At 44.9% G+C, this 125,240-nt stretch overlaps 1 protein-coding gene across 1 annotated transcript; it reads left to right on the forward strand.

Moving 5' to 3' along the window:
• Positions 1–13,752: 13,752 nt before the first annotated feature.
• On the forward strand, positions 13,753–118,753 carry ncanb (neurocan b; the record flags this gene model as incomplete). Its single annotated transcript, XM_079220826.1, has 15 exons — positions 13,753–13,819; positions 27,224–27,447; positions 27,553–27,721; positions 32,015–32,189; positions 33,986–34,113; positions 37,190–37,483; positions 38,517–39,332; positions 44,465–45,646; positions 67,801–67,917; positions 87,707–87,820; positions 103,051–103,209; positions 106,136–106,218; positions 106,676–106,820; positions 116,387–116,569; positions 118,590–118,753. The coding sequence occupies exons 1-15, from the start codon at positions 13,756–13,758 to the stop codon at positions 118,751–118,753; spliced, it is 4,017 nt and encodes a 1,338-aa protein (XP_079076952.1). The 5' UTR covers positions 13,753–13,755.
• Between the last annotated feature and the right edge of the window lie 6,487 nt (positions 118,754–125,240).

The raw sequence follows: 125,240 nt of genomic DNA on the forward strand, positions 1-125,240 counted from the left end.
ATGAATCAGCATTTTATGGCTGGCTCTAATTTTCCTTTGGTCAAGTGTGAGCTCAAGTGTTCCGGCCATTTGGGAGATTAAAAAAGCGGCGCGAAGTGCTTTGCTACCAGAACTCGGAGCCTCTTGGTTCAGCGTTCAGCAGCTCGCGATCACCGGAGTTAATGTGATGAAACAGACGAGCCCGTTGTTGCTACATGAAATGCTAAGGCCACGCGATAAATCGGGGCACGTGGAGACTTTTTTCCAAGTTTGCACATTGCAGAGGAAACATCCGTGATCAGAGAGGCTTTCAATTACTGAAAGGACCACGATAGAGCTGAGCTGATCAAAGGCCTGCCTGATGCAGTCTGGCCTCTTTGTTCCTGTCTCAAGGGATGGGGGATGGGGGGGTATCGATGCTCAGCTACATCCCATTCACACTCGAAGGGCTTCTCATCACACAAACACACACACACACACATACACACACACATATTTGTCTAGATCAGAAAGCAAACATAAATGGGTTAGGGTTAGCCCCCCTGACCTCCAGAACACGTCTGCGCCTGCGCACACACACGTGCAGGTGCAGGTGCAGGTGCAGGTGCAGGTGCAGGTGCAGGTGCAGGTGCACAGAGATCATGTCAACTGCGCATTGTGCATTTTTCTCCCGCCCCGGCGTGCCTGGGATTGATGCCGAGGTTTTGTCGCTAATTGTGTTATGCAGGCGTTTGAACTGTCTGTTCAAATCCAATTATCAGGCCGTCTGTGTAGCTTACACGACCGGGGCGGCGACGACGAAAGCAGAGCGGAGGGTGGGGGAGAAAAAGCACAGTCGCGGGGTAAACACGCCGTCTGGCTGTGAGATATGAGGAATGTCATTGATGGAAACACGAGATGCTTGGAAGAGCGCGTGTACTTTGAATGGGGGTCTACGGTTCACTTGCCTTTCTAGTCACCAGGTAAACGCAGAAACTTCAAGTGATGGTTCCACGTATTTGGGGGGGGGGAAGTACACGTATTCGCTTGATAGCACTCTGATGTTAAGCCGGTTGGTTTAGCGTCACCATACAGACAGAAACAGGAAGAAACAGCGAGCCCGGCTCTAAATCCAGCCACCGGCGCTTCTACAGCGCACTAATTAACACGTAATGTCTCGTTTGTTTAATCTATTAAAAAAAAACTACACTTCACTTCCTGTTCCTAGCCGAGTCATAGTCTGGCCTATAATCCCCTCCACTGACTCTGACTCGTTGGGTGAGAAGAGAGAAGACGCCCCTGGAAATCTCCATTCTTGATTTCAAAAACCTAAAAAGATGACAGCGTGCAATTTAAAGACCATAAACTTTGCAGCAGGGAGTGAAGCAAATAGCTTGTTTTAAATTGATCCCTCCGGTCGCAGGCTGACTGACTACAAATGGCGTCGCGAGAACAGCCTAAAACTACCAATCAAGCGCACCTCAGATTAAACTATACGCTCCTCTGTGAAGTGTCAATTTGTGTTAGCTTGCCCCGTGCTGATTTATGGTGCGCGTGTACACAGTGCAGGTGGCCTTCTGCATGCTCAGTGTCTATCTTTGTCTTTCACACACTCACACACACACACACACACACATGCACCTTCAAATGAGTTGCCATGCCTGGACATTGCGAGCTGCTGGGCCCCCAGCAGGTAGCCCCGTATATTCGGACAGATAGGGCCGGCGCCAGAGCGGTAAGTAAATAAACCTTGGCCCCAGGCAGGTTTCATCAATTCTGATTCTCCCAAATGAGCGTGCCTGAGAATCGATAGACACCTCAGGGATCCCGGTCCGTCTCCATATCAGACCAGGGCATCGTGCTCGGACTGAGGCCGGGCCGCGGCGCTTAGCAATAAAAGCTGGAAATAGCCCGGCTGCACCATCAAGCCCTTTCCCCGACAGCCTCGCTTGCTCTCTATCACTCTTCCCCCTTCCTCAATATCTCCTGTTATCGTCTTCTTCACCGAGGAGTGTTCACTCTCCCGGCAGTCGTTCCTCTTCCCTGCATCTCTCCCATGGCTGCGCTCAACGCCATCTCTCCCACCATCCTCTTCCTCCCCTATTTACACTTTTAAGCAGCTCTGTTTTGCAGCTCCTAACAGGATACTGGAAATCTGCAGACTTGCATGACTCATCAGCCGCTCTTAAGCGTGATTATTTATTAAGCACGGCGCACACGGAAGCTGCAGCCACTATCAGCGTGCAACAAGCCCCTCCTCCGCCCGGCGGCGTTTCTTTTCCTGGCGCTTTGGGGCGTTTGATTTTCTTCCTCTTTCATTCTTCACACTTCGATTCTTGTTCCCCAGCACGGTTATCATGCAGCAGTGTCTTTCTGCTCCCCACTGTGTCTTTTCTCACACTCTCCGTCTCCGACTGTCAAAATCAGGGTTTTCTTTTTTTCTTCCTTTTTTCGGCCCACAGTGCGCTCCAATTCCAATTTCATTGTACGTTGACGTTCCTCATCTCGTCTCTGTCTCTCGTCTCTTTTTTTTCTCCTCCAAATTCCAGTTTCTTTTCATGCCAATCCCTCATATCCACAATCTGTTACTTTTTGTCAGAGCTGATGCATCTTTAACATCTAATCACATCTCGCCGCCGCTCTTGTCTGTATTTGTCTCTTTCTCTACCTGTCAAGTCCGTAGTGTATTTGAAGACTGAGAGTACCTCCATTCTACCTTTACGGTCACATCTCACGACCCACAATGCACTCATTTACTTATAATACATTTATTTATAATAGGATCAAGCCAATACGAGATGTTTTGTAGACAGTTTAGATGTTGAATGTACTTTTTGTTGGTTTTTATGTTGTTGTGTCCTGCCGTCTTTTGCTGTGTTGTTGGAGTCAGAGTGTTTAGCTCACTGAACACTGAAGGTGGACACAGTCCGGTCTGTCTGGGTCCTCATTGGCTCAGCAGCGCCTTCTCAGGTGGCCACAGTGATGGATGAGACGCAGCACACACACATACATCCCACCGCCCATTAACATGATACAAACACACCATCTGTCTGTCTGCATCCTGCTGACTCGATGATTTGTCAGTGTCTCCATGTGTGTGTGTGTGTGTGTGTGTGTGTGTGTGTGTGTCCTCCTAGGTGCCTCAGGTGGATGTGTGTATCTGGCAGTCTCTGACACTGTGATTGTTAATGAGATGCAGACTGATTTAACTGCACATGAAAGCAGCAGATTACCCCCGCCACTGGGCTTTTGTTGTGTGTGTGTGTGTGTGTGTGTGTGTGTGTGTGTGTGTGTGTGTGTGTGTGTGTGTGTGTGTGTGTGTGTGTGTGACACCGGGGCCATAGACACATATGCTTCCCAGCGTGTAGTCTGTTTGTGAGATGATTTAATGAGCGATATAAGCGGATCGGACGGAATTTGGACCTTGAATAGCTGCGATATTGGACGGGAGAGGAAAAAGACACACACACACACACACACACACACACACACACACACACACTGACTGTGTGCCATATAGGGGCATCTCTGAATGCATCCCTTTCTAGTATTCAATATCCATCTTTCTCTCTTTTGACCCTGCACTCGCTCTTCCCTCTTCTCCGCTGCTTTTCAGCATATTTGGGGAAAAATTCGAGAGAGGATTTGATGAGTTCCCTAAACGACAGGCGGCTCTCATCCCTCTGTTAATTAGTCTGGTGTCTCAGTGCAGTGTGAATGGGATGTGGCAGAAAGGAGGAAGGAAGCCTTTTTGCTTCTTCCTTTGGTTCGTGCATGGTACATTCTCCTCCGATGGCTTTCTGACTTGACATACACATCAGAGATGGCTGTGATAGATTCTACTCCTGGTTCATGAATCCGTCATGAATCATCCTGCGCGTGTTAAAGGATCGGCTGATCCACCACTTTATACCGAGGACATCTCAAATATTGGATGGATTGCTGACATATATTCATGTTCCCCAAACGATGACGCCAGCCGTCTTTGATGAGCCTCTGATTTGTCTTCCGGCGCCGACAGCCGGTTGACATTTTTGTGAAAACATTGAGATGGATTGCATTCATGGTCCCCTCAGGATACGTTAAGAACTAAAATCCCCAAAAGTTTCACCTCGCCATCATTTGATCAAAATCCAACCTGCAAATCTAATGATATTCCCATCAGCCCCAGGTGTACTTCATGCTAATCAACAGTGTTGCTATGCCTTCAGGCTAACACTGTCGATGTGAGCATGTTAGCAAGCTGACGTGAGCATTTAGCTTGGAGCGCCACTGTGGTCCGATCCCAATGTCCTCTCTAAGGCCTTGAGCCCCGGACTCTCGAGGGGTCAACGGGTCAGCACTTTGCTTCAACATATCACGTTACCATACCACGGCATATGTTGTGTCAAATTATGTGTCGGGAGGGGGGTTACTTCCTGTTTCTTTTTGTCAAACAGCTTGAATGAGCAAAGTTAAAAGAAGCAGTTTATGAATAAACCAGACGTAATAAAGTCTATGCTTCTATTACTGGGATTTAGTTTAATGGACCATCTTAAATCCCTAATTTTAATGTTTCTGTGTACATTTTGTAAGCCAGGCTGATCACCCATGTGCTATCCTCTTTTATTTTATTTTTTATTTGTATTTATTTAACCAGGAAAAGCCTCATTGAGATTACAAATCTCCATTACAAGAGTGTCCTGGCCAAGACAGCAGTAGCACGTTAAAACAAAGTTTCAGACCTACAACATAAAACAGTGACAGAACATTTGTAGATCACGGCATGAGTAAAAAACAAAAAACAAGACTCAAGACTCAAGTCATCATATCATAGTTCACACAGGTGCACATCCTCAAAAGTTTGTTTTTACCCCTCTGGGCTTCCCCTGCTAACCCGGTGTTTAACCTCACAATGCTATGCATTGTGGGTGATTCCCACAGGGAAAGACTGCAGAAAAGTCTCAGATGCATAAAACAAATACCATGTTTTGTTCTTTGTATTATAATTTGCCCTAAATCATTAATTCGCACATCAGAATTCATATAACATGGTAAGAGAATATTACCATATCTTTGTGATGTGATATCAAAGCATGACAGTAAATCATACATCACCTCTCCACCACTCTCTGTACTCACTATTACACAGCACGCCTGTATGGCTGCAGGTCAAGAGCGGAGCTGGAGTGAACACGTGACACTATACCCGGTCGGTACGATCCCGCTGATCTAGAGGCTGCCACTGTATTTATTCTGATGGGGGATCTGGTGTGGGGTTGATAGTGCAGGTTTACTGACCGGCTCCTGGGCCTTTGCTCCTGCATGATTCAGTGTCCCTGCACCGCCGACTTTGATTAACGGAGGAGTCTTCCCCCGCTGTGCAGCGAGGATTTACGGCATCCCCGTTTTGGATCCTGCCGGCAGACAAAAACAGAGAGCAGGCCGAGATGGAGTGGAAATGCCGAGACATAGAAAAGAAACAACGGAGAGGAGGGATGATAGCAGTGTGAGAGAAGTGTGGAGTGGAATAACCTGGCAGCGTTCCCAGTGAAACATCCAGCATCCAGACCTCCTGTAATATAGCGATAACATTCGTTCACCACAACTGTGTACATCTGTAAACAGTATATGTTTGAGTGTGCTGAGTGGCCTCGGGCGGTCACAGGGGAGATCATCATGTAATGGCTTCGCGCTTCATTGTGTCTCTTCTGGCCTGTGTGTGTGTGTGTGTGTGTGTATTGATTAAGAAATAACCACAACAGAGACCGTACCAATACATCTTGGAGTTGTCACGCCTCTTGTAATTGTATCAGTCGAGCTTTAACACTCGTGGACGAGCTGGATTCCACAATATTTAGTTGTAGACTCAGTTTATTGCCTTTACATCAATTTGTTTCAGTTTATATGTTTTTTTTTGCAGCAGCAATGAATTCACATCCCATGCTGTGTTTTTTTCTCAGACTCATCCTGCTTTGCTTTGGTTCAGTCTTTGAAAAAAAAAAACGGGATCGTTTTCACCTTTTAAACCAAAAATGTCCACATTTTCACTGGTTCCAGCTTAGGAAATGTTTTTCAGTTTTCTTTCATTGTAAAGTTGGCTTTTTTGACTTTTTGGTGAAAAAAAAAATGCAGTTTAAAGATGTGCACTTTAGCCTCTCGGAACTGATAATGAATATTTTATAGATTAAGTAATGAATTCACTGAAATAAAAACTTAATTTATTGGAACAATACTCATCAGTGGTAGCCCTAAATCATGAAACCATAAAACAGGAAAGCACACGACCTCCTTCGGGCGCTCGCCTTTCGTCCAAATCCCTGTAAACATATGCGTGGACTAAGTCAGCCTTTGTTAAGCCCTGAAGGTATTCTCCACTCTGCTTTTTTAAACTCTTGTGTACAATCTGTCGAACCCCCCCACCCTCTCCCTTGTACCCTGGTCTCTCGCCACATTGATATTCCTGGCAAAGACAAGCAGGCGGCCAAGGGGACCTTGATGTGCCCAGAACAAGTTTAACATTTGCCACCGCATAAAGTGGCTTTGCAGCCCCGGCAAACGAGAGGCCTCAGACATTTGAAAATTGCCTGGCCACTCTTCCTGCACGTAAAAAAAAAAAAAAAAAAAAAAGCCTTTCTGTCACCTCATTTTTCAGAGGAATCTCTCGTCCTTTTTACCGTTCTCTTTCTCTCAGTTCAGTCGGCGTCTTACCCTTTCTCCTCATCCTCCTCTTTTTCTCTCTCTCTTTCCATCCGTATTATTCACATGTACAGTAGGATGAGCTCATCTCCTCTGGCCACAGAGAGCGAGCTAATATGTTTTACAGATCGGAGCGGGGCGATCCTCCTCTTTTAACGGGGGTGCCTGGCCTTGCCGGCTTCTGGCTGGTGGGCGTTGTGTGAATAAGGGAATAAGGGAGACCTGGGTGGCTTTCAGCTGTAAGTAATGGCTTTCTATATAGTTCTGGGCAGCCCTGAAGCTTATTCCCTCTCTGCACCATCAGGGTGCTCAGCAGTGTCACCCCCGCTTTTGTGTGGTGGAGCTTGGTCAGCACTGTCTCTCTTTCTTCTCTCTCTCTCTCTCTCTCTCTCTCTCTCTCTCTCTCCATTTGCCATTTGGAACACCGTATTTATTCAAAATTGATGCATTAAAGCAGAAAAGCATCTGAATACACGCACACGTTGTCGTCCACACCGCGGGGCCCTTTAATAGATGCACCGTGTGTGGGTTTGGGTGCAGCGAAACACTTCACTGTAATTGACAGCACTTTTCAGCTCTGTATAGCGATAACGCCGGAACAAGCACAGCCTCATCCTTAGTTTCATCCCCTCTTCCCCTCCGTCCTTTCATCCCTCCATCCCTCTTTGCCTCGCTCCTGATTAACGGCACCTTTTCATGTGAGCATGAGCAGCTCTTCATTCACATACAACAGAGCCTATTAAAAATCATTTCTAAAGCACCTTTCAATAGAACAATTACCGAGTGCTTTGCATAACATGAAATGCATCAATCACCATGCAACAGTGAGAAAATATTATTACAATAGCAATAAAATAGGACCCAAATCCTGTGCGATAAATCTGCAAAAAAGCATTTTTTGCGCAGATGTGTGCACTAATGGCTCCATGCCATGTGCATGTAAGCGTGTGCATGTAAGCGTGTGCATGCTCAATGCTCACAGGAGCATCTGTCCATGTCATTCACACTGGAAGTGCATTTGCATTCCCATAAGTATTTTGTACGTTGCATATTCAATTTTTATAATATTGCAGACCTCATTAAAACGCAGAGCTGTTCTGCATGTTCTCCTCCCTCCATAAACTGCATCTTCTTCAGCCTCTCAGCAGCCCGGTCTCCTTAAATTGAGGTTTCCACACAAAGAAACTGCATCTGCAATTATGTTTTTGACGTGTTTTCTCCCGGGGTCACGGTTGTTTTTGGCGTATTCTTATTAATTTTTTGCGTATCACAATTCTCCAAGGAAGTCCGGGAGGGTTGGGGTGTTAAAGAAACAAAACAGCACAGGACTTTCACCCAGGAGAACTCTGTTTGTGTCTCGTTTGAAGAAAAAAAAACGTCCACGTTGACTTATTTTAAATTACACCTGCAAATTAAATAATGTAACAAATGTACTCATTTTGAGCCAAAGCAGGATGTGACTCTAAACCTAACCAAGTACTCAGGAAGTCAACCACGTGTTTAATCCGGGAGAACAACAACACCATCATTTAGAATGCAATCTAGTTGTATAGGAATGTAATTTTGCAGGAGACAGGCGCTACTTCCTGAACGTGCACGGGTTGTGCGCGTGCGTGCGTGTGTGTGTGTGTGTGTGTGTGTGTGATGGAATGACACGGTCCCTGGCTGACGCTGTGTGTTTGAGCCCGTATGGTGAGCTCTGAACATGATGGCAAACTCCTCCTTTTTTTTTTTGGGAACCTTGCCATATTCCCCTCACATTGGTTCTACCAGCTCCCTGTTCCCTTCCAAGCAGCCCAGGAAAGCATCATGGGAAATGAACGGCTGCTTAGGATTCAAGTCCGCCCCCCCTCACCCAGTCATGTTTGGCATTTGAGTGGCTGGAATAAGCGTTGGCTTTTCTCCGTACCATCTCTGGGTCTTTTCACAGTCTCTTTGCCTCACTCAACATCCCACCACCTGTCTTCCTCTCACCTTCTCCCTCCGTCCCACATCTCTTCCCCTCTCTACTCCTCCCTCTGGATGGTTTGTAATTGACTCGTTCAGAGAGTTATCGACTCATCTGAACTGTCTGTTGCTCAGCATGTTCTGTTCTGACCCACAGTATCATTTTTGTGTTTTTTGTTGGTCTTTATACCTGCTGTTCCTCCTCATACTGGTGTTATAAGATGGAATATAGCCGCCCACTCAACCATTGTTTTACATTGAAGTGCTTTTTATACGACACAGTAACTCCCAAGCAACAAAAGAAGCCCACCCAAGGATGATGCATGCGGTAAGACAGGTGCGAACACAGAACCGAACCTGTTAGTGCAGAAAATGTGGACCGCGAAAGCCATTAACGTGCAACACAGTGTGACGGGTTCGAAAACCCTAGTAATATCCTGCCGCCAAGGGAAACAGTCCTTTGTCACTCAAAGGGTGGCCTCATTTCTCACTCTAAGGGACTTTTACACAGATGTTGATGAGACTAACTCCGCGCTCCGTGAAACCAGCACTATTGTGTGTATAAAGTGTGTGTGCACGTGTGCTGCAGGAACAACAGCAGCGTGCGGTGATGGAGTGACAGACGGGCAGCCGGAGTGATTAATGAGGCCTCTTGATAATGCACCGTGGTGAGGACAGAGTGACGGGACAATTTGAGAAAGGAGCGAAGGGAAGAGAAGGAAAAGAGAGGAGGCACAAACGAAGAAGGGATCGCGAGTCATCGATACAGACCGTGACAGATTGGTAGCCACATTTCTGTTCTCCCAATGCAGAGAGACAGAATGAGGTAAAAAGTGAGATTAAGATGAGATGACAGATGGGGTTGGACCAGCTTTCTCCAAGGCATGAGGTGGGCTCTGTAAAGGTCCGTCACTTTGAGTCTGCACATATTTTTAGCATATGTCTGTCTGTTCGTAACCTTCTATGTCTGTCACCCAGTCTATCTGCCGCATCTACAGTAGCTGCGACAGGCTGGGAAAGGGAACAGTGCATTCATCTGACAAGTTGAGATCGGGCTGGATCTTTGCAGTTGGTATTACACGCGCAGCAGGAGTGCTCATGCTGGATTTCAGTGGGAGATCACTCAGGTGCAGCCAGAGGGGGGTATGTTTATAAAACAGCATCAAAAGGTTTAAATTCAATGAAAACTGACTCAATTATTGGCAATTATGTTGGTTCCAAATTTCTGTCAAATCGCTTCCATAATGTGTTCAATTTCGATGGAAAATGCATTCGGTACACTGTGAATGTACAGGCTATTTATTGTGTCACAGCGGCTGAATTTAGACTCCTGCGTGGGTGTGTAATGTCAGGTCTGACTCAAGTGAGCCTATGTCTTGAAAGGACACTCACGGCATGTTGCACACACACACACACACACACACACACACACACACACACACACACACACACACACACAATGCAACTTTGTCCTAGAATTATTGTAACTGCAAGAGTCCTATAGAGACGCTTTAAGTGCCGGTGTCATGATTACAGCACGGTGTTAGCTGGAGTCAAACACAAAGATAGTTCATCTTAACCTTCTGCTTCATCAAGCTATTCCCAATGCTGGAATAGGAGCTTTTTCTGAAGGATAGTCATGGGCAGACAGAGGTTTATGCGCCCTCACAGTTTGTCTCTATCAGGTCAGTAAATTGGCCATTGAGTCGGGCTTGAAGAGCTCGGCCAAGGTAGTCTAGTTGGTTAATGTTAACTTTCTCAATAGCACTCGTGTTCATTTTTGTAAAACAAGCCAAAAAAGAAAAAGAAAAAAGGTCATCATGTTGAAAATGATTGTTTCGAAAAGTGGTCCGGTAACTGCGAGCACATGAGGTCGAAGCCCAAACATGAACGACCAAGCTTAGCCTATTATACTGTTACACTTTGCCCAGTGCTTTGGTAAGACGAGGAAGAAGAAAAAGAAGAAGAAGAAAGAAGTATTTACTGTTCTGTTCAGTATAGTGAATGTAAGAGGAGGCAAAACAAAGCACTGGGAAATAAAGGAGAAGGAGCAATCAATAGCAAATTAAGTGTGTTAGAGAGATGATGTGAGCAGAAAATAATAGCTGCTATTGATGACCTGAAGAGAGAGAGAGAGAGAGACAGATTCAAACTGACTAATACAATCATTAAGCCGGTACATGCAGTTTGTAATTGCACCATCAAATGTGTTATATATGTTGATTGATGAATGTTGCAGTACAATACCGTTCATTTCTAATCAACCAGTATTTAGCTTTCTAGTGTGATATCAAGTCTGTGCTGCAGCTCCTCACTAATTAGGGCTGCCCATATGAATTTGATAATGTGAGTCATTTGTCTGAAAGCCCCCCTTTCTGTTGTAAAGTAATCATGTTTATTCCCCAGCGCAAAGCAAAAAAAAAAGAAAGGCTTCAGCTACACATTTACAAATGTAGTCTTGTCATAACATAAGCGTAATGCAATTCTACAGAAGTTATTGTACAAGCAACCTTTTCCCGAGGTAACAGCACTTAAGCTACTTTCACACTGCAGGCAAAACGTCCGCTGTGTTATTGATCCGATCGGATCAGTGTGTGTCCAGACATCACCGACCGATCAGTAAACCGGACCTCCGTCACTCTGGATTTGACGCTGTCATTGTGTGTATCGTGTTGCACGTGACGAAAAGTGACAATCCAATTTGAGCGGCCGAACTGTTTCACATCTGTAGGAATCCGATTGGAATCTCATTTCAAAACACTTCCTAATGTGGTTTAGATCAGATTTGCAACTCATGTGGCTTTTTGTTTAAATGTCCAGACATTCTAAAAAAATGTATCTGGATGCAATTTGTGCTGGCAGTCTGAACAAAACCTTATATTATTGAATGAGTTTGTCTGACCCAACCTTTAAGCCAATGGTGTCTTTAAGTTTCAGCATTCTATGAGAGGCTTTATTGGAGAATTCTGCTTGTCTTATAAGTGTCAGTTTGGAGTTCTGGTAACTTCTTCATAACTGCATTCAAGTGCTTATAAGAAAGTAGGAAAGCACAGCATCAAATCAAAACTTCTATATGTCATATTCATGCATTAAAAAGACTAAAAGTTGGGTTATACGCCGCTACTACCTCCGGTCAGTGTCCCGCTGTAGCAAGCTAGGAGCAGCGCTAGCTAGTGCTGCTACTAGCTCCCCGCTCCTGCTGCTAGCTCCCCGCTGCTGCTGCTACTGTCCGAGTCCCCTCTGCCCAAGTCGGGTGTAAAGCCGGGGCTGGTTCCTACCTTTAGTGGTTGTCGGGGAGGTAGCGGAAGTTAGCGGAGAGTTAGCGGAAGTTTGCGCAGAACTAGCATGAGCGCCAGCTGGCTACAGCGGGGTGCAAATGGGGACAGTGACTGAAGGTTGTAGCGGCGTATAACCCAACTTTTACGGTAAATGATTCGTGAAACTTGTCACAAACAATGTGAAACTACACACAAAACACCCAGAGACTTAAATGAAGAGGTATTTGCTACGAGGTCAGTGTTTTTGTCCTTGGCCGTACCTTAGAGATTTGAGTCAGAGCGACTGTAACCGACACTGGCTCTCTGTCCAGCGTCTCCTCTGATCCCCGGTCGTCCTCCTGCCCTCAGGCACCCGCTCGTCCCGCCACGACTCCCCGGAGACGCCGCATTCATTATTTACACACGCAGGGTTTCTCAGGCCCCACGGCAGGGACCATTTGGTCTCTGTCTCCTGACGCAGACATTTTAGCCGAGAGTCAAAAATATTGAAAAATAAACGCACAGATTTTATGTGAGTGAAGATATATATCTTATCGTCTATTTGCTTGCTCTCGGCTGCAGCCAGACGCAGATAAAAATGAACTCACTTCCCTTGAAGAATCAAAGGGAAAACCGTGCACGTGTGTGTGCATGTGTGTGTGACTTGTACACAATTCCCCAGCTACTTCCCAAAGAAACCCAGATCTGTCCTCATAAACCTATGCAGACATACCATACACGTCAACCTGCTCCCTAAACCCGAAGCTCTCAAATAGAAATTTTCTACATTTATAGTGACAGCATCGACGGCGCTTTGTTCTCCGTCTGCTCGGCAGAGTTTTCAGCGTGCCGTGTGCAACAGGGGAACACAGAGGTCCATCATGTCAGATTTGGCTCTGGAGCTGTTATTGGCATATTTGCTGTTTTCTATTGTTGAAATGCATCAGTATCTTTCCCTGTTGTGTCGTGTTTCTTTGCCCCCCCCCAAAAGCAATCTCCTGTTATTCTGCACACAGCTGAGTTGGTATACTCTGCTAATCTCACACAACATCAACACACAGGCTTTTATTTACATGGTAAACTGTATTTTCCAGAGATGTGGTCTCAAACTTATCCAAAATCCAACCTTTACAGCAACGACATGTTTAGTCAAGACCATTTAAACTCTTTCATCACCTGGATAACTTAGACGTCGATGCTTCAGTGTTTCGCACCGCTGACTTCCATGTTGGTGTGGATTTTGGTCCAAAGACATGCCAGGTGGTTTTTGAGAGCATAGGTATAAACTGAGCATCTGCGTTTATAAAACACCCAGGGAAAGTTTGCCAGCCTACCACAGCCAGACTGTTTTTGTATTCCTCTGCCTTCTCCCCAGTGCATGCTGGGATTGTGACACTGAATAGAAACAGGAAACAGGAAAGACAATAAAAGAATGAGGCCCTTTTATATATATATATATATATATATATATATATATATATGTACATCATTAGGGGAAGTACTTTAGTGAAGTGTAAAGATTATGTATTTTTCATACTTGAAAAAAGATGAAACACATTAAGTCAAGTTTATTTGTGTAGCCATTAAAAGCCTTTAATCACAGCTGGTCTCAAAGTACTCCAGAAGACTTCATCACTCCCACATTATAAAAACACTAAATTAGAATGAAGAATGAATTGACTGCCCTCTATGCTCCGGCTGTGCGAAAAAAGAAGAAAAAAAAGAAACGATCCTATGAAAAGGAAATTGCAACCGGTGACTCATCCGAGCATGCAGTGTGTATCCGACGAGCCTCACAACGGCAATGTGTTGCTTTCGGTTTGTTCCTCTGTGCACTCACATTGCCCCTCTCTCTCTCTCTCTCTCTCTCTCTCTCTCTCTCTCTCTCTCCTCCTCTGTCTCCAGGTGCAGCAGGATGCAGGCCGTACTGCCTGTGTGTGGACTGCAGCCCCTGCTGGCCCTCCTTCTGCTTCACTGCTGTGGTGAGTCCTCATTAAACTGTAGGCCGTCCCCGACACCCGACCCACCGTGCTCGTGGAACACAACTCCACATAAGCGTGTGCACAGACCGACTTCTGGCTGCGGTCGAGATCCCACACCAGCAAAGTATTCCTACTACGTTTGGCGTCAAATTTAACAAGAATTTCTGAGTATGAAACATGAGCGTACTGCACATGCTCAACCGCCCCACAATGCATTGCATCTCGGTAAAGTCATGTTACCGTCTTGTGAGATTTTGAGCAATGATGACGGTTTAATGTGTCATTTTATTAAGTTAAAACATTGTTTTCTGGTGAGAAAGTACAGTGAGTGTTTTTTTGATTCCCAATATGTAGTTTGGAAAATCGCTGCAATCGTTTTAGATTTTTGACCTCTTCGGAAAGTGGCCCTGAAACCGACCCGGTGCAAGCGACCTCTTGAGCATACTTCAGTGTGAACAGTCTGCTTGTTAAAATCCACAGACCAGTGAGGTTGGAGGCTGCTGAGGCACCGACTCTTTCAGAGATTTACAAATATATGAATCCAATAGAGTAGTAGTTGTTCATATTTCATATTGGCATTCTTTACATAGATGAGGTACATATTTGATTCCACCGATATTTGATTTCCTCTTTTAAATTACCATTGCAATTCCACAATTCATACTCATTCAATACAAATAATCATAAAGCCTACTGCAGTGCATGCATGGACCTTTACTTATAACTGTAAATGAAGTCTTGTCGTCTATCCTTCTGGACAAAAATCTCTGACTTTGTTGTAAAAGCCTTCCTCATCTTCTTTTAGTTTTAAAAGTGTAGAAGAAGAGCAACGGCAGAACAAGCGTAAACTCTCGCACACCCCCTTCTTTTTGCAGCCAGAGGAGTCGCCCCCTGCTGGCCATTAGAGATACAGTTTAAGGCACTTCCGCATCGGTTTCACTTTTTAGAACCAGGGGCGGACGCCTGGTAAAATCATACTTAATCGCTCATTTAGTAGCCCGTCTTCAGCACATTAGTATGCTACATATACATTTTTACCGGTTGAAATGGAGCCTATGAATACTTCATGGTCCTATTACCTCTGATAGATCAGATTCTGTGTGCAGTCAATCTGCCACATGATTCATAGTTATCATTAATAGTGAAAATAAAAAATACATTATATATTTGATCGACTACTTGTGCAACCAACCTGCAAATGCGAGCGTTGCTCCCCTTCAGAGTACCCTCCGTAGTTTGTTTGGATCCACCTCCTGTCACATCCCAACTTCAATGTACAGAACGTGATAAATGACGTCCCCGGTGCAATTAAAGTGAGATGAATACATCTGCTTGAAAACCTGGTAGTAGAGCATGCAGGGAAGCAGGGGGACTGGATGAGAGCCGGAGTGATGTGTGGTACAGATAATACAGCATGTCTTCCCAATCAAAGATAAACAAAAACCCACATCACCTCCAAGGCCACATAGCACACAAACACTTTTCTTTTAACTCTCAGCCAAGAACTTTTAAATGGAACCATTCAAATAGTATTTTGTAAAAAGAAATCCAGCACTTGAAGTATAAAGAACGTGGTGGGCTATTGACTCTGTCTTCAGGCTTTAGAAAGCCCAGCTTGAGATGTGATACTTTGTCCAATCACAGGTCATTTTAGGGACAGCTCTTTCCTGTTGGCTCTCCTCTCAAAATGCTTTCCAGGCCCATCGGTCTGCAAAGGAAACAGGACAGTAGTTCTCATGGAATTGCTGCCATATAACGGCACCTGGACCCCAATCACCGTGATGTTAATGAGGTTTGAAATGAATGACGAGTGCTCGCACCGCATGTTGAAAGGTTATTATGGATTTTATGACTCCAAAAATGAACCTGCCTCCCCCCAGCTTTAAGTAAAGTATACAGCTGTGAATATCCCCCTTCTGTAAACTTTCCTCACGCCCGTTTGTTCAGTGGCAGAATTATAGCTCGCGCTGGTCAACAATAGGTGGACACAAATGAGCATTCGTGAGTGAGCAACAGCCAGGTTAGCAAAAGTAATCCCACGAATGAGTGGTCCAGATGTGTGGTGGGTTCAGTGGTGGCGAGAGAACGACTTGTTAGCTCTCCTCCGCCGATTCGACATCTTCTCCGTCCGTCCATTCCTTTCCTCGCGTGTCTCCGCATCCTGAGCCCTCGGCGGACATTCGCAGCTCAGCGACTAGCCCACTTATTCCTCCCGTTTCATCTGCTCATAATTACCAAAAACAGCACTCCCAAGACGGGGCGAAAAGATGAGATGCAAAGAAGAAAAACAGAATCTGAGACGTCAAAAAGCTCACATTAATCCTCTCAGCCCGTTTCAAGAGAAGGAAACATAATTTTGATATTTTGTTAAATCTCCGAGATATTTAGTTCTAGTGTACGTTTGCAGAGCTCATTAACATTTGCTTCGATTCCTTTGAAAAGCTGGAAGTTTAGGATCTTAATCCTCTCATTACGTGTCAGCAGGCCTTACAAACTCTGCAGAGCAACTTGACGTTTTGCATCTGTTTGGATGATAATTTTACTGCATTTTTTAAAACCCTCGACTTAGCTGAGAGGGGGGAATATGCAGAGAGAGGGAAGCATGAAGCTTGGTATATGCATGTGTTTGTGTGTACGTCCAGACCTCACATCCCCTCAGTGACCTCCCTGACCGCCTGCTCCTCTCTGTAATGTATGCTTTCTGCCTTCTGTGGCGGTACCGAAAAAAAAAAAAAAAAAAAAAGTCAAGGCACCTGGCACCGGGGCCTTTCTGTGACTCGGGGCTCAGATTCGCCAGCTGAGAGATGATGAAAATGAAGCCAACTCCTCTGTCTTTCTCTCTGTGTGCGTATATGTTTGCGCGGAAACCCTCAGGTTACATCTGCCAGGTAGTTTATGCAGCCAACTTGCAGCTCACACACACACACACACACACACACAACACTCAGAGCATCTCTGAGGAGCCTGATAACACACTCTGCTTTGGAGGAGTTTAGTTTTTGAGGGCATTCCTGTCTCCTGTGTTTTTCTGCCCTCCATTCCTGCATTTGTGTGTTTGTTTTTTCGGCTGAGTGACTCTGGAAACAGTCAATGGGAGGTAGAGGACTACTGGGAGGGCTGGCACTGAAGCTCACCCCGTGACACTTTGCTTGACAGCCCAGAGATTGGGAAGAGAGGTGGGACGTGGAGGGGGGGAGGACAGATTAGGGGTGAGCTTTTTGCCCATGTGTGTGTGTTGATGATAGCGTGAGCATGCCTCCACTTTTGTCTGCACTTGCCTACGTGTGTTTGTGAGTTTGAAAATGTTGGCTGCGTGCCACGCGAGATAAATGCATCATTATGCTTCAGAGGGCGCAGAACGAGTCACGGCAGCAGCCTGCGGGGAGTTCCTGTGACGCCTGACACGGCCCGGTAGGAGTCCGCTCAGACGGGGAGGACGCTGCAGGGAGATGGTTACTATTTGTCACAGAGAAGGGATGAGCAGACTAGAGGAGGCAGTCTGGGTCACAAAGGGATGGTCACAGTGTTGGCCTGTCACAATAATTACGTTACGGACGATTTCCGTATACGCTACACCGACATGAACTCGATAACCTTTACATATTGGACTTATCGTACAACACCTGGACCCGGCCTTGATTATTTTTACGTCAATCAAGCATTTATCATAGGTTACATTAGCACGATCTAGAACGTTTTCATTATTATCATTATAGCCACATTCACGGTCCTTCACAGTGTCACATCAACGTTAGCTTATAGGTCAACTCCATCTGGGGTTTTTTCCAGAAAAAAAGTAGGAAAAACGCTGCCTCAGCATTAAAGTAAGCTAAAATGAAAATGTGTTTTGATAATGGAGTCTGGTGGGTTTGAAGAGAGTGAAATAACAGCTTCATAAAAGAGCTGATGGCGAGAGGGAGGGGGGAAACGTATTTTAAGCACCTAGAAAAATCAGTTTAAGTGTAGGCTATATATTTTTTTTTTTATATCACTTTTTCTTGCCGTTGTATCGTTCTCTTCAAAGATAAGACTCCATTATATATGTCATCATCTATGGGAAAACTCTGATGGAAGGGATAAGAAAAATAACATTTTGACTACAAATAAACATACTTTGACCAAGACCTTGGATTTGAATACGTAAGGGAACACCGCTGGGAAGCTCAGGAATGATATAAAAACCTAAGAAAAATTAATAAATAAAGAATGGACATCTGCTTGAAAGCTTAATTCTGCAGGTGTGGGTGGGCAGGTCCATTATGTTTGACATTTCATCACCGTTTTCAAAGGCTAATAGCGTGATACAATTTAGGCAAAGGGAAGCCTGAGGGAGAGACCCAGGAGAAAAGCGAGGAGGAATGTATGGAGAGGAGAAATAAAGCACAATAGAAAAAGGAAGGAGCCGGAGAGAGTTGGGAGGAATGTTTCAGGGACAATGTCAGCATGGAGACATCATTTCCAAACCCTGCGTGATGTCCGCCTGCCAGACCTGCTGTGCACACACACACACACACACACACACACAAACACACACACACACACACACACACACACACACACAAAAACCAAGGAGACAACCAGTGCCTCCTCATTACATCATGCATTAGTACATAACCTCAGATCTGCTCTTTTGAAGGCCACCAAAGCACATATTAAATGTCTGTGTGTGTATTTGTGTGTGTGTGTTTTCTGTCCTGATCAGAAGCTACCTCCTCCTTTTTTTTTTTCTTCTTTCTATCCATATGTGGTGCCTCTGTTGCCATGGTTATCGTTTCTTGGGGCTCGGTCGGGCCAGCCTCAGCATCCTTCCCATCTTCCCGAGCGATAACGTATCAGCTTTTTAAAGAGCCGCCGCCACTTCCGTCATGTTATGTTTTCCACGTCTCTTGTTTCCTCCTTTCTGTATCTCTGTGCGTCATCATTCTTGTTAGAAGGTTGCATTTCACCGCAACAGAACAATAAAGACGGCGGAGCAGTTTTGTCAGAGCGTCCGCTCACACACAAACAAACCCACACTCGCTGCTGCTTTTCCTTGAAATGTTTTATTCATATCAGATGGCAAAAATGATTTAACTTCTTCCCACTCGACCCAAAAAGTTTGTTCTGTTTTTTTTTCTCAACAGGAACCGTCTTTTGTTTGTAATGTTCCCTTTAGCTGATAGAATGAGATCTTCTTTCTTATACATCTACATTTACATGTACAGTAGTGTGAAGGCAAATCTTGTTTTTTGGATTGGAGACATAATCACTCGTGGTTTCATATTATTTCCTAGAAAGAAGCTGATATCTTTACATCAGTAAGTACAATTTTGAGGGACCTCTTTATACTTCAACTACCACATTTTAGTGGGAAATATTGTACTTTTTATTTTAGTACTATCATTTTCATTTTACTATGTACACTTTTTATTTTACTTGGTTCATTTGTCTGAGTTACGAGTTCCTTTGCAGACTCAGATTTTACATATTTGATCTTTATATATTATAAAGAATTATATAGATACATTACCCAGCAGTATATTAAGTAGTTAAAACTGGCTCCACCTCTACCAGCTGCAACATTAAAAAGCTTCTTATGTGTTAACGAAGCAATAATAATAATCCAACTGGAGACCCCTCTTGCGATGGGATCACACCTGGCGCGATGCCAAATCGTGTGCAAAGTACTTGAAACCACTTCTGTGCTCGTTCCCGATACAGTAGTTGTCTCCAGGACCACATTTTGCCACGATGACTCATAAGGTGAAAAACAGCAGCAGCGTCAGTGGTGTAGCTGGTAATATCGTAATATAACTCTGAAGGGGGTGATTCAGCAGAATGAGTACTTTTACTTTCAATACTCTAAAGGCTCTCTGTACATTAATATAGCAGCAAACGACTAGATATAGTGGAGTAATGGCTGCCTAAGCGGTGGAGGCAGTCACGTTCTCCCTCTGTGAGTTAAGTCAAGCTTAGCTTGTCTTGGTAGCTCAGGTTGCACGTGAGTCCCAGTGCATGGGCCCCACTGGCTGGTTCTCCGGTTCCCCGGCGTTAAAACACGGTTCTGTCAGCACTGCATTGTTCGTCAAAGTCAGTTTTGTTTGTCAATTCTTCCATTCCATTGTGCAAGCATACAGAAGATTTAGCTCCGTTAGCTGCTAGCCGGCGGCTCGGCCATCACCATGCTGAATAAAGCTCGGTAAAATGTGTAAATACAGACCTTTTTACTGTCTGACAGAGTATTTGTTTACTGGTGTACTAACTACTTTTACTAAAGTGCAGGAGGAGTATGAAGCACTGCGTAAGTGGATGGTAATAGTAACTAAAATGGAGACAGTAACGAACTTTGCCCCGGTTTTCTCTCCACTCACTTGCATCGTTCTTTCCAGGAAACGTTCTTGGAAGTTCTAAAACAATTATCGACCTGTAAGAGCATTACCATTGAGTCCACGTTCTCCTGTGTGCATTAAAGAACATCCATCTTGTTCCAGATTAAAACCAAGAGAACAACAAAAGCACTTGGACCCGAGCCCGCCGCAGTCCAGTTGTTTGTGTTGTATCAGCTGTCATTTCATAACACAGTGATCAACTAATAGCGGCAAGCCTCTGTCAGACAGCTCATCCTTCATGATTTATGACCTACACACACTTCTGCACGAACACACACACACACACACACATATAATCAGCTGACACGCAGGCAGCGGGAGTGGAGCGGCGGCGACAGCAGAGGATGCACTCCATCAGTCCCCGGTAGCGCTTGACTGGCAGGCTGACGGGTCTGATGTGGGCAAGTCAGAGAGAAAAGGGGCTTTTATCATCGGAAAAACCCATTGCAGGCTCCTCGGAAAAGAAAAAGAAAAAAGAGAGGGAGAAAGAATGAGGAAGAGAGGGAGGGGAAAATGGTGTTCGCAATTGTGTTCTATTACAGTGAAAATGCCATCACTGTCCAACCTGTGTCTGTGTGCCAGCCAGTGTTGGGGTAGTTACTCAGAAAAAAAGTAAATAGTTACACGCTACTAGTTACTTCTGAAAATTGGAACTACATTACTTTACTAGTTACTGCATTTGAAAAGTAACTTCACTACTAGTTACTTTACATTCCATTTGTCAATTTTCAATAATAATTTATTATTGTTAATTAATATAATTTCCAATAATAATAATCGCGCGAGTCACACGACACTTCCTGCATGAACAATCTACCGTAAACGTCGGGTTACGAGCCGCTACTACCTTCGGTCAGAGTCCCCGTTAGCTCCCCGCTGTAGCCGGCTGGGGCTCCTGCTAGCGCTCCGTCACTTCCCCCCTAACTTCCGTTAGCTCTCCGTTAACTTCCGCTAGCTCCCCGAAAACCACTGAAGGTAGCGGGACCAGGCTCGACCCCCGACTTGTGCCGAGGGGTCGCGGCCAGTAGCAGCAGCAGCGCTAGCTAGCAGCTTGTTGCTACTGTTCATGCAGGAAGTGTCGTGTGACTCGCGCGCCACTAAAAGAGAACTTTTCGGACTGGTAAAAATGGCTTGGGTAACGCAGGAAAGCGCGTTCCTGAGGTCTAGTAAAGTAGTGTCGTTACCAATATTTTGAGTGTAATGCGTTACTTTTCTTCGTTACCTATAATAGTAATATCGTTGCTGTAATCCGTTACTGTAAAGACGTCGGAAGAGGAGTTTCCAGGAGGGCCTCGGACACGCTGCCCTTCTTCACACTCATACCGACAGACACCGGCACCGGATGAGGTCAATGAAAGACCGCCCCGGTGACATTTAACAAAGTCCCGTCGCACTGGCTCGGACTCGCCGATGAGTTTTTACTTAGCACACGTTTTTTTTTTTTGCTTTAGCGTTGACATCTAGCTCCATTATTTCGTCTTCCTTTTTATCAGCCTTGTTTAGAAAAGGGTGACAAAGAGCAAATATGAAACACAGACAGATATCGAACAAAAGAAAGCTTCTCCGGGGTTAAGCTTGTGAAAACATTTCCATCTAAATGCAGATTTGATACAGCGGTGGCATCGGAGGCCCCTCGCTACTTTGCATTCATTACCACAGAGGACGAGAACAATGTTGGTTTTTTTTCTTCTTCTTTTTGTTATTTTCACCTGGTCTCCGTCACGCTTTAATTTAGGCTTCTTTTTTTTTCAAGAGCGGATCTGCAATTGATTTCATTTTATTTAGTTTTAGCAGCAAATTGCAGCACCGGCAGGGAAACAAAGATAAACATTTGTCCAAATAAAGTGGACAGAAAAAGAATAAAAAGGGGGTGGGAAAAGGGAGTGTTGATTGTAAAGCTTGGTTGGCTTCATTTGCGGAACTCTCTCGCCAATGGCAAGATAAGTAGCTTAATGGAACCCAAATGGTGCTTATCCAGGTGGAACCTAGCAAGGAACTGGCAAGCAGATTAAACAATATTGATGCCTCTTAGCCGAAGAATACATTTGCCTGTTTTTGTTTCTAGCAAGCTCTCGGCAAGGTGGTTCAGAAATTGCAGTTTGATTGTCTTCTGGGACCGCACATAACTCTGAGTGTGTGTGTGTGTGTGTGTGTGTGTGTGTGTGTGTGTGTGTGTGTGTGTGTGTGTGTGTGTGTGTGTGTTTGAAGGGAAGGGGCATGCGGAGTGTGTGGTAAACAATGATGAGTGCCACATCCTCGAGGGGGATAAAGCAAAGAGACTGACAGCAGGGAGTGGGAACTGAAAGCCTCCCGTGAAAGATGTGTTCTCTGAGTGAGTTTGTGTTCGTGGGAGAACGAATGTCACACGATGTCAGTCCACCTCCCGCTGAATCACAAAAGTGCATCTCTGCTTTTTCCCCCCATCACAGCCTCTTGACTCCTTTTCCACATCGCATCACTCCAATTTGCCCGATACACATACCTCCATCTTTTTAAATTTGTATTTTTCCATGTATGTCCCCTCTCAATCCTACACTGCGTTATGCCAATTGTGCTTGTTCATCTTTTCCGAAGCTTCTGTGTTTTCTGTCAGTGCGAGGGGGAAAAGAACATTGCTGCTGCTATCAAGTAAAACAAATTCAAACCGTGAATCCATTTTCCCGACAAGCACTCCTGTTGCGGAGTTTGTGGAGGTCCACAAACTGTAAAAAAAAAAGCCACTTTGGTCAACAACGGTGCGTAAATCACAACGTTGGCATTTAAACCAGCTGTCGCTGAAGCATTTGCTTTTGTTTGTTCAAACGGTAAATTGGAGTCCTGTGAGACAATTGGAAAAACGTGCATCTGCTCTGTGGGAAACAAATGATAAGTTACATAACAGCAAAAGATGGAATGACTCTCTGCGATCCCTAGGATAGAACAGAGACCCTCATTCTTTCCACGACCAACAAATCCTCCGTAAAGCAGCAAGCGTTTTGGCTTCTTCGGGTTATGTTCCTGCTAAGTGAATTCTCTCTGCAGCCGTAAGAGCATTGTTGTGTTTTACCTGCTTGATAAACTAACCGCTATTCAAAATCATCCATCCCCGCTGCAATCCGACCCTTAAATGCTTCATAGGTTTCTTTTTACCATCCTTATTTACGGACTTTATTCCACATTTGAGCTCCTCTGGGTATTAGTTTGCTTGTATGTTTTTTTTTTATGTTACTATGTGTGTCTCTGTGTACAAGCGGCTCGTAACAAATTAATAAAGTTGTATTGAATTTGAATTTTGGGAGATACGCTTATTTGTAGTGGTGCAGGGACGGTGTATGTCTGGATGTTAGCATCGACCACAAAAAGCCAATGGGATATTTCTTTTGGATTTGCATTACATAAACTCAGATGTACTCAAAACTTACGTCCTAGCTTCAAAATGTACTGACATATTTTATATCGTAGAAAAAAACATTAAAGTCTCTAAAGCTTGTGTTAACCACAGACCACATTTCAGGCCTCCAACATGAAACTACGAAAAAAACAAGTGCAAAAAGTGCATTTCTTGCAGTGCTCTATGAAAAGCTACAGCGGGGAGCCAGTTAGCTTCGCTTAGCATAATGACTGGAGACGGGTGGAAAGATTGTGACAAAAGAGCACCTGAATTTTGTGTTTTCCTTTCCATAAATAAAATATCTTCCCCATAAATGAAAACATGCGCCCTGAAGACAAAGCCATGCTTTCTGAATGTAACCTCACATATATTGGACAGATGTGGAAGTGATATCAATCTCCTCGCTTAACTTTCCACCTGACTAAACCTGCTTCACAAATCGTTGCAACTATTCCCTGAAGATGATTGTTTTGCGACCCACACTGTTACTTGTTTATTCCTCACCTCCACCGACTCGTCTCATCTTATCCCTCCGCCCTTGAAACGCCCCATGCATTTCGTTTCACGGGTCACTCCACCTTCTGAACTCCTCTGGAGTGCGAAACGACTCAAACGAGAGCACAGAACCAACACAGATCAGTCGGTGAGGGAGTCAGACAAGCAGCGCTTGTCGAAGGCGGCGTCGCTGGGAGAAGAGGGGAGATGTGGGGTATTTATGTGCGTTCATGCGTCTGCGGGGAGGAGAAAATGTGACGGGGAGAGCTGACGTTAAGCCATCAGGGTAGAGGCTCTCAGCCTCTTAGCTTGAGCAACGGCAACAGCCTAATGGCTGCAGGAATGAGCAATGACAGCAATCCACGCGTCTGCTATTTGTGTGTGCTCAAAGTCACATTAACCATCCAGTAGGGAATGAAAAATGGTGGCTTCAAAGAAGTGTATGTGTGTGTGTGTGTGTGTGGGTGTGTGTGCGCGTGCGTGTGTGTGTGTGTGTGTGTCCTCGCGCGTGCATGTGTGTAGGGTGTGCATACGGTGCTCCATGAATAGCAAATGACAGATGAGATGTTTTCACTTGTGCGAGCATTCAAGTACACACACACACACACACACACACACACACACACACATAAACACACACTTATACAATGCATACACTCTTGGCTAAATTGCAGGACCGGCGCGTGCACCTCTCTAGATGAAAAGCAATCATGCCGCTCCTCTATTTGCAACTTATCCTAACACACAAAAAGCCAACATTCTATACACACAAAGCACAAAGTGTGCTCACGGTGTCAAGAACATTTCAGGATCAAGGCATTTCGCTGGTCCGTATACGAATAACACACACAAGCAATTCAGCATAATAACTTAAATAAACTGGTTCCAAATTCCGTATAGCGGATATATTTTCCAAATATTCCAATTTCAGCTCCTCAAACGGAGTAATATATTGTCCTGCACACCACTTTCTTGTGTGCTAAAGTGCCATCATTCAGATCATTTCGGCCACTGAGACATGCTGTATTATTATTCTTTTTAGTTTTTTGTTAATCGATGGTACCGGGTGTCAGTAGGCCAGACTACCGGTGGCCCGTGAGAGCTGTGGGTGGGAGGCGGGTGCATGTACAGGTGCAGGTGCTACTGACACATTCCTCAGCACTTCTTTGTGCTTACAGAATGTTTCGCACAGCGAGACTCCAGCTACTGCTATTGGTTACTCTGCAATTTTTGCTTCAAGACAATCGCATTGTTCTCCCCCCACATGGACTTTCTGGGCGCTGCAAAATTGACAATCAAAGATGAAGCAACTGATTAAAGTTGATCTGAATCCTGAAGTTAATTTCCTCAGCGTGACTGGGGAGGGGGAATCTAATTCTGAAACAAAAACAAAAACACAGCATATCTCGATCTATGGGCCTCTATCTACAGATAAAAACCCGAAATAAGATTGCCAGGTGAAAAAAAGAAGAAGTGAAGAACTGGAGTGCTCATCTCGAAAGCTGGCGGGAGGTCGTCCCGCGGGGGAGTAGGAGGAGAAGGTGAATGGCAGGACATGGGGAGAAAAATGACAGAGCAGGCAGAAGGATGGAGAGGTTGAGTGACTCGCACAGCGGTGAGCTTGTGACCGCTGGAAAAACATTGTTGCACCGATCTGCCATTTAATTACAGAGAGGCGGGGCCGCCCCTGTAGCGCTTTAACGTGCGTCCAATCAAACAGGACGAACACACAAAGTGTGCGGTGGAAACCGACACTAATGAAAAAGAATCAATACGCTCATTTTCTCCGCCGTTCAACCGTTCCGCCCACCTGGGGAGGGCTTCTTTGTGGTCTTTCATTTTGATCTCTCTCTCTCTCTCTCTCTTCTCTTTGTCTTCTGTGGCTTCACTCAAAACCACAAATGTCGACATCACGGCTGCTCACGCGGAGAAGTCAGGGGATCAACAAAGTCGTTGGGATTCATCCTCTGGGGACCATGAACGCCTCGAGCCGCGCTGCCAGCGTGGCTTAAACGCGGCGAGCCTGATTGTGAATGCATGCGTGCATTGTCGCTGTACTTTGGAGCAAATTAGATTAGACACAGTGACACGTTTTTGCCAGCGTTCGAGGTAGTGAGGAGAAAGGGAATAGTGACTGATAAGAGAGCCGAAAAATAATCTGATTGGGTTTAAGACTTTGCAGGTAAACCTCATTCGCACACTGGATAAACAGAAGCAGGTCGAGCTCAGGGACGATAACCTGCATTCCTGTTTTGTCAGAGTGGAATTCACATCTACCTCTGTGATGTAAATGAGCCACCTCTGTCTTTTCCGGCAAGGTGACACAAGATTAGAGTATAATGGTAATGCATGAGGTGACTCTCCCAGTGTAAAATGAGTCGGGCAGAAGACAAACAAAGAAAAATGCAGTGCAATATTGCAAAGCAAAACGACTGATATCTTCTAAACGCGCCGCACTCTGAATCTCTTATGATAATGCTCTTTCTCTCTGTCATCAATTGTTTTGATGAAAGTAACATTTGTATCTATATGGCGGCGGCGGCGGCGCTTTAAGCTGCAAAGAGGTGGCTGATATTGATCCCATAATGCACATCCAGGTTTGATGTATGGCTCATGAAAGCACTTTTGATATCTTGCCTCCACAATCCAGTCCTGCCACTATGCACACAGAAAGGATTCGAAAATGTATTTTGTGATTTATATATCAATGGTTCTCTCGGGAAAAATGTTTTCCCCCATGCACACAAAGGTAGTTATCATTATTTATAAACAACATGTGCATATACAAAGGATAAGATTCACAAATATTTCTGATGCACTCATGACTATTAGTTTTTTTTAAATAAATCCAAGAGAAATCCAATAATACATATATTTGTTGTGTGCATTCATTAACATTGGGACTATACGGCCCACACTGTTCAGGTTGCACAGTAATGGCTTGCTGGATCAATGACAGATAATCACAGAACCACAGTGAGACATGCTTTCTCCTTTACTCCAGAACCAGGAGGATCTGATGGAACAAAGGAATCTTGAAAGGAAAGCGTGTTTTCCGCAACAAGAAGCAATTAACTGACGTCTTTTCAGTGGAATGAGAAATAGCGTCCTGTGGCTTAATTTAAAAAATGGCATTGATTGTGTTCTCCTCTCCTCCCCTCCTGGCAGGCGTAGCCAACGCCAACACTGTGGTGAATATGCGGAAGGTGACCCATCAGACCATTAGCGAGGAGCTGTCCCAAACCGTTCTCCTCCCCTGCCTCTTCACCCTCCGTCCCGGTGCCTCCCATGAGCCCCCCAGGATCAAGTGGACCAAGGTTTGGGGCCAGAGAGGCTCCGACGGCCAGCAGAAGGAACAGTCGGTCCTGGTGGCCAAAGACAATGTGGTCAAGGTACAATAATGAATGCGATGGATCACCACTGTGAAATATTTGGTGACACGCTTCTTTAGAAAAAAAACAAATTGTCTCCCTCTCTCGGTTTGACTCTTCCCTCAGGTGAAGAAGGCCTTCCAGGGTCGCGTGACGCTGCCTGGTTACAATGGCAACCGCTACAACGCCAGTCTTGCTCTGTCAGGGCTACGCTCCAGCGACTCTGGTCTGTACCGCTGTGAGGTCGTGGTGGGCATCAGCGACGAGCAGGACACGGTTCCCCTGGAGGTCACAGGTGAATAAAATGACAGTTTGGGCTGATAGTAAGGCAGCCATTTTGAATTGAGGTCACACTTGTGGGACAAAACGTCGTGCTGGAATAAACTTAGCTTTATGCTAGTTGCACTAAACAAACAAAATGATGTGCTGCCCAATGTATTACAACTGTATTTATTTCACAGAATTGTATATATACTTTTTCTTCACATTTTGAGGAAACTATTCATAGTCAGGCTTCCTCATGTAGCTAACTTAGGATCGCTAGCCGCTACAAGCTAGTGCACTCGCTAACTTCCTAAGAGTTGTTCTTAAGAATTATTATGTATTTTCTAACTAAATGATGGAGACAACCCAACAACCCAACAACTATTCAACCTGTCTCCAGGTCATGAAGCTTTATGGTTGCAGCGCTAATTATCACTTGTTGTTAGCATACATTTGCAGAAGCTAACGCTTTACTGAAACCAACACAGTCGTGACCAGGTACCATACAAGATAATGTTGAAACCATACATTGTATTTGCATTAAAGTGGTTTAATTAAACAGAAGAAAAAAAAACTGTTAACAGAGAACATTTTAAATATTCCTTGAGGAGGTATAGCTATCGCTAGCCCAGGGACAAGGCTAGTAACGATGACCAAGAAGGGTTCTGAATTAATGAAAGTAGAATCCCCTTGCTGTTATTACTTGTTTTAATCAGTAATATTAACACTGGACAGTCACACCACTAAAGCGTTATTGGAACAGAGAGAAAGATTAAGCAAGCTTGTGCTACTACCCTCGCAAACCTCATTATTTCTGTGATTCTTTATCGTCTCGTTTCAAATATATTATCATCCTCAACAAGATGATGAGGCATGTGATATAAAGTAATTAACACTGTTTATTTAATTCTCTGAGTTATGCATGTTTTTAGCTACATAATGTCCAGAATTAACAGTCTTTGGTTGTGTCCAGCTCTCCCAGCGCTTTCAAGGTCTGCCACTATGAATAATAATGACCCTGTTTTCCATGTCAGGCTAATATGTCTATTACACCCAGGGTTGTGTACTGCCTGTGTAGTGTATGATGATGTGGAAAAAGGTGAGGAAACTAGAACACATTAAACATCATTGACCTCGGCCACTCAGGTGCCGTTCATGCACTGAAAGCCTAATGAACCCAATAAGGTAGGAACCCAGCAGTGTACGCTGTTGTCAAATAGTGTTAACTCCGAGCGCTTTGTATGGCTCTCGGTGGCTTAACTAAATGGGCAAACCACTTACTGCCTCATCTGTATCGAGGACACCCGCATTTGTGGAATTACCAGACTACCTGGAGGTGGTTCACTGTAGTACTGCGACTGTGGCTCAGTGGTGAACAGGGTCGTCCTTCAATCAGAGGATCGGCGATTTGATCCCCGGCTCCGCTAGCCCATGTCGATGTGTCCTTGAGCAAGACACTTAACCCTAAATTGCTCCCGCAGCTGCGCCTACTGTGTATGAATGGTTGATAATCCTGATGTGGGACCTTGCATGGTAGCGTCTCTCATCAGTGTGTGAACGGGTGAATGATGTCATGCAGTGTGAAAGCGCTTTGAGTGGTCGAAAGACTAGAAAAGCGGTAAAGGGTCCAGTACAACCATAATTATGTTGTCAGGGTATTTCAGCTGCAGCGCTTTCATCAGATCGTTCCCAGGTCACTCACTATTTTTGATAATAAGCTATTATTATTATAATGACTCACAGGGATGACACAAGGCATTATCCACCATACACTATGCACAAATCCATGCTAAGTGCTAACATCAGCTCCAAAGGCCCAGTAGCCTTATTATTTCACACAGCACTCTACAATAGATGAATCGTCCGTCATTGAGAGTAACCCAGATAGTCTCCACTCATTTCCCTGCGTACAGCTCACATGCAGGAATGCATCAGCTTGTGGGAACGAGGCCTTTATAATTCCAGTTTTTCAACAAGGAGGCTGTCTAATTTTCTTAAACAAGTGGATCACCTCATCTTTCTCCATAAGAGCAGCCCGACATCCAGTCAGCAGGGGCCCCTGTCATGATGCTATGGAGACCCTGCATCCCTCCCCCTCTTGGCCAATCGATTAGCGCGCTATGAAAACCACTCCTTCAGAGAGAAACCAATTACGTAGCTGGCGAGGACTCGCCATCTCCAGGGCTTAGTCTTAATTGGCAGTCACGCTACACGGCAGACCACAGCCGTCCTCACACTAATTCTACTGAGTGCTTAAAGTATTAATTAGCAGGTATTGATACTGCCCGGCTATATCAATATCATATTAATCCACACTGCTCTTCTCATAGAGCAATGTGTGTGTGCCTAAGCCTCGACGAGATGTCCTTCCTCTCTTGCCATCTCTTTCGTAATTTCTCCCCTGCTGCCTCTGTCTTACTCGCTCCCTGTTTAGTCTCCATTTTATTTTCTTTCTCGTGGCACATATTGACCGGTCAATCGGCTGTGTCGCACCAATTACTGGACTGTGCCGTTTATAGCGGTTTGGACATATTGATGGTACCGTGGTGAAAAGCATATAGTAATCGTTTAACTTCAAGGTAGTTTTTTGCACTTTATTTGCTTGTTTTACATGTCAGTTGTGATTTGATTTGTGCAGTATAGGTAGTTAACAATAGATTTGTTGATTCAAATCACGAGCATACCTTCTTCTTCTTCTTCTTCATATTAAATTGCATTCAGAGAGAGCTTAACCGCCAACATTCGACAGCAATTGTCGCCTGCAAAAATATTTCCCGGCTTGTTTGCTCACTTGACAATCGTATTAAAAGTGAATAAAATTGAATGTGATTTTGCTTTTACTTGCTTGTCTGTGGCCCCTGTTTAATGCATGGTGGAAAATACACCCTTCAGGGTACTCACAGTGAACTGCATTATGCCAGACCTGACAGTGTAAATGCACCGACACAAGTAGCAAGTGTAAGTATTGAAGAATGCAAATTGAGACACAGCAAATGTTCTCACAAATCCATTACCCTAGCCCTGCTTTGACTTGAAACAGAGTAAAGCTTATACTATATCAATGTAGTGTACGAACCAATATTGCCAAGGGAACCCAACTGCTCAACAGTGCTACAATGGGGGCAGCGCACATTCAACAAGCATAGGGCCTACAAATGGTTCCTCCCTGTGGAGGCTGTCTGTGGGAACGTGTGAAGACGCAGAGGGTAAAAATAGAGGCATACGGGGCTCAACCTTCATGTGGAATAAGACTGGGTTCCCCATACTGAGAGGAGACCCATTTGTCTCAAGTGTACGTATTAGCCAGCGAGCTTTGCATCTCCCGTTTGGACCAGATTCCACTAACCTCCAAGGAGAGTGGATGGAAACTGAAAAATTAGGAGAAAAGAAACAGAGCAAAAAAAAAACCAGAGGATTTCTGCACCACGTTTTAGTGCAGAGGAGAATAACACCACAGCGACAGAGCGGCTCCATGGGCTGCTGGTTTTGCGGTCCAGGTCCTGCTTTGTATAAGCGGCCGCAGCCCGGAGTGCTAATGCCCAAATTGCCATGCAGGCCTCCATCTCGCAGGAATCTCTCTGTCACTCTCCCAGACAAAGCCAGCGAAGATAAAGGACCCGTGTTAGCGGCCAGACGCCCATCGGCTTTCATGTCGCCGGATGCTCCTCGTGGGGAGCAGCGCTGCGTGAATGGCAGGCACAGGTGGGAGGTGAGGCAGCGCAAGATGGACACTTCTGAAGCTAATCCTGTCCCATTTAAATGAAATATATGCCCCTTTCACAGCAAAGAGAATTGTGTCTCACTTTATTCCCAGTTGATTTATTTTTTTGCTACTCTTTTTGCATTCCTGTCTCCCCATTCTTCTGCCTCCGTGGTTCAATATGTGAAGCATATAATACAGGCGTCTCCTCGAATTCGGCGTATCTCTATTTCTACCTTCTTTGTCTTTCCATCACGAGTGCGGCGGCAGGCGTCGGTGGCTAGCAGGGTGACATTGTGTGTGTGTGTGTGTGCACTGGTAAAGCAGCAAAATAGACATCGCCGCTGTTTGTCATACACTGTATCCAAGGGCAACGTCTCTTCCCTCCAACGATAAGCCCACCGACTCTCGGATGCAAATGAGATTCACGCGCGCGGGTTGCTGAACCTGAAATGTTTGTTTCCCTCCGACGCAGACGGAACAGCGTCTTGCACGATTGCGTTTTAAACGCCGCGAGGTCGCACTTCATACATATTCCCGTGACCCCTAGAGGCTCGCAGAGGTCGTGCATCCACGTGGTTGTTTTTTTTTCCTCCCTGACATGCTCTCACAATTCGCTTCCAGGTGTGGTGTTTCACTACCGGGCCCCCCATGACCGGTACGCCCTGACCTTCGCCGACGCCATGAGAGTGTGTGTGGAGAACTCGGCCGTCATCGCGACGCCGGCCCAGCTGCAGGCCACCTTCGCCGACGGATATGACAACTGCGACGCCGGCTGGCTGTCTGACCAGACTGTACGGTGAGGAACTGAGCTTCCTTCCACAGGTCCAAAAAAGCTAAATGTATAGTTGGTTGCAATTGGATTAACTCTTATTAGAGGACACTCTTTACTGTCACTATGGTTACTGCTCCTTTGCTTAAATGGTAGCTGAGAAGGCAACACAATCTGAGATCCAGGGGGCAGAACATGCATTCTTATAGTGCGCTTATTATCCCAAACATTGCAGCTGCATCTTAGTATATCCTGCTCCGGATAGTAGTTAGCAGTCGTGGGCTGAGAGTAGCAAGGTTTGCTGGCAGCTCTTTTAAAACCTCCATCAGTCAGTTGTTTCAGCCGGATATTTTTTTTTAGAATTTGCCACATGATCAAACATTGTACAAGCAATAAATGCACTCTGCCGCTGAAATAAATACGTCTGAAAACGGAGGACGTGCTCTGTAGAAGTGTGAAGCATGGCAACGTGCGAGCCATTTAGATCTGTTTGGAGTTTTTATGAACACAAAATTGTGCTACATAATTGGACCTAATTGCTTGTTTGCACACTGGAAAGGCAGTTAACTACAGCTGCCCCCTCGGAGCTGTCTGTCAGGCTGCCTCGTGTGCTTCAGTCTGCCACCTTCCATAAAGTCCCTTGTAGCATTACCAGTCAGAGCTCGTCTCTCAACGCTGTTCCCCGCATCTACATTTCAAATCGCTGTTGCTCAAGCAGATTGACTGTTTTCTCCTTCCGACAGTTTCTCACAGCCTTCCCGCGGCGCCGCTTCCTTCTTCCCATTTCTTTTTCACCTCCTTCCGTCCTACGCTCCCTTTTGTTTTCGCTTCGGGAGTTATCTAATTGGTCCAGATCCAGGAGGCCCCGGCTGCACATCAGCCAGGAGGAATGCGTCCAATTAATGCGCTGGAGAAAGAAAAAAATACAGACATCAACCATCAGCTTCATCTGCCCCGCCAAGCAGAAAGGAAAGAGGCTTGAAACCAGAAACATTACAAGGCCCGGTCCTCTTGTTTGAGAGGCCGGATGTGCATCTTACGGCATGTGCTGTTGTGTCTGTTCCTAGCACTTCACAAGTCCCCGTGTGCCCAGCGTAATCTTTTAATCAGCCTCTTTGCCTCTGCTGCTTGAATCAATGTTCTCGTGGAATAATTGCTCAGTTGGAGCCGGAATATAGATCGCTGTTTTCTCCGCCCCGACAGGCACGCCGAGCCTCTGAAGGAATTCCTGATTCTTTTCAACCTCTCCTTGTATTCCTACCTCACACTTCCGTTTCTCTCTCGGTCTCTCTCTCTCTCTCTCTCTCTACTGGAAATCTTATATTTACAAGAGCATTAAACACCTTTCGAAAAACAATTTCAAGTGAAGCGATAGGATGGGGTCGTTCTTTTCCGTGAAACTCGCACTTTGGGCAGAATAATTACAGGAAGCAAGATACTGTATCAATTGAAGTGCTTCCTGAGGTTCTTGTGAATGTAATGAATGTTACTGTATAACTCGCGTTGGCATTTCAGCCAGTTTCAGGTGGGAATGTGTGTGTTTATTCTTGTTATTCATTGGGTAATGCATTTTGGGTAATCTCTGGGAGGGAGATTACCTTAAATTTAAACTCATTGCATTCCGGGCAGGAAATGATAAAAGTGTAGCTCAGTTTTCATCTCCTTCTGTGTGTGTGTGTGTGTGCGTGTGTGTGTGTGCGTGTGTGTGTGTCGTCCACGGGGAGCCGAGTCTGTCTGCGGCTGCCTTTTTCATGGCCGGGCTATATTAATCTCCCTTTTCTGTTTCCCTCGCTCACACTCTCCTTCCTCCGTCTCTCCAATAGGTATCCCATCCAGTCGCCTAGACCCGGTTGCTATGGCGATCGCGAGGACTCACCTGGAGTCCGTAACTACGGCGATAAGTCCCCCGATGAGCTGTTTGATGTCTACTGCTTTGCCAAACAGCTTCAAGGTAGGCGGCGGGAGCTTTCGGCCAATGCATTTTGGGTTTCGTCCTGCGTTGGGTCCACTGACACGTAGCTTTAGCCTCTTTCTTTTAGCACAATGTCCATTGTTTCTAACGTGGAACATCTGCCACCACTGTCATTATACACTGCTGTGCTAGCGTAACTAAAAGGGATGGGGCTCATATCCTTTTAAACTCCACTAAATCTAAAGGTTATGGATTTACAACTACTTTTGGTTGAGGAAGATGGAACTCTTTATTCAATCTCATCAATGTCCACATAACTGGAGGCCTCCGTTCCTCCATGTAGTGTTGCACTGTTTATTGTTTAGGGTGAACTCAAAGTTTCTGGTTGGCTTTTGCTCCTTTGCCACTCGTACATGGCATACTCCCCACTGTAAAGCAAGCGAGCCTCTGTCTGTGTGTGTGTGTGTGTGTGTGTGTGTGTGTGGATGTGTGTGTGTCCATTCGATCCACTACGCACTCGGCGGGTGTATTGCTGGGGACCCCGGGACGTGCAGTGTCAACGTTGGTGCAGTTTAGATAGCGCTGTGTGCGGGGGCGGGGCTTCAGGCCATGGCATCTGCGTCGGGCATTTTTACAAGACGTGGCTTGTTGACTGCAGTTCCTGTTTGCTGCTGGATGCTGGAAATTGCTAACATTACAAGATAAGATAAGATGTACTTTATTGTCCCGCAGGGAAATTTCTTTACTTCCGTGGGGGCAAACGAGCAATGAGGTTCTTGAGAACGGCCACGTACCCCAACAGGCCCTGCACTAGTATATCCAACGCCCGCTTTCTATTATGGCAGTGTAAGACCATCTATTATGGCCATCACCTGCTGTCACTCCTGCCACTGATGCTATTAGACTGTAGCACCTCATGAACCCAACCTCTGCCCCCAGCATGCACCTTCAGACTCTGAATTTAGGTTCCTGGAGCGAAAATTATTATTATCACTCCCCACATCCCGCTGTGTTGACCTTTTTGCGGTTTCCTTTTTGGGGGGGGTGTCACAGCCTAAAGGCCAGACATCCGCGCTGCACGTATTCTGCATTCACATTATCATCAAGTCCGCGACAGTGGACAAACTGAAATACTGTGAGGGGTTTGTGATATTTGCATATTCCAGTGAACAATCAGAAGCGCAGCAGGCTTTTTGAACACAATCAGACACGCTGCAGGGGTTAGTCTTTCTGGGTCACTTGCTGTGAGCTGGTACGTCCACAACTGTTATTAAGCATAATAGTAGTAGTTACAGTACCAGAGCTATTATAGGTACGAACAGCCCGCCTGAGTTGCTGAGCAGAAAAGATTGCATGACCACCTGTAGACTTTGTATCCAGAAGATGACAATTTCATTCAGGGACATCATCAACCTGATTGAACAATCAGAAGATAATTGTCTTTAATCAAACTCAGCTGACACATAGCTGGTGTTTTAGCTCTTATTCTGTAAAATAAATAAATAAATAACAACAAGGAAAAGCTCAATTCATTATCTCTGTTGTCAAACACAAAATCATGTTCCTTTTCTCTCTCTCTGCATGGTTTGGTTTACTGTATCAGACGTTTAATTTTGGCTAATTTTATTAAAATGTTCACAGTCATAATTAATTTAGTATTCTATCATACATCAGTATTGATTAGCCTCCAGGTTCGAAAAGTAGCAGGGGGCGACTGCTCCAGTTGCAAAAAGAAGTCAGATTGTATAGAAGTCTATGGGAAAATGACTCTACTTCTCTCTTGATTTATTCCCTCAGTAAACATTGTAAACATGAGTTTATGTCTCAATCTCTCAATACAGCATGATGTTCATTTAGTAAATTATGGTCATTTAGAGTCAAACAGACCATAAAGCAAGGGCTTTAGGGGCGGGGCTACATTTTGATTGGCATGTCGCTACCGCAGCGTTGTCGGTCTGGGAGTGGTTCATGTTTTCAACCCTTTCACATTGAGTTCTCAGGTCATGAAAGTTAAGTTAACTTATAAATGCCTTCATCAGATTTGGGTTGTTCTTAGCTCCACCCCCTAAAAAAATAGCGAGAGACAAAAAGCCGAACTCGATGCTTCAAAACCACAGTCCACGAACTAATAGGTGACGTCATGGTGACGACGTCCACTTCTTATATACGGCCTATCCTAACACCATTCTGCCTTTTTTTTCGTTCGGGTTCGCATCTTCACCCCTTTACCTTCCACATCCCAGTTCATTACATCACCGCCACCATTATTTACGTTTACCTTGATTCTCCTGGATCCCCAGATCGAACTTCATCTGTTCTCTGCTCCTCATTCCCACTGTCCACTCCTGCAGCTCATATGTTTTTCATCACACACTGAAGTGCCAGTGGATCCTCCGATCACATTTTATCTGTGCTGCTCAGAAACAGTGGTCCTCTTGAACTCCTTCTGTGTGACTTGCTCTGGTCCTATTTTTGCATCACTATTGCTTCTTCTTCTCCTTCAGTTTCAGTGTACCAGCCTTCCTCTTAGATTCCTCTTTGCATCTGCTTTGAATTCAAAGAACTGTCTTGATATAGTCCGTCCTTTGAATCACTTTTTTTATTACTTTCATGCAAAAAAATCAATGAATTCTCATGCATAGAAAGTAAAAATATGTTTTGATCACACTACTTCAAGACTGTGCCTCTTATTGCTTTGACAAAGTTGACAAAAGAAGAAAAGGAAAATGTATGAAATGTAATGTCTTTAAAGTAAATGAAGACACAGACAGACAGACAAACGTTTATACCTAGTCTATTTAAAAAAAACACACACACAACACCACCTTTTGTACATATACCGTATGTATAGTGTTTTCATATTTTATATTTTTTTGTTTTTATTTTCAAAACTGACTCAGAGAGCCCTGGACAAAACATTCCTGGACTGTTGGTCTAGGCACAAATGGCAAAATTAAAAACCTTGAACCTTGAACCTTAAACGTAGCTTCATCACTTTGTACAACCAAACAAACCGCAAAACAAACTCTCCAAAACCTATACTATCAATAAAGACGTAGTCTGAGGTCTGAAATGCCCTCAAACTGAACTCCTCGTCTCTCCTCTCCTTCTCCAGGTGAAGTCTTCCACTCCTCCATGCCGGAGAAGTTGAGCCTGGCCACGGCCTCCACCCACTGCCACTCCCTGGGCGCCCAGCTGGCCACCGTCGGGCAGCTCTACCTCGCCTGGCAGGCCGGCCTGGACCAGTGCGACCCCGGCTGGCTCGCCGACGGCAGCGCCCGCTACCCCATCAACGTGCCGCGGAGAAACTGCGGCGGAGACGAGCCCGGGGTGCGGACCGTCTACAACAACGCCAACCGCACCGGCTTCCCCGACACCACGGCCCTGTACGACGCCTTCTGCTACCGAGGTGAGGCCGTCATTGTGGTAATTGCCATGGCGACAACGACACAGGGGTCCGAGGGCTCTACTTCTGGCTTTTTTAATTAGCGCCGACATGTTTGTGTCACACATGAAGTAGCTGCGAAGAGATTGTGCGAGGTTTGTGTTCCCTGGTGGAGTTAAGGGCTTGTGTGAAGTGAAGCCTGAGAGATAGATGGAGAGAGCATGAATTAGTGGCTCTGTGTCTGACCTTTGATCATGAGCCAACTGAGACTGGAGTTAGTATAGTTTCGTCTTCACTTTGGATGGACTTTACACCACACTTACACCACATTCTGTCCACTAATATTATACTTTGTAGATGATCCAGCCTATGATTCTTCGTCTGGAGCTTGTTTTCATTTTTCTGGCTGCCATTGGTCGCACTACAGACTGATGTTTCACGATTGCATTTCCACACATAGGGGGGAAAAAATAAATGACATTTTCATCCCTCACAATGTCAGCTTATGAAATTTTCATCGAAGCGAAACATCTACATAACCCAATCATTTTTAAGTAAACAGGAACAGCATGTGAGCCGAGCAGCGGAGCATTTGTCAAAACAAACAGCTGATGGATGAACCTCCACACTGCATCAACCAAGCCGCGTGCACGTTGGCATTAATATTTAAAACAAATGCTGTCTTTCAGATAAGTAAGCGTTGATGAAAACGATAATATGTTTTGTTTGATAGAGTGAATTTGGTTCATGTAGATAATATTGTCGATGCAATCTCATTAATATGGCATGAACACAATAGCTGCGTGTTTGTTCATTTGAAAGCGATTGGATTTTGTGGTTGAATAATCCGAGCCGTTGTAAAACTTTGTCAGTCTATTGCCGAGCAGCATGCCCTGGATTTAATCTTGTTGGAGTAGCAATAACAGGTTCACCGCAGTGGGAGGAGAGAGGGAAAGCGAGGCTCTGTGTTGTGCAGCGGCAGCAGATAAAACAGGTCAAGTGGGGGAAAAAAAGTGATGTTTCTTTTGGTGAAATGTCGCTTGATGTTGTGTTGCAGCCCTCCAGCCGGCAGGGGTCCAGGCTGCAGAGGCACAGGCTTTGTACCAGGACCCCGACCCCGCAGCAGAGCCCGTCTCCTCAGTCCTTGAAGACCAGCGCGGCGACCCTTTCCCCAAGACGTCCAACTGGACCGGCTTTGTTGACTCGGACAACGCAGGAGTCCACTCCAACTCCTCCGAGATCTCTGAAGAGCACGTCGTCATCCACCTCAGGCCGGAGGAGGACTGGGGGGGGAAACCGGAGGAGTCTGATGACACAAAGACGAGCAACGCCGTGGGCCTCACTGACCTGGACATCCTGGAGAGCCACGGAGGCTCAGCTCACGAAGAAGAAGATGGCGGCTATTTTGGATCGTCCCCGACATTATCATCCATGGCCTCTTCCACTCCCCAGTCGCAGACTAGTAACAGTGTGTTGGCTGAGTTTGTCAACACTCTGATGAAGCCCTTCAGGTACTGGAGAGGGGGTGAGGAGGCGGAGGAGACAGAAACGGGGCCGCCGTTTGCCGAGGAAACAGCAGGGGAGAACCAGACGCAGGGAGAAGCGTCCAGCAGAAACCTGAGTTTACCGAAACCCAGTGGGAACAAGGGCAGCGTGGACAATGCCATCATGGAGCACAGGAGTGGCAGTTTCTCCTTCAGGACTCCTACCAGTGGACTACAGAATCCAGAGGAAGGTCTGTCCGAGCAGGAGAAAGAGGTGACGCCGCTGATTCGATTGGTGCCTGCAGTCCAAAGCCCGGGGCAAAATGACACCTCCACCCAGCCGGGAGAAGGAGCCTCCAGCACGTCTGCCGACGACCCGCCATCCAACGGTATGAGCTCCGCGTTTTCATCTTTGTATGTGTATTTTAATTCACTTTTTAAACTAATAACCGAGTATGAAATTGAAATAGAAATGAGGGTGAATTGAAACGGTTCTATTTCAAATAGAGGCCTCATGCGTTTACCGTAAATGTCGCTGGGAATTATAAGATCCGTTCATGTCGTGCTTTTTTAAACAGTCTCAGTCTCTCGATTGCACTCTCTCTGCTTTTCCCTGGAGCATGCCATGAGTTATTCCTCCGCAGGGCAATTTGAAGTAGCGCTGTAGATTTAATTAAACTGTAATTGCAAACAAACAAAAGGGCCATGCCACATACAGTAATGCAACATGTAGGAGTGGGGACCTCATTCTCATACTCGTATATCGACAGAGTGCTTTGTTTACAGAACAGGCTGTCAGAAAGAGCTAAGCTGGAATTTGGATCTACTTTGCAGTAAAAGGTTTGCTCGTAATGTTCGTCTTAAAGCAGAGCTACATCACAAATTACGGCTCATTTTTAGAAATCTGAGAAGTCAGAAATTAAAACAATGACTGGCATTAGCTGTGCAGAATAAATGAAACAGATGAGCAAAACAAAGCAAAGGTTTTAAGAAGTCTGTGTTCAGACCATAGAAGACCATGTGGGCGTCTCCTGCCGTCGCCATCTCACAGTGCCGACGCCTTCCAACGCTAATCCATAAAGACGTGGATCATCAGGGGAGCTGAGGAGACAGCTAGCAATTAGCAACCTTTGCTATTTAAAAATTCACCCTGTACAGTTGTCATAAATGTGAATATTACGAAGGTTGTAAACATGTTTATTTCTGCTATAAAGTTGGGCATTTTAACATAGAGGTCTATGAGGATTGAATTGCTTTTGGAGCCGGCATCTGGTGGCCATTAGAGGAACTACACTTCCGCGATGGTTACATTTTTTTGGAGGAGGAGCAAGTGTGTGTGTGTGTGTGTGTGTGTGTGTGTGTGTGTGTGTGTGTGTGTGTGTGTGTGTGTGTGAGCTGAGGAACCTGAAAGGTAACATCACCAGTGGAGTGAGTTACCCTCAGGAACGGTGCCGTACAACACATCCAGGGATAGAAAAGGTCACCAAGGTCACCGCTCACGTCTTCTTAAATGCACCGTGGCACCAAACCCCGGATCACTTCCTCTGCATGGTAAACTACGGCGATAAAGGTAGACTACTGAGTAGAGGAACGGCCCCCGACTGTAAGGTTGCTGGACCAAAAACCACCAAGGGAAAGCCAAATCCCAGCCCATAATCAGATCGTCGGCCCAAAGTAGACAAATTTACCGGAGAGGAGCGGAAAAAGGAAAGTGTAGCACCGCCTTGGGTGGACGGAGGCAGCTCTGCTTTTAATGGCCACCACAAATAACACATCCTTGGCAGCAGCTTAAGGGGAGGATACAATAAAAGACTTAAGAGTCTCACACAGACATCCTAAGAATGATTCAATAAAGCTGATAGGCTTTTCTTACCGACCGAATGCCGACTTTATTAATTTAAATACTCACCGCTGTGCTACCTGGAATCCGATGCCAACCACCACGGTATTAATGAAACCCCCAGCTTTATGCATTATTCACCACCATATCCAATTAACGCGGAGGTTGGGCCGCGTCGCCGTCCGCTCTCACCTCCATCTACGCCTCTGCCAATTATGCCCCGGCTCTCTGAAGGTAGGCAGTAATGATCACCGCAGCGAGGAAGAGCAACGAGGGAAACGGGGGATGAGCGAGGAAGAGGGAAGAGGAAGGGGGGGAGGTGTTGAAACGGGGTGTCGAGGATGAGTCGCTTTCTGTCTTTAATGTTGCCGGGATGGAAAGCTGCCCAGCTGATGTCTCTTCTTAAACTAGCATCAGTGAGCTGAGTTAACTCTGTTATTGCACGCCGCAGGCTTTCCTTTGGATCTCGCGCTGCTTAGTAACTGATGGTGCCACGTTGCCTCTTTGATTGAGGATGGAGAGAGGGGCAAAAAAGCTCTGAGCACATCCAAGAAACATCGGAATTTAAACATTGATTAAGATTATTTTCAATATTAAAAAAAGGCCTCTGAATGTAGATGACTTGAATGATCTCCCCTGCGGATCAAAATATATTTTGGGGGTATTTTATTGAATGATTTTGAGCTCCTCGTGGAGCGAAGCGGCTCCAATAAACGGCGGTAGAATTTGAATGAGCTCGACATGCAAGACCTTGACTGACTGATGGAAACCGGCCGGTCTCGTCAGCCCCAGACACTGAATATATGTGATGGAACACTGTGTGCTCAATGTCATGATTCACATGCAATAACTTCTCCTCTGCCTTTTTTTTTTTATAGATACATAATCTTTTTATTGGACGCCATATCTGCAAACAGAGGTGGCTTCGCTGCCAGCTCTCGCTCCGTGTGTCTCTCTCATTGTCAGCCTCCACTCTCACAATTTAATATCATGTCCGCCTGACCCGGGGGATTCTCTCAGCCTGTTTACTCCAGTAAAGTGGAGTCAACACAGCAGAACCACTCGCAGTGGAAGCACACAATTACCGTCTGAACGGGGGTTTATTAGAAGTTTGCTTTGCCACATTTCAGCGCCGAGCTCCACCGCCGACAGATTTGCAGTGTCGGTGCCGAACTTAAACCGCGCTCAAATCATCCAAACCGAGTGCTAATTGTCTCATTTTATTTATTACACGGGTCATTACGTAGCTGATCACACCAGATTAATGTGTTTAATTATTCTCACTTTCATCGGAGTGTGTAGTAAAAGTATGTAATTAGCTATTTGGGTTATTAATACGGCAATTACGGCGGTCTACATGGTTCTTCTAGAGATGAACCTCAGGCTCATAAACCTCACTCGGGCATAAGGCAACAGCGGACCTTCTGAATAATTTACACACATCTTTTTTAAATATTTCATGCATGGACATACTCGTGTATGTTTTCCCCCTCGGGGAAATTTGTTAATTTGTTGTGCCGGGTTGCATTGCCGCAGCATTGCTGTGCTTTTCAGGCCCGTTAACTGAACTGAGGAACGGCCGAACCGAGCTGAGCGATGATGATGAGAGGAACACTAGCCGGGGCCTCTCAGTGTCACACACACACACACACACACACACACACACCAGGCGTGAGTCACACATGCCGACGGAATGAATTATTGATGGTGTAGACAGTGTCTGGTTTAAAGCCGTAAACTGATAAGGTACATTGGGCCACTTCATTTAAATAAACAGGTTGAGATGGAGCTTGTCGCGGTGAAAGTCATTTATTTAGTTATCGCGTTGAAAGAGCTGTGGTGGTTTTTTTTTTTCCACATGGCTTCTCCCACCGCAGGAAAGTACGATTCTGCGGGAAGTTGTTTGGGGTAAAAGAATCCACGGGGGAATAAGAAAACAGGGACAGGGAAGAGAAGTGTGAAATTACTTTGAATACATCCTTCCATCCCTTTGGTGTGTTGGTGTGTTGGTGTGTTGGCGTCATCTTCGTCTAAAAACTCCAGCGGCTTTGGTAGCCGCACTGATCAGCTCCACTGGCGAGGAAAGAAGCCACAAAAACATCCAATTTACAGTAAATTACAGAGAACTGCTACTTTTAGTTAATCAAAAAGTCTACAGCCTAAAAGAACGAAGGGAGAGAAGAGACATTGAACCTAACTCCCAGTTCCCTTTGAAGGTCTTTTGCATATGGACGTCCTTAAGAAACTTCACAAACCACATGTTTGTATTAGACGCCTAATAAAAAAACGTCTGTTGGGATATTTGATGTTTTAACACATAGAAGGTCACTATAGCTCCTTTTGAGAAGAGAAAATCGAATATTAAAATGAATATAGGATCCCATTTCTGCGTGTAAAACAAAATGTGTACAAAATAAATTATTCATTGGAATGAAGACAAATTGCAACTGATTTTTGGAGGTTGCGGTGCAGCAAGACAGCTTTGGGGAAACAAATAAAGTTTCACATGGAATGAGGTATCTGCAAAATAAAGTTTTATTGTTGAGGTTTAGGACCAATTTAGTTCGGTTCTTAATGGGATTATTTGATGCTAAAAATAGAAGTGACTGGAACACTTTTATAGGAAATATTGTGGAGATAAGATGTTGGATGGGATCCTTAATGAATATAAATTGTGTGTCAAAGTCAGAACAGTTTTGTTTGTGCTCATCCTCCCATGTAACAGTCAATATTTGGCAATATTTGTATTAAAAGCATGGGGGTTGATGTCCAGCCACAATACCTAAAGATGTTTATTTATGTCTTTGGTTGTTGCTCATTTGGTTATGAAAACAGAAATAGCTTCAAGTTTCAAAGTTGTGTTTTAAACGTAATAGTAGTAATAGTATTGTTTGTTCCATGACGCTCTATAAACAGGTGGGACACCGTCCTAATGGATGTGCTCCTAATTCCTCAAGAGGCAATAGACAAGGTGTTTTGCTTTAACTCATCATCATGAATGATTGATTGCGCAATGTACCGGCCTTAAAATAATGAGGCCTTGCTTTCTCTATGCAGTCCTGTCTGCCACCAGGAACGATCTCCCGGGAAATAAGGCTCCGTTTTAAAAACAGAAGGCAGAGTTTCCTGTCCCTTTTCCAGTTTGCATGACGTCGACGCTTATAGTTGTTGTGTCGGTTGCTGTTTTGAGAGGGAGAGAGGAAGAAGGAGAGAGCCAGTGCTGTTGGCAGTCGAATCATTAGAAATGTATTACAATATCATTTAATTCAATATATTCTTGCTTTCTCCCTGTTGGTTTGAATTATTGAGGCTTTGAGAGAGTTTTTGCTACAATAATCCCACTTGTCTATTCCATTTCACACACTTTCTAAACAGACCTGAGTTTACTTCACGAATCCCAAATAGATGGGAAAAGAAAAGAAGAAAATTTGCAGTAAAAACAAACCATGACGTGATCCACACACGACCGGGCAGCGCTCACACCGCTGATCCGGGCAGACTCCTGTTTTCGTAATCATCCTGAAACTGAGCTCCCTGTAACAGTTACATGGGGCTCATGTAAGCCAGGCTTTAGTTTTAATTGCTAATTCTACATCCATAAAATTAAATCCACCCCCGTCCTCTCCGCCCCCATAATGGAATTCTGTTAATTAGTCTGTTCTGTCTCTTTGTTCCCGTTAGGATTCACCGCATCGGGTCCAAACCAGACGTCACCGCCCGGTGAGCACGTGGACGTGTCCGGTCCTCAGGGTCCCAGGCGCGGCCCGGCTTCGGCTCCCGCCCCCGGCAGCCGCTTCCGGTGGGCCATCAAGTCCATGCGCGCCTCTAAACTAGGCCCCCCGGGAAATGTGGCCTACGTGGGCAAACGCCCCACCTGGGGGCCCATGGAAGCCAAAGCGGGGCCGCTCGAGGTGATGACCTTGCCCACTTCCCTTCGACAGGACAACCCGGACAACTATTCCGGCCAGGGGAAGGACCAGGAGGGAGAGGATGTTAACTCGACTGCCAGAACCGCATCGGGGGAGGAGAAGGAGACCGAGGGGAGCAGCGACGGGAGCAACTTTCCTGGCGGGTTTGGATTGAAAGCCGAAAGCAGCCCGGAAACAAAGTCTTCACTCGGCCAAAGCCAGACTGAGCTCGTGACTGTGGCAGAGCACACTACTCTGTCCCAGTGGCAGCTAGTGCAACAGCCCACCACCCCACCTCGGGGGCCCCTGGAGCCAGACACAGCAGAGGAAGCCCGGGGGGAGATCCTCTACGTCCACAGGCCCACTGACGACCTCTCCTCGGCTCCCTCGCGAAGAGCAGAAAGTACTTCAAATTCAGGCTTCACTCCTGTTTTTACGAAGTACAGCAAAGAGCCCAGCAGGAAGGAGGCGGCCACTTCCACACCCGGAGCCCTTATGGAGGCGCTGACAACCTCCGAAGTGACCGCAGCGGAGCTTCTGACAACCAGAGACCCGCCGAGGACGGATCCCGTCACCACAACGACCGCCACGGGAATCTCCTCAGAGAGCGCCACCACCGAGGAGTCGTCCATTTCCATTTCGTGGGTTCAGGAAGAGAGGGAGAAGACAACGGCCGACCGCTCAGCTACTCCGGCACCCAGCGACGGATCGCAAACCGTCGCGGGTGCCGCTCAGTCGACCACTTTCGCGTCGGGCTCCAACGTTGGCGCCACGGAAATGGAATCCAGGTCTGCGGTGTCGGACTCCTTCGTGGTTGGGAGCCGGTGGACGCCTTTCAAAAGCGGGAGCCCAAAGACGGAGGACCACAACGCCCCGGCGTCGAAGGACGGCAAAGACGCGAGCAACCCTTTCGGGATCCTCGTACCCAACTGGGCCTTCGGGCTCGTCCCATCAGGTACGTGAGCTCCCCGACGAATGAACTTCACTGTCACCGTCATCTTCACGACGATGACTGATCCTCTAATCAGTAGCGATTTATTTAATTATGTACATGCCACTCAGCGAGAGCGAGGAACATCACTCGCATCGTCGCCGTCCCGAGGTGACGGACGGCACGTTGACAGCAGTGCGTTAACGCTGCCGAACGACCTCCACTCGAGTCCACAGCCTCTGCAAACCACCTGAAATATATACACCTCCAGGTCCTTACTGTGCCTGTCTCTTGTTGTTTCATTCTACATCGCCCCACTTCTCTGCCGCTCTGACACGCATCATGCATTCTTAATCCAGGCGAGTTCTCTCCTCTCCCCGTCCTCCCACGTTGGTTTCGAGAGACAGCTCCCAGGCAGCGAGGCAGCGCACCGAGGTGAGACCAACTAGGTCTTAGTGAAGTAATTAGCGGGTCAGAAGGAGTGCAATTAGGTGAACTGGCGAGAGGCCGAGATCCGAGTCCCCAAACAAATCAATGTAGACACAAACTACAAGATGGGACTTGTAATTGACTGCGGTCGCTTCTCCTTTCTCGTTTTCAAGTTTTTCCATGTTCATCTCTCTCTCTCTCTCTCTCCCCGCAAACTTCACAATAATAGCATTGTCCATGCTGTTTGCCTCAGCACACCCGCATTGATTTCTCTTGATAGTTAATGGACCTGCTACTGTGGCAGAAAACCACAGAGTAAAAGAAACACAGCGACCACAACCACATACAACGATGCTACATTCTGCGGGCCAATCTTCTCGTCCTTGTCAGAATTTGCAATCAACCAAAATGTGTTTGCTTATGTTTGATGCGTCTGTCTGGGATTAATGCAATATTTATCGCGTGTCTCTGCCACACTAATGCCACTCATTCATCCTCAGGTATTTTCAGGGTTTTGAAAATACATTTTCGAAATTCTGACTTGGATCATTAGTCATCCGGCTCAGGAAAGTGCGTTTTCTGAAATCACATGGTGAGGTCAGAGCTGGTAGGCATTCAGGAGCCGCATTTACATGAGGCAACTTACAATGAGGAAGACAGCCTATTCAGAATACATGCACCGCATTATTAACGGCTCTCTATTCTATTTTTAGAAATGACATCAACATTGATTCAACACTTCATTGCCTCCATTGTTTGGTCATTTATGAACACTTTCCCGTTGACTATTGTCCTAGGGGAGAGAGATGTACTCGAAACAGAAAGAGAATATTGTGATAAAGCCGAGGTTCCAGTTGAAAAGTCAGCCGCAAACCAAAAACAGTGCAAAGGCTCAGCTCAGGTGGAGGGCTGTGTGCAATGCTTCCTGAGGAGCATGACAGGCTGTCAGTCGCCTGAAAAAAAAAACATTTCTGCAAACCTCATTTATGTTGAATGTCAACGTTTTTGCATTCGATCAAAACCAATAAAGTGAAGTAGAATATCAAGAGACCGTTATTGAAAGTTGGGTTGTATAAAAACGAGTTAAACAAGCGCCACAGTCTAGTAAAGGCGGAAGGGAGTGGGTCTATCCATTAATGAAGTGAACCTATAATTCAGATTTCTCTGTCAGAAAAGCTAGATTTTGGTTGAAGTAATTACAGCTCTCGGAAAGATTGAACGGCAGTATGTTAATTACAAAACAAAATTAAAAGGAGTACAAGAGTGCACTGTTCATCTACGTCGGTACTTCTGGCACGGTGACATTTGAATGGACCTGCACTGGTTGAGCGATTAGGAGCAGGAGACCCGCTCCCTCTGAGTGACCTTTTGTAGTTGCCAGTTATAGTACAATGGAAATTACACCAATGGTTGTCTGCCCATTACAGCAGAGAGGTAGAGACAGAGAGGAGGGAAAGGGCAGATGGATGGACAGCTCTGGGAAGAATGGGGGAGAGAGAGAGAGAGAGGGTGTGAGGGGTGAGTGTGTCCTCTACTCTGCTGTAGGTGGGAGTACATAAACATCTTTAATCAATGATCAGAAGCTACACTAACACATTCCCACGGGCCTCCAGAGAGCACGTTGTTCCCCATCTTTTCCCCATCCTTCCGTCGTTCCTCTATCTTTTTTTTCTTTGCATTTCTTCCCATCCTCGTTCATTGTTGGTTATCAGCCCAGTTTCAGCCCCTCTGTGTCCTATTTGGCCGTATATCAGAGTGATAAGACACTGGTAAAAAAAAAAAAAAAAAACACCACATCCAGCTTTCCAATTCCCCCTCGCTGTGGCCTCCAGCTAAACCCACACAGATGGGTGGACATATGCAGACACATAAAGACTAAATGTATGTGAAGAAGCACCAGCATGCCAAGCTCGCTCAGGAGTAAACCTCGATAATCCACCCCACATGTCACACACACACACACACACTGAATACGTCTTAATCCTTCTCTGTGAGAAAGTAAACAACTCTCCTTTTATGTTTTTTTTTGTAGTAACTCATATCTTAATTTCCATATTGTCTAATCCTAAAGTCCGCATTTAGGAAAGTTTGTAACACCACGAGAAAAGTTACAAAAGTGGTTTCTTAGTCCAGTGAATCCCAACGGGCGTGGAATTGTACCGGGTGGCTCAGAGCGCCGCCAAGCCGGCGCGTAGGTCTGACGAAGCACGGCGGGCTGGACGCAGTCCGTCCAGCCTTTAAATTACCAAAGCCAGTTCTGGCAAACAGGGAACAGGATGCCTCTGAGTTATCGCCTTCTTGACTCGAAGCCTTGTCCCGGGCCCGAGATAGATCAGAGCTCTGGCGGCATCAATGACACGGCAGCCAGCCCTCAACCAAATTAGAGTGTTAAATTTGGAGGAGAGGAGCCAGTGTGTGTGTGTGTGTGTGTGTGTGTGTGTTTGTGGATGCAGGGGGGAAAGACAGAGATAAATGGAGACGGGGACATATTATCAGTTTGGGTCTGTGGATGGATGTTCAGTTTGTCTGCTGGCTGTTGGAGTCCTTGGATAGGCCGTCTGGAGCGAGAGGGCACATTCTCGCTGCTGCATATATAAGAAGTCTATTGATTTTTTTTCCATCTTTCTTTCTCTCTCTCTTTTTCTCACTCTCCCTCACTCCCCGTCCCCCTGATTTTATGTCTTTTATTACTCTTCCGGTCATTGTTATGACTCTCGCTGGCATAATGTTTTGATAGCCTCTTGAACTCCAATGCGGTGCAACACAAGGCAGTCAATTGTCGTCTAACCGTATCTGTCCCCCGTGAGATCCCCATCCTCAGCAGGATCCTCGTCGCTGACGTAAAAAAAAAAAAAAGTCACTTCCCTTAAATCCATCCACTGCCTAATCTGTCATCCCGCTATCTGCTTCTCGTCTCCAAGTGTCTCTTCTTCTTTCTTTTCATGGTGTAATTCCTCCATTTTTCCATATCAAACCCTCCTGCTGAAGCTAATCCTCTGCTATTGGCTGCTGCATATTAAATGAATGGGATTTGTTAAAGAACAGCCTTGAGGGACACTGGGCTCCATCGTGGTGTGGGATGAAACGGCGTTACACACCACTCTGTGCTGACTGAGCACAGGCTCTTTGTATCCGGCTAACCAGGGGAATAACAGAGCAACCCAAAGTGTTGGAAATGAGCTTAAGTACACTGTGGTGCAGTCAAACTGAGCCTTCTTGTGGTCCGTCTGTTGATGATGGAGCTGCAATGACTGTTTTGATTTATCGATCAGTTGTAATAGTTTTCTTAAGCAAACAATCCCCTGATTCCAGCTTTCAAAATGTGCAGGTTCAGGGCTGCGCAAGATGTAGAAAGTAAGTTATAGAAAGCAAACCCTGTTTATTACAAAAACGTCAAAATCTCATCATTGCCTCTCACAGGTAAGAGACCAGAGAAAGGTAATCGATGCCTCATCTCTCACTCATCTCACCGGCAAAAAATCCAAAGTCCCAGAGAGCTTTCCTTTGTGACCTCCGGCTGCCTAATCTTCACGCTATCGGTGCCAACATGGACGGCAATGCTGCTAAAGCTAGTAATGTGTTCCCTGACTCTCCCTACGCAAAACCAGCCCCTTCAGATTAGCCTCTATATCCGAAGGGGGTAAACAGTGTCCTGTGGCTGCTGATGCTAATCTCACATTGTGGGTAATGGAGTTCCCTATTACTAGAGTGTGTTGTGTAACCCTGGGGCAATGGGGCCGGCATCAAATATGGATGGGTTCCTTTAAGAGCAGCCACTTTGACAGGTCTTCGCAGGCTAAACATAGGTGTAGTTCATAACATTAATTATGGCTTTGTTCCATTCAGGTGGGCCAGTGCAGTACGGTACAGTGCATGGCTGTGATTCACTCAATGTAACAAGAACATCATTTACCCTTTGTTTAGCCCCGCCCCCTTCTGCTACACCGCCAAACTGTCAGAGCCACGTTACCATGTTCCTGTACAGCTGGGTAGGTCTTTATTCCCTGTGACCATCATTTAAACGCAAAAGCTGCATGTGTATAAATGCAGTATACCTTCAGGAGCTAGCGAAGCATAGAAGTGCTAATGCCAGTTAATGAAGTGCTAACGTGCTATGCTAGTGTTAGATCCACATATTTTTACATAGAAACGTAACGTTTTAGAAACATATATCTCCTGTCAACCTCTCCGGGTGGGCAGTATCATTATTACGCAACGTTTAACCACGACTAGCTACAAAACCCAACAGAAAATGGCGATCCGTTTTTACCATGGATGTACAAGTAGAACCGGATACAGCATTGGAGGCGGGGCAGAACAAGTTTGACTTCAGAGTATACAATTACCCGGATCTTTCCCATCAATGGGGCCCTTAAACCTCACCTAATGTTTTAGAATAAGGGCTATTCAAGTGTTTTTACTGGAAAGTAAAGCTGCTAAACAGATGTTTCTTTGCCATGTGAGTCTATGGGAAAAGTGGACCCAGAAATAGACCCAGAAGTTGTAATTCCCTGCTGTGAAAAGGGCCTATTGGCAGACAGGATGGTGCCTGCAGACCAGGCCACGTAACCGCTAACATGCCTGCTTTTAATTCTGGTGCCTGTAACACTCAAAGCAACGATCCTCTGATTATAAGACAGGCATGTTAACCATTGAGCCACAGTCGCAATTGATTGCAGCACTGACATTACTGAACATGTTGCCCAACTGCGAGGGAATCTGCAGAGGAGAGCCAAGGCAGGTAAACATTGGACTGATGTCTGAATTATTGGTCTTTATGTTTCTAGTTTATTTAAGAAATACCTTAAAATAGGCTTTATCATCCAAAAGGCTTCACCAATGATTTAAACATAGAGAAATATGTATGCGTTACTATGCTATGATTTTACTGGTCCAGCCCACTTGAGATCAAATGGGCAGCATGTGGCCCCTTAACTAAAATTATTTTGACACCCCTGGCCTAGAGACTAACTAATTAACTATGCTGGGCTAGAAGCTGGAAGCTAAAGTAACAGGGAACACAACAAAGGCAAGAAAATGTCAAAATGTCAGGTAACAAAGCTGATGCGATGTAGACTAAGCACCAAGAGAATAACAGTCGATAAGGACAGAAGTAAAGATTAAGAAGAGGGAGGGGTTAACACTGAATATGGAGGAGGGAGGCAGCGCGTCGACAGAAGCCATCAGTCTCCAGCAAGCCAAGACGTGCGCTGCGAGGTCGTACATCATGTCGAATTTGTCTTGCTTAATTTGCTCTCGCGGAAGCTCTCATGGTTGTCAACACATCTGTGTGCGATGCGCGGCAGGCTCACGAGTCTCTCCCTGGACCGAGTCGAGCGCCGTGCCCGGAAAGGTTGTTGAACATCACGGCGAGCTGCGATATGAAAGGCAAATATTTGCCAGCTCGCAAAGTGCTGTTGGTTCTCAAACCGTTAAACTGAAACGGAGATTAAATAATTCAGAGAGGGGTTTTATGTGTAGCAGGCACACACAAAAAAGCTCAAACAAAAATACTGGTTGAATGTTAGGGGATTTAAGTGTTGATTTATATATGTAAAAAGTCCATGAAACAAACAGCTATGTTTGTAAACCCTCATGCACCGACAACGTTTGGGTTTAATTTTCTGCTGCGAGCCAGAAAAAAATAACGGAAAAGCTCGCTTCAACCGGCATTTTTGTAGCATCATAAAAATGCTTTATTATCTTTGCTGCCACAACAAAACCTGGTGATTATTCCGACTCTAGCTCATCACAGTTGTATTTTATTTTCCAGCTCGCGTGACCCAGAGCTCCCATTATGGCGGATGAATGACTGGATCTCTTGACTCGTACTGGTGGCAGATCCACAGCAGAACTGCAAAACAAGCTTTGTTGTTGTTGTTTTTTATGAATATTTTCCCCACATCACAGCTCCTCTGAAGATCAGTCGGGTGGCGGAAGCAAATGTGCCGCGTTAACGCCATTTTCTGGTTCCCCGTGCACAACACGTGTTTTTTAAATCAGGTATTTGTTCGGTCAGTATGCTCACATATGCACGAGGCATTGTTCCGAGAATATTTGAGGTCTCTTCCTGGCGTTCAACTTTCCATAACTTTGCATATTTGGATTGGGGGGTTTACAATAATCGTTGCTATTCCCACAGCAGCCGAACACACCGACTGGCTTAATGAGGACTAAAACTTGCAAAGTAAAACAAACAAACAGCCGCGCGGCAGATGAAACCATCAGCTGCTCGTCGTCTGCTTTTGTTTTTATTGTGGTCATTTTCATTTCGCCGCCTCAGTTAACCCGATGAGAGAAGACCTCTGCACAGCCATATGTCACCCCATTAAAAACCCAGACAGGGACTCACTGAGAGGAGGGTTTTTTCTTCCACGATGAATCTCTATCTTGGGTTTTGATTGTCAGGCCCCTGAGGGCGCCTGAGGGTGCGTAGAGTTTCATAAAGAATCGAGCACCGCCACCTCTCCGTGCCACCAAATGGGAAATGACGGGAGGGGCGGATGGAGCCGGAGACCTCGGCAGGGCCGCCGTCAGAAGGAATACGACCCGTTCTGTGTGGACTGCGCATAAGACCCACCTGGTGGTGGTTATGTGGGTATTAATACAATGAAGCATTCAGGCGCCGCCAGATTAGACGCCAGGAATCTGCTTCCCCCCTCACTGAGAGAATGTTTCACTTCTCTGTCTGTATCTAACAGGTTCGTCCTCTTAGAGGACAAAGAGAGGAGACAAACTAGCAGAGCGCAGTCATTCTGCTTTTATTACCGCAAACCGAGGAGGATCTGAATTCAGATTTATTATGATGGGAATCTGCTCAGCAAGATCCTGTGGAAATAGGGGCTCGATTATGCTCGTAGCACACCCAGTCAGATCTGAACGGCGGCGTCCCTGAGCTGCTCCTTTTGCATTCTCATTCTCCATTTGCAGTCACACATGCGAGCACACACCAAAAAAAAAAAAAAAACGCCACCCGCCACCAAGGTTAACGGCGAAAAAGCATGATTTCAAATTGAGGTATTTTTCTAGCTCCAGAGGAGTGGCAGCAGAGAGGATGAGCGCACCCAGCTGGAGTTTTTCGAGCTGCCAGATTGCCTGACTGACTTCACTCCCTCTCACTCTACGCCGGCGCCGAAGGCAGAGCGGAGCGGTGGCAGCCGGGGGTGTTTTGGCTCCTGGCGTCAGTCACAACGCATCACGCGGCAGCCAGCCCACAGCGGGGTGGAAGGGTTGAGGGGTCTCTTCATGTAGGGCATGTCAGACACACCCCACAGAGCGGCCCCAGCAGGGAGGATTCATAGGCAGGGACATAATTAAAAGAGATAGTTTGGATGTTTTGAAGCGGGGTTGTACGAGGTTCTTTACCAGTATTGCCTACAGTATGTGACGGCCAGCTCGCCCCAAGTTTGGTGAAATAGCTACTAGATAATATTTAATAGAGTTACCGCACAGGAGCAAGGGGATGTACTGCTCTGCAAGGGGACGTCACCCAAATTGTTGCCACCAAAATTAAGAGTGCAGGCTATATTTTGAATATTTTCACCACTTTCCTATGAGGAACTGAAGCTGTTTTATCCATCTATGGTCTCGCCAAAGCAAACAGACTGACTCCATTGAAGAAAAAAAAAAAAAACAGTCATTTTACCTCGTAGAATAGCGGCATTGCTTACGCTAACATGATGTCGTTTTCAGCCATCTTATTAAACTGGCGAAACATTCTAAATATAGCTTACAATTAAAGTATAAATCTATTTCACAATATTGTTTTTTTTCTTTTCTTTTTTAAGTTGGCTAAAATATATTTCGCTGGCATCCCCGTATACAGTCGTACATTGCCGTGCTTCTGCGCAGTAACTCCTGTCTGTGTCGACTATCATCTAGTGTTAGTAATACACTGACTATGGATGAGTACTGCATTCAAACCCGCGTCAAAACATCCAAACTATCCCTTTAAAAGCCTCGAGGGGAGGAAGGCGTCTTAAGCGCCGTGAGTGGAGGACATGAAAGTGTAAATTACAGAGTCTGGTGAGCTATAAAAATAAATGTTTGCAAATAGCAATGTGAGGCTTGGAGGAATTTTGAGGCGCAAGCGTCGTTTCAGAGTTTCTGCTGGCAGGGGCACTGCGAGGTCATGTAAAGTAGTTCTTCTTTGTTGAGTTTTAAACAGGTCTCCAGGCAAAGCCTCCTGCCCACAGCTCGCTTCTACGCATAATGCTGCTCTGCTGTCAGAAGCACTTCTTGATAGTAACCACAGTGGAATACGAACATGCAGGCGAGAGAGTATGAGATCCCCAATCTGTGTGTGTGTGTGTGTGTGTGTGTGTGTTTCCTGCTTTTCCTTTCTGACTTTGGATTATTTTGTGATGGGAATTCGCAGCAAACTGCACAACACGGCACGTCGTGTGTGCAAAGTCAGTGAAGGTGAGCCCGAGCCGACCTGTTCATGTCCGCAGTACAACATGTGCAAGACGTTTGGGAGAAGTGGAATATAAATAGGAGGTTTTTTTTGGTGATTAATCATTGTCTTCTCAGCAAGTCACGTGATTGGCCTCGTCACTTTTCTAAGCCGCTGTGCCAATCACAGTGGGACGCGATGAGAGTGACTCACCGAATGTGAGAGAGCAGCGCAAATCTGCTTTTTTCCAATTAAGGAAAAAGTGTTGTTCGCACACAGCACCACAAATGTGTTGCCGAAGGCATGCGATGTGCCCTTCATGAGGTGGATTTACATTTGTCTGATCATATTTGTTTTCCGTAGTGATGCATGGTTTTATGATGAAACCCACGCTGACTACTCTGCGGGTATACTGCTAGATTCCTGAACCGTCCCTGTGAGATTGAACCAAAGCAGTCACACAGTCAGAGTCGTAATTGGAGAATATTGCAGTTAAAAATGTATTTTTACAAACCCGTGATACTGTTTCCCATGAGTGCTGTGTGCATTTGTGTTTCCTCCTGTTTTAATAATGCTAATAGATTAAATTGTGAGTGCCTTTCATGCTAAACAACAAGAAAACAAGCAAAAACCTCTAAATGTAAAACAGGAACTCAGCATGGCAGATCGAGGCAGCTTGTGGGTTTTTGCAGCAGCCTTGTGTTGGTCGTGTATGATTGTATCACGGCCGCCGCAATAAATCAATCATGGAGGGAGTTGACGGGACTTGTCAAGTGTGCAGACGCATTCAGTCCTGTTGCCTTCAGGTGGCCATGGGGAGATAGAAGATAACAGAAAGTAATCCTGATAGTAATGCGCAGAACGCAGCCCATGTTACCCCCATTATGGATGTCACTCGCTACAGCTGCATTTTTGATGTTGATCTAAATCTGTTAAGCGATTGGGGAGTATCTCATGGAGGCGTTGTCTATTATTCAGGATCATTTTGTATAGGCTGGCTCTTAGTACTACATCTTCAACTAAGTGACACGCCAACACGTTTCCACTCCCAACTTTAGTGTCCGTATGAGACGCACCGGGCATCTTAAACCGACCCGCATCATTATTAGACGTCAGAGCTCCTGACGTAGTGTCATGAGCAGGAAAGTCCCCATAGGGAGGCCGTGAGTTGATGATGGATGGGTCAAACAAACACAGGACTTTCACCCAGGAGACTCCTGTGTGAAACCAAGTCAATAACTAACGCACAACTAACATTACATTACATTTCATTTAGCTGACGCTTTTATCCAAAGCGACAACCATGAGTGCAAACTCAGAACAACAAGAATCAAGAAAGTACAATTTTAAGTTAAGTTAAACCACAAAGTGCTATCAGTAAGTGCCATTTAAGTGCTACTAAAGTGCTACTATTCCTTATTCAAGGTGTAGTCGAGAAAAGATGTGTTTTTAGTTTGCGACGGAAGATGTAGAGACTTTCTGCTGTCCTGATGTCAATGGGGAGCTCATTCCACCATTGAGGACTTTGTTGAGTGTTTAGCTCGCAGTGACGGAGCTACAAGCCGATTGGGAGAAGCCGAACGGAGCGAGCGAGCCGGGGTGTGTAAGGTTTGCCCATGTCCTGGATGTAGATTGGACCCGATCTGTTCGTAGCGCGGTACTTAACAGCTTCTTGTATGGAACGAACTTACTCATTTCAAACGCACGGCGTTCCTGAGAGGTCTGACTCTGGAGTCAGAGTTTGAAGCAAAGCGCCGCTGACCGAGCGTCAGCATTTAACGAGTCGGGAGCGAGAACGCGTTGGACACGCAGACCCTGATGTCGGCCAGAATACCAACACCACCGCTTGCACATATTGATTTGCAGGTTGCTTGTATTTGTGTCGCCTCTCCTCTCACTTTCCACGAAAATACCAAACGACAACAAAGTACAGGTCAAGGTCAAGCACACACTAATTTGTCTTTGTGCTTCTTGCACCACCGGAGCTCAGGCTTCACGTGCGTGTACCTCCCTCCCTTCATTTGAAGGCGTACCAATCCAGCGTGTGTGCATGTGCATAGCACTGAGGCATCACATGATGCGAAACCAAACATGTTCTTCTCAGTAATCATGTACGCCTCGGCATGAATAATTCATGATATGTCGCTGACAGTTATTGTCACTCTCTACTTTCAGTCTTGTGTGCGTGTAGAATATTGTTGGATAATAAATTAAAAAAAAGGAGTAATGCGGTTGATTCAATATTCTCATTTCACAAAGCCCTGAATTTCATAGAACAGACACATTGAAGAGAGGCGAGGGGGAGAAAAAGAGAAGAAGAAAAAAGGTGGATAGAATGTGTTTGTGATGATAAGCCAAGATGGATTATTTTCTTTCCACTCTGACAGCCCAGATAATGCAATTTATTTAGGACGAATGGAGACGCCACAAGTGCCGCTCTTGTAACAAAAGACCCTCAATTTCTTCGTCAGCCTCGCCGTATCGGGTTGTATTGAATTGCCGGCCGTGTTTCTCCTCGCCGGCCCTCTCCGCGCTGATTCAGTGTGACGCTCTGGTTCACGAGGTGCTCCCCAAGAGCGCGTCGGCTGCTTTCTGCTGTCTCAGGCTTCTGGCACTGTAGCTAATTGCTAGTGTCACACTTTTTCATAGTTGTGTGTGTGTGTGTGTGTGTGTGTGTGTGTGTGTGTGTGTGTGTGTGTGTGTGTGTGTGTGTGTGTGTGTGTGTGTGTGTGTGTGTGTGTGTGCTTGTGCTGAGAGGAGGGAAACATTGAATGCAGTTGAAAGGAGGTGGAACTGAAAACGGGGAGGATTCTGTCTCGAAATAGAATCAGAAACTCTGTTATTAAATTGCTTCTGTTATACTTTTGCATTTTCCTATAACTTTAACGTGGAAGTATATTCTAACTTATAAGCGTTATTCGACCTATTTTCTCTACCTCTCTCTTTTTGTTGTATATACCTGCAAGGCTGATATAGATTTGCGCACCATTCGTTCTTTTCAGATTCAATAATGAACAAATAATCAATTATTTAACTATTCATTCGAGACAATAAAAATGCAATACTTTTGATATTATGTTCAAGTAAAGAATACAAAATGAAAAACAAGGAGCCACAGACTCATAATGTCAGATTTGTGTTACAGGGATGATTAATTAGTGCCTTGTACTTGTAGCAAAGACACTATAAACTATAAAAAAAGTTTAATTTGCAGCACCCAGTGTAACTCATATGCGTGCACTGGGTCAAGAACACACAAAGAAGTCATTAACTTTGTCGCAAAAATGTGGCACACTAAATATCAAACTCCTTTTTTTGCATTTTCTATTTTTCACTTGAGCATAAAATCAATGTAAAAAAAAAAAGTCCTTATTCTTATTTTTTTCCATCTTCCGATCCGGGTTTTTTCTATTTAAATATGGAAGGAACAAATGATACATGGATTAATTTTCACCCTGCAGACGCAACTGTAAATTGATCATAGCACTTTGTAAATAAATGATAACTTGGAACAGTTTAATATATTGGCACGGTAGACTCAGTCATTTGAGTAATCCAGTGTTGATTGCAGCGTTCAGCTTGCTCAGTAATAATTAATGCACCGCTGTCGGGGGTTCCACGTTTCATTACGAGTTTTTTTTCTTCACGAACCTCCTGCAACAACACAGCACAAAACAGTCTGCAGGTAACAACGTACACAAACACAGACAGAAAACAGAAACAGAAACACACGAGAGGTCCCATTGCATCAGGCTGTTCTCATGCACCTACGAAGAAATAATCCACTGAAATGTGTAGATAGCCACGTAATCATGAACCAGGATGAGAAAAGACCGCAAAAACAGGAAGTACCAAGACCACAAAAACCCACACGGGGCAGGCGGGAGGTTTTGGGCTTTCACCAGGAGAACGATGTTCGCACCGCGCGTGAAACGTGAAGTCAACGTTGATTTATTTGTCATGTAACTTCCGAATTTAGCTAACGCCACTTACAGCAGTTATTTTGACACAAACCACAATCCTTTCTTAACCCTAACTAAGTTGTTGTGTTGCCTAAACCTAACTAAGTTGTTGTGTTGCCTAAACCTAACTAAGTTGTTTTGTTGCCTAAACCAAACTAAGTTGTTGTGTTGCCAAACCTAACTAAGTTGTTGTGTTGCCAAACCTAACTAAGTTGTTGTGTTGCCTAAACCTAACTAAGTTGTTGTGTTGCCTAAACCTAACTCAGTTGTTGTGTTGCCTATACTTAACTCAGTTGTTGTGTTGCCTATACTTAACTCAGTTAGTTGCCTAAACCTAGCTTGTTGTTTTGTTGACTAAACCTAACTAAGTTGTTTTGTTGCCTAAACCTAGCTAAGTTGTTGTGTTGCCTAAACCTAACTCAGTTGTTGTGTTGCCTAAGCCTAACTAAGTTGTTGTGTTGCCTAAACCTAACTAAGTTGTTGTGTTAACTAAACCTAACTAAGTTGTTTTGCTGCCTAAACCAAACTAAGTTGTTGTGTTGCCTAAACCTAACTAAGTTGTTTTGTTGCCTAAACCAAACTAAGTTGTTGTGTTGCCTAAACCTAACTCAGTTGTTGTGTTGCCTAAACCTAACTAAGTTGTTTTGTTGCCTAAACCTAACTAAGTTGTTTTGTTGCCTAAACCAAACTAAGTTGTTTTGTTGCCTAAACCTAACTAAATTGTTGTGTTGCCTAAACCTAAGTTGTTTTGTTGCCTAAACCAAACTAAGTTGTTTTGTTGCCTAAACCTAACTAAGTTGTTGTGTTGCCAAACCTAACTAAGTTGTTGTGTTGCCAAACCTAACTAAGTTGTTGTGTTGCCTAAACCTAACTAAGTTGTTGTGTTGCCTACACCTAACTCAGTTGTTGTGTTGCCTACACCTAACTCAGTTGTTGTGTTGCCTACACCTAACTCAGTTGTTGTGTTGCCTATACTTAACTCAGTTAGTTGCCTAAACCTAGCTTGTTGTTTTGTTGACTAAACCTAACTAAGTTGTTTTGTTGCCTAAACCTAGCTAAGTTGTTGTGTTGCCTAAACCTAACTCAGTTGTTGTGTTGCCTAAGCCTAACTAAGTTGTTGTGTTGCCTAAACCTAACTAAGTTGTTGTGTTGCCTAAACCTAACTAAGTTGTTTTGCTGCCTAAACCTAACTAAGTAGTTTTGTTTCCTAAACCTAACTCAGTTGTTTTGTTTCCTAAACCTAACTAAGTTGTTTTGTTTCCTAAACCTAACTAAGTTGTTTTGTTGCCTAAACCAAACTAAGTTGTTTTGTTTCCTAAACCTAACTAAGTAGTTTTGTTGCCTAAACCTAACTAAGTTGTTTTGTTTCCTAAACCTAACTAAGTAGTTTTGCTGCCTAAACCTAACTAAGTAGTTTTGTTTCCTAAACCTAACTAAGTTGTTTTGTTGACTAAACCTAACTAAGTAGTTTTGCTGCCTAAACCTAACTCAGTTGTTTACTATAAGTATTTTGAAAAGATGCATGCAGATATAATACATCAAGGCGTTCTACTACATATTACAATCCAATGATCCCCATAATACATCTGAGGAAGCTACATCACATTTCAGTGAATTTCGACTCAGTCTTTGGCTCACAGTGACTCTTATGAGGCCGTAATCGTCATGAGTTCGATCCAGGCCTTATAACAAGGTGTGCTGTATTTTTCCAGTTCCATTCCAGTGTTGTTTCCAGCCCTGACCACACACACACACACACACGCGCACACACACTCTCACAAGCACACAAAGGTGCAGCCCGACACAGGGCTCCGCATGTGGTCAGACGGCCCGAAATAGCTGCTCCCTCCCCTGCAGTGCTCATCAATCCTAGTTTGTCAGAGGCCGCTCTGCCCCGGCTCGGTACAGTAATCACATCGCTACACCTGCTCCCGTCCGCAAACCCTTCCCTCTACGACGTGAACACACTCCCAAAGGACGCAGACGTCTGCAGCCTTTCAAGTGGTCGAGCTGGGTTCAAGCCCAGATTCGGCGTGTATCTAACGTGTCCTTGAGCGCTGACTTCCCCGCCAGCCTGGGAACGCTCAGCAGACGGCCAGGTGCTCTGATCTCCCTGTGGCGGGGAGATCGATAACAGTATTACATTATCATTCTTTCACAATGGCTTTATAGCATATGTGACCCCCTTGGATTAATAGGGCTGTAGTTCTGTGGTCTTAACAACCACGTGCCCGGATTTATTGTATCACTACGTTCAATAAAAAAGTGTGAGACACGTCCACAGGCGGCCAATTTAGAGGCTCGGCCACTAAAGGCAGCCTGCTTTATAATTCTCAGTGTCAGAAATTTAGGATTAAACTCCTTCTGCCAAATCTAAAAAGAACATGTTTTTTTTTTCTGCCTCTTTTCTATCCCGTTAGTAAATTGGGGGGATTTATCTTGCACGCCGCAGACTGACAGTTGGTTAAAAGGAAATAGCTGGGAGCTTGCTTTTAGGGAGGCGAGGCGCCCTGACCCTCCCCGCCGTGTGTGTGTGTGTGACCGCATGGACTGAATGTCTGAAGAGTTTGGTGTAATACTCCTCACTGCACGCATTAGATGGCCTGAATCTGCAGGCTGACTGCTGGGGGCCGCTGACATCATCAGCACAAACCAGAGCCGCTCCGACCAACAAGTAACCGTGACCTCCGTCTCTCTGCGTCTCCTCTCCTCTGACACCTCTTTGTCCTCCCTTCCCGCCCTCATGTGGCTCACCTCTGTCTATCCATCACTATGAAGCAATGCGAAACCTGCTGTGGGGGTCGGCAGCTTTGTGCTGGAGATGTGGTGTTATCTATATTTCAGCAGAAATAGGTTTCACATTTCCCTCCGGTGTGTGTGTGTGTGTGTGTTCAGCTTGCCATGGCAGTAATTGTAGCTCATCTGCAGTGAGTGACTCGCTTGTCTTGGGACACGTTGATACATGGATCCTGTTCCCGACCCGTGAGTCTGTCTTTCCGTCCTGGCAAGGGGGAGAGATGGAAACTTCAGGAGTCACACAGGTCGTACGGACGATCATCGCGTTGCTGACATTGCTAAAGAAGAAGTCGAACAAGCGGAGGAACATGAGCGCTCAGGTTGGGGGTCAGGCGGCAACCTTCAGTATGTGTGTCTTTGTAATTCAATGATCAGAAACGGAAAAAAAATCATCTCTGTTTGAAGATACGATTAGGCGGGAGGTCTCCTGTACGTTTAATCTTGGGGTTAAAGCAAATACTAGCTTGATAGCTTGCTAGCTTACCCAAAAAGTGACGACTCGACCAAATTCGAGGCAACAAGGTTTTTAGGGAGTCCTTTAGACAAACAGTTCACCTCTCACTACTACTAGCTATCCAATGAGGGGGAGAATTTCCCCCCAAAATAAAAACACACACAAAAACACATTAGCCCCTATGGACAAAGACAGGCTAACAGTTAAGACAGTTAATGAAACAACTTCCTGGTTCACTTCAAGTTGTTTTGTGTGATTGCTCTTGTCCTCGTGGACGTTCAGCATGTACACGAGTGAGTGCAACCAATTATTTAACTATGATTTTATCTGCAGAAAATGCTTAATGTAGTGTAGTCTTGCCTGTGTGTTGTTGGACCAGACTCAGGTGTCATCCAGCGTTGGCAGAGCCACTTACACGTTTGCATTATGTATGCCTTGAAACACATGTTCACCATGCAAGTGACAATATGAATATTTCACTCCACATCACGGTGATGTTGACAATTGAAGCAGTTTCAGCGCAGCTGTCCATATGGCTGCAACTGCTCTGTGTGCCTGAGTACCTTTTAGAGATGTACTGGAGCGTTAGCACTCTTGCTGAGGCCCAGGTGATGGCTTATCGCGCTCATAGAGGGGGGACACTTGAACAGGCCGAGGCATGATCTCCGTCTCGGCAAAGCTATTACAAGGTTCAGTGAGTCCAAGCACAGCAGCGCGGCGGGCGATAAGCAGGTGTATGTAGAGTAAAATGTAAGTGCATGTGTGTGCAGTTTTTTGTGTGTGTCGCACGCGTTTCTTCGCACGCAGTTCGGTGTTTCTGTCAGCGCAACCATTTCACGCGGGCTTCCATTATGTCGAATTTGCAAAGCACTCAGCTTTGGACTTGGCGGGATGCAAGACATTTCCTTTATCGCAATCCTCTTTTATGGCCCGTTCCAAATCCCGGGTGTGTGTGGGTGTGTGTGTGTGTGTGTGTGTGAGTTTTGACATCGGGGAGCAGCTTCCCAAATGTGCTACAGGGCCGAGATAATCTCCCTCCTCCTGAGAGGCTCAGGGAAATCTTAACATGACCTCACAGAGCAGTAAAATGTCACAGAGAAGAACACCGTTTAGGAAATGCTGCACCGGATTGAAGAGATGTCGCAGTTGTACCCGACGTCACGTGTTTGATTAGCACGACCGTTTCATCAACTGCATAGCGCAAACCAGACTGTCCTCCTCTCCCCTCCTCTCTTTCTCGGACTTCGGCTTCCCATCTTTCTCTTCTCCTCTCCGTCTTTTGCACAGAAACAGAAAGACACACTGAAGAACTGGAAGAGGCGACCTATTTTAAGACCAGTGCGTAATTAATCATGAGCTAGCAGCAAGCATTAAGAGAGGAGGAAATGTATGATAGCTCCCTCTGTGACTCTCTCGCTCTCTCTCCTATTTTAATCAGTTGTTCACTTGCATATATATAATTTCTTTTGTTTCACATCTTTGTAGCCTGAAATGTCATCTCGTGCCCTGACGTGAATGTTTAAACATTTGAAGTTACTCGTGAACATGTTAAGGGCTGAGTCCGTGTGCGTTCATCCATTCATTCAGATGCTAATTGTTGCCCGAGTCACACGAGCCGATAAATGCTCTCTCGTGTCTGTATACTGTACTCGTGATGTCACGGGGCAGATGGCGAAGAGCACAGTCTCATTTGTGTTTAATAAGTCGTTACTAATTGTCTGCAGATTGGATCAATGTCCTGTTCTGCTACAGCTCAGCTCCGAGTCTGTAATACCGCCCACAAGCACGGCACACTGGTACAGTAGACGGTAGATAGAGGAAGTTGGTGATGTCGTCTACTTAAATGCCAGGGAGCTGATTCATTATTTATGTTTAGGATACCTCGGTCTCATTTTTTCTCGCTGACAAAGAAAACCCTGTGCAGAATTAGCGACACAAGCCAGAGCCGCAGAATTACCCTCAGTGGTGCGGTTGACCGGAAGAATGGTCTTAAGAAGAAGCCTTTCCTCGCTTAAGTCGACTCGATGAGCCAGCTCTCGGCTGTCAGTCACACCGTGTGCATCGCTGCCTCTTTCCACTGCAGCAGATACATGTCCGCCTGCGCTGGGACTCAAATTGAAGAGACGTTTGTGAAGCTGGAATTTAATACCAAAGCCACATGCGGCGATGCTCGCACGTCAGACTTATCTTTGGCAGTGCAACTGTGACAGATTAATGCACAGGGAGGAGTTTTGTCGAGCACATGTGGTGAAATGTTATAAACTTAAATGTAACGGGACGCTCTTCGCTCTTCTTTATATCAGCATATCTGACTTTTGCTTTTGGTGTTTATTTTGAGGGGAATCGTTATCATATCCATCAGAGTGAGACAAATATGTTGGTTCTACATCAATCATTGACACCTGCAGGTTTCGATATTAAGCAGCAGCATTGCACTGGATTTAGAAGGCATTAAGTACTAAGTAGGTATTAGTAGGTTAACATTTATTCTAACGTATTAATGTATTTATTGCTCAACTGGTTGAGAATTAGGATTATAAACAACACTGTGACAAAGTCAGACATTCATGGTCCCCAGAGGATACATTCAAATGACGTTAGTGATCCTATGGTGTTACCAACAGGTCAAAGGTTTTAAGAATTAGGTGAAATATCTCAACATCTACCTTATCATCGGATGGATTGGCACTAACATGCATGTTCCCCAGAGGATGAATCCCACAGACTGTTGATTCCTTGATTCTTATAGGGCCATCACCAGATTCACTCTGAAATATCTCATTATTTTAACTAGTTTGTTGAGGAAAATGACCTTTAAACCCTAAAAAATAGCCATAAATGATCAGATTACTGTTACTCTGCTAAACTAGGCTAGCTATCTTTTAGCGAAACATCACGTATCACATTAAATTTGGCCAATGCCTGTTTTACTGCATATAGTGTCTCAAAGGACACACACAACATATATTTGAACTCCAAAACAGATTTAACCAGAAGATGGCATTTTATTATATTATGTCAAAAAGACATGTCATTTCACAGTGAATGAAAGAAGCCCACCACTTGGAAAGGAAGTGACTGTAAGTATTTTTTGTATAGAAGTGAAGCCACCTTGAAAAGCTCATTTTCCAAAATCGTATCACCCAGAGCGAGAGTAGGCCAAATTTGAGTCAAAATAGCTTTTCGCATCACATCACCTCATTTACCTGGAGAGTTCCTGTGGACGGCAGCGTCGGAAAGTAGATTTAGGTTCATGCTGATAATCTCCCGCCTTCCCCTATTGCCTCTCTCACAAGAACACACTGAAGCTGCTGTCGATGACATGCTTTTATCCACCCTTACTCCATTTGACGACAACATGGAGTGCATCGTCAAGTAGTGTGCATGGGGCAAACCAATGACTCGAGCACGCTTAAACAACACACAGCCAACAACGGAGGTCACATTTGATATTGTCTATGTTGTTGGAAACAAATTGTCCTATTTCAACACACGGCGTTGAGTTAGCTGCTTTGAAAAGGTACAGGTATGCTACATATTTGGTGAAAGTAGCAAGTAATAGCATGAAATACTACTGCTACTACTACTGAGGTTGCATTTAGACTTTGCACATTAACTGGTCTGGGTTAGATTGATGTGGATTTAACATTTGGTCGTGCTAGCCATGCTACTGGATACTTAGCATGCTTTGGAAAATAACTACATGAACCATATGCTATTGGTAAGTAACTGCAGTTTTAACTACAGTTACCAAAAGCATATGGTATATGTAGTTCATGTAGTTATATGTACACTGGTATCCTACCACCTGGATGGATGGATGAATAGATGGATGTATGCTACCACCTGGATGGATGGATGAATAGATGGATGTATGCTACCACCTGGATGGATGGATGAATAGATGGATGTATGCTACCACCTGGATGGATGGATGAATAGATGGATGTATGCTACCACCTGGATGGATGGATGAATAGATGGATGTATGCTACCACCTGGAGGGATGGATGAATAGATGGATGTATGCTACCACCTGGATGGATGGATGAATAGATGGATGTATGCTACCACCTGGAGGGATGGATGAATAGATGGATGTATGCTACCAACTGGATGGATGGATGAATAGATGGATGTATGCTACCACCTGGAGGGATGGATGTATGCTACCAACTGGATGGATGGATGAATAGATGGATGTATGCTACCAACTGGATGGATGGATGAATAGATGGATGTATGCTACCAACTGGATGGATGGATGAATAGATGGATGTATGCTACCACCTGGAGGGATGGATGTATGCTACCAACTGGATGGATGGATGAATAGATGGATGTATGGTACCACCTGGATGGATGGATGAATAGATGGATGTATGCTACCACCTGGATGGATGGATGAATAGATGGATGTATGCTACCACCTGGATGGATGGATGAATAGATGGATATATGCTACCACCTGGATGGATGGATGAATAGATGGATGTATGCTACCACCTGGATGGATGGATGAATAGATGGATGTATGCTACCACCTGGATGGATGGATGAATAGATGGATGTATGCTACCACCTGGATGGATGGATGAATAGATGGATGTATGCTACCACCTGGAGGGATGGATGAATAGATGGATGTATGCTACCACCTGGATGGATGGATGAATAGATGGATGTATGCTACCACCTGGAGGGATGGATGAATAGATGGATGTATGCTACCACCTGGATGGATGGATGAATAGAAAATGACTCAAACAGCTCCTTTCCTTCAATTGCTTTCTCCATTTCCTCTCCTCACACATTGACCATATCCTGTGCTTTCTTTTCCATTTCATATTATCTTTATTTCATTCATTGCTCAGGACTTTCACCCTCTCTTTCAGTACATCATTACCCTTTAAGTGATGTATGTTTTCTATTCACAAACAATGTTATTTTTCCCCCTCCCTGGTGTTGAATTAAGAAACGAGCCTCTAATGGTTTTTCTCATTCAGCGAATCACTTTCATGCATTTCCAAAGGCAGACTTTCCATCACCTGTCCTGCTCCTGCGTATCAACAGCAGCCTCTCTGCAGCAGTGGGAGTCCATCACCCCGTTTCACAGGAAATTAAATACACACTCACGTTACTCTATATCTCACCAGTATGCAACGAGTCAGGGTCGGACAAACATCCAGAAATGCACTCGCACACGCACACGCACACTGATGCATAAACGCACTCACACACACACACACACACACACACACACACACACACACACACACACACACACACACACACACACACACACACACACACACACAAATGACAGTATTCCCAGTCGTTCAGGGGAACTGCACTCCGTGTTCTGCCCAGCATCTCTGGGCTCATACATCATTAAGTGAGCCTGGCTGTTATTATGGAGAACATGCAGTGTATTAGATGGCCTGACAGATTGTGTCAGAGGCTGCAATCCTATCAGGATTGGATAATAAAAAGACACTTAATCTAGCCAGTTCCCTACTGTCCTGCTTTGCTCACAGAATCAAATATTCTGACGCCTGCTCTGCGGTCTAACCGTCCTTGTCAAATTCTCCTCCTCCCTCCGTCCCATCCTAAAATATAAGAGCAATAATTACGACTTAATCTTCTCAATCTCCGCCGTTCACCCGCCAAAATGTTTCCCATGAAGAGGCATGGAGTTATAGCCCAGCAACATAAAATGTGTTTATTGCCTCCTCTGCGACGACGTAATGTGCCATAAAAATAGGCGCCCGCTCCCAGCATGCGTGGCATGACTGGGCGACGATCAGCTAATTTATGTGGGACCTTGGCTCATCAGTAGGACCTGAGGATGAGAGGCAGGAGGGGGGGGGTCGACTCAGCACATTGTCCTTCGCCCGGCGAGCATCCGTCATGATAAACAGGGGGCACGACAGACGCAACAACAGCCAATCCGTCACCTTGTAGAAAGTCACAGAGGCCGGGACGAGTCTACGCGCCGTCTGCTCTGCTCCCGTCCCCGTCAGAGAGCATCCTGCTGGCTCGGTGCCCGTCATAGTTTGTCAACACTTCTGTGAAGCTCCTAACTCTGTGGAAAAATAAATAATGAATTCACCTTTGTCTCCTACTCTGTCTGTCTTTGCAGTGGAGAACAACCCATGCCAGACCAACCCCTGTCTCCACGGAGGGAGCTGCCTGCAGGAAGGGGACGGCTATAGCTGCTACTGTCCTCAGGGCTTCTCTGGAGAGAGCTGCGAGATCGGTGAGTCACTGCCGGGTCAGGTGCCAGCGGCATAAGGCAGTAACGACGGGGCCCCAGTGCACGCTGTTATATTCTTTTCTCTTTTTTTTTTGGAAAGACACGACTGCCCGCTCAGCTTGTGAGTCTTGACAGATGTTCAGACTAAGCTAGCCACCGCAGAACGTATCCTCTCGTCACATGATCAAATAGAGGCTTAGAAACGGCGACAACATACATATTACCCAGCAATCATCGCTGCATATATGTATATGAGAAGAAAATACCAAAGAAAAATAGGCATCATTTATTTGATTGAATGTGTTTTCATTGTTTATTTATTTGAATAGCTTAAGTAGAGTAGACATTTGATTTTCTTTCACCCAAAAAAATCATCAGTTTTCTTTGTGTTGCAATATTATGTTGAACACAGGTGTATTTAAGGGGATGCTTTGGGAAAATGTTGCAATGGCCCCTATTCCACCCGCTGCATTGTTGGTGTTGGAGGGCCCGCTCTCTGCAGCTGCAGAAAAATGATGCGTCATTGCGGCTTAAGGGAAAGAGAGATGGCATGACATTTACTGTTTCTGATGTTTGCGACTGAAGCTGTGAATTTGGGAGGGAAGCACCAACGAGTTTGCCTGCGTTGTGGCCTTTGGGTTTTGGGTTTTGTTGCCTCGTTTGTCAGCGGGACTCTGTATTCAAGAGGAGCTCCCCTGTCAGGTCCACTGGTCCTGGATCAAGCTCCTTGACTGGAAGTGAACTGGGAATATCCTTATGCTGCAAGTCAGCCAGTTGTGACAGAGGTTGCTGATTGTGAGCTATACGCACTCAGCTGTGCGTGTGTGTGTGTGTGTGTGTGTGTGTGTGTGTGTGTGTGTGCACGCATGTGAATGTGTGTTGTCACTTTTATGCCCTATAGCTGGCAGCTCATCTTTTCTCTCAGCTGTGTGATGTGCTGTCAGAAAATGTGTGTGTGTGTGTGTGTGTGTGTGTGTGTGTGTGTGTGTGTGTGTGTGTGTGTGCGACTGAGACATGCAAGGACACATGGGTCACAGAGGAGCCATCATCAGGTTTAGTGAGGGATGGAGCAGCTAGTTCAAGTGCTGAGGAAACAGGAAACAGGAAAATAAAGAGCAGAAGAGTTAGATGTGGCGTTCTGAACACTTCTATCGAGCTGTGATTGAACATTGATTCAGTTATCTGTGCAATACCTTCTCATTTCAGTACAAAAACGACAAATAATGTTCCAGCGGGCTGGAGGGAGATCACCAGGGAGCTGAATGTTTCCTCTTTGCTGTTGGCTATTCAGTCATTTCCAGCAAATACAGTACATCTTTTAAGTGGTTATGTCTCCAGTCTGGCTCCAGGGCACCGCTGATAGGTTAATGGTTTGTTATCATGACGTAAGGTAGCGCTTGCTGTTAAAACACGGAGTCGTTCTCTCTGTGGCCGAGTTCTCTGACATCATTACGGTGTTTTTTTTATTATTATTCATCATTAAAAAAAACAGATGTTCGTTGGTCAGACCGGCTACGTAAACAAAACACAGAGAAGCTTGGTTTACAACACACACACAGAGGAGAGCGACTTCATTATCTCTCCATTTTATCTTAACATTCAGATAGGTGCGTGCTGCTATATTATTGCTCTAGATTTCAGAAAAACAACAGCTATTAGATAGATGAACCATCAGAGATGCTTTTCTTGACATTCCTGAATTAGAAAAGAACACAAAGCACGTTGAACCTTGTGTTCTTGACTTCAATAATCATGCAGACAAAGACAACAGGCCAAGCTGATGTTTTACGGGTCACTACTTAGGTCACAGATCAGGGGTCAGAGGTCATGTGAGGCATATTGTCCCGGGTCAGATCATCAATAACCTTTCATTCTTACCCCTAAAAGTGCACATAATGCAGCATTACGGTGTGCCTGTGCATTAACACCATTGGAGATCAATCAACAATCTGGCGTCGGATCAATAATTGGTGACAAATGCATGTTAGCTGCATGAATTGCACACACATGCGGTCGTAGCGATTCTCTCCAGTCGATGTGGTTTGGGTTCGTTATCGAATGAGACAAAACTTGTTTTTTAAGAGGCATTTGGAATAAATTATGCCATTTTAACATAAACGTCGGCAGGGCAGCGCACTCATAAAATATTTGGTGTTTACTGATTACTTCTGCACTTGTCCTTTAGCTTTTCCTCAGGAGTGTTTAATTGCCTTTCCCAGTGTTGCTAAAGTGTTGCGTTGTTGATTATGCTGCTAAACAGCTGAATATCTGATGTTTTTATTATGAATTACGGCCAAAGGCAACAAGGTTAATTGCTTATTACAGCAAAAGCTTGACCACAATTCCCCCAACTTAACACAGTGCTGCTTCTGCAGGAGTTAGGCCGGAAGGATGCTGCTTCCTTTCTGTGTTGCATTTCACATCCGCAGCTTCTGTTTCCTTCACTTGACCATCTTGTTGAAATTGTTCTTTCTCCCTTCGGATGCAAACCAGTTTGGGTCCATCAACCACAGCCCCACTATAGCCCATGAAGAAGCACATAAACCAGTACCCCCTGCACTGCCTCTGCTCTCCACATGAAATGATTATTTAAGCAAAATGAGGCAGTGGCAACACAGCTGCAACACACCTTGGAGGCTGTCTCCAGGACTTGGCTTGTAGCTGCAATTATTTGAGGAGCGTTTTGGGGAGCTGCATTATTGATGGCCTATGTTTCTACTGTGGGTCTGTAGTTAATATTTATGAGGGAGAGAGAGAATCTGTGTACGTCTCAATGTTAGCACTCCAGCTCCACTAGATCCTCGTCTTGAGAAAGCCATTCGCTTCATCTGTATTCCTAACATAATTTAAATTGATTCAGCTCTGTCAGTAAAGACCATAATGTGTAGCACCCTTATTAAAAAGCCCAGCTTTTAGGTTGTTGTGTACCATTGATCAGCAGGACTTTCGGGTTAAATCTGGATCCTGCAGCAGAATGAGTGATTAATGAGGCACGATAAAGCCTGTCTGTTTGATGGCCATGTGCTGAGATACCAGAATGAATTATATTTGCCTTCCTCACAGCTGGAATGAACATTTGCTCACAGATATAAACAACTAAAAAAATGGAAGAAACGTAAACAAAATGCTCCTCTGGCAAATTCTACCCATCAACTAATAACGATAAAGACATATTTTAAGAAATCTTACCAAGCGGACTTTCACTTCTTACATTGGCAGATTTTTATTTGCTTACTACAATTGGAGGGGCTTTTTCTTTGTGTGTTTTTTTCCAATGTCAAGGTGCTGAACATTTACAGTTCAAAGGCATCTGGGCAAACACAACCTGCTCATGAGTTGAAGATGCAGCTGCTTTTTCGTCCACCCCTCCCCCAAAAAAGCAAGGTCAACTGACACAGACATGTGAATCAAGCCAATAAGGAGACCACATAGCGCTATTCTTGCATGAGACATCCATTACACCCCCACATTTTCCTTCCTAGCCTTATATAGCGTTTATAAAGTTTAGAAAAGTGCTTAATTCACAATCCAGAAGTCACGTTAGCCGCCGCCGCTCGACACCACGCTCACACGGCCGACACCTCGCAGCTCCGTCAGCAGCGTTAGCTTCTAGCCGCCACGACGCTGAGAGCCGCTCGGTGCGACATCTTTACTTCATTTCCATTCGAGAACCCGCCAATAGAGAGACGAGGCCGCCAGTGTTTGACCGAGTTGTTTTAAAGGTTGAGTGACGTCCTTGTTTCACATTTAAATTGAGTCCCGTCTCGTTTTCGTTTGCGGGGCTCAAAAAAAATGAAATCTCAGTCTTGTTGACGGCAGCAGCAATTTCTGCTTACTTCAAATGTGGTTTGTTGTCGGGGGGGGGGGCGGGCGGAAAAACGCATTAAACTGTCTCAACCTATTGCTGAAGACGGGTCAACACACACCGCTGGTTCTAACTGTTCCCGGAAAATCACTTCTGGTCGCCTGCTGTTTGTTCTTCAGGAAGACCTCAATCAGCCCATCAGGCAGAGCGCAGGCAGGTAAATCACTTGGAGCCGCCAGAGACATTTCATATGCGTCTGGATTGACCGGCAAAAAAAGAGGCGGACACATGAATGCAAGGGTTTTTTTTCGCGGCTTCGAAGCCGGTGCACGTGTGCTTTCTGGATTTCAGATGTAGAATGCGTAGCGAGGTCGAGACGGCAAACGATCCTCTTAACGGGAGGAAATTACTCTGATCGCGCTATTATCTCATCCTGTCTTTCGACCCCTGTCCCTCCTTCCCCCTCCATCCATCTTTCTCATGGCCCCGTGTGGAATTTGCCTCCTCCATTTTCTCTGTCGTTCGCTTGTTGAATTAGAGGAGATAACGGCTCACTCCTCTTTCTTTATCAGAAACAACAACCTGGAGTGCAGGTGGAGAAAGAACACAACACATGTGGAACAAAAAGAGTCAAACACACCTTCCCATCGCTACCAAACAAACTCCGGTAACATTCAACCGGATGCACAGGTGGTTCGAAGAACTCCCAGGTCAATTTCAGGAAAATAAATTGAATAGCAACATCCTCTCTCTCTCTCTCTCTCTCTCTCTCTCTCTCTCTCTCTCTCTCTCTCTCTCTCTCTCTCTCTCTCTATGCACACAGCAATGTCCTTGAGTTGATTTTTTTCTGCTCGACAGGACGCCCACCTGATGCTTTTTTTCATTATTATTATTATCATTATTATTATTATGTTGCACCTCCACACACTCTCCGACCTCGTTTCCAATCATGGTGATTAGATCTGAGTTTTCTCTCCCACGTCCTTCCTCTCTTCCTCCCAGCTCTGTACATAAATACCCAAATGTGCTTCATTTTTTTTCTCCTTTCCTCACATTTATTTCTCCAACAATATTTCCCTTCCTCTATAATTTTCCTTGACACCCTGCTATCACTCTTTCACTTCTTTCCGGTTGAATCCATCTCGTGCCTTCCCCTCTCCTCGGCGGGACCAGCAGCACAGCGCTGTATTGAAATTGCTCCGCAGAGCAGCGATTGGGGTGAAAACAAGCAAGCAGCCCCCGAGCATTTCTCCCAAATAACACACTTCATTTTTCTGCCATACTTCCTGACTCCAACCCCTAACCTCTCCCACCTTTTCTCTCTCTCTGCCTCCGTGCATCCGTCTCTTTCTCTCCCTTGCACTGTATTTCCCTGTCAAAGGCCAATACAATTATTCATACAGAAATGCCTCTGTACTCATGCATAAAATGAAACTTATTCAAGCTCACATTCTCACTCACCTGAATACTCAAATTTGGTCAAATATGCTCACAAGGGTGTGCACAAAATATATTCTCCTTTTTACCTCCTTTTTTTAAAAATCTCTTCCTCTCACACAGACCTGGCCTACCACACACACACACACACTTGGGGCCATTTATATAAAACCAATATGTACCCAAGACTATATGAAGGGCTAATGCATAACTCATGTTTAAAGAGAAACGCCCCCGCTGGATTTCTGTATTAACTAATTCATCCTCGGAGACCCACTCTTCTCACATCAGCTCATATGATTGAGCTTGAAAGATTCATGAGGTTGCGTCTATTAATATCACCGGCCCCTAACCCACCTCACCAGCGTGTCCACAGATCTGAGTGATGAGGTCGAAGGGGATGGGAAGGCAAAGATGAGGCTAACGGTGATATTTGTCAGATCCCCCCCAACAATCCGGTGGTTTAAAGTGAATTGCGGCGGAGAGTGAAACCGGCATCCTTAGAGCTCGAGGTACCGTGTGCCATCAAGCTGACTTATAGCCAAAAGTGTGACAAAAGTGTGAGGCGAAGAAAAGGAGGGAAAGCTGCAGATAGATGGATTCTCAGTGAGTTGCGAGGGTACGTAGAGGAAGACAGATGGAAAGGGCCGGTGCTGCCACGCTGCTCCCCACAGGACATCACATCCAGCCCTTCATTAATGATGGAATGGATTCATGTGTTTGGATCCAAATCCTCCAAGTTCTAGCGCTTAAGTCGATATGTTGTAGAGTTTTACTGCTATTTCCTGGATGCTGCTTTTCCTGCAATGAAAGAATGCACCATTAGAAAAATGATGATTCATGTCATGTCTTGATTATTCACATTAAGGAACAACAGTACAGATTGGTTGATATTAGACAAATGAAAATGCTGGTATTTACTTGAAAGCCTGAATAAAATCTATTCTTTTTTTCTCAGTAAAATACCTCCAGGAACCCGGACGTAAATGCGACCGTCTGTAAAAGTAATATAAGTGGATCAACTGACAACCATTCATGCCTACAGGCAATTAGTCTCCAATTGACCTAAGCTGCTTGCGATGCATTTATTCGGCTTCTTGCTGAGAGTTAGTCCTGAAGGTCGAAATTATTCTCATGTCTGCACGGTAAATATACAGCATCCATCGGAAGCCAGGTAGCTTAGCTTAGCTTAATGAGTGGAAACTGCCTGGCTCTGTCCAAAAGTAACACAATCTGCCCTCTAAAGAGCACCATTTCAAAAAGATTTATTCTAAATGTATGCCACGCATATTCAATACCAAAACTGAACTGTAGAAAAGCCACGTTGTAGATTTTTGCCGACACGTTCCCGTTTTCTAAACAACTAAAGCATCCTGACAACCATATAGCAACACATGACTCGGTGCGTGAGGCTGGATGTGACACCGTGTGTGTAACGGCAGCGCGCGTGTCTATTGTGTTGATTGATGACCGGCAGTTTGTCACCGTTTGTCGGCAGCTGAGCGGCTCATAAAGGGCCCTGATTGGCTGACTCGGCCCGTATTCACACGCCTCATTAATTCATCCACGCCATCGGATTCCCCAATCAGCATCGTGATTGGCTGTGCCCTCCCCCCCCACCTCCACCCGGAATAGTAACACACTCAAAACCGGTCAATACACTCATTTCAGTCATGATCCGACACAGAAATTCAGCAACCAAACACAGGCACATGGACGCACTCAGACACAACCGTATGCAAATTCAACCTCAAGCACCTGCAGGTGTGTACGAGTGTGCGGTTAAACTCTGTCCACACCAAATAAGAGACGGGTGGACGGCATAATGTCCCAGCTTTCAATCAGCGGGGACACTCCTTCCTCTCCAAACTCCTCAGGACAATGAGAAACAAAGGACATACTGGCTGCAGAGCTGAATGAGAATGAGCTGCAGGGTGTGTGTGTGTGTGTGTGTGTGTGTGTGTGTGTGTGTGTGTGTGTGTGTGTGTGTGTGTGTGCTGCATGCAGTATTTCTCTGGTATAAACACACCTACAGATTAATGAGCTGCTGGCCAAGTTGCAAGGGCTCACCTCTCTCTCTTTATCTCTTTTTCTGTCTCTCTCAAACACACACACACACACACACACACACACACACACAGAGAAACACACACACACACACATATATTCTCCACTCTCTCATACACACACACATTTTTACACACTTGCCACCTTGAGTTTTTACTACTCGTCGTTGTAATTTAGTCGTCAGCTGAAGTGTCGGGTACAGTGAATAATTATGCATGCATGTATGCGTGTGGCTGGTGTGTGTGTGTGTGTGTGTGTGTGTGTGTGTGTGTGTTGTGCTGGGTGGAGGCGATGACTCTGTACAAACTGGGTGACAGCTGTAAGAGGAAGTGAAGCATATAAAGACTGGCCACGTAGAAAGCGGGACAAATTGATTTCCCATGAAGACGGAGAACAGGGTTTTACACAGGAGGGTTATATCAGTGTTCCAGAAACACACACACACACACACACACCTGCACACCGGGACACACACTTCTATCATCAAGTATAAATATGGATCACAATATGCTACATTCATATTAGAGTTTGAGAGAGCACATGCACTCGTGCAGCATTGAACGCACACATATGTTCCAGCTCGAAATAGTCTTGTGCAACTTGAAATGTGCCTGGTGGAGTCATGCACCACCAGCGGCACTTGGACTGTCTATATGAGTGGCTCCATGTTTGATTTGCATAAAGCCGTGGAGGCGTGAAGACAATTGGATACGGCTTTGGAGGCGGCGTCCCGTTAACCAGCGCGTTGGCTCGCTTTCCTTAAGACACCAGTTTAAATGCATTTATTGATGTAAAACCACGTTGCGCAATGTATGTAAATATTGTCTCTTCCATTCTGTGTGCCGTATGATTGTTCCGTGAATCATATATATATACAGTATACACACAACAATCTGGCAATGAGTGTGTGTGAGACCGGGGTTTAAATACTAGAGAGAGTGGGTGCAGGTGAGAGTGATGGAACTGAAGAGGTGGGTGAGAGAGCATAGAAGCGGAGCTGTGACAATAAATATTATTATAGGAAAATAATTGCATCAACTTTGCCTATAAAGCAGGTGTCCTTGTGAGGACGTGTGGATGCTGAGTGACCATGTGCTGTCAGGCCATGGATACACACCCACATGTACACATACTGCACACGCTTTAGTGACCTCACCCAACCGTACAAACAGGATTTTTCTTTTCTTTTTTTCTTTATCTCCATGGTAGCGGGCCAGAGATTAAAAAAAAAAATGAAATAAGAAAAAGCAGGAGACAAGACAGAGAGAGATGAAGCGAGAAATCATGAAAGAGGAAGAGGCAGAGCAAAGATGATTGAGAGGATGAAGTCTTTGACCAGGACGGACTACGATGGACTGTCAAACAGACAAATCATCTGAAAAGTAGTAAATCATTCTTCCTTAAGACTTCTCTGAGGGCTGTTTGTTTGGTCCATCAGCCATTTCTTTTTAGAAATAGATTTAAATAGATTCAACATCAGAGGTACCCCTATTCAGAAACACATCCTTATATAATTTTACTGTCAGTGATTAATTGATTCTGACAGCACTAAGGAAAAAATAGATAATTCCACTCTACTATTTCCTCTTTAAGTATGTCAGAAATAGCGACAGGAGGCAGAGAATAGCCTGTCATTCACGCCTCTGGGGAACTGCTCTACTTTAAGAGTAGCGGTATTGTATTTTTTAAGTGTGTATATGCTCTCAGAAGTAAGGACCAAAAGATAAGGAAAGGAGGAAGGAAGGAAGGAGGGAAAGGGAAAGATGAAAGGGGATGGAAGGTCAAAGGGAAGGAAAGAAGGTAAAAAGCAATGAAGAAAGCAATAAAATCTGAGGGCGGGTAGAAAAGGAAAGAAGGAAGAAAGCAATGAAGAAAGCAAAAAAAAAGGAAGGAAGGAAGGATGCAAAGAAGGAAGCCGAGGGATGAAAAATTGAGCAAAGGAAGGAGTAAAAGGAGGAAGATGGATGGAGGAACGGCGAGGGAGAGAAAAGTAATAGCATAAGCAATCCATCCGAGAGGTAGACGGGTAGCTCATCTAGGCTGAGCTGAGGTGTGTTAATGATCACACCCTGGGTGTTTCGGGCCGATAAAGATGTCAAGGAACAGGCCAAAGCCCCACGCGGCCCGGAGGGGCCACTGCCGCCGCCAACACCGGGAGCCCCGAAGGGACACCTGTAAAACCCTCCTGACTCAAAGGAAATTAGCCCGGTAAGACCCCCCGCGGGGCAAAGGAGGATAAACTTGCCATTTAGAGATCTCCAGAGGGAGGGAGAGAAAATAGAAGGTGACGAGACTCGGAAGTGGATCATGAAAAAGAAGTACAGAAGGTGGCGAGGGAAGGAGGGGAGGAGGGAACGACTGTGGTGAAGGAGCAATGAAGAGGAGAAAGGAAAAAAAAAAACAACGGCTGGGTCTTCAAATGCTTTTGATTCTCTGGAACGATTCATTATTTCCGGGTACTTTAAAGTCGTCCACTATCTCCAGTTTCCTTGTCTCTCTTTCCGCAGGGAGACAAGAGGGAGTCAGTGAGGCTGCATAACACTGGTGGCCCTGGCTTCTTTTTCCATGGCAACTTCAACCCCCCGAACCTTCCCACACAAAATATAAACAGACACTGAGGATGGAGCCAGCGAGTACACACACACACACACACACACACACACACACACAGCGTCAGTGAGTGGAGTCAGACTGTCAGAGCTGAGGGCTAGCAGAGCGATGTGAGATGTTGTGACACTTTACCTCATTACATTTTCCCAGGCTGTTACGAATGTAGAAGTGCTGTCAACCAAAGCGAAGGACCTGTCTGAAAACATTCACACACACACACACACACACACATACCGGTGACACACTCGCGTAGCCACATCGCGACATGTGAATTAAGATGAATCTTTTTGCTGTTGGGGGATTTCATGTCGCTGCGTGACTTTTACAAACGGGTTGCGGCTCACTTTGCAATGAGGTGTGTATATATATATGTATATATATATATAAACGTGTCCTTGCTCATCCGATCGTCTTTGCCAAGTGAGTCATTTTCTCTATTTACGGCAGAAAACCCCCGAGATGAAATGACTTTCCTCCAGACGCTGGATCCTGTGATGAGTTGATCAGCGTCGCTCTGAGCTCTCTGGGGAGCAGCGCAGAGCCTTGGGCTGTACTACAGCTGTACAGTCTGTCTGCTTCCTCTTGTCCCTGCTGATCCTGATCCCTTTGTGATCCACCCGCACCCAAACACAGCTGAAGGCCGGAGAGACACAGGTTCAAAGAGAGACACACAACGCACATGTTGGCAGGTGCCAACAGATACACAGGCACAGTGTATGAAAGGCCCACCTTTAAAAGTCAGTTGAAGTGTACCTCATTTTATATGTTTCTAATATTTGTTCCTCTTAACCTTGCTGTCAATCAGCCATTGCCAATGGGGAACTGAAGCTGTTATCTTTGCTCTCGTCAAAGCCACTAGACTCCATTGACAAAAACAATCATTCAACCTCGCAGAACACAGTTTGATGGTCTACCGCTGCCTCGATTGCTTATAGTTCGTGTTGTGTTGCGACTTTGGTGCTTTTAAAAAGTTAGTACACTTGTAAACACTCAACAAAGTAAAGTGTGTTGCAGTTAAAAACCTTGAAAACACCATGTAGTAGCTGTTGTGGAGTGTTCAATCACATCACAGCTGTCACGTATATCGTAAATGCTCACATTTCCATTTTTCCCGAAACAATTTAAGAAGGTCTCGACATTTGAAGTTGAGACTGAGAGTTAGGAACAGTGGCAGAAAAAACAACAATCTCAACTTAAGGTCCATTTAGTAGCTCTTCCAGAGCTTTCACACCCAATTCTATCTGCTAATGAAGATCATGCGACACGATCAAAAGCTCCAGATCTACTACATAATCAACCATATTATGCAATGCATATCATAGACAGAAGTATCACATTTATTTAAAGTAAATCCCTCTAAAGTGGAGATCCAGCAGGGTGAAACGGTAGAATTGTGTAGGATTTCTTTTCTTTTTACACCACTTTATAAAAACTGAATTCAACCCACGTTCCACAATGATTTTTAAGTATCGCTGAGATTATGAAGAACAGTCTCGTATCCCTCTGCGACGCCCACTTTACAGTATCTACTGTGTATGTAATAATCCTATCATTATTCTACGCGACAGCACTGCTGCAGTTACTATGGGCAAGAAACGCATGTTCCCCCTCTTTCGTATCTTTTAATCCAACCATTTTGTTTCTTTAAGCCTACGTGGTGTAACCAGAAGACATTTAACATATGTGAAAAATCAAAAAAATTAACAACTGCTCGAATTTATTCTCAAAGCGCCAATGCTGGGCTGTTCTTCCTGAGATAGAAGAAGAAACGAACGTTTCTACAAGGGAAGCCTGACTAACAGCTTCAGTACGGTGTGATGGTCCTGACTTCAATGCAGTCTTTTACAGTCTGGAGCTGTAGTAGTTGTGTAAGTTTAAATGTACACAGCGTTGCTGTTGTGTTTCTCTTCGTTGATGATGTCAGTGTGTCACACTGTTAATGTTAATATAAGCTGTGGGGTGTCAGTGGTTTTATTCTATGTTTACCGGCTAACCCGGAGCAACATTAGCATTCCTTTGTATGCGTTGTGTTTCTGGACATGTGGTGAATGTAAATTGTTGTTCCACCAAAATCCTGAGGGAAATATTGTGTTTTTTGCCATCTGTTTAAATCAGGCAGGTAGCGTACAGTTGTGTTAGCTTCTGCTAGGAAACAGAGTCAATGAGACTGGTGAGACTGAAGCAGAATATCTCAGTGAACCAAAACAATGAGCTGAAAGACGCTAAAACGCCAAGGAGAACTGGTGTGTGACCCCCTCTCACTGTGCACATATTCATTTGATCCTTCAGTAATACATAAATATTGATTAGTGCAGCTTTGAGTTATTGTTGCCCAATAGGGACCAGAATGTCTGGGGGCCAGAGCACCACTTCTTCTCTGTAGCCACTTAGCATATACACACACACACACACACATCAAGTTTATGATTGCAGCTGTTATGCATTATGTAAACAACACACACACTAATTCAATTCAATGAGAGAGCTTCAGAAACGCGTTCTCTCCTGTGTTGTTCACACACACTGTCTTTACTCAAACAGGCATTCATATAAACACACACAGACAGAAAAATCCTTTTATGCTCATTAATGCTGCTGTACACACACCAGCATTGTAGTTATTGACACGACCCAACATGGTCAATTGAGCGGGCATGCTGTTTGGACGAGTGGCGGTTCGATAGAAAGGTATCCATCTCTGTAGAAGGGCATGGAAATGTCAAAGCACCTCAGCTAGCGAAAAGGAAGTCAATCATCCTGGGTCTCGCACAATGAAAGATGACAAACACAAAGAGCCTTTCAGCGAAAAAACAACCTTTGTGTGACAAACATTTCCATTTCAAAGCCTTCATTTTACAGGATGTCATGTCAATTTATTTTTACATCATGTCCGCTGTGGTTCGGAGGCAATTAGGCGAATTTTGATCAAAAGAGTGGAGCGGATCTGTCACTGCTGTTGGTTGATAAGGCGGTGGGGGGGCAGACCGCCACCCAGAGCGTTTGCTGGAGTGCTTATGTATCGGGGTGTGTGTGTGTGTGTCGTGTGTTTTTCTTCCATGTTGCTCACAGGAAAAGAAAAGTCTTCCTCCGTCGCGTTAATGTTGTCCCTCCGTGGCCTCCGTACCTCCCTGTCAGATGTGGAGTCTCCAGGTGGCATTTACTGGTTCAAAGGTTATATGTGTAATTGATCCGACTGCTGTTTGATCTGTGCGGCTGGCATTTAGTCTACAGTGGGAAAAAATGTGCTTTTCCGGCTCCGTTAGGACAGACTGGCTGGCTTTCAAACGCACCGTGCCTGCCACCTACAGAAGTTTGGTGGGGATGGATGATATAAAGCGTATAATGAGATTTCCCTTTGCTCGCCGTGTGCATCTGTACACGTGTAGTTGCATAATGAATCAAAGGCAACCATGATGCATGTATTTCATGCCTTTCTTTCTCCCTGTAGTATTTTTTTCCATGTATTGCTGTCCCCTTCATCTTTTCATTCACATGGAAAGGTCGACTCCATCTGTGTTTCGAATGGAAACTCAGCCGTAGGTTACCAAAGTAAGCTAATCAACAGGGTTATGAATAATGTGAGCACTAGCTCAAGTGGGTTTGTATATACTCCTGTGTACATATAGGAGCCTGGTGGGTTTGAAGAGAGCTTTAGCACGGCTTCAGTTCATTGTGGACAGGGGAATCATAACAACGTGTTTTGACCACTAAAAAAAGGCCCACCCAAACAAATCAATATCAGTTTAGGTGTCTGCTCTATTTAAAGTATTATCACCGCTTTACCTTGCTGTCAGCCAGCCCTTCCTGACCAGGCACTGAAGTAGATATATCGCTCTCTTTGAAGGCACCGGACTCCATTGACAAAAACAGTAACTTTGCCTTTGCAGAACACAGGAGTTGCTGTTCTGTACAGATCCGAACTAATGTGGCGTCCACAGCAGAATATATATATATACATATATATATATATATATATATATATATATATATATATATATATATATATATATATATATATATATATATATATATAGTGACTATAAAAAAAATTAAACTATGGAGCCGCCTTTTAATGCAGCACTTTTTTTATCTAGTTTACTCACAGTTTGCCGAAGTAATTACGTCGACCTCAAATATTAAATAGCTCTAAAAAACGTACTAAAAAGTCACACGTAGTGTTGAATTCCACTGTTCCACGCACTCTTAAAACCAGCTATTAGGTTGTCAGGCAAAGGGCTGCAATCTTGCCCTTTGATATGGATGTTCGCAGCAGTTTTGACATTCAAAATGGGCAGCTGGCATCTGTGCTTTCTCTCCAGCTAAACACTGGAACACCAAATACTAAATATCACAGTCGGAGTGAACCTCTTAAAACCTGTGCAGAGGAAATTGTAGCTATTTTTATGTCAAAGCCAACAAATGCCAAGTCCAAAATATCTCAAATGCTTCTCGCGCTAACATGTGCTTTTATTTGATGTTGTGGCTGAATATTTATGAGTATTTGGAGGAGAGAATAGAACATTTTCAAAACAACTCACTGCTGCACAATCAAAAAGATGACCAAAAGAAGTCAGACCACATTCAGTGTATTTTAATGAGCTGTGAGGACAGATAAGGATACAGACATCTCAGGCTGTGGCTGTCATCTGTGGAGAAGAAAAGCCTTTCTCTGTGCAAATAAATACCCAAATAGCAGCACATTCCTGGTATATTGGTATACGTATATTGGCCTCAAACATTAATACATTTTATATTAAATATTCAGCCTTGTATTTTGCTTTATTATCTACTATGATAATAATCAAAAAAACAAAGAAATGCATGGTGTGGTGTGAAATAGCCCAAAGTGTTCATGTGTGACCCAATTACTCACAGTGAGAAGCTGGTAAAGACGTCTTCTTAATGTTTTTAAGGCCTACAGTAAATTGCTCTTTATAAAGTCCTGACTTAATCACAAAAAATTCAAGAATAATTTGGGTCTTTAAACTGTCAGTTGTAAACTTAATTATCCTAATAGTCCAGCGTCATGTCAGAATTTATTGAATTTTGCTCGTTGTAACTCAAATGAAAAACTCTGGATTTGATCAATCTTCGTCCGAGACAGAATCCCATCACGTCTCATGCTACTCAATCGACACCTTAAAAGCCTTCAGATCCGCTGAGCTGTGCTTTTATGTTGTCATTTGTGTCTAAAGTGTGTCTTTTAATTAATCCATAGCCCTCTCAGGATTCTCTAATACTCACTTAGCGTCCTGATATGTGATTTAAAGTGAATACGTGTTATCTGGAGATGAAGAAAGCCTCTTAAATCCTCTGGAAGATGGTCCACTATACTTGTCCGGATTCTGCCTCATTATTTGAGCACAGGATGTTCTCCACCTCCTCATTGTTAAGGCAAATAGACCGGATATAATGAGTTTGTTATTATCTTGGAGAGTTGACAAAGTTTGTCCTTTTTTTTTTTAAACCACTTCCCATAACCAGCAGAAGGCTTGGGACGTTCCCGCTCTTGCAGGTTTATAACCATGACCTACTTTTTTATGGCAGTTATTAGACCTCTAAAATAATAGGCCATGTTTTAATGCATGCCAGTCCTTGGCTAAAATATATATACTTTATTACCCTGTGAGTGGAATCTCTCTCTCTCTCTCTGCTGGACTCTTAATGGCTAAACCCACACGGACTCATAGCCATGAAACTGCTGTTTACTTTCCGTTTGGCCTGACCGTTCTCAAAACGCCTCGGCCGGGGCGTGAATTGGAAAGCGTAAATCTCCCACGTTGTGAAGTGAAAAGAGTCAGAAACAGAAGGACGAGAGTGTCGGGGAGGCGATGGAGCTGATCTCGGGCCGAGCGTCGCTCTGGACGAACACACAGTTAATATACATTTCATTTGATCTATTGAACTGACATCGACCCCAAAAGGGAAATTGGGGAAGGCGGACCCAGGGCCTTCTTTCACCCTGATTTCTGTTTGCTCTCTGTCTCTCTCTCTTTCTCTCTCCCTGTGTCTCTTTTCAATAATTCATACTCTGGTCTCGACACATGCCTGCAGTAAGCCTTTCAGATATTCCGTCAACCGACACCACCCCCGGTTAGTCTGACTGCCGTCTCACTATCCTCCCCCGTGTTCCTCTCTCTCCGTTTCCCCATCCTCCGTCCTCACACTCGCCAGCTATCCTCGGCTATACATAGACAAACACACACACACACACACACACAGAGTGAGAGGCGGCGATAAACAACAAGAGCAGGTTACATATCTATCCTGTAATCAAACACTCCCTTGCAAACTATATATTTTTCAATCAGCGGTGAACCAAATTGAGTCCCCGATTCCATATGTGTGTCTCCTCCGCCGTCGGGTCGGCCACATCAACTTTTTCACATTCATCGACTGCCTCGCCCCGACAGATTCAAGTGAATAATGCCGGCTTAAAGAAAAAGATGCTATAGCGTCGCTAGCGTTTTTAGCTGCCCCCGGGCAATTACCACGGTGGCTGGCACCTGTTTATCTCTCCATCCACTTCTCTGCCAGCAGATAAGTGGAGCACTGCTCTCCTCGACTCCCTGGAGACTGAACTAGTGCCCACGCCTGAATTTTGTCGTACTGGGGAGCGAGCCAGAGAGTCATGGAGACACACACACACACACACACGTACAGAAGGAGAAATCACACACACGCTGCCACCTGCTTAAGTTGGATGGTTCTCTCATTAGGCCGGTTGGGCCGAGTGGACGTTGAGTGGCCTGTGAGTGGACAGGCCTGCTGCGCTCTGGCCCCTTCAAGTCGAGGTGACACCGACCGCCATATGGTGCACAGGGGGTAACTGCACAGTTTCATCATGAGCATGAATCCTTCCACTCCACTCAAAACGTGCTTAGCTTGTCGGTACTTCACTCGTGTTGCATGTGGAGCGTTTGACCCATTTCCTCTGAGCTCAGGTTAAATCTGAGTTTGAGATAAATTGGTGTGAGCATGGTTTTAGTCCCGAGGCCCGAGTCGTTAACGGACTTATGCATGCTTTCGATTAAAGGTGTTTGTGGTGCCTCAAAAAAAAACGAATCTGGGATCATCGATGCGTCCTTACTTCATTTACAAATGGGGAATCCATCATTTATAAAGTATGAAAACCCAATCATAATAGTCAAGCTTACTAATTAAGAATAAAACATGTATAACAGTGTTTATGAATCGCATACTAACGAGTGTTCATGTTGGAACAATAGTTTATAAATGATGAATTAAGTGTTTACTCATGCTTAACTAATGCTAAATAGCGTGTAGTTATTATAAAGTGCGACCAATACATTCCCATGACACGTAATAGACGATGCAGTTTCATTGCGTAGGAAGTTAGCTTTAATGAGACCCGGCTGCAAAAAGCTAAAATATCCAGTAACCAATACACATCAGCCCAGTGACGTTTTTATCATCTTTTCTGACCAGAAACAGTGAGGCAAACCTAGCATACCTAAATCTGAAGCCTACATCTGAAGCCATTGTTTCAAACTCAAAGAGGCCAGATTAGCAATCAAGTTACCTGTGGTTGGCCCGCGAGGAGCAGTTTGGTATCTATTGACCACTTTTGTGCACTTCCTTCACATCTGGATACGAGTCAGTCTGCGCCAGCTCCCAGTGTCTAGAGTACCACTGTGTCGGTTCCAATGACAGATAATGTCCACCTGCCTACTGTAGCCCCTCTAATAGCGGATGTTCAGAGCTGTACTTTATTGACCCCAATGCTCCAAAAATCCAGAGGGTTCCTCCGCTCCTTCACCCGCTGCTGTAGAGCTTAATGAGGCCAGATGCTGGCTCGTATTAGGGCCCAGTGGCTGTTCTGGCAACCTGCTCATCTGTTGGTTCACAGTGTAGACAAGAGGGAGCTATATTTCAGGGTCTATCATTCATCCTACATCCTATTTTAATTAAACAGAGTTCCTCAGAGGCTCATCCAGGCTTCTTTATTCACGTAGTCCTATTTAAAATTGATTGTTTTGGGTCATATTAATCGGTTTTCGGCCATCTATACATGTTATTTGCACCGGAAACAAAGAAAGAATGAAAGAAAGAAAGAAAGAAAGAAAGAAAAATCACACCTTGACTCATGCAGGCAGCTTAATTTCCTCAAACAGGTTTCTATGACTTCATCCCTGGTTGGACTGAAATACCGCTGTTTTGTCCTTTAACACCAATAACTTAGCGTAGCCTCTCTTCACTGCCAAGCAATCAGAATGTACCCTTCGCTAAGCCCCGCCCCTCAAACACACACTGGCCAATCATAGGGTGGCATCGACCAAAATTTAATCCGGCACACTGAATCACTCTTACATCCTGGATGTATCCTTCAAACACAATGTAGACTCTTCTGTCGGCTTCCCTTTGAAATTGTCGTTTTGCTTTTCCAAAAAAAAAAGTTAATATGTATTCAAGGAGTGCAGTTAGTGACAGTGTGGGCTCCGCGGTAGCTCTGACAGCTTGATGGAATCGCGGCGGCGGGGCGAGGCTTAGCGAAGGATGCATTGTAAACCACTTTGTGCTGCATTCTGTGCATGAAAGCTGCGCTATAAAGTCAAGTCATTCATTCAGTGTTTTGCTTTTGCTGCTCCTAAAAATTTGGATCACCCCTCCGCTTGATGTCGGATCATCTGAACCAGATTTAAAACTTTCTGTAGTGGCATGTGTGCGACTCTCTCGCTATCCCTCCCTGCTGCGTTTGTCAACTCTCTTTTTGTATTTTATTCTCCCACCCTATGCCGAGTCAGACACCCACGATACACTGAACAAACACAAATGCCATCTCATCCTGACTCCTCTGGCTGGGTCTCTACCTCCTGCATCAAATTCAGCCTTTAATATCAGCCAGCCCAAAGCAGAGCACCAGCGATGGAGCTGTCACGCTGTTTTATCCAAACAGACTCTTCTGCCCCGAACGCTGTCTGCCTGCAAAGCCTCTGTAATCCAACCCTGAAACTTGCCAACTTCCCCGAGTCGCAGCATCTCCTCTCTCCGCGTTGTCATTACCTCTCCTTCATCCAAAACTCTCTATCCCCACATCTTTCTTCACTCTTTCCACATCACCCCACCTCCTCCTCTTCCTTCACTTCCCCTCCCTTCCTCGCCCCTGACCTCTTGCCAAGGGCCCCAAGGGACTCACTCGGTTGTTGTGATGGCAGAGGATCGCGGATCACCAGCTGCAGTTTTAATGATTTTGCCCCCAGGCGCAGATCAGCCGGAGAAATACAGTTACCATTTTTCAACGGATTGAGAACTCTCACCCCTGCGACGCCTCTGCGAAATATGTGCAAATATGTGTGAATATGCATGGGAGAGTGCACATTGCGAGAAAACATTTAGACTTAATGTTGCTATTGCATCAAAGAGGTGCCGCCATGACATTGATTGGGGCCACTTCTGCACATACATTAAGATGTGATTTGCACACACCGGTTACGGAGCTACGAGCAACACAGCTGGTGCACCGGCGTTGCTGTTGAGGATGAAAGCTCTAACCTCTCTCTCTCTCTCTCTCTCTCTCTCTCTCTCTCTCTCTCCAACCCCACTCCGTCCTCTCCCTCACTCCTGCAGAAGTGCAGCACGTCCTGCAAACACATTGCAATTAGCATCATGCGCTTCGGTGCATCCCCAAACCGCTCGCTGATGAAGTTCAATCAATTCGCTTTAATTATAACTTTCTCACAAACTCCTCTAATCTCGCCCCAAAAAAAGTTTGATCTCGCCAGGGGTTTGTTCAGTAAAAAGCTATATATTTTAACAAGTTGCTGTTTTGTGTGTGTGTGTGTGTGTGTGTGTGTGTGTGTGTGTTTGCATCTAACCTGACTCGCCCCCTGTCTTTCTCTCTCCCCCTTTTAGATATCGATGACTGCCAGTCTAATCCATGCCAGAATGGAGGAACCTGCATCGACGAGATCAACTCCTTTGTGTGTCTTTGTCTGCCCAGCTACGGAGGAGCCACCTGCGAGAAAGGTAACAATGTGCACGAAAACTCTGCTTTTCACCCGACAAAAAGGGGAGTTTGTTTTGTGAAAGGAGAGGATGAGGCGATGAATGATGGAGGATATGATCGAGAGTAGTGGATGGCAAAAAAACGGACAAAGAAGGAAGGCAGTGAATGCAGAGAGGGATGAGACAAAGAAGGTGGAGAAGCAAGGTGATGTGACAGTGGAAGATGAAGATAAAGAGGGGGGGGGGGGGCGTATGAGGAGGTAAAGCACAGTAAGATGATGCTAGAGGAGGAGGAAGTGGAGACAGAAACGGAGAGAAAACAACGCGGTTGAGGAAGATGGAGATAACGAGCAGGTGGTAGAAGTGGGAGGAAGAGGACATGAATGTAGACAAAGAGCTGGATGAGGAAGAGGGAAGCCCTTTGGAATAATGGAGCAGGTTTATACAGGACACCTGCGTCCAGCTGGGCTCTTCTCTCATTACGGTAACTCCCCCAGTGAGAAAGGGGGCCGCGAGGGAGGCTGCTCACAAACTGCATGTTACATGAAAATATGGCCGACATGTTTGAGGAAGACTAGCAGCTGCTGTATACTTTTGGGTTGATCGTACGGGGTTTTGATTGATTCAAAACAATTTCATCTGCATTTGATGTAAACATGGTTTTGTGGCATTGTGAGAAAATGTTATTTAGCAATAGACATTGGGGAAATTAAGTCCACAAGCTGCCTACTGTGTGCCAGAGTGCCTGCTTGACTGGTTTACATGCAAGATAGAGCTGAAAAAGGTATTTTTAAAATCCAATTTTCACAAAAGATATTTCATTTATTGAATTGTAGCTTTTAATAATATATATATATATATATATATATATATATATATATATATATATATAAACACTCACACATGTATAAGTGATAATAAGGGTAATTGGATACAAATGGGAGTTTACATTTAAATTGGCTGAATAATGCAAGCGTCCTTTATCTTTTACATCTCTCAAAACACAAGATTTAAAATAGCACAATTAAAAATTAAAAGATAGTTGGAGAGACAAAGAGAGCGAGATATTTTAACGAGTGGGAGAACAGGGGCGAGGAGGAGGGATTTTTTAGGAATCTGCGCTGCTCTGAATCACATTAAACCGAGCCAGATTACTGGTGTGTAGACCGACCTTTGACCTCAACTCTCAGAAGAGTCGTTACTTTGAATATCAGGGTCTGGCTTTCAGTGTCTCTTTCTCTGCTTTTTTTTAACGGCTCTGCTGTGGTCTGAGAAATCGATGGAGAGAGAAGGGAGTGAAGAGAGCCGACTAAAGCAGTACATTTTAAATGCTGTAGAAACCGCAGCACATTTGGCTCTAGCAGAAGCTTCCAAAGGATCTTTTCACTTTGCGGCAGTTCGGCAAAAACCAGCTGCCACCGACACACACCGGCCACTGACGTAACTCTGGACTCCCACGTTCTCGTGTCTCAGTGACTAATGGGGACAAAATGTTTTGAAACTGGCCGAGCATCCAGTGAGAACGCATCGCAATCCTTCGGTTTCATTTCTACATCATTGCTCCTCCATTAAAAGTGCTTGTTTTCACGGACCTGCTCAGATTATTCTCTCCAACTCTCACTCACGTTCCCATCCTCTTCCTCCTCTTCCTCCTCTCCGCTCAGCGTGTTCGGGTTCGGTTGTTAAAGTCGATGTGTTTTTAAATGTGTGTGGAGAGTCGGATAGTAGTGAATGACACGCCGGGGTTTAAAGAGATGAATGGGAGCCCCAACAAAGCTTTTTTGCAAGCATTGTCTCTGCAGACGCAATGCGAGATTGTTAAGTTAAAGTGGACTTTTGCAGCGGTAGCTTCACAATAGTAAAGTGCTGTTTATCTGCATGTGTTGTTCGTATCATTCCATGATCAATTTGACATCTTTTATCAGCACGTAGAGGTGGTTTCAGAGAGAAGTTTCAGTCACAGACAGAGGGTGCACAATCGAAAAGCCCTTAGAGATCTGTAATATTTGGCCCGATGAATAAAATAGACTTCACTTGATTAGATAAATATGAGGAGCCACAAGGGGATTGAGTGGATGGAAGAGAAGGAGAGTCCACCAGTGAAATACTACATCGCACAAGTGTCTATTTAATCTTTCAGTCTTCCAAATTTAACTTTGGTAACTGCTTTTTTAATAATTTCCTTGTGGTCATGTCTGCCTTTTTAATATGCATGCCCTTCCTGTGGTTCAGATCATACATCAGTGAGAAAAGAGATGCATTACAGAACATGGATTTGTAGTGCTGTGTTTCAGGCGGTTTCAACGTCCTCTTAAATGCGCTGCTTCTTTAAATCAAAGGCAGCCTGATCGTCTCCCGAGTTTTGATATCACCAGCCTTCAGTATCACATGTACGCCCAATAAAGTGTGTGTTTTCCCTCCCCTCTTTCCCAAACACACACACACACACATCTCCAGGATGTGCCTCTCTGACATGAACTGAAGCTGTGGGTGCGTTTCCTCTCCCACTGCGGCGCCGCCTCAACGCCTAATTGGGAGCAGCGGGTCTGATTGTGTGAATCTAAAAGTCTCTGTCTTGCTGCCTCTTGCGTCTCTCCGAGCTTCGCAGGAATGTAGGATTCAGCTGTGAAAAGTACACTTCGCACCAGGGGTTTCGCTGTGATCTCAGTTTGATATCCAGAAGATGGGGGACAGGGGGGACAGGGGGGACAGGGGTTGGGGCGGTTCGAACACTGGAAATGATCTCATCCGTTCCGCCGAGGCTCGCATCCATTGAAAATGTCACGCAATTGGTCCCCGTCGCTCTAAAGTGGTCCGGTTCTCTCCGTCTCATTCGCTGTGTGCTCTTGGATTGTGCACGTGAGTTTGTGCAGAGTCCTCGGTGTCACATAGGGGGCTTTCCTTTCACCTGGCTGGCTCGCCAAACTGAATCATGCTGCACGCTTAACCTGGTCAGAAGCAGATTTAAAACGCAGCCCTGCGTGGCCTTTGGTGCCAGAGTTGTGAGAAGAAGTTCTTGTCGGAGGGAGATAGTGTTTCCTGGCAGTATTCTGCAGATGCTCAGCTGAGGGGAACGCCACAAACTGCAGTGCAAACTGAACGGGACGAATCTGAGCAAGAATGCAGTTTCATGTCATTCGCAAAAGGTTGTTCTTGCTCTCACTGAACTACAGAATATGGTTGTTGTGTTCTCTGGCCGTTTGCCTCTGCTGGCTCTAAAAGAAGCCTTCTATAAGATCACAAGTAGCACACATACAATGATAGTTAATTGTATTATTATGACGTTTACTCACGTTCGAAATGCGGTAAATTGCATGGTGGCTCCACGTTTTTTAACAAAAGAACCCAGGGACCAATTAGACGCCAGGGAACTGTAATCATGGACGTGTTCGCTGTGACATCGTTTAGATTCTCCGCTAATCAATCGTTCAGCTAATTTTAGAGAAACCACGAGTACCATAAGTACAAATCATTAAGTTTTACCGGCATGATAAAGGAAACTATCTTTAGCGCTGTGTCCATTCCTCAAGTCTTTATATTCCTATCCAACGCACTTTAACTGACATAAGCAATGCGTTCTCGTCTTCCTGCACCCCGCCGCTGGGTATGCTTGTTTTCGTTACCTTGCCGGCCACACCTTTCTCTGTTTAGTTTTCACCTCTTCTTCGTGGGACGACGGTGTAAAAATGAGCGTCTTTAACTGTCTCAGAATGAGATTAGTAATTTTCAAACTGATTTAAATAAACCATTTGATAGTATCTTCCCATCTTTTGTCCGAAAAAAGGAATTAAAGGCCTGTCCCATTTAGAGTGCGTCGAGTGGTAAAATGAACCTATTCACTGACAAATTGGCACAATTAGTCCGCCAGCATTCCTCTCTAGCCTTATTTGCTGTCATAATACTTCTTTATTCATCGAGGCCGGTGCATAATCAGTCAATTTTGGGCGTCACATGGCGCCCGACGCCTCCTTTTTATGAGCGTGCGCAAAGAGCCCGGGGATAAAAAGCCTCTCTCCACAAAGAAAGTTGATAACGATCGTCGTGCTCCACCGTTATCTCTGACCGCGGCTTCGGGTCGAGCCAGCGGAGGCAAAGTGCTGTGAGCTAACAGCCTCGAATGCTGGGTAGATCCGGTCCTCTGCTGGCCTGTTACCATGGAGATCCCATCTCACAGTCAATAATTGTGAGTTGACGGGGCTGAAGTCCTGCAGCGAGAGAGAGGAGGACGTTTATATTTACATTTCTCACACCGGTTGTTGATAAGGAGGTCGGTTTACAGCAGTTGTGTCCGTGAAGCTTGAGAACCTTATGAATTAGATAAGATAAGATATTCCTTTATTAGTCCCGCAGTGGGGAAATTGCAGGATTAAAGTAAAGTGCACACTAGAGACACATACAATGAAAGTAATATGAATATAAATAAACAGTAAAATAGTAAATAATCCACAATAGCAGTATTATATATACAGACAGAATAAAAAGTATTTAAAAATGTTGTTTTTTTAAATGTACAGTGTAATGTAAGATGATACTACTTCCGTCACTTTGCGCATTATTCTAATAATCAGCACTTGTAGCTGTGCAAAGCAACCTCCTCTTGCAATTATTATTTTTTTCTCAACGGTTCTGTATCAGTATGTTTGCTGAAAAGAAAAGTTGCACATTTGCGATTAGAGCAACAGAGACATCACTCAGTTGTTTCCCTCTTGAGTCCGACCTGCTGTTTCTTTGACTCGCTGCCTAATCAGCGGAGGCAAGAAACCGAATCTCTCCGAGCCTGACTGAAGTGAAAAGTGACGGAGGAAGCATTAGCTGGTTCCCTCTCATCAGCTTCTTTCCTCCCGTCTGTCTTTTAATCCATCGTTCACTCCACACGCGGTTCGCCTTAGAGAGGGAAAGAAAACGACATAATGTACATGTGTAGGAGGGTGGATTTTCTCACTTTGCTATTCCACTACTGCAGAAACCTCTGTTTCATGTCGCCTTCTTTTTTCTCTTCGTACCTTTCTGCTGTCACTCTACCCGCACTCCTTGCATCTTCGTGTGTCTCTCATCTCTGGTGCACCGCGGGAGGTTTTGTCAGTCCGTGCGAGTGTGTTTGTGTTTCACCGCGCGAGTGTGTCTGTGCGGGCCGCATCTGCTTTGTGTGGCGCTTTAGCATTCCTTAGAGCTGTGAAATGAGAGAGCTTTTCAGCTTACAGACCTTCGCACAGCAACACATTCGTATATGTTTCAAATGGCGAGGACCCTCATTGACATAATGCATTCTCCAGCCGCGAATAAATACCTTAATCCCAACCCATTGAGGTCTTTTCAATACATTTTTTTCAAACTGTTTTTTTTGTCAAGGTTACTTGCAAACAGAACTTGAATATTAAGAGGACTGTTTTGTGGAACATGATAGATTTTCGGAGCTTTTGCACCGAAAATCAGACATATTCACACAGGTACATTATAGTGCACAACAAACAGGGAGGCCGAACCAAGATGGCAAACTGTATTACTCCTTTCAATCTGGACAAAAGCCTTGCACACCTTCTGTTCTTACCCTTCACAATAAAAGCCCCTGACATAGACACTCTAACTGTAACTGTGAATGGGGAACTAAAAGTCCCCATTCACAATAAAATAGCTTACAATAACTTCAGCTTATATAACAATTAACCTCAGTCAGACTCTACCTTCGCAAATCTATTCAAACCTTTTCCCTTCAAAAGCATTGCAACAGCATCTGAGGAGAGCAACGTTTGCATCGCTGCTTGTATGAATAGTTTTGAAGCAAAATATTTGTGTAATTGTGTATTTTTGTTGTTGATTATTCATCAAGCCCTCGGTGTGTAAAGGACTTTAAAGTCTTAAAGGGCCAGTGTGAAGGATTTGGCGAACATGAACTATTGTGGCCAGCGTGGAAACATGAATGTCCCTTTCTGGAGCCAGTGTTTAGTTTGTCCGTTCTGGGCTCCTGTAGAAACATGGCAGACTCCGTGAAGGGGACCCGCTCCCTGTGTAGATATAAACGGCTCAGTCTAAGCTAACAAAAACACAAAGATGCATAAGTGCAGGTGATTATACGGTAATGAAAACATAGTTATGAATATCATATTCCATTTCTGTTAATACGTGCCCCAAGATGCCACACACTGGCTCTTCTAAGCCAGGACCCGCCCAAATGTTCAGATAAATTCCCATTTGCTGCGTTTCTTTTCTACTTTGGTGGCACACTAACTGATACACCAACAGTATTTGCCACCCACACGAACACACAAAACTCTCCCGACCCATGAGCCCTTCCAATTATCAAAAGACTTTTCCTCCCGTCTGTTTAAGTACAGAGTTGTGCAATAACTCGAGGCTACAAAACCAACGCGCTACATGAAGCAGTAATCCTCTCTCTCGTTCTCTGTTTCCTAACAGAAATAGTAATCTGCAAATTGGAAACAGAAAGCTTGCGTTGAAAGGATTGTGGAGCTAATTAATCCCAAGGTGTCGGGCTGCTGCTTGCTTATAAGTGAGGGATGTGTTCTCAGGCAAGGCCAGAACTTCCTCCACCGTCTCCTCCACGGCCTCTTCTGGCTGCCATATGTCAAATCATCAATATTTAGTCATTTATATTTGACTTTAGGCGGGGAAATTGCTGCATCCCCCAGTAGGCTGCACAGCTGTTACTGGCAACTATGACTGGGAACCACTGGTTGAGCAGCATACAGAGTTTACTGACAGAGTTTAGGGTGACATTTAAGATTTTTGCTACTGCATTGAGGAGAAGATCCTATCTTATTTTAGGATAGGAATCTAGCTATTACAGAACCCTCCTAACTTAACGATATACCAAGATAGGAATCGTAAATTAGTCCTAAATTCTAAATAGGCATGACGGTACGAGTGCCGCTTGAGGAATCTAATTTAAAGTTATAGTTTGTGAAGAGGTCTGAGATGGGATAGGACACAGCCACGACTTCTGGAATAGGATAATAAGACTTTTCCTAATTTTTTTAACTTAAATTAAGACAGGACAGGCAGTTAGGATGTTTGTTTGTGTTTGGAAAGATGTGGGCACAACAGTCACGGTCCTCCCGTTGCTGCTGGCCAAATATATATGGAGAAAAATACCATGACATAGACTCCACTTTGAGGATGTGTGTTTGTCCACATAAAGCCTTCAGTCAATTTAAAATGCATGTTTATTATCTACTATCATTTTACTGAAGTCACTACGAGCAACCATGGATGCATTCGGCTCAGGCTGCAACCTCGGGTTCTGAAAAGTCAATGTGGACGTGCCTTGAACTTGGATTATTTCTAATCGCCATCAGGAAACTGCAACCCCAATTGCGTGGAAGTCTATGCAACCAGAGCTGGATACGGATTATCTACGCCACTCCTCTGTCCTCCAAATATGATCACTGGTTGCAAAAAGCCAAGATGGCGGCCGTAATCCAAGATGGCGACGGCCAAAACGTCAAACTTTGGCTTCAAAACGGCAAATTCAAACCTTAAAAATATCTGGATGGCTGGGGAAGAACTTCACCTCCGTTGTCAACATGCGCGCGCACAAAAGGGGTTTTACACGAACGCACACATGATACACACATCCATGCACAGACACACACGGCAGTCATTTGACAGGAAAACAAAAACTAGACAGCAGAACAGGAAACCTGAAGGAAAGTAGAGCACGACTTCCCCTCCAAAGAGGACGGCGGGTGAATCTGGGGCAGACAGATAGGAAGACTTTTGAGCGCATTGACGCCAACAGCCAACACCAGTGCTGCGGATCGCGAGCAGGCGGCAGACAATGTGCAGCCTGCACACTGAGACTAATGAGGAGGAGGGGATGAAGCTCCAGATGCGGGCCTTCTGTCATCCCGCCGCTTTAAACTCCTCGTCCGACCTCATGTTCTGTCTTTTCTCTCCGCAGTGACGGTAGTTCACTTCGGGGCACATGAACGATGTTTGCAGCAATTTGCACGTTACATAAATTGAGGACATATCGACTTTCAAACGGCACATCCTTTTTTCGGGAACTCGCTTTCCACTGGGAGAATTCACCGTTGACGTTCGGTGCCGCTGTTCGTTGCTCATGCGTAACGTAGTGTGTATTTATGAGGCGTACATCTGACTTTGCAGGAGACTTACAGATCTGCCGACGCTGCAATTGCTTACTGTAACCTGAACCGGTGTTTTTACGTGCCTAACCCTCACCGTAGTTTATTTGCCTTTAATGATGATTCTTCCCTGACCTTAGAGGGGATGTGCACGGATTTTAAACAGAAAAGGCTAGAACAAAGAGAAGTATGGCTTTCATAACCCTCCATCCTGTTGTGGTGCTCGAGCCATTGCTTCTGGGCCAGAGGTGTCCGTTCCCATTGGTCAATTAGACACGTCACTCCAAGTGTGTCGCCTCTACACTCTCTTGTTAAGCCACAGTACGCCGAGCACTTCGGCTGAACTTGTGATCTTCGAGCTGCTGTTTGATGTTGGTTGTTTGTTGTTTCCTTCTTTTCTTTTCTTTTCTATCATTGTTCTTGGAGTGGGTGGTTTTGACTCAGCATCGGCTTTCAGAGTTGGCAGAGGGGGCCGAGGAGGAATGGATTTTTCGACTTTCTTTCTCTCCTCCGTCCCCGACTGCGCCGCCGCCGCACTCAGCAGCTCAAAATTAATTTTTGGTGTGTTTCCTCCGGGTCTTTAGAGGCTACTAATGCTAATGAATATTCATGCATTCTAATAACAAGTCCAAAGGGACACGTGAAGGCAGAGAACCTGGAGCTTCTTGGCTTACCTCGCTCACACTGAGAGAGAAACACAGGCAGGTACACACACTTGAAAATATCCCTGAAGTTTTGCCTAAACCTGGCTGAGGCTAAGTGGAATAACAGCAAGGCGTCTCGCTCCATATGCCATTGTGTTCAACACCGTTCTCTCTCTCTCTCTCTCTCCGAACAGGAAAGCTGGAGGGATTGGGGCGGAATTTATTCTCATTCGAGGTGATTAATTAGACAATGTTCCTGAAGCAACTGCCATTCTCTTCTCCTGTGTGGAGGGAAGTTTAGGCAGAAAAGTAAGAGAGTATAAAGGAAAAAAGAAAGGAAGCATCAGAGCAGGTGTTACAATAGATGAAGAGAGAGAGAGAGATGGAGGGAGAGAAGAGAGTCTGTGTTCCTCTGCTGTGCACTAATGGAGGTCTCTGATGGAGCGGTGTAAAACACTACTCTGAGCGGGGCTCCAGGTTCAGGCCGCCTCGTTACTTCCTCTCTCTGATATTCTCAAGAAAATTGCAAAGTGCCGTGATTGCCAACTTGCAAAGCCCGGCTTGTACTTTTGCATTTCCTTTTGTCGTTTTTTTACCCGGCATCCCACAGCGATATCAACTATAGGAAGTTTTCCAGCTACCTTTTTAGCAACTGAGTAACTTAGTAACCACAGGAATCATGTCCCTTTTTCTGTGTGGTGGCATATGACCTGCATTAAACTTGCATTCTTTATAATGGCCAGCAGGGGGCAACTCCACAGTATGCAAAATGAAGTCTGACGGTATAGAAGTCTATGAGGAAATGACTCTACTTCTCACTTGATTTTATCCCTCAGAAAATATTGTTAACATGAGTTTGTGGTCTCAATCTTTCAATCTCTCAATCAAAACAGAATAAAGCTGTTTTTTTAAATTATGTTCCCATTTATAATAAAATAGATCCTAAAGCGGGGTATGTTTTAGTGCACGGCTACCTACAAACACAGGACTTTCACCTAGGAGGCCGCCATTTGTGTCACATGTAAAAAAAAATATATATATATATATATATATATATATTACTTCATATTATGCTATGGTTGTTATTTAGTAACGTTAGATGTTACGTTATGATTTGAATATGATATTTGAAATCATATTTTTCCCAACCATAAACCGTTATTTGGCCATGCCTAATCATTCGTCCCACGTGTGCATTGTGCGTTTCTGCAGGATGATGAGAGGCTGACACAAAATTATTCATGAAACGTATTTTGGGCTCAGAAACCTCACCAGACGTTCAGCGGATCCCGAGGGTTTGCAGAAACATGCAATGCAATCATTTATTTTTCCAGCGAGTGCAGTTGTCGTGCATTATATTAGCTGCACGCTGATGGACCATTACCTTGTACAACGTAGATACACAAAGATGTCGATCGTGTGTGCGCCCTCCCCAACTTACACTAACACACCCTTCTTGCATTCGATTCCCCTGGACTCTCTTTCTTGCCTATTTACTGTACAGGCCTTCCTGCGGCCCTCACTTTTACCCTCGGCCTCCTCCATCCGTCTGCGAAGACACGTCGATGGGTCTAATTACGCCGAAAGAGCCTTCAGACTGACATCAGTCATTCATGTAGCTGTTTTACTGTAACATCCATTACTCCTAATTGTGAGCATCACACTATTAAGATGTTCCATTCATCAACACTGCACTCGTAACAACCATTAATAATTCCACAGCCGCTCTCACATTCTCCACACATTCCCATCACATTATCACTTTTTGTCGCCGGCTATCAGCAGATTCCCCATCATCCACCTCTCTCTCTCTCTCTCTCTCTCTCTCTCTCTCTCTCTCTCTCTCTCTCTCTCTTACTTATTCTCTCTCGACCTGCTATCGCAAATGGCGCGCTGAGCTGTCAGCCTTTTTTCGACGAGTCACGCGGGGAGGAGGCACAATGGCCGCACACAAGCGCACACACGTGCAAACACTCAGTTTTCATCATTCCGGGGATCTAAAAAAGCAGAGCAGTTGGAAATATCACTCGGTGATGCGGATAAACGAGCCAATCAGTCAGCTGGAAGTGTGCGGCTTTTATTTCCCTAACTGCCGTTCACAAAAAATCTGTGGGAATATTAATCGCTGAAACATAACCCCCTGCCTCTCTTTTCCCGCGCCTGGCGGAGGGAAAACGGGGTGGGGGGAGGAGTGAAAAAAGGAAGACGACTTGAGTAACGTCTAAATATTTGAAGAGGTTGATGTGATGTCGGGCTTTGAGCATCACTGTCAGCGAGTGGGAGAAGAAATCAGCAGAGACTAGGTTGAAGATCTGAAGAGGGAGAAGACGCGCTGTTTACTTTTTATCTTTGCTTTTCTCTCACTCTCTGTCTGTGACTCTTTTACTTTATTATTCTGCTTCTCTCTCTCTCTTTTCTGTCCTCCCACTCTGTAACTTAGTGTGTTTGATGCACTTCGTTGATCTACAATTATTCTTTTTTGTTTTTGTCTTCCTTGTAAGTGTGTGTGTGTGTGTGTGGTGTTTTTTTATATCTGCAAAAAAAGATATTTTGATCATAACAATGAACATCCAGCACGATATGAGCAATATCCAGAGATAATATGTTGTTGTTCTTTGTCTGATAATAGGCGCAGGGGGATTTTCGCACACTGTTTTTAAAGGGTTAAAGGCTTGAATGTGTCCCGCACTAGCGCTACACACACGCAGCACGGAGACTCAGTGAAGGTGTGCATTCTTAATTTCTCAATATATTTTTTTGTCCGTGTCCATTTCTTTTCCCGCCTCTGTGACACCTCCGCTGGCTCTGCTGTCGGTGATCCGGCAGATAATATGCCACCGTTCACCCTCGTGAGCCAACCTGGACCCAGTCCCGATGCTAATGCTATGTCCCCGCTGCCATGTGGGCAAACATATTGAGCAGGTAGCCTCCAGGTCCGATGACGGAGCGAGCGCATTAGCGGCCCATAAAATCAGAGACAACATTAGCAACATCGTTCCACCGAATGCTCGTTTTAATTCTCTCTGTTCAGAAGCACGGCTGCAAAAATGGTAACGCTAATGCAGCCGCTTTTAACAATTTAAAACAGAAGAAACCTCAATTAACAACATTTAATTCTTCATCAGGACCTTGGGGATCCTGAAACTTTCTGCATATGGAAATGACCAACACATTAGTGTGCTAACGCAAACAACATATTTCCACGTTGTCTCATTGGGGTTGTTAAATGCAAAATCTACATAATGCTTAATGCTAAATTAATTAGCCTGGTAAAGGTTCATGCTAATAATGAAGCAGAAATCAAAAAGTGGAAAAAAGTAATCACAGTAATCTCAGTAATCACAAAGAAGTTTATGGATAGTTCCTCCCTCCATAAGCCTGATATTGTTCCGAACTGTTACCTGTAATAAGACGTCTTTTAGAGGTGACGTCAAAGCCAACATTAGATTCTGTATTCTTATTCAGAAGTGTGATTAGATTGTAAAAAGAAAACTATTCCAAAATGAAGTTTCATGTCGTTTGGTCATCAGATTCAATCCTCAAAAAGCAGGGAAACCAAAAGATTATTTACATTAATAATAAAGACACGACTAGATCAAGTAAGAATAGTAAGAAAGCTAAACTTTATATATTAAAGAAACAAACAAGATAGTTGACTAGTGCAGAGAACATGCAAGTTCGTGCTTTTCTTGCTGTATTTGTGGTTAAATTATAGGGCGAATCATCAGGCGTTGTTATTTTAGCATGCCAGCATGCACCTGCTATAAGTAGCACTTTAGTTACACAAGCAAAACACTTGAGGGGGTGATTGGTTTGTTTGTGTGATGGATTCTGGTCTAATAATGTTCATAAGTACTCTGGAAATTTGGTTTTCGTCAGATTAATGATGCGAACGTATTAAAATGTTTGTTTTGTCATATTTCTCTGTGACTGACGAGGATTTATGTTCTCAAAAAGGTCTGCGGTGGCGCGATAAACCTTATTTCATATGTAAAGAAAGGCTGTGATTATGAGGAGCCTGGATTGTTGTGAGTAATCCGTTAGTCATCGAGCCCGTCGAGACGCTGCATTGAGTTGAGCAACTCAAAACTGCGTTTGAAGAGATCTTTGTGTGCAAAGCAGAACGAGCCGAGAATAGAAGCAAACACTTTCATTCACTCAGGTGACTGTGATCGGCCCGTTTCATCTGCGCTCAAGCTCGTCCAATCAGAGCGAAGCTGATGGAAGTGGGATACTCCCACTTGGGGGAGAGAGAGAACGTCAAGTACACACAACGAGATCAATACACAACAAGCGTGTGTTAAACATAACATAAACATTGTCAAATATAAATCATAAATCATCTGGGAAAAACAATTATCTTGGAAAGTACTATATAGAAAAATATATACTGTAGATATATGACACGCCCAAAAGAAGAAAAACTAAATTTCACCTCAGCAATAGACTGAAATCTATATTTATTCTGACAATATTAAATACAACACATAAGCATTTGAGTCCATTTTCTGTCATGAATCACTAAAGTCATCAACACATCGAAAAAGTAGAAAACTGTTTGTGCCCCAAATACTTTTATTGCATAAACATAACCAAGAAGTTCTTACTTTTAAGCCAAACCATGACTCTTTTTACTGAAACTAACCAAGTAGTCTTGTTGCCCAGACTTAAAAAAGTCATTTTCTAGTGTTTTTATATTTAATTTTTATCAACAACATCCATTTTTCAGTAATCTGGGAGAAAATACGTAATAGAAAGTGCAGTTTAGTTGTATGGGAACATCATTTTCTAGCACACAGGGCTGATCTCTGAACAAACTTTTCTCCCATGATGCTTTGCCCCGCGGTAACCCGCCGTCTTCTGGTTGGCCGCCTGACGTGAAATCACGCCACCGCCCAACCTTTGTGTAGTTTCCTCACACAACGAGAAACCGTCATGGCGGCTGGAGCCGGGAAGCAAGTGCACCTGTGGTTGAAGCCGCCCTCACGTAACAGCTGTGCAAGCTGTTTCATCACTTTATATATATATATATATATATATATATATATATATATATATATATATATATATATATATATATATGTATTGAATATACAAATGTAAATTAGATGGTAATCTGCTTGAAAAATATGGAAAAAGAAAAAAAAATCGGTTACAATAATTTGCTTATTGATCTGGACGTACATGATCAAGGTTTCCAGTGTACAAGGTGACACATTCACATCCTGAGCACAAACACAAGTATATTTTACCGTTTTCTTACACGTTGCTCATCGTCAGTCGGAGCGATTCTCACTTCTTCGCTCACCGGAGGCGATGCATTGAGCTGCAAGAAAAAAGACGTGAAATGATATGTTGAATAAGCAAGTATATTGATTCAAAGGCGCTCTCGCTGTGATCCAGTGCACCGCATGTTGTGAAACGGTGTCATTGCACTTTCATATTTCAAATAGCCCAGAACTAAGCAGCGGGTCGGCGCTCTGAAAGGCTCTTCTCAATGCAGTGTGAAGGTTTCCGAGGCCCTTATTCCATATTACAGCATAGAAGGGCTTTCCATAATGGACTCCTCTCTTCCTCTTCTTTTCGCCGGCCCAAACGGCATCTCTCTGCATACTAAGCGGGGCCCCATACGGCCCAATTTGCACTACGCAATTTACCGGTGTCGCTTCACATTTGTTGGAGGAAAAGCTGAGGCCTTTTCCCCTGATCCCCACACTGCAGGGAGGGAGGGGGTGAGGGTGAGGGTGAGGATGAGGAGGGAACCGGAGGTGGCTTTGCTGACAGATAGGGCCTGAACCAAATCAACGCTACATACATTTCCACATATTCAGGTGCACATTAGCCGACACCACATCTGTACGGAAGCGAAAGCCACACACTCGTCTCTAACACACACACACACACATCGCATTTAAAATGTACAGCTCCGAGTCACACAGCTAACCCCGAGACAGATGAGGGACGATAGATGAGAGAGATGAAGGGAGAGGAGGGAGGGAGGGAGAGCCGGTGTGCTGACAGCACTGTGACAGGGCTTAATTACCGAGTGAGCGCTGTGCACTGGAAGCAATTTCTAAGGATTGTTGTCATTTGAATAGATTAAAACGCCCTTTCACTGGTCTAAGCTGTCTCACCGCCGGCTTGCCTCTGCTGTGGATTAAAAGTCCAAGTAAAATCAAAGGGAGGAAGACGAGAGATGGAGGGATGGAGACGGAGAGGAGTGCCACAGAGGACACCAACAGAAAGATATAGCGCCGAAAAATGAAGAAGGAGAGTATTTAGATAGTTTGTGCTGCAAGACATTGCTGTGATCACAAAAAAGAAAAGACAAATAATGGTTCTAAATCCTCCTACTTCTTTCCTGTGCAATGCTATTGCTCTTCTGCATCTGTCGGCTGTGGGTGTTTAACGATTTGAAAAACCCACATTTCTCTTCCCGTGGATTTCCGATTGGCTAATCACTAGTCTTTTTCAATTACCCCCCACCCACGCACACCTGCAGACACCGAGGGCTGCGAGCACACGTGGAGGAAGTTCCACGGCCACTGCTACAGGTACTTCAGCCGGAGACACACCTGGGAGGACGCCGAGAAGGACTGCAGGGAGCACAGCGGCCACCTGGCCAGCATCCACATCCTGGCCGAGCAGAACTTCATCAGAGGTGGGTGGAGGTCGAGGAGGAGGACGGACTTGGCACTTGTAGCCCGTGTAAATGTGTCTTGGTGGGGTTCTGAACAGCTTACACAGCAGGAAGTGTTAATTTAGGAAGAGATAAGTTCCACTCGTCGTCTGTAATGTGAGGTAAATGCTCGTTGGAGCACTTACACAACTCGGGTAAATAAGTCTCCTCATTGGAGAATCTTAAAGGGCCAGTGTGTGAAGACCTATTGGCAGAAAAGGCACATGACATTAGTTCATAATCACCTGAAACTAAGGATCATTGTGTTTGTGGTCAGCTTAGTTTGAGCCCGTCATGTCTACATAGGGATCAGGTCCTCTGTGTTGCACCGCCATGTTTCTACAGTAGCCCAGAACGGACAAACCAAATCCTGCACACTGCTCCTTTAAGCAGTGATGATGATGATGCATTATGGACAGCTCGTAAATCAAACAGTGGTGTCGGACCAGTTCTCGGTATCGGCCGGTACCCAAAGCCCTGGTATCGGGACTGGAAATGTTGAATCAGTGCATTTTGCTTCAAGTAATTATTGGACAAATGTCAAAGGGATTGCCAAAGTGATTAGAGTTCATCTTGTGAGGGAATAAGATGAAGAATTTGCTGCAGATTTGACCTGCATCTCTAGAGGTCGCTCGCTTTTTCTCAATAGAAACAGCAGCTGAGACTCATTGCCGCAGGTCTGAATCCTCCTCCTCACCAAATGCACAAACGAAAAAATAATAATCTGAATTCATCACCAGATACAGACGTGAGCGAAAACGTTCAAATTTAACATTTAAAGTAATTACAAAAACACTCATGGAACCGTCAGCTCTTCCTACTTCACACCTCTATAACTAAAGAAATATGGCTCACGGCTACCAATCACATTTAAACAAGTCACCAATCAATTTAAATAATGGCAAATACATGGCCTTCATAATCTAACCAGCTCTCCTGTCTGCCTGCCGCACGCTGCTTTTACTATTGATTTATATCTACCCGTCTACTTTATTATTACCATACTTGGCAACGGCAGCTCTTGCCTTGTGTGTATTCCATAACTCAGTGATAAATGTCTGTCTGGATCCGTTCTCAACGGCCCCTGAAGGTTTTTTATTGAGCTCCCCGCTGAAAAACACCCTCAGGAGCCGAGTCGGATCAGCCACATAAATGTGTATCACCTTGTGTCGCGATGAGAAGGTGCTACGGGCTCCAATGTAAATGTCTGTGACAGAACATTTAATATTACTATTGTATTCTTTCTTAGGATGGGATTCCTCTCTAAACTGGTAAAAAATGATAAAAAAAATCCCCACGGTGGGTGAAGTAACTCCATTTGTTTCCAGTGAAGGAAATGCAAGTGTCAGTAATGTTTAAACTGGGTTAAATAAGACCAGTATGAAGGCACCAGTGGCACTTGATTTATTTTAAATAGAGTGATCAGAAATCGTCCCATTCAACGCTTGTTTAAAAAAAAAAGGATTTTAAGACTCTTGTGTAGCAAAGTCCGCCCACCTGTTTTTTTTTATCCATGTTGTCCTGAATTATTGTCCTCAAATGCTATTTGATAGTTTTTGTTACAGCCTTTCTTTGGCGTTTCATTCTTACTGTTTCCCTCCCTGGCGGCGCTCCACAGCCAGATCACCAACAGTAATCCCCCGTAATATTGGATCCACCTTCTGTCTCGCACAGATGCCAGAAACGCCGCCATCCATTTAGCGCTCATCTTTCTTCCACGCGCGCACAGTTACCAAAAAGTGTGTTTAATTGCCTCGAAAATGGACGTCTCCACCCCTGCAATAAGGGGATCAGAGCCATTAGGGAGATTAATGGGCCTGGTAATGATGTTAAGCAGATACACCATGATTGAAATTCCATTACATATGTGCAGTGTACGTGCACGCACCCTGTACGGCCGTGCACACAGACACAAACACACAAATTAGATTAACCCAAAACACCATTAGGGATTTTTTTCCGGCAGCGCATCGGAGACGGGAACAGTATCTCTCCGCTGTTGTTCGTCTCTCGACTGAGGCCGGAGAGGGAAGATCTCTCAGCTGCTGTTCAGAGTTCAGAGACCAGACACATAAAATAACCCAGAGCACAAGATGAAACATCAATGAGCACTTCACTCACTTCATTTATATGCATGATGTTTTATTTTAGGAGTCTGGAGGAGCTTTGTGAGACTATAATAAGAAATAATAACCCAGATGATGTCATCAGGTGTCGCAGTCGGTCAGAACGAGTATAACAAGCCAGAGGAAAAACACCAAGGGCTAGTGGGATGGGTCTAACAAACACAGGACTTTCACCCAGGAGACGCAGTTCACGTTCTGTGTGAAACTAAAAATAGATGTTGACTTCTCGCTTGTTACATAGCATTATTACATGAGATCTGCAAAAGGGCGGGTGTTATTTTAGTGTAGTTACGTGGTGCATGATACAAAGTCGATGTAAATCATATTTTGTGTTCAGAAACGTTGACATTCAACATATTCGTGGTTTGCAGAAACGTGCAGGGACATTTCTGGACCCATACTAAAGTGTCTAATCTCTGGGACCTAACCTATTCTGCTTTGTGGATAATTTTCCTGGCTGTGTGTTAGGGCCGTGAGTGCATACATTTCTAATATACTGAGGAAATGAAACCCCAATCAAACCTTTCCAGAAATGGTTTATTTCGTGCTACAGTGTACAGTTTATACAGTTGGACTCACTCAGAAACAGTTACTGTGTTTCCAATCACCAGTTTTTAATGCACATTTAAAATGTGCACATAAAAACCCGAAGAGGAAATGCCGTTTGTGTTAGATTGTATTATATTGTCAAGTGCTATTGCTTGGACTACCTTCTGTCTGTTGTGTACTGGACTGGACTGGACGCCTGTTTAATGATGTCTCTCCATTCATTTCCTACTCAGGTCTCAGCCATGACAACACTTGGATCGGGTTAAATGATCGGACAGTGGAGGACGACTTTCAGTGGACCGACAAGATGGACCTGGTGAGCAACAAGCGTACAAGTGTGTGTGTGTGTGTGTGTGTGTGTAGTCTCTGAGTGAGCGCAGTTGATCCCAGTGGACTTCCTGAACAGCAGTTTGTAAAAAAAAATAATAATAATACATGAATTTGTGTTCCATTGTGAAGCCAACAAACCTCGACCCTGAAGTGTTTTTTTTTCTACAGAAAATAACAACATATCTTGTTTTGTATCTTGAGTTGCATCCTAATTTCCTATTATAGCATAACACACAAAATCACAACGTCAAACAGAGAACATGAAACTAAGGGTAGAAAAATGCTAAATATCATTGGTTAAAACAAATCCATATCGCTGATTTGATCAGTGATTTGTCTCTGATGTCAAGAAAATTATGTTTAATTAGAGTTTTAAAAAGATACATGTGTGTGTCTCAGTGTGTGATTGTTTTCTTGTTTGTTTTTTGTGCATGTGTGTTCAGCAATATGAGAACTGGCGTGAAAACCAGCCAGACAACTTCTTTGCCGGAGGAGAGGACTGCGTGGTTATGATCGCTCACGAGAACGGCAAATGGAATGACGTGCCCTGCAACTACAATCTGCCCTACGTCTGCAAGAAGGGAACAGGTGAGAGGAGAGGAGGGGAGGAGACGAGAGGAGAGGAGGGGAGGAGAGGAGAGGAGAGGAGAGGAGAGGAGAGGAGGGGAGAGGAGGGGAGGAGAGGAGAGGAGAGGAGAGGAGAGGAGAGGAGAAGAGAGGAGAGGAGGGGAGAAGAGAGGAGGGGAGAAGAGAGGAGAGGAGAAGAGAGGAGAAGAGAGGAGAGGAGAGGAGGGGAGACGGAGGGGAGGAGAGGAGAGGAGACAGGAGACGGAGGGGAGGAGAGGAGAGGAGAGGAGAGGAGAGGAGGGGAGAAGAGAGGAGAGGAGAAGAGAGGAGAGGAGAGGAGAGGAGAGGGGAGGAGAGGAGAGGAGAGGAGAGGGGAGAAGAAGAGAGGAGAGGAGAGGAGAGGAGAGGAGAGGAGAGGAGAGGAGGAGAAGAGAGGAGAGGAGAGGAGGGGAGAGGAGAGGAGAGGAGGGGAGAGGAGAGGAGGGGAGGAGAAGGGAGGAGAGGAGAGGAGAGGAGAGGAGGAGAGGGGATGGGGAGGAGATTAGAGGGGAGGAGAGGGGAGAGGAGGAGAGGGGAGGGGAGGAGAGGAGAGGAGAGGAGAGGAGAGGAGAGGAGGAGATGGGAGGGGAGGGGATTAGAGGAGAGGAGAGGAGAGGAGAGGAGAGGGGACGGGATGAGAGGAGAGGAGAGGAGGGGAGAGGAGGGGAAAGAAGAGAGAAGAGGAGAGGAGAGGAGGGGAAAGAAGAGAGAAGAGAAGAGGAGAGGAGATTAGATGAAAGAAGAGAGAACAGGAGAGGAAACGAGACGAGAGGAAAGGGGAGGGGAGGAGGAGATGGGAGGGGAGGGGATTAGAGGAGAGGAGAGGAGAGGAGAGGAGAGGAGAGGAGAGGGGATGAGAGGAAAGGAGAGGAGAGGAGAGGAGAGGAAAGAAGAGAGGAGAGGAGAAGGGATTAGAGGAAAGAAGAGAGAATGGGAGAGGAAAGGAGACGAGACGAGAGGAGAGGAAAGAAGAAGAAAGAAGAGAGGAGATGAGAAGGGATTAGAGGAAAGAAGAGAGAACGGGAGAGGAAAGGAGACGAGAGGAGAGGAAAGAAGAAGAAAGAAGAGAGGAGATGAGAAGGGATTAGAGGAAAGAAGAGAGAACGGGAGAGGAAAGGAGACGAGAGGAGAGGAAAGAAGAAGAAAGAAGAGAGGAGATGAGAAGGGATTAGAGGAAAGAAGAGAGAACGGGAGAGGAAAGGAGACGAGAGGAGAGGAAAGAAGAAGAAAGAAGAGAGGAGATGAGAGGAGAGGAGAGGAGAGGAGAGGGTTTTTGGTTCTAAAAATCCCTTTATTCCACTTTTCAGTGAAAAATGAGGACAGGGGATGAGAGGAGAGGAGAGAGGATAAGGGATTAGATGAAAGAAGAGAGAACGGGAGAGGAAAGGAGACGAGACGAGAAGAGAGGAAAGAAGAGAGGAGAGGAGAGGAAAGAAGAGAGGCGAGGAGAGGAAAGAAGAGAGAACAGGAGAGGAAAGGAGACGAGAGGAGAGGAGAGGAAAGAAAAGAGGAGAGGAGAGGAAAGAAGAGAGGCGAGGAGAGGAAAGAAGAGAGGAGAGGAGAGGAGAGAGGATAAGGGATTAGAGGAAAGAAGAGAGAACGGGAAAGGAAAGGAGACGAGAGGAGAGGAGAGGAAAGAAGAGAGGAGAGGAGAGGAAAGAAGAGAGGCGAGGAGAGGAAAGAAGAGAGGCGAGGAGAGGAAAGAAGAGAGGCGAGGGTGGCATGGAGTGACTTCTACAGGTGATTAGAATGACTAACGGAGAGGCAGAGAGCAGGCGGATGAAAAATAGGAAACTCTGAAAAGGAGGCAGAGGCTGTGAGGAGACATTTGATTTTTTTTTTTAAAGTGAGCCGGTGAGGAGTCGGACAGAAGGAGGCCGAGTGAGGTGGAAGAAGAAAAAAAACGAGCAGAGGAGAAACAACCTCGCTCTGCTGTCAGTTCTTTAATCTGAAATCCTACACGGAGAATGGAAATCATTGCACGCTCCTCCAGACTCACACTCATCATCACTCTTCTCCCGTCGCTCATCGTCCTCCAGCGGGACTTTAAAAAGTTCCCCGTGTCCTCGGGCCTTTAGGTAGACGTGAAGCTCGTCTTGGGGGCAGAACGTGTGCTCTCTGCTTTATGTTCAGGAAACTTGGCAAAACCAGGTGAGCAAACTTGTTGGTTGGTTAAGTTCCTTGTCCCCTGTTGCAGCTCCCGTCTCGGAGCTGGAGTCAGGCCGCCACGCGCTCCTCCGAGAGCCTATTAGGAGCGTATTTTTGCCCGCAAATTTGCATACAGGGCAGGACTAACGACCGATGGCGAGAAAGACAGCCGCGTTAGTGGCGAGGTGGAGTTTAGCTGGCGGTGTTTAGAGAAACGCTGGGACTCAGGAAGCCAACGGTGGCTGCATCCCCAAAGCTTTCCCCCGAGCTTCAGACGGGACAGGCTTTGTGCTTTTGGATGTGGGCGTAAAAAACCTTCCCTTTTACTCTCAAGCTTTACAAGAAAAGCCATAAATCATAGACCTCAGATGACTGCGGCACAGAAGCACAGAGGAAACATCCTCGTGAATATGTTATGTCTGGTTTCAAAAATCAAGAGGAAAAGTTGGTATTTATTTGTTTTGCAATCCCCTTCTATTGACTCATGTCCCATTTTCGTGAACGTGATTGTTTAGGATATTTTAGGACCGTTTGGACTCAAGGAGGCGGTCAAAGGTCACCGTGACCTCACGCCCAGCCCATCTTTGTGATATTCTAAGGAACGCCTTGAGGGGTTTTCTTCGCACAAATGTCTATTAAGATGTAAACTACAACCTGACTGGTAGGCGGAGGAGGAAGCACACAACCACGACACAGTAATTCCAGTTTACTCCAAACTCGTTAAGGCACTCTTAAATGTAATTCTGACTTTGATAAATGTGGGATTATCCTAATAATTCCATCCTGATCTGGACACGGATGTTGACGGTAGATGAGAGTTTTCGTCAGCTAACAAAATAAATCTTTACTGGGTAGCTTTAAGACATTTGGGTTCACGGTTGTCATATTAAGCCCTCAGCCTGTGGAGGAGTTTGACTTATACATATGTAGAACTGATCAATTAGCTTCCCCTTACTGATTATTTTAAACAAACTATTTGGGCTTCAACAGATGCTTTTGTCATCAGAGGCCACCAGCGTAGAGAGGAGGCTTCTAAACTTCTAAAGCTCCATTTCTTTTCCTGTACGAAGGGAAAGGGATTTCCGGCACAAGCGAGAAGTTGCACCACCTCCGCTGCACACTGTCACCAGTCCCCAGCATCCAGCCCACCTCTGACCTTAATCAGTCAGCTGCAATCACCATTTCTTTTCATCTCCCCCCCCACCGCGTCCCCGTCAGCCTCCTCTTTCAGTCTAAGTAACCCCCATGTAATGTCTTGTCTTATCACTGGAGTCTGTCAGCTCCACGCTAACTTTTCATCCTAAAGCTCACAGTGCAAGTGATCTCTTTTTTTCTTCTGCTCATCAGCGGCCCCTGGGTCTTGATTAGGCGATAATGGCGCCACCGCGGTCAGGGTGACGTGTCGTGCAGATGGCGATGATATATGTTGTCAAGGAACTGAAGAGAGGCGAGATACAGCGGTCAGATACGGGGCTCATCACACACCTCACACAAGCCTCCAATCGTTAATCACACGCGTGTTGAACCTCAGAGGCTGTGAGAGGCTGTACGTGAGAGGAAGCGGACGTAGTTGCCGTGCCGTCACCCACTAGCTTCTGCACCGCCGCTTTGAAGCCTTTATGGTCGCCGTTTTAACCGTCGCCATCTTGGATTTTGGCAGTCGTTTACGGCTTTTTGCAAACCAGTGAACGGAAGTGACTGAGGATCATTGACTAAATGAACATCATGCTGTATTGAAGAAGACTTGAAACTAGAGATTGAGACATAAACTCATGTTTACAATGTTTACTGTGGGAATACGAATAATAATTTTCTCATAGACAACCAGAGGAGTCGCCTTTAGAAAGAATGCACTTAGACATTGTTTTCACTTTTCAGAACTGGAGGTTGCCGCCTGGTTAAACCTGCTGATTTCCAACACAAATCTTTATGTTTGGGTTGCCTAGCCATGCATCTGCATACACTGATGCACTGTGTTGCTGCGGCTTCGCCCGTTGCACAAATGATCATTGACGTGAGTTCAGAGGCCGTCCAGAGCACAGAGTTTTGTTTAGTTTAGTTTTTGTGACTTTTAACCTTTTCATATTGATGACTTTGTCGGTTGAAACACAGCAGGCAACACATTCAGAAGCTGTATTTAATTGCTGGAACATTGTACGGGATAAAAAAGTTGATTTTATGTAAAACATTAACACAGAGCAAGTTTTCCACAGAGTCAAGTAACAAGAGAGCCGTGCACTCTTGAGCTCTTCCAGTGAGGACGAGAGGGGAATTACCAGTAACAGGACATGCAAGTATTATGAAATCGCTCCATTTATTTTGATGGGTTATTATGTACAGAGACAGGAAATCTAATTTTGCGTGACATACTCTGCTCTCTCCGAGTGCTTTGGGAAATGATAGGCTGTCGTCGGTGCCTTTAGCAGTTGGTTCGTCCATCGGCGTGTTGCGTAATCATTGTAGGATACACGTTAAAATTAACGTTTTATTTCTTTATGAATTACCCAACAAGCTATGTGTGTGCGTATAAAGCTGTTTAGTTAGCACACACACCTTCCCCCTTTGTTCAAATGAGGACGAACTCTTTATTCATATTTCCTATGTAATCATTTATCAAGATGTTTCGGGCTGAAGAGGAATATTTGCAGCCACAAAGAGGAGATAACGCTCCTCTTCACCAACCCCACCTGAGCCGCCACAGAGTTCCCCACAGGGACCCTGTGTTGTCATTTTGTAGACATTCAATTCAGTTTATTTTATCACAAATACAAGTTTGCCTCGGAGGGCTTTACAATCTGTACACACAGCATCCCTGACTTCGCTGCTCCCGATAGTTACATCCTCCACAGGGAGGCGGTTCAGGGACTCAGCGGTCCACCACCCTGCAGACTTCCAATCTGCAACTCCGAAAATAAGCTCTGTGGCAAAATAAACGTTTATGATACTTGCACATTTTCATTGTCGTTAAGATGTATACCTAAGAAAAAAGTTGAGGACGCAGAGGGAAACAAAATTTAAAGAATCCACCGAGCAGCAGCAGCGCTGCAGCTCAATAATATAAACGTTTTATCTCGTCTGTTCATTCCGCTGAAAAGCATATTTGTAAAACTGACATCTGTGACAAGTGAGTTATGTGTTGTTACGTTTTCTTGGCGAACTACAAGCAGCGACTTCCTGCAGCCTTGGGTTGCTTTTCAGAGGTGCCGGACGAGCAGATAACCTTTTGTCGATCCTCCCGCGTGATTTATTCTGAAGGCGGAAATTGTTGCTCCAGTCTTTACACTAAGTTGAGCCAGCATGTCCTTGCTGCAGCTCCATACTTGACGCTGGATGAATGGCATGAATTACAATTTTCTCATTTAATGCAAAAAAAGGCTATTTCAGAAAACGTCTTAGTATTATTGTAATAACAGCTGCAGTCTTGGCAGGACTGCCTCAATGAAATAGCCTATTGACCTGTGTAATTGGACCGGAGCCAATGTTAACGTTCATGGTGACACCTGTGCTTTTGTTGTGATGACAAATTGCTGAAGATAAGGACACACTGTGGTCCATGTAGTTTTATACAGTCATCTAAAACATGTTTTCTGCCTTCTCTACAAACTTTTCTTTTATTTGATGAACGAGCCTGAATCCGTCTACAGCTCTAGTGTTCTCCATGCGAGACTCTCTCCGGTGGTGTTTCAGTACGGATGCGCTCACGCACTTTGATGTGTCTGTGGCTCGTTCTAGCAGCGTTGCCGGTAGGTGTGCGGATGCTTTGAGGAGCGCCGAGAGGAACGAGCATCCAACTGTCTGCAGCTCCCCGTGCCACTAACTCACACTGACTTCCTCCTGCCACATGCTGCTTTCAAGTTCACAGCTGAAACACACACACACACTCACACACCTTAACTTCCTCTTAATGTCGGCTAAACTCGAATACCTTAAATCAACTGCCGCAAATTGCCACCCGTGAGCTTTACATACATTAATGTACATTCTTTGTTCTAGATTCGGAATCAGGATTCATATAAAGCTAAGGACACTTTAAAAATCACCTCTCCTCTTCAGCTCCCTGCCGTCTTTTCTCTTCATCTTCAGTCTCCATCTCCTTCATTTCTCCATCTCTTCACCCACACACACACACAAAAAAAACGTCGTAGTTATGATCATAATGCCGAGATCTTCAAAGCTTTATCCCTGTTTTCCCACTCGCTACAAGCTAGCTGACAAAAGCCACACATCAGAGGCGAATCTGCGTCGGCTCAGAAACGTAAGCTGGAGAGATTCTCCGATGCGATATCTAGCAAGGCTGCATGCCTGGACCTGTCAGGGAGTCTGTTGGCGAGCGACAGCCAATGAGAGCGCAGGACTGGAGTTGAGCCGTCGTCTCTAAGAGTAGGAACTTTACAGAGATGTTGTTGCACATGGATGCAACAGGCTATAAATAAGTAGAGACGTGTGGAACAGATGCTAAATGTGTGTCGAGCTGTTTCTAACATGCCACTCCCCCATTCGTACACTGATGGCGGGGGCCGCCATGCAAGCTTCCTCCCGCCCATCAGAACCATCTCGCCATTCACACCCAAACATAGCAACTTCCATCCATTATTATATGAAAAAAAAATGGATTATTGAAGCTTTTGACTGTCTTGCCAGTGCCACCGTCTTGAGAACTTTTCTAAATTTGTCTGTGTGTAGATATCATATTATATTATGTTGTAGGCCAATCTATTAAATGAAGCATGAGCGTGAGACACACATCCCTCTGAGGGGTGGCTGAATGTTACGTCTTAAAAAGTCGGGTTTACCAACCTCACTTTTATTTCAAAGGTTAAGTTGTTGCTTAAAAGAACAAGCAATGGATTACATTTTTTTATGGCCTTTCTTTTTTTTTTTAAGAAACCCAGTTCCTCTCTCGGCAGCCGCCCGGACGTCCTTCAGGCTTTATTCTACAAAAGACCTTTTTTTCTGACTTTTTTTCTCCCATAAAATCCCGGCTCCATTTTCTTTTTCTGAGTTTAGTGACATTTTCTTTGATCCCCACTTCAATACGCTCTGACTTTGCACCGCGAGAAATCATAGGTGAGGACTAATGGAAAAGTCCCTTTCAGCCTTCCATGTGCGTCCAGTGTGCGGTCGTCTCGAGTGAGGAGGAAAGTGCTTTTTGTCTCTTCCTTCCACAACACATTAAACTGTGAACCTGGCATTAAACCTTTCATCGGAGTTAATGACATTGCTTTTCCCTTATTAAGAATTTAAGAGGTATTAGGACCAGGACAAGGGAATTAACAGGCTTTGTAAAAAAAATTCTGATTGCTGATTAAGTCCTCTCATGACCGCTTTCAGCAGGGAGGTGTGCAAATCACATCCAAGGGTGGAATCTACGGTGGATACTGGTTTTGGTCAAAATACATTTTTAAAAAAGGTACCTTGGATCGGGGACAGCATGGATGGAAGTTAGTGTTGCGGTATTTTTTTTAAATATCTCGAAAAAGGAACAGTACTGCGGCAAAAATCTAAAATGCCGGGAAAGTAATCGAATAATAAAAGACAGAACATGGAATTTAAAATAAAACAAGTTGAATCATTTAAAATGATATTGATTAAAGGTGGTTCATGACCTGCTTTAATCTGCTTCTCGACTTCATTGGTTGACTCCATCCTTCTGGTTAGAGTTAGCTAAATCAACTAGACTCATGGGAACAGCTCTTATTCAAACGGCGTCCTAATAAAATGTGGTATCATACCGTTATTAATGGCAGCATATTGCGATACGTTCCTCGTTTGAGTTTTGCCTTTGCAACACTAATTTTCCAACTCAAACACATGTCCACAACCTTTAAGCCTTCAGACCAAAAGCTTCATTTCTCAAGCTGCGCTCATCCTCTCGCATGGCAGCGTAACGCCAGCCTCCGCGGATGCACAGAGGCGTTTGTGCTCAATGCGCGGTTCATTGCATCGCTCACTAAAACGCCAGAGGGCGTCCAGCACAATGCACTGTGAAGAAGCAAAAAGGCAACGAGTGTAACCGGCACAAAAACAAATACATAAACCAACCTCCACAATGCCGAGGAGGGATTGTAATTATCTGTGGATTCATATCTCTTATTCATGGATGACTTTATTGCCTTTATGCGTGCCCTTTAAAAAGAAGAGTCAGGCATTGCATATATTATAAAGAAACAAAGGTTGAATATCCTGTGGACAATTTGTTTTGGCAGGCAAAATATTGACTCAAATTAAGATATTTAGGACTTCCTGTTTCTAAATCATCTGAAAACGGAATGCCTTCTTTGTATAATCCGTAGGCATGTAAATAGTGCTTGAGTGCCAAGTTACACAAAGCCATGGACACAACGCGCAGGCCGTGGTTACGTCATTTCCTGGTGTGCGTCTCGCCCTAACTTCACTACGGCGAGCGTAAAATAAGGTTTCGATTTCTCTCTAATGGGAGCTCAAAAAGAAGGAATGTGTTTTTGGACGTCATTACTATTAAAATCCAGATGATGCTCATTAGCTGGAAAGTTGAGTGCGATAATGAATACACATCAAACACATTGGTCAAATCCAAAATTTCAAGAAGTTTTAGCGGGAACTAATGGCGGGAAAACAAGTGGAATGAACGGAATCATGCAGTTCACGCTTTATAAAATGGCTTTTTTTTCAATCAAATTAGAAAAAAACGCTGAAAAAAAAAGTTTGGAAGTAGAGATTATAAGCAACAGTGTTACAAACCAGCCTGCAACAGTGCATTGAACTATAGAGCTTCCTTCATCTTTGATTATATTTGACTATAAATGCCAGTAATGACTAATAACAGCTATATTGTCCACCTAACTCATTTTCAAATCAAACATTATCATGGATGAAATGGCAATTCAAAGAGTTGACTAAAAACGTCCCCATGATTGTAGTGCACAAAGAGGGTCTCCGTACATTGAGCTGCCGCCTCCACAGGCCTCTCCGAGGGCCCGGCACCTTCTGACAGGAGTGTTAAAATATCTGTGGTGTGAGTGCGTCCCCGAGGCTTGTCCACCCTGTCAGTCTCTGGCCGGAGTGTCAATCCCCGCTCCGTGTCAGCTTGTGAAAACATTTTTTCTGATCTTACTCTGATCCGAGACGCTGTGTTACTTTGACAGCCGCCCACTCACTCACAGACTTGGACAGACACGCTGTCCCGCGGACACTGAATCCACATTTTGATGTTTGTGCTGTGAGCGGTTTTCTAAGAGATGGATCAGAAGTCAGAGAGCGCGCTGAAAGCTGAAAGCTGAAAGCTGAAAGCTGAAAGCTGAAAGCTGAAAGCACGAGGGACATGTAAATGTTTTAATCACGCATACCGACAAGGTGAGCCCAGGAACAAGTCCTTATCATGAGGTAACAGATATTCTGCGTTCCTTCCTTTTCCTCTGCAGTGCTTTGCGGAGCCCCGCCCACCGTGGACAACGCCTTCCTGATTGGTCGAAAGCGCTCCCACTACGACATCCACTCTGTAGCCCGCTACCAGTGCGCCGACGGCTTCCTGCAGCGCCACGTGCCGACCGCTAAGTGTCGCGCCAACGGCAAGTGGGACCGGCCTAAAATCATCTGCATAAAATGTAAGTTTTATTTACACGCAGACATCAAGACTGAAGGCAGTATTTCCATTTGTTAGGTCATTTTCCCATTTACATGTTCTTATTTTTAGCATGCAGACGAACACGAACCTCCTGCATCATCCGCCCTCGGGAGCCACTGTCACCATGTGCATTCAGCCTCGCCTTCCCTGCTCTCATTATTAATAATTGCAAGCAAAAAGATTACCGTGGTCGCAGACTGGAGGAAATCTCCTGGGCTCACTAAGAAGGGGGAGGGTCTCCTTTGAAAGCTTCATGCTTGAGGTGGAGGTCTTCTTTTCAGACTTTTCCCAAAAACATTTTTGTAGACCATTTATTGGATACAAAGGATTTATACTAAAAGCTTAAAACCAAAGGGAAATGTGACCTTTTGACCCGAGTTTTAGAATAAAGAATAAACAAATATTAACAGAGCAAATATTATCATATTCATTTCTAGATGAGGTGAAATTGTGAGGCGGGTTTTGCTGCAGAGCTCCAGGCTCGGGCCCACCTCCCCTGTGGGACCCTTTCTGGCCCCGAGATTGGGGAAGAAAGTAACGTCTGAAATGTTTTACAGCACGGACGTATACAATAGCGTGCGTTCATTACTTTAAATAAACCACGCGACATCCACCAATAACACCAAGATAAACAACATAACCTGAATATTTTGAGAGAGCCAGGTAACGTAACGTTAAGCGGCAAATAATGTGTACTAAACCAATTAGTTTTCCAACGTTATGTTATGTTAATGCTGGTAGCAAACCAACTTTATCATTGGTTTGCTCACCACATTAGCATTGCTAACTCACAAAGTTATGACTAAACGTGATGTTGCATAACTTTATAAGCAGGGGTGAAAGTACCTCGTATCACTAAAGATTACTAAGATCCACAGCTTGTTAAAATCCCAGTAACAACAACCCGTCACGATCGCATTTCCCACAAGAAATGTGTGTTTTCGGCTTGGTTTGCTTGTTTGTTGGTTTGCACAAGCATTACGGTATGTTTCCCTTTCATTAGCATTGCAAGATTTATGTCGTTTTTTTTTAAATAATTGGACAAATCTGTTCCTAACTGTCGGAAACAAGAACTCAAAAGCAGCGAATGTGTTGTTAAAGCAACGAAATACATGATAAACACACAACATTCCCCATCTGATTGTTTAACGCTCCTGGAGCTCTGCAGCAGAACGCTGTTGGAAATCATGACATCGCAGGCTTTCAATCCTTTTTGAAGCCACCTCTTTGTTTTAACACAGTTTAGCATCTAAAATCAATGACAACGCTTTCACACACCTCATCTCCTTTGAACCTGAAAATAAACTTTATTATTTCCCCCCCCAAAAAAAGGACTTGAAAGGACTGAATAAATGTCTGAACGTTTCAGCATAATTTCTCTCTTCTTCAAAGGAGATATAAAGGGGTTGATATATATATATATACATATTCAACAAACTGTGCCTTGTACTTCATTTCACTCAGATCACAATGTGACAGTAATGATGAAATACTGAAATAATGTAGCCTGTGTTGAAAGTGATAAAAAATGATTTTCCTTTCGACTTTGGACAGAGTTGTTTTTTCATGGCCCAGAGTTAGTGTGTCCTTATCATTCACTGCAGATGACATGTCTTTGTTGGCAAAATCCCAGAGAGGGACAGAGCAGCCTAATTTGGCGGCGCACCCCAGGAACGAGCTTATTCTGAGGCTGTGAGTGGGTGGCTCGCTCGCTGAAGGCATGTGAGATAAAACAGTTTCCCTCCGTGTGGAGAAGCAGCTAAACCTTCGACAGAGAACATGTGGTTTTTGACCTTCCCGCTTTTTGATCCGCTCTCCTCCGTCTCGTACCTGGTTTTAACCTCCCTCCGACTACTGTCAGTGATTCATCTCCCTCTTACATCAGTTTTTTTTCTCCCACTCTTTGCCATCTGACTTCTCTAATAAATCTAAAAAAAGATTTTTTGGGTTTTTCCTTTTATCTGACTGTCTTGTCTGCTCCGCTCTGTTTGCTCCATCAGCCCGACGAGCAGCCCACCGCTACCGGCGCCACCACCGCAAGGGCAGGAGGGAGCACAGGAAGCACAAGAGGCACGGCCACCGAGAGGGGGGGCGCCACGGAGGGGAGCTGGGCCACAACCACAACCACAACCACAACCACGACCACGCCCACGTCCACGTCTGAACCCCCCCCCCCCCCAAAAAAAAGAATGAAAAAAAATAACCACCCCCTTTTTTCCCCGCTCTTCTCTTCCTCTGCTGCCAACTGCGGTTTTGCCTGTCTCCCCGTCTTCCCTCCATCTTCCCCCCTCCACGCCACACATTACAGCTCAAAACTATCTGCCCGAGGCCCCTCCCCCTTCCCTGCACTGCCCCGCCCTTAGCTCCGCCCCCCACGGCTCTCCGAGTCAGCCTGTATCATAGCATCAACGGCGAGGCCCACTAAAGTGCTGCCAGGCGTCATCGGGACAACAACAACAACATCCCTTTGTACTCTTTTTACTTTCCTCTCCCTCTCTGTTGACCTTTCCTCGTCCTAACTTGTGTGTCTCCGGCCTCGTCCTCTTTAACTCGACCCCGGCGACTCTCCCTCCGAGCTCGACGACGACCTGAAACATGGGGCTACGCTGACCTGAAAAGAAAAAAAAACACAACAACAACAAAGCCCTTTGAGATCCACGCCGAACATTCTTCGGAGAGAAGCGGTTTAGTAGAAACTACAAATAGGGACGACATCACTGAAAAGGGCGTCTCCAAATCAGACGAGTCAAGGATGACATCCGTGTTGTTGACTTGAGCCTTTTGTCTGTTGAACACGTTATTTTTTACAAACACCGTTTGTGTTTACTTCCTGACTCCGCTGCTTTATGGTTTGCTTTTTATAAGACGTTGTACTTGACTTTAAGCGACTTATTCTCAACCCAGATTTGATTGATTTTCTTTGAATCAGAGGCAGTTGTAATTGAATTATTTGATTGTTAGCGTTGTATCTTCTTGTCATTGTGAGACAGTTACTTTAGATCAGATGCGGATAAAAAGAAACAGAGGAAAATGAAGAAAAAAAACATGCATTTCAGTTTCATCATATCACACATTACACATCAGTCACTTTTCAGAAGTGTCAGACGGTCTCGAACAGGCATCCGTCCCCGTCATCGCGGAGGGTTCATGGAACCCTTTGATGTCGGTGCGTCTCAACTCAGCTCAGCGATCCCTCGTCTGCTTTGCCTTTTCTTGTAGTTTGTGTCTTTGATGTTTTTGTTCAATCGCTAAACATGACCTTTCTTAATAAATGATAATACATTAAAATAACGACTGACCTCTCTCATTAGCGAAAGTGGAAGTAGTGAAATTTGCCTCGGCCGCATTGACAAACTGGAACTGACAAATAAGCAACTTTGTTGCTCATTGTATGAGGAAATTGTTAATTGTAAAAAAAAAAGAAGCTTAATCGCACCACGATGTATCGGCCTCTTTGTTCCCCACAACATTGACAATTACAGTTTCTGTTTTTCCGTGCAGCTGTGTGAAGGTGTGAATTCCTTCAACCGCCCTTTTAAAAAGGTTGCACATCCTTAAACCTGTTGACATCCAAGTCATTCATAATGTTTAAAAGTAGATGTTTTTTTCCTTCTGGACAGATATATGGGCTTTTCTTTGGCCACACCAGCCTTGAAAATAAAATGAAAAAAGAAATTGACATTCTGAATGCCCACAGAATGCTCCTCAAACCAGAATAATATCAGCATATCCCACATTTCTTAATCAGAAAATGCTACATTGAGAATAAATGCTCATTCAGATTATCCATATGAAATATGCTGATTACATGACAGAATATTATCATATTCAGAACAATAGTGGAGCATCAATGTGCATGTAAACGTAGTCAGTGGCATAGTATCGCCTTAAAAAGCCTTTTAAAATGTCTTAGCAAACGGATGCATATTTACACGTCCAGCAGAAATGGAGCAACGTTGGCATTCACGTGGTGGCATGGGTCCACTCCCCTTTCATTTCTGTCTTATTACAACCCAACTTTTGAGTGGAATATCCGGCCCGTTAGCAGCTGAATGCCACCCTTGTGCACCATCTCTCTGCCGGCTGTCTGGTGATGGGCAGGTAGTGTGTTTTCACTTCAGTTCATCACCAACTGCTTCCTGTGGCTGAGAGAAGCAAAATATAGTGAAGCAAAATAAGAAAAAGGTAACACCAAAGCCATAAGAAGAAAGAGGCTCGAGCGCTCCATCAATCTGAAGGGTGGACTTCAAAGTTTGGTTTTCTGTGGGTTTATATATCACGACAAGCATCACCGTTCGGCCGACCTTTCAACAGGATGTTGTGTCGTTCTTGGACGGAAAGGGGTGAAGCGAACAAAATAGTTAGTGGGACAGATCGTAAAGCTTTACAGAAGAAATGACGAGTATAAGGCAGAAGATACAGAGACTCGGAGCTCTCTCTTATCTTGGCTCGTTTGTGTGTTTATGATTGAGGGTGTTGACAATGGCTGAGGTCCCAGAGGATGATGATGATGATGATGATGATGATGATGATGATGATGATGATGGCAGAGGGTCAGCAGAGATTAAGGCTTCCCATTTCTGGGGCAGAGTCTCGCAGCTGCTCACAGCTGCTCACACCTGCGTGTCCTGCTTTAAAGACGGGGATTGAGGCGGATAGAACAAGCGATTTGCTCTCTTTTCGTTCCCCTTTAACTGCCGGGTTAAAGGGGTGGTTTTCTTAAAGCCAGCACTTGAGGTTGGAGCCTTTAGGATTATGTCCCAGACACTGACTCCAGCACTTTTATCTTTTATGTTTCCTCATCTAGTTCTCGCTTTATTTTCCGTCACGTTTGTGCTTCTTGTTTATCTTCCTCGCTGGATATTCTTTTCACGTATTTTATTTGAAAAAAAGAAGCCAAAAGTACAATCAGGTTAAATAAAGTCACATAAGGTAAGAGAATCCATCCTGTGCACATTAATTCCCTGCCTTTGTTTGTCTCCTCTCACCTTGGCAATGACAACACGGAGCAGAACCGTGAACCTACACCTCTGTATCAGTCTAATTAATCTACCGCATGCCTAATTAACAAGTTGCATTATCTGCAGAGCGGCAGAGCCGTGATGACAAGGGAAGGGTTAGGTTGACGGACAGCCAGTGGGAGGTTTAGGGTGACGGACGGGAGAACCAGACAACTGTCACAGCCGTCAAACCCCTGTCGTATCTGAGATCTCAGTGCTGCATCGGGCCCCTTCTCTTTCTATCTGTCCGGGAAAATGGATTGAGTGCGGGCGGTTGAAGGAAAGGGGCAGACAGAACAGAAGCTCCTCTCTCGGTAATTCAATTCAGCGTTGATGTCCAGAGACAGTGTAATTACAGCTGTGCGAAGGTTCAGCTGTGTGACAGGAAATAGAAAACTTTCTGAAAGAAAATGATGACGGGAGGAAGTGAATTTGGCCCTGAGAGCTGAGCGCATGGGGAGACGAGACTGGACCAAATAAACGTTATTAATTGAGGGTTTCGGGTGAACCGAAGCCTGGAGCTTTTAACCCGTCGGTGCAGTTTGTTGGGGTTGATGTGAAACGCCAGACTTGACAAGCACAAACAAGCACTCTGGTTTGTCTCGAATGGGTGGCCCTGGTCTATTTAAGCGTTTGAAACCACAGCATTTTTTACATTTACTGTTTATCAGACCATAATTAGGAGACTAGTTCGTAGCTAGAAGACGGACCGGGAGCCCTATAGTCTCCTGGTGACGATGAGAGACCGACGGACCATTTAGATCCAGCGCTGACGGTGCTGTTTAACTAATTTAATATCACCAGCGTAGCATGAAGGCATGGTGGAGTAAGCGAGTTAGCTAGCTAACAAGCCAAGCCGCTGAATGAGGAAAAAAAAACGGAATGCATCATGAACACACTCTTGTCAGAGCGAAGGAAAGCATGTGGCCATCGCCAGATGAGGGACAGTTTTTTCCTGCTTAATTTCTGTAACCAGTGTAGAGCTTGAAGCATGGTGGAATTAGCGAGGGAGCGAGCTAACTAGCCAACAACCAGTAAAGTAACATTGTTCAACTCGTCACAGCTTAAGAGATCGTAATAAATTATCAATGTTGAGGTGAGGAAATAATAATCAGTTGATCTGATCTGCTGTTCTTTCTTTCTCTTTTCTTTCTTTCTTGATGAGAGACTGACGGACCATTTAGATCCATCGCTGACGGTGCTGTTTAACTAATTTAATATCACCAGCGTAGCATGAAGGCATGGTGGAATAAGCGAGTTAGCTAGCTAACAAGCCAAGCCGCTGAATGAGGAAAAAAAAACAGAATGCATCATAAACACACTCTTGTCAGAGCGAAGGAAAGCAAGTGGCCATCGCCAGATGAGGGACAGTTTTTCCTGCTTAATTTCTGTAACCAGTGTAGAGCTTGAAGCATGGTGGAATTAGCGAGCTAGCTAGGTAACAAGTCAGCCGCTAAATGATGAAAAACTAATTAGTGCGTCATAAACACACTCTTGTCAGAGCGAAGGAAAGCAAGTGGCCATCGCCAGATGAGGGACAGTTTTTCCTGCTTAATTTCTGTAACCAGTGTAGAGCTTGAAGCATGGTGGAATTAGCGAGCTAGCTAGGTAACAAGTCAGCCGCTAAATGATGAAAAACTAATTAGTGCGTCATAAACACACTCTTCAGAGCGAAGGAAAGCAAGTGGCCATCGCCAGATGAGAGACAGTTTTTCCTGCTTAATTTCTGTAACCAGTGTAGAGCTTGAAGCATGGTGGAATTAGCGAGGGAGCGAGCTAACTAGCCAACAACCAGTAAAGTAACATTGTTCAACTCGTCACAACTTAAGAGATCGTAATAAATTATCAATGTTGAGGTGAGGAAATAATAATCAGTTGATCTGATCTGCTGTTCTTTCTTGTCTTCTTCGCCCCTGCAGATATTTTTAGGGCTCCCACAAAAACACAGATATTTGATGTGCGTATCCTTAATGAGTTGGATAATGAAAATGTTCCGCTCAGTTTTTTGTTGAAGTTTGAGAAGTTTGATTTCTTTCTGCGAGCAGTCTAAAGGAATAATAACCTCCTGGGTGTGTGTGTGTGCGTGTGTGTGTGTGTGTGTGTGTGTGTGTGTGTGTGTGTGTGTGTGTGTGTGTGTGTGTGTGTGTGTGTGTGTGTGTGTGTGTGTGTGTGTGTGTTGTCTCTGCAAGGGGACAGCTTGCTTTTGGCCCATCCTCTGGGACGAGTAAGCTTTTGCGTTTTCTCTCCCTCTCTCTTTTTTGACGGTCCCAAACTTTCTCACAACTTCTCTCTCCCGCATACGGCTTTTAAGTATCGAATTCATGCAAAAACACATATTTCCACACATTTCCTCCCCTTCAGACTTCAAACGCGATGACCCTCGCACTAAGAAGTGTCTGCCTCTCTTTGCTTTTGACTCCTCCTTTTCATCTCCTCGGCTCACACGGCTCTCTCTTCCCCTCATTGGTCTTTCTAGTGGAAGCCCTCAGGGCAAGCAGAGAGACCAAGATGAAGCCGTATGATTGTGGGCCTTAATTGTGAGGATGAGTGACTTAACAGAGGTTGCTGCCAGCTGTATCTCGGCTCAGCCGCCTGAGAGGAGAGCTGCAGGAAAGTCGTTGAGCGCCTTCAGAGCCGGCAGGCCTTTTCTCAGGCTCAGCCACCTCTAGTTGTAACTTAGGATCAACGTAGATTTATTTCATTTTATGTTCATTAAGCAACCAAACTATATAGGTTTTTGCAAAAGATTTTGGTTTGGGTTAGAAAAAATGTAAAAAGAAAATGTGTGTTACTTAAAATAACTATGCTTGTGACGTAACGTGAAAGTACGGGAGTTACGTAACAATAAGTCAACGACTTACAGGACACAAACGGGGGTCTCCTGGGTGAAAGTCCTGTGTTGTTGGACTCATCTAACCTCCCCTCTCACCAGCTCATGTTTTATATCAGGGGATTTCCCAGTGGCGGTATTTGACGAGTTGGGAGTGAGAACGGTTTGCTACATGCATGACATCATGCTAAAGGCTGAGGCTAAAGCTACACGTCCCGGCCACAAAGACAGCAGCCTCACCCGGTGACGGTACGACATGGAGATAAATAAACCGCACTGCCCTTAGCCGTCGTATTGTGAAATACGATGAGGAGAAAAAAATATATATCAGACTCTTATTCCATTCTAATGTGACCAGGTTTGGCTGCTTGCCTTACATATTCGGACAAGACAGAAGTTAGATTTTTCCTTTGTTGTTTTACGACTATTGTGTTTCTGCTCTCACAACTTCTGTGTGTCCGCGCGTGGGAGCATGCGTGCCTCTGTGTGTGTGTGTGTGAGTGTGTGTGTAAACGGTTTATAAGCAAACCGAGAATCTCTGTTCCCAACATGCACTGCTGTAACGTCAACCTGATGCATTCAAACGCAGCGCTAGTCAGCGGTGACAATGTTGAGGCTGTTGTCCTCAGTTGCACACAGACAGACTATTGATTCCATGATTAGGCCGTCTGTCTTAGGATCCCATTAAGTTTGTCGATGGCATCGACAGCGACAATGACCGCTGCAGGTTTTTCTAAACGGACTGTCATAGCTCACTTCCGATTTCCTGCATGATTTGCATCGCGATCTATCTTCTTCTCACGAGACTTTTCAAAAAGCTG

The sequence above is a fragment of the Taurulus bubalis genome (assembly GCF_910589615.1).
Source record: "Taurulus bubalis genome assembly, chromosome: 7".
Taxonomy (NCBI): domain Eukaryota; kingdom Metazoa; phylum Chordata; class Actinopteri; order Perciformes; family Cottidae; genus Taurulus; species Taurulus bubalis.